Source organism: Cynocephalus volans, chromosome 12 (genome assembly GCF_027409185.1).
Source record: "Cynocephalus volans isolate mCynVol1 chromosome 12, mCynVol1.pri, whole genome shotgun sequence".
NCBI lineage: Eukaryota > Metazoa > Chordata > Mammalia > Dermoptera > Cynocephalidae > Cynocephalus > Cynocephalus volans.
In genome coordinates, this window is record NC_084471.1 from 63,115,592 (window position 1) to 63,259,770 (window position 144,179).

Consider the following 144,179-nt stretch of genomic DNA (forward strand, 5'->3'; position numbering starts at 1 on the left):
CTGTGAGGCTTGTAGAACAGGCTGATGTCACTGGAGTAGAGCGCATAAGAGTCAACTGACTCAGGTCAATTACTGAAAACCATGGCTGCAGTAGAGATTAGAGTTAAGCCTTTGTGTAGAGTCAGCCTGGAAAATACAGGCAGGGAGAGTGTAGGGGCAGGAGTGTGTCATTATACGACTATATAGAGACGTTGTCAGTACCCAATCCTACAGGATCAGCTGGACAAGTCCTGGACTGAGCACAGCCAGAGGAGATTTTGCTTGAGAGAGCAGAGGTTATGTAAACAGAAAAAGAACGATGTCACTTGCAGAAGAGTGCCAAGGCTAGTGCTAGTGCCAAGTATTAAGTCAAAAAAAGTGATGCAAGAGTGTAGCTGAGTAAACAAGGCAAAGGTTAGCCAAGGCAGGCAGGGTTCAAGGATGGCAGGAGTGTTGAATCAAGTGTGAGGAGTGGCTGAAGAGAATGGCACAGAATAAAGACCACAAATGATTTCCTTTGGTTCCTGGATACCCCGGAGTGGCTACTTCAAGGAACTGCATGGAATCAGGTAGTTAGCTAATGGAGATTTCAACTGGACAAGTTCCAGTGAAGAAGGGAATGTTTTCTTAGACAGGGCCTCTAAACTGAATAAACGGAAGTTTGTTAAACATGGCATTTCATAAGTGGAATAATCACTGAAGCTTAATGAAGCTATTCTTCAAAGATACAAACCTGTTCAAAATGGAATCCTTTTCTCTTTTTTGGAAATGGATAATGGGTAGTTTCCTTATTCTAATGAGGCATGAGATAGGGGTGCTTGTTTGTTTGTTTCACCTACTATATGTCTCCCTTCCAAAGAAAGATACTGTGATTGTGATTGTCACCCAGAGAGGGAGACAATGAATGTTAGGACTTCGTGTCTTCTCATTATGGGAAGAGAATGAGAATGTCTTCAGTTGTACAAAGGAAAGTTGCATCTTGTCATCAAAGGTACAAGGCTGTTTTGTTCCTGTATGGAAGGTCAATGTATGCAGGATTGAGTGGATGCAGAGTAGCCAAAGGGATGGACTGTGCTGGTTATAAAGGTATTTTCTCTAAACTTCAAATGCATGTTTCTTTGCTCTGTTTTATGCTGCTGTGCCTGGGACTCTACAAACCATATTTCTCTTTTGCCAGCCCTCTCTTAGGATCTCCCAATAGGGGCTTTACAGGGAGACTAGGAAGCTGGAGAGGTGAGGGATGTCCTCCCCCATGTTTGCTTCCTGCTCTAGTAAGTTTCTCACTAGCAACCGTCCTTCATTCTGGCATCAACACTTGCGTACAACAGCAGTACTTGACTACAGGTTGGGTTGCAGTTCTCTACACTTCCCAAACTGGCCTCATCATGCCCCTTCAGAGACACACCACCAGCCAGCTGGCACCTCCTTCCCACAGGTCTGAGGCCCAGCTCTGCAGAGATGTCCACTGAGCTCCTGAGCCACCAGCACCATCCAGCTGGTGCCCTATCCTCAGGGGTCTGAGTTCCAGCTCCTTAGGAGTCTCTCCTATGGTATTTGAAAGGTGGGGACTTCAAGAGGTGATTCAAGATCCTTCAAGAGGATTGTGAAAACTATGGCCCCGTGAATGGATTTATCCTCTCATGGACTAATGGTTAATGGGTTATCAGGGAGTAGACTGGGAGATTTATAAAAAGAGCAAGTGAGCATGTAGAAATGCTGCCACCCTAGCTCAGCTCTCAGCATGTGATACCCCGCGTCACCACGGGATTCTATAGAGTCCCCACCAAAAAATAGGCCCTCACCAGGTGCACCCCGTCGACTTTTAACCTCCCAGCTTCCAAACTGTAAGAAATAAATTTGTTTTTTAAGATAAATTACCCAGTTTCAGGCATTCAGTTATAAGCAACAGAAAACTGACTAACACAGCTGCCTCGGATATAAGGTGCCATTGTTACTGATGGGAATGTTTTACATTCTGGAGCAAGAAAAACACAACAAAATTGCAAAGGCAAGTGGCAGGATTTTTAGGTATGTACTATAACAATAAATTTCATGATCAAATAGAAAAGGTTAATTAGCTACCCTAATCAATAGTTGGCAGTCACATAGTTATAGAGTAAATTGGGTTACAAAACAGATTTAAAGTATCCATCTGTAATTTAATTATGATAGTTATTTCTCTCTCTCACAGCAGTTTGCGCATAAGCAATCTGGTGTGCTTTGGCAGCTCCAAGGCATCAGAAACTCAGGTTCCTTCTACTTTGTTACATTACCGTCTCTGCCCTTGTTCACATCTTCCAATATGGCTCATCACTGAGTCTTCATTCCAAACCAACAGAAAAGGAAAAACAGAGAAAAGAGGGACCCACTCCTTGCTTTTAGGGACATGAGTTGAAAGTTGCACAATTACTTTTGCTAGCAAACCATTAGCCAGAATTTAGTCAGAAAGCCACACCTAGATTGAAGAGCATCTGAAAAATTACTTCTTTAGCTGAGCAGCAATAAGCCCAACACTGAAAAATCTTTTCACTATGGAAAGAGGAGAAAACAAGTATTAATTTCTGTCCCCTGTACACAGTCATTGGTTCAGGGATGGGTTATGATCCAAGCCAGGCCAATGTGAGTCAATCCTGGTGTTTGTTCTGGAACTAGTAGGAAACTTGCAACATTAGTAGAATGTAGGCCTAGCTACTGGTCATCCTGACCATGTCCAGGAGAGAGCTTGACTGAGAATGATATCAACACAGAGAGGGGAACCACAAGATGGAAAGGGTCGGTGTCCTAAGTGACACAGGTTAAGGTCCTGAATTTATCTGGGCATATTCTTCATTAAATGTTTTCTCTTCGAACAGAATACTCTGTACCAAATGTTGAACCTTTAGAGTTTCATCCATGGTTTCCATCCTGGCTGCACTGGAATGCTCCTGGACAGAGCTGGGAATCCAAACCTTCGATTTGCCACCTAGAATTGCAAATGTGCAATTCAGCAAACCAAAAACTTGTTTTGTGGGATCCTAGCTAGAAATTGCAAAATCTCTCCTTGGCAGATGTTTATCACATTCTCCTGTGTGATTGTATAATGCCAGTAGGTTGATATCTTGCTATTACTGCTGTTTTCAGTCCCACTGCTCTGGGTGGAGTTGTGCTGACTGCTGACCTAGATTCACATGGTTGGGTTGTCTGTGTCCCTGCTATCTTCCCAGTGTTCCCGTACCTTGAACTTCCCAATTATATGAGCCAATACACTCCCTTTTTGCCTAAGCCACTTTCAGTTGGATTTCTGTCACTGGCAACCAAAAGAGTCCTCCCTAATGCTCCAGGTTAAGCCTTGTTCAAGGAAGAGGAGACGTTGCATCAGATCTAAGTGTTCTTGTCTCAATGGCTTTTCCTTAAATGGAGAGTAAAACTTAAACGATTAACATGTATTTTTTTTCTTTGAGAACATGTACGAATATAATTTTTTTTTTCAAGTTTAGAAGGATACGCATCAGACTAGTAACAGTGGGTTACTTCTGAAGAGAGTAAGCAGAGCAGAATTGGGTGGTAATGATGAAAAGAGCCTTCAGTTTTATCTACAATGTTCCAATTTTAAATGTAATTTTTAAATATCGTGATTTTTAAATTAATAGTACAATAGAACTTCTGAAAAGGATGGTTCACTTTTCCTCTTCTCTACCAGTACATTCCTGAGTTCTAAAACAAGGTAAGCATGCATGCTGGATGGAGGTCTGGCAGGAGCCACAATGACCAGCAGGAAATGTCAGAGCACAAGCAAGTTGAAGAGAGAGTCCATGAAGGAAAGCTGCCTGCCAAGTGGGGTGTGAAGGGAATATCCACACAAGAAAGGCAAAGGGAAATTGGTTGGTTATACCCAGGAGGTTTGCTCAAGTGAATCCACTAAGAGTAATGGAAACCAGAGTTCTCATTGAGAAGGGAATAAGAAATATGGAAAGAGAGCTGTAAAGATATAGAGAGGAAAAAAACAAAGTGTTTTTTCCTACTCTTTGTTACCACTCAATCAACACAGAATACTTCTGTGACCCCAGATGTGTGGGGATTTTTCCCCACCAACAACCAATTCTCTGGCAGATTCTCCAGAGGACACTGGCTGGGTGTCCTCTAATTCAATTCTGACACTATCTATCTGGAGACAGCATCAGATCCCATGGGTTGAGTGCTCAGTCAGACAAGACTGCCCCGCTTCAGATGTCAATCATATAGTTGTCACCTATACTGCCACAGATCAGCTGTTCCCACTACCTCAGCAAATTAATTGAATTCCTCGGGTTCTATTAACTTGCTAGGACAGCTCACAAAACTCAAAGAACACTTACTTACATTTACCAGTTTATTATAAAGGGTCTTACAAAAGATGCAGATGAATAGTCAGATGGAAGGGATGCATGGGGTGAGACACGTTGGAAGAGGCACAGATGCCCTCCCCAGGCTTGCCACTCTCCAGGCGACTCCACGTGTTCAGCTCTCTGGAAGCTCCCAGAACTCAGTCCTTCTGGGGTTTTATGGAGGCTTCATTATGTAGCCATGATTGATTAAATCATTGGCCATTGGTATATGAACTCAACCTTCAGTCCCTCTTTCCTCCCCTGGCAACCAGCCCCGATCCTGAGGCTGTATAGATGCCCCCAGCCACCAGTCATCTAAATAGCATACAAAAGACATTCTTATCACTCCAGAGATTCCAAGAATTTTAGGAACTGTATTTCAGAAAACTGGATGAGGACCAAATACATATTTCATAATATCACAAAAGAAAACTAGGATGAACCTGAGATGTTGAATTGGAATTGAAGGTATCTGTGAAGTCAAGGTTTTCAGCAGATAGATAAATAGATACTTAAACACAGATATGTTCATGCGTATATGTAAATATAGCATATGTTCTCTCTTTCACTGAGAGGGCCTGTGGGCAGCAACATCCTAATGACAATAAGACACTTAGCACCCAGATCTTGGCTTACAAATAACATTCTCCATTAAAAGGAAACAATATACTTAAAGAAATTGCTGACTTCAAGACTGATGCAGGAAAATACAAGATGAGCCTGGAAAATAAGAAAATGCTCAAAGAATGATGGGAACATGACAATTGGGTACAGAAGCTGGTTTGAAAGGGGTCCCACTGGCTAAATGGGTGACAACTTGAGCATCAAAATAAATATTGAATTAATAGATAATAATTCCAGTTGAATAAGACACCAAACCTTGAGTCCATACTAAATACTATGGACTATATTGTATTCCCCCAAAATTCTTATGTCAAAACCCTAACCCCCAATGTATCTGTGGATATGTATTTGGAGACAGGGACTTTATGAGGTCATTAAGGTTAAGTGAGAATAAGGGCTGGGCTCTAATCTAATAGGATTGGTGGTTTTAGAAGAGAAGGAAGAGATTCTCTCTCTCTCTCTCTCTCTCTCTCTCTCTCTCATGTGATGATGATCTGGGGAGAGATTTTATTTAAAAAAGAAAAAAAAAAGGAGGAGGAGAAAGAGAACCTACTTAAGATAGTACCTGGTAACACATCAAGAAGCAAGGAAGAGAGCCTTCACCAGAAACCAAACATGCCAGACTTTGATCTTGGACTTTCCAGCCTCCAGAACTGTGACAAATAAATTTCTCTTGTTTAAGCCACCCAATCTCTGGTATTTTGTTATGAAAGCCCTAGCAGAAAAACACACTGATATTTATTAGTTAGTTAACAGGCAATACACTATTTACATAGTTTCAAGTTATCTCCCCACAAAAGACTTACTGATTACCAAAGAAAATAAAGTAACTTTATGGTGTAGTATACTGGCAAACACCATCTGAATCAATTGATGAAAGTGAGCACTGTCAGTAATAGGACAAATTGAAATTGCGCACCACCTGGCAGGGTGCGAGAAGAGGAACACAGCCTCACTTGTGTGATATTCCCACCAAAGATGCACAGCTTGAATCCAACTATGAGCAAATATCAGACAAACCCAAACTAAGGGACATTCTGCAACCTAACCGGTCCATAATCTTGTTTAGGTGGGACTTCTGATCAAGATGGTGGAATAGACAGTACCCAGCATCACCTTCAATCAACCAATTTACAACAATTAAAAAGCAATGAACTGCCAAGTTGGGGCCGCTAGGGCTCAGGGGAAGAGGAAGAGAGACCTACGAAGTTCATGAAGGCAGGAGAAGCAACGATGAGAGAAAGAAAGGATCACTCCAACAGTTTCAAGCCCCTGCCATTTCAAGGCTGGCCTTGTGAGCACACAAGGCAAGAGCTGGCAAAAGCTGCAGCTGTGCCCTTTGTATAAAGTTGCTTGGAGGCTGCAAAGGAGTAAAGGGTCTTCGTGGCCCCCAGGCCAGCAAGACCACTAATAGGGTTCCCGTGAACCCACATCGGAAGGAGGGGCCATAGACAACAGAAAAAAGGAGCCAGTGAGTCATTGCAAGGGACTGGCTCATCACCCATCCTATGGGAAGTGTTTGGAGTGTGGGCGGTGGGGGAGACAAGCCACTGGGGGAACATTGGGGCACAGCATGGACGGCTGATCTGCCCTCCAGAGTTTCCACACAATCCAGGTATATCAGACCTCACAAGACCAAGAAGTGTTTATAATTAAAACCTGAGCTGCACAAAAAGCCTTCTCCAGAGAATCAGCAGCAAAGCAGCAATTTAGCTCAACCACAGGGCTCAAATGCTGGTTCTCATAGGAAGTTCCCCATTTTAGAAGTAACCAAAGGACAACAAATTAGTTACCGTGCAGAGGTTAAGTGGTGGGAATAGTGAATGATCCAACACAGAACTGAAAGAAAAAACAAAAAACCACAGATCAGAGACAAAGTTCTGATATTAACCAGTAAAAGTCTAACAACACCAAAGAACACCAATAAACCTAGAAGGACTGGACGCCTCTCATGCTCTGTTTTAGTCCATTTCTGTTGCTTATAACAAAATACATGGAACTGGGTGATTTATAACGAAAATGAAATTTATTTGCTTACAATTTCAGAGGCTAGGAAGTTCAAAGTCCAGGAAACACATCTGGTGAAAGCTTTCTTTGGTGGTGAACTCTGTGACAGCAGGGTATCACATTGCAATAACGGTGGAGCAGACAGAGCAAGAGAGAGAAAGAGAGAGACAGACTCTCTCTTCTTTTAAAGCCCTCAGAACCACACCCCTGACCACAATTTTTAATCCATTCGCTATGGCATGATTCTACAATCCAATCACCTCTTCAAGGCCCCACCTTTCAATTACCATGATAGGATTTTCCACTCTCTTAACAGTCACAGTGGGGCCAAGTTTCTAATCCATAAAACTTGGTGGACACAATTCAAGCTTCAGTGAGTTTTGGGGGGACATAATTCAATCCACTACAGGCTCCCAAGCCATGGTGGGCGGATGCTGAGGGCCTCAGCCGCACACCCCCAACATCTGCATCCAGCCCAGTGACAACTACCAGGCTGCCACCAGAAATACCCTGGGTTCCAGAGCCAGGGTGATGGAGAACTGAGGGCCTCAACCACACACCCCCAGTGTCTGCATCCAGCCCAGCAATGACCACCAAGCTGCCACCAAAAGCGCTCCAAGCTCCCGGATTGGGGGAGCCAAGGGCCTCAGCCATGCTCCACCAAAGTCCACATCCAGCCAAGCCACCGCCAAGCCACCACCAGAAGCCCCCTGGGCTCCCCACCCAGAATTAGGGGGATGTCATGGGCTTCAACCACACCCCCCTTCTTCCTCTTCCTCTCACTCTGTCCCTTCCCCTTTCTCCTCTCTCCCTCCCTCAACTGCTCCAAAACATCTCAGAATGTAAAATAATAATAATAATAATTAATTAATTAATTAATTAATAAAACACAAGTGTTTAGGTAATGAAAGTCGAGGAAAGACTGAAAAACTGTTCCAGACTGAAGGAGACTAAGAGACAGGGCAACTACACATAACATGTAGTTCTGAACTGGATCTTTGGCAATGAACAATATTGAGACAACTGGCAAGACTTAGGGTCTAAGATTAGATGGTAGTAAATGTAACAGTGTCAACTTCCTGATATTGATGACTGTACTGTGGTTCTGTAGAAGAATGCCCTGGTTGGTAGTAAATACAACTAAAATATTCAAGGGTGATAGGGCATCACTTGCTTTCCAGTCCCTGGGGGTGGAGGCACACTTTTGTCAGTTTTACTGCTTGGAGCTCTACAAGATTCTCATAGCAAATACTGGAGAAAAATCCCCTCATGATTCCAGCAGGTGAAGGGGAAAGGAACGATTTTGAAATACACCAGAGCACTCTGTTCTTCTTAACAAGGTCTGTTCTCAGGCGAAACTAACCAGAGCCTAACCTGCTGGGGTTTTATCAGAGCCTAACTAACCTGGGGTAAAGAAAATGCCAACTCCAGCCAGCTCTCGCCCTCCACTAGGAGAATAACAATACCCACCTCCAGCCATCCTCCCACCTAAGGGTGAGAGAGCACTGGAAAGCATAGTGAAGATTGCAGTCTGGACGTACAGACTCACGAAAAGACTGAGGTCTAATCGTAGGACTTTAGAATGCTTTCCTTCCACCCAAACCTTACCACCACATTACTAAAGGCGTCTTTATAGCAGGTCCTTTTACTCAATACACCATGTCCAGCTATCGAGAAAAAAATTACAAGATATATTAAAAGGCAATAAAACACAGTTTGAAAAGACAGACTAAGCATCAAAACCATATTCACGGCCAGCCCCGTGGCTCATTCGGGAGAGTGTGGCACTGGTAGCACCAAGGCCGTGGGTTCGGATCCTATATAGGGATGGCCGGTGTGCTCACTGGCTGAGCGTGGCACAGACCACACCGAGCCGAGGGTTGCGATCCCTTTACCAGTCAAAATAACAAACAAACAAACAAACACACTATATTCAAATATGACATGGATGTTGGAATTTTCAGACCAGGAATTTAAAACAACCGTGATTGATAAGTTCTGGTCAAGATGGCACAATAGACAGTCCCCAGCATCACTCACTCCCAGAAATCAACCAATTTACAACTACATAAAAAAGCAACAACAGCCAAGCTGGGGCTGCTGGAGCTCAGGAGAAGAAGAGGAGAGACCTATGGAGTGCATGAAGGTGGGAGAAGCCATGATGAGAGAGTGAAAAAACTTCTCTGACCATTTTGGGCTACAGCTGCTTTAAGACTGGAACTGCTGAGCACACAGAGCAGGAGCCAACAAAAGCCACAACTGTGCCCTTCAGATGGAGTTGCTTGGAGGTGGCAGGGGAGAAGAGAACTTTGGTGGCCCCCAGGACAGCAAGACCACTAATAGGGTTCTCGTGGACCCACATAGGAGCAAGGAGCCACAACAACTGAAAAAATGGAGCCACTCAGAGACTGGTGAGTCATTGCAAGGGACTGATGCATGGCCCATCCAACAGGAAGTGTTTGCAGCACAGGCAGTGTGAGAGACAGGCCCACCAGGGGAACACTGGGGCACTGCAAGGACAGCTGATCTGCACCCCAATCAGTGTAGGACCACTCAGAGGAGACTGGTCAGGAATATAGAACTGCAGGGGGTGCAGTTTGATGAAAAGACTCAGGCCCAGATCACAGCTACTACACAACCCAGGTGCACCAAGTCTCTGGAGAGCCAGAAGTACCTATAAAGCAAACCATTATAACCTGTGCTGCACAAAAATGCTTCCCTACGGAAACAGCAGCAAAGCAACAATTTAGCTAAACCCCACAGCTCAAGCACTGGTTCCCACAGGAAGTTCCCCAATGTTAGAAGTAAGGAAAGGGCAAAAAATTAGTTCCAGCCCAGGGACACCAGCAATGCCTTGGGCCCACTAGGGGACATGAGGCATGGAGCCAGGGGCAGGACCCCCACCAACAACCACTCACAGGACCAGCACTTCAAGGCCCACCCAAGAACCCAATGATTGGAGCCAGGACTGGGCCCCCACTCCCACATCCAGGCACACCACCAATGCCTCAGGGCCCACCTGGGAACCTGGGGCTAGCAGACGGGGACTAGACCCCTTGCCCACACCCAGGCACACCATGACAGTGCCTCAGGGCCCCACCCAGGTGCCCGAGGCATGAAGAAGGGGATTGGACCCCCCCTCCCGCAACCGGGCTCACCAAGCCAGCACCTTGGGACCCGCTGGGGTCTGGGGCATGGAGAAGGGGACCAGACACTTTCCCGCAACCAGACACACCAAGCCAGTGCCTCGGGGCCTGCCTGGGGGCCTGGGGCATGGATAAGGGGACTGGAACCCCCTCCTGCAACCAGATACACCTTGCCAGTGCCTTGGGGTCTGCCTGGTGTCCCCAGGGTAGGGAGCTGAGGACTGGACCCTCCCCTCCCATAGACAGGCATACCTTGCCAGCACCTTGGGGCCCACCTGGGGATGCAGGGCATGGAAAAGGGGACCAGATGCCCCTCCCACAACTAGCCATACCTCGCCAGTGCCTTGGGGCCCACCTGGGGCCCTAGGGCATGGAGAAGGGGACCAGACCCCTCTCCCACAACCAGGCACACCACGCCAGCGCCTCGAGGCCTGCCCAGAGACCTGGGGCATGGAGAAGGGGACCGGACCTCCTTCCCACAACCAGGCACACTGTGCCAGTCCCTTGAGGCCCACCCAGGGTCCCAGGGTATGGAGAAGGGGACCAGAGCCCTCTCCTGCAACCAGGCAAACCTTGCCAGTACCTCGGGGCCTGCCCAGGGTCCCGAGGTCTGGAGAAGGGGACCGGGCCCCCTCCCATAACCAGGCAAACCTTGCTAATGCCTTGGGGCCTGCCCGGGGTTCAGGGACATGGAGAAGGGAACCAGACCCCCTCCTGCAACCAGGCACACCATGCCAGTACCTCGGACCCACCCAGGCACCCAGGCCATGGAGAAGGGGACCAGACCCCCTCCCACAACAAGGCTCACCATGTCAGTACCTTGGGGCCTTCCCAGGGACCCGGGGCCTGGAGAAGGGGACCAGACCCCTCTCCCACAGCCAGGCACACTGCATCAGCGCCTTGAGGCCCACCCAGGGTTCCGGAGCATGGAGAAGGGGACCAGACCCCGCTTCCACAACTAGGCACACCTCACCAGCACCTTGGGTCCCACCTGGGGTCCCGGGCTATGTAGCCGGGGATTGGACACTCCCCACAACCAGGCACACGACCAGCACCAAGGAGCATGCCAAAATCATCTCTTCCATGTGGGTGGCCCACCACAGCCAGCACGATAACCATGGCTGCTGTGAAGACAGCTAGACGCCACAACCACCACGCAGATGGTCCGCCAGCCACTGGAGTGCATTGACACAGGAGAGTCACTAGCAGAGATAAAGAAAGGAGGAGGATGTCTCTCTCCACAAAGCCCGTTTCAGATTGACAGAAGAGGCATCTGCTCTATGATTGTACTGGGGGACCTGATCACACCTCTCAGCATTGGACACATCATTTGGGCAGCAAATCAACAGAGTAACCATTATTCTTTCAGAGGGAGAGAAGAAATCTAGTGTAATTAGAGGGGAAAGGGGGAGAGAAAAGGGGATGGGGAGGGATTGGACAAGGGACATAAAGAATAATTATGATTTATAACAATATATGTGCTAGTAATATTGATTTGATCAACAAATCTCAATGTTGAGCCCAAAAAATATGTACAATCAATTTTGATTCAATAAAAAATTTTAAAATAAATATAATTAATCAATTAATTAATTAACTTAAATATATATATATCATATTGTACTCCATAAATATATACAATTATCATGAGTCAATTTAGAAAAATAAATTTAAAAGAGAGAAAGAAAGAGAAATAGAGGGTAGAATAGTGGCTACTAGAGGCAGGGAATGGGGGAGTGCAGGGAAAGGTTGGTAGACTGGAACAAAGTTACAGAGTTAGTTACACAGAGAGAACAAATTCTTTTTTTTTTATTGGTTATGAATATTCATGAGATACAAAGCTAATTGTCACCCCTCGTGCCCAAGATGTGAAGGCCAGATCCATACTGGCAGCATGTCCATTACCACAAATTGCACTTGTACCCCGTGTCTCCCACCCAGTTACCACCAACCACCCACCCCCTCTCTCTTTCCCTCCACTCCACTTTGTATCCCACAGTATGTTCTCTCCCTCTGCAAGTCCAACGCACCACTGTGGTCTTTCTTTCCTTCCTTCTCTCTCTCTTAGCTCCCACTTATGAGTGAGCACATGTGGTATTTATCCCTCTGTGCTTTGCTTATTTCACTCAACATAAGTTTCTCCAGGCTCATCTGTGTTGTTGCAAATAGGAGAATTTCATTCACAGGAATAACAAATTCTGATGTCCTAGGGTGACAATAGCTAATAATATTGTAACATATATTTTGAGATAACTAGAAAAGAGGATCTTGAATGTTATAACCACAAAGAAATGATAAATGTTTAAGTGATAGATTGCTAACTATTCTGATTAGATCATTATACAATAAATTCATGTATTGAAACAACAAACTGTACCCCATAAACATGGAAAATGAAAAAAATTTTTTTTATTTTTAAATAAGAAAAAAATAAAATAAAATAATGAAAAGTAGTCACAAATTGTAGAACAAAAGGCTGATTGTCTCACAACCTTCACTGAGCAGGAGACAAGGGAGTCAGGAGTATTCTGAATAGCTGGACTTGAAATGATGTTGCATAATTGAGTACCTTCCTCAGAATGATGTTGTGTAATTGAGTACCTTCTTCCCCTGGCTGAGGCTAGCCCCAAATTTCAAATAATAGTCATAGCCAACATTTCTTGAGCATTTAACGTATGCTTTACATGTAGTAACTCACACATTCCTCACAATAACCTCCTGACGAAAGTTTTATTATATCATCATTTTATAGAAGAGCAAATGGTTAAGAGAGGTTAATGGTTAAAAGATCCAGAGAGGTTAAGTAACTTGCCTGAGACCCCATAGCTAATAAATGGCAGAGCTAGGATTTGAACCCAGCTAGTCTGATTCCAAAACCCATGGTTTCACTGCCTGTTTAAACCCACCACAATGGGTTTGTCTTTCTGATTTCTGCATATCGTGTCTGCATTGCCAGCACTAAGTGGTTCCAAGCAGAGACACATCCAGACAGGGGATGTAGAACAGCAGTGGTATTCTAGGGAGTCTTTTGGAGACCCTGTGCTCCCTGGTTCTTCTCAGGTATGTTCCACTGATCCCCAACCATTCTACACCTTTCCTGCTGTTTCTCTCTGATATCACCCAAGACTAAATCAGCTCATCCTGAAAAGCAGTGCTTATGGAGCCGAGTAGTGAAAGAGCTGGCTGCAGTGGCCTGTGTGGGAGGCAGGGCTATCACTCCTACTGCCAAAGGCCAAGGCTGCTGTTTCAGCACAGCCTCAGCTCCTTTGCAAAGTCTTGCTCTTGGTTTGGCATCATTGGGTATGAGAGAGGACTGCCACACCCGTCTTGCCCTCAGCCTGTTCATTGCCTGAGGTTTGCTATAACATTTTGTTGGAGCTCAAGACATACCACCCCAAAATATGACTGTAGGAGACCAGAATGTGCCACCCCAAAATATTTTTTTTTTTGGCATATTTTGAGCTGGTTATTCTGAGAAACTACAGACACAGGAATAGTTCTGAAATGTACATCTATAAGGCAAAATAATTGTCATAGGAATCTTATCAACCAGGGAAGATCTTATCATAGGAGAGGAGACTGAAGGTCAACACCTTGCCCAGATAGACTTTGTCACAGGCTATCACTGATTCTTCTAATGGGCTGCTCTGAGACAACTTTTATTACCTGAGAGAGTTTTTAATCTGCATACTTGTTTACCATACCTTTCCTCCCTCACCTTCCTGTGACCTGTCACCACCTTCCTCCCAGAACCCTCAAGCCCCTACTCCTCTCTGTAACTCAATGATACTATATAAATTTCAATCATCTGGCCCTTCTTCAAGTCTCATGTTTTGTGGGACTCCTGTGTGTATGCACATAATAAAATTGTGTGTCTTTTGTCTTATTAAAAAAAAATTCACACAAGAAGAAATAGACAATCTTATTAGATCTATACCTTAAAGAAATTGAATCAATAATTAATGATCTTCCAAAACAAAAAGCACCAGGCCCAGATGGGTTTCCTGGTGAATTCTATCACACATTTAAAGAAGAAATTATACCAATTCTGTATAATCTCTTCTAGAAGATAGAAGCAGAGAGAATATTTCCTGACTCTTTCTAGGAGGCCAGAATTACCCTAACACCAAAACAGAGAAAGACATTACAAGAAAAGGAAACCACAGATCAATATATCTCATGAACATACGTGGAAAAATCCTAAATATAACAAATTTAGGGCTGGCCCCGTGGCTCATTTGGGAGAGTGCAGTGCTGGTAGCGCGGAGGCCGTGGGTTCAGATCCTATATAGGGATGGCTGGTGCGCTCACTGGCTGGGCGTGGTGCAGACCACACCGTGCTGAGGGTTGCAATACCCTTACCGGTCAGAAAAATAAATAAATAAATAAATAAAATAAAATTTAACAAATTGAATTCAATAATTTGTAAAAAGAATTATTCAGCACAACCAAGTGTGATTTATCCTAGGTATGCAAAGCTGGTTCAACATTTAAAAATCAGTTAAAGTTATTTATCACATCAACAGGCTAAAGAAGAAAAATCATGATTATATCAAAAGACGCAGAACAAGGATTTGACAAAATCCAACACCAATTCCTGATAAAACTCTCAGTAAAATAGGGATAGAGAAGAATTTCCTCTACTTGACAAAAAACATCTACAAAAAAACCTTACAGCTAACTTCATACCTAATGGTGAGAAACTTGAAGCTTCCCCACTAAGATTAGGAAGAAGGCAAGGATGTCCCCTCTTAACACGGCTTTCCAACATTGTACTGGAAGTTCTAGCTATTGCAATAAGACAACAAAAGGAATTAAAAGGTATACAGATTGGGAAAGAAGAAAAAAAGCTGTCTTTGTCTACAGATGATATATGATCATCAATGTAGAAAATCTGAAAGAATAAAAATTAAAATAAACTCCTGGAACTAATAAGTGACTATAGCAAGTTTGCAGGATACAAGGTTAATATTTTAAAAGTTAATCACTTTCCTATATACTGGCTATGAACAAGTGGAATTTGAAATTAAAAAAAAACACAATACCATTTACATTAGCACCCCCAAAAATGAAATAGTTAGGTATAAATCTAACAAAGTAAGTACAAGGTATATATGAGGAAACTTACCAAACTCTGATGAAAGAAATCAAGGAACTAAATAAATGGAGAAATATTCCATGTTCACAGATAGGAAGACTCAACATCATTAAGATGTCAATTCTTCCCATCTTGATCTATAGATATAATAAAATATTAATCAAAATTACAGCAAGTTATTCTGCAGATATTGGCAAACTGATTCTAAAGTTTATACGGAGAGGCAAAAGACCAAGAATAGTCAACTCAATATGGAAGGAGAACAAAATCAGAGGATTGACACTACCTGACTTCAAGACCTACTATAAAGCAACAGTAATCAACAGTGTGGTATTGATGAAAGAACAGACAAATCAGTGAAACAGAATAGAGAGCCCGGAAATGGACCCACATAAATATAGTCAATATATTCTTTGACAATGGAGCAAATGCAACACAATGGAGAAAAGATAGTCCTTTCGACAAATGATGCTGGAACAAAGGGACATCCACATGCAAAAAGTGAATCTAGACACAGACCTTACACTCTTCACAAAAATTAATTCAAAACAAGTCACAGACCTACATGTAAAATGCAATTATAAAACTCTTGGAAGATAACATAAGAGAAAAATCTAGATGTCCTTGGATTTGTTGATAACTTTTTAGATAAGACACCAAAAGCCCAATCCAAAAAAGAAAGAATTGATACGCTATACTTCATTAAAATTAAATTTTTCTGGTTTGTGTAGGACACTGTCAGGAAAATGAAAAGACAACCGCAGTCTGGGAGAAAATATTGCAAAAGTCATATCTAATAAAGAACTGTTATCCAGAATGTACAAAGAACTCTTAAACGTCAACAATAAGAAAATAAACAATGCAATTAAAAAGTGAGCCAAAGACCTTAACAGAAGCCTCACCAAAGAAGATATACAAATGATATGATGAAGGGATATAGATGAAAAACAGGAAGACTCAGAGAAAAGTGGAGGGATTTGCTAGGCCGGATGGTGGGGGTATAGGCTGCAGGTTCACCTTCTTTTTTGTCCTCTCTTTTACCACCTCAGACCTGTGCCGCAAGCCTGGAACTTTAGTCTACAGAGCACATTCTTAGTTTCCTGAGACAGATAACCACTGTGACCTCCCACTTCTGAGCAGCCTTAGTGTGCCGTGGCTGAGCTCAAGCTCAGCTCTCTGGGTTATTGATTCCACCTTCTACTTCCTATGTAGGATGGAGCTCTTCCTTCTCTTACTCTACTACTTATAGAAGAATGAGTTTTTACCAAATCAGAGGAGAATAGAGATATTAATCAGGTAACGGATCCCTGGGCCCAGTCCTCAGCATACACTGACTCTTTTTTTCCTATTTCTCCCCCATTTTTCTAATCAATTATGTTGATGCAAAACAGGTTCTGGTCAAGATGGCAGAATAGATGGTCCCCAGTGTCACTCTCACTCACAAATCAACCAATTTACAACTATAAAAATGTAACATCAGCCAAGCTGGGGCCACTGGAGCTCAGATGAAGAGGAGGGGAGACCTACGGAGCTCATGAAGGTGGGAGAAAATACGATGAGAGAAAGAAAAAACTGCTCACAGCATTTCAGGCTGTGGCGCTTTAATGCTGGAGTGCATGGAGCAGGAGCCAGCAGAAGCTATGGCTGTACCCTTGAGATGGAGGTACTTGGAGGCAGAAGGGGAGAAGAGGACTTTGGTAGCTCCCAGGACAGCAAGATCACTGATGCGGTTCCCGAGGGATCTTGCAGGAGTGAGGAAACAGAACAGCTGAAAAAGGGGAGCCACCCAGAGGCTGGTGAGTCAACACAAGGGACCGGCGCAGGGCCCGTCCCATGGCAAGTGTTTGGAGCATGGGTGATCAGGGAGACAGGCCCTATAGGAGAAAACTGGGACACAGCAAGGACAGCTGATCCGCCCCCCAATCAGTGCAGGACCACTCAGAAGAGACTGGTCGGGAATGCAGAACTGTATGGGGTGCAATCTGATGAAAAAACTCAGGCCAAGATCAGAGTTTCTACACAACCCAGGTGCACCAAGTACCTGGAGAGCCGAAAGTAACTATAAGGTCAACCATTAAACCCTGAGCTGCACGAAAAGCCTTCCCTAGGTAAACAGTAGCAAAACAGCAATTTACTCAACCACACAGCTCAAGTACTGGTTCCCGCAGGAAGTTCCCCCATGTTAGAAGTAAGCAAAGGACAAAAAGTTGGTTCTGGCCCAGGCACACCAGCAATGCCTTGGGGCCCACTAGGGGACATGAAGCATGCAGCCAGGGGCAGGACCCCTGCCCACAACCACTCACATGACCAGCACCTCAGGGCCCCACCCAGAAACCCGAGGATTGGAGCCAGGACCAGACCACACTCCCACATCCAGGCACACCACCAATGCCTCGGGGCCTTCCCAGGGACCTAGAGCTAGCAGCTGGGGACCAGACCCCCTTCCCACACCCAGGCACAACCTGATAGCACCCCTGGGCCCCAACCAAGGGCCCGAGGCCTGAAGAAGGGGACCGGACCCCCTCCCACAACATGCACACCATGCCAGCATCTAAGGGCCTGCCTGGGGTCCCAGAGCATAGAGAAGGGGACTGGACCCCCTCCCACAACCAGGCTCACTGAGCCAGCACCTCAGGGCCCACCCAGGGACCCGGGGCATGGAGAAGGGGACTGGACCCCCCTCCCAAAACCAGGCACACTTTGCCAGTGCCTCGGGGCCCACCCAGGGTCCCAGGGCATGGTGAAGGGGACCGGATCCCCCTCCTACGACTCACTGTGCCAGCTCCTCAGGGTGCTCCCAGGGTCCCGGGCCATGGAGAAGGGGACTGGATCCCCCTCCCACAACCAGGCTCATGGCATTAGTGCCTTGGGGCCTGCCTGGGGACCCAGGGCATGGTGAAGGGGACTGGATCCCCCTCTTGCAGCTCACCACACCAGTGCCTTGGGGCCTGCCCAGGGTCCCAGGGTATGGAACCGAGGACCAGACCCCTCCTCCCACAAACAGGCACACCTCCCCAGCACCTTGGGTCCCACCTGGGGACTCAGGGCATGGAGAGGTGGACCAGACCCCCCTCCCGCAACCAGGTTCACTGCACCAGCGCCTCAGGGCCCGCCCAGGGACTCAAGGTATGGAGCCAGGGATTGGACACTCTCCACAGCCAGGCACATCGCCAGCACCAAGGAGCATGCCAAAATCATCTCCTCCATGTGAGTGGCCCATGACAGCCACCACAATGTCCATGGCTAGATGCCACAACCACCACGCAGATGGTCCATCAGCCTCTGGAGTGCATTGACAAAAGAAGAGTCACCAGCAGAGATAAAGAAAGGAGGAGGATGTCTCTCTCCACAAAGCCTATTTCAGAGTGATGTAAGAGGCATCTGCTCTATGATTGTACTGGGGGACCTGATCACACCTCTCAGAATTGGACAGATCATTTGGGCAGCAAATCAACAGAGTAACCATTATTCTTTAAGAGGGAGAGAAGAAATCAAGGGTGATTAGAAGGGGGAGGGGGAGGGAGGGGAGGTGGGGAGGGATTGGACAAGGGGCATAAAGAATAATTGTGATTTGTAACAATATATATGCTAGTAATATTGATTTGATCAACATCACAATGTTGAACCCCAAAAATATGTGTAATCAATTTTGATTCAATAATAATTTTTAAAAATAAATTTAAAAAAACAAAGATTAAAGAAACACAATAACCTCATCAAAGAAAAAAATTATGTTGATGCAGAGAGATACCTGCAATGGGAAATCTGAGGACACAATAAGACTGGGCAAAAGATTGGGCAGGGCAAAAGTTAAAGTGGAGACTAGGGTTTCTATATAAAGTCATAGAACATCTACTTGGGTGTGATAGAGGGCACCAGTATGAAATCCCAAACACAGGGATTCAGTGGTCATAGATTCTATTATTAAGAGAATTCAGGCTCCTCACAGAAGAATCCTTCTTCATCAATCACCTCACCATCTCAGGTGCTTCTGTGCTAAGGTTTTCCTTTGTGTTTGGTCTGCTCTAAAGAACCACTCTGAGCCTCTGGAAGCCTCTTATATTAGTGGCAGATTTTTTCCAAATGTTGTTTATCAGATTGAGGAAATTCACTTCTATTTCTAGTTTGCTGAGAAGTTTAATTATGAATCACTTGAATTTCTTAAATGCTTTTCCTTTATCTATATTGAGAAGATGATGTGGTTTTTATTCCTTAGTCCGTTGACATAGTAATCTACATTAATTGATTTTTGAATGTTGAGCCAATCTGACATTCCTGGGATAAATTCCGCTTAGTCATGATGATGTATTATCCTTTTATTATTACTGGATTCAATTTGTTAACATTTTTGTCTCTGTTCATGAGGCATATTGGCCAATACTCTTTTCTTATAGTGTCTTTGTCTGATATTGTTATCGGAGTAATGCTGACTTCATAAAACAAAGTGAGAAGTATTCCCTCTTCTTTTTCTTCTATTTTTTGAGGAGTTTATGAAGAACTGGTATCATTTCTTCCAGAAATGTTTGGTAAAAGTGGTCAGTGAAGCCATCTGTCCAGATTTTATTTTGACGGAAGGTGTATTTGTTTGCTGGGACTTCCATAACGAAGTACCGGAAGCTGGGTGGCTTAAACAGAAAATTACTGTCTCACAGTTCTGGAGGTTAGAAATCTGAGATCAAGGTATTGGTAGGATTGGTTCCTTCTGAAGGCTATGGGGGAGAATCTGTTCCCTGCTGCTCTCCTAGCTTCTGATGGTTTGCTGGCAATTTTTGAAGTGATCATAGATCTATCACCTTGGCCTCTGCTTTCATGTTCACATGGTAGCCTCCTGTGTGAGTGCCTCTGTCCCCAACTTTTCCCCTTTATAAAGAGATACCAGTCATATTGGATTAGGGCCCATCTTAATATCCTCTTTTTTTTTTTTTTTTTTTTGTCCCCTCCCCTAATATCCTCTTTTTAACTTGACTACCTTTGTAAAGACCCTATCTCCAAATAAGGTCACATTCTGAGGTACTGAAGGTTAGGGCTCCAACATGTCTTTTTGAGAGGACACAAGTCAACTCATAACAGTAGATTTTTAACTGTGAATTCAATTTCTTAATAGATATAGGACTTTAATAGATATTCTGGTTATCTATTTCTTCTTGAGTGAGCTTTGTTAGTTTGTGCCTTTCAAGAAGTTTGTTGGTTTTACCTAGCTGCCAAATTAATGGACATAAAGTTGTTTATAATATTTGTTATCCTCACAATGTCTGTGGGATATGTAGAGATATCCTCTTGTTCCTTCCTGATAATGGTAATTTTGTCTTTTCTCTTTTTTTCTCGGTCAGTCTGCCTTGAGGTTTTTCAATTTTAGTGCTCTTTTCTGAGAACTAGCTTTGGTTCATTGACTTTCTCTATAGTTTTCCTTTTTCTTATTTTTTATGCCAGATGGTGGGAGATAATCTATAGTTTTTGCCTCTGTGTGTTTCAACTCTACTGATTTCTGATCTTATCACTATTTTTTATTCCTTCTGCTTGTTTTGATTTTAATTTGCTCTTCTTTTTTAGTTTCTTAAGATGGAAGCTTAGGTCATTGACTTAAAACCTTTCTTCTTTTCTAATATAGGAATTTAGTGTTATAAATTGCTCTCTAAGCAGGGCTGAGCTCCATCCCACAAACTTTAATATGCCATATTTTCATTTTCACTTAGCTAAATATTTCTAATTTTCTTTTTTATTTCTTTTCTGGTCCATGTGTTATTTAGAAGTGTGTCATTTAGTCTCCAAATATTTGGGAATTTTCCCACTAGAAGATTTTTCAGATATCTTTGTGCTATTTCTAATTTAATTTCATTTTAGTCAGAGAACATACTTTGCATGGTTCAAATTCCTTAAATTTGCTTTCACTTGTTTTATGGCCCAGAATATGTTCTATCTTAGTAAATGTTTCATGTGCATTTGAATTTTTTTAAAAAGTATATTCTGCTGATGTTGAGAGTCAATTAAGTCAAGTTGGTTAATAGTATTGTTTAAATATTCTGATTTTCTGTCTATTATTATCAAAAGAAGGATGTCTAAATATCTAAATTATAATTGTGGATTTTTCTATTATTCCTCATTTTTATCACGTGTTTTGAAGCCCTATTATTAGGTACATAAACAATTAGGATCTTATTTCCTCTTGATAAATTGACCCCTTTATTTTTATGCAATGGCCTTCTTTAAAACAGTCAATATTCTTTGCTCCAAAATATGTTTTTTTTCTGCTATTAGGATAGCATTCCAGCTTTCTTTTAACTAGTATATATATGATATATCATTTTTTATCCTTATACTATTAATCTACTTATGCCTATTTTTAAAGTAGTCAGCATATAGTTGGATTGTGTCTGGGGCTTTTTTGTTATTTTTGTTTTGTTTTTGTTTTTATCCAATCTGACCAACTCTGACTTTTCCTTGAGGTATTCAGACCATTTACATTTAATGTGGTTATCAATATGGTTGAATAAATCTATGAGCTTCTATTTGTTTCTATTTGTTTCATCTTTTTCTTTTTTTCCTTTTCCCCGGTCTCATTTTATTGTCTTTGTTTTCTTATTAGCCATACCTCTATGTGTTGTTATTTTAGTGGATGCTTTAAGACTTATATTTGTATTATATTTCTTCAACTTAACATAGTCTACCTTCAAATAATATTATATCACTTCACTTATAGCTTAAAAACCTTAACATATTATAGTTCCATTTCTCCACTCCCAGCCTTTGTACTACTATTGTCAAACATTTACTTCTATGATGTTATAAACCCTGCAAATTATTATTTTGCTTTAAACAATCAGATATCTTTTTTTAGCCATTGAATTGTACACTTTATTTTCTATCTAATTTTATTTATTTATTTATTTGTTTATTTATTTATTTATTTTTGACAGCTGGCTGGTATGGGGATCTGAATCCTTGACCTTAGCATTATAACACTGTGCTCTAAACAACTGAGCTAAACAGCCAGCCCATCAATCAGATATCTTTAAAAGAATTTTTAAATAAAAAATAAGTTTTTTTAATTTACACACATGAATATCATTTCCAGTAGTCTTCATTCCTTTACGTAGGCCCAGATATCCATCTGATATCATTTTTCTTCTGTCTGTAGGACTTCCTTTAATGTTTCTTGTAATGCAGTTCTCTGGTGATTAATTCCTTCAGTTTTTGTATATCAGAAAGTATTTTGGCATTTTGGGAAGATATTTTTGCTTTGTATAGACTTCTAGTTTGACGGTTTTTTTATTTCAGTACTTTAAAGATATTGCTCCACTATCTTTGGCTTACATTATTTCAGTGAAAACTCTGCTGTCAACCTTATCTTTGTTCCTCTCTATCTAATAAGACTTTTTTATTTCCTTCAGCTGCTTTTAATACTTTTTTCTTTATTGCAGTTTAAACAATTTAATTATGATGCTCCATGGGGTGATGTTCTTCATTTCTCTTCTGCTTGGGGGTTTGTTGAGCTTCTTGGATCTATGATTTACAATTTTTATTAAATTTATTTATTAAATTTTTATTAAATAATTCAGTCACGACTTGTTCATGGTTTGTTTGTTTTTTTACTCCCTTGTCTTAGTCTGTTTGTGCTGCTATAATGAAATGCCTGAGACTCGATAATTTATAAACAAAAGATATTTATTTCTCACAGTTCTGGAGGCTGGGGAGGTCCCAGATCAAGGCAAAGGCTTATTCCTAATACATGATAATGTCTAGATGTCTTCACATGATGGAAGAGACAGAAGTGGGGAGGCAGCTCTCTGAAGCCTCTTTTATAAGGGCATTAATCCCATACGTGAGGGCAGAGCACTATTATAATGGCTATGTGGTAGCTCATCTATTAGTAGCACAATTTGTTTAAATATCCCTATTGCGAAACATTTAGTTAATTTCTTTTTTTTTTTTTTAAAGATGACTGGTAAGGGGATCTTAACTCTTGACTTGGTGTTGTCAGCACCACGCTCTCCCAAGTGACCCACGGGCCAGCCCCTACTTTCTGACATTTCATTATTATAAATAATGCTGCCACAAGTGTTTTTGCACAAAAGAGTTTTTCTAGATTTGTTTTTTTCTTCATATAGATGCCAAGAAGTGGGATCAATAATTCAAACACTATAATTTTTTGAAGTCCCTTGATAAATTTGAAAATTATTTACTACAGGTATTGTGGCTATCTTTACTTTCAGAAATGTTTGAACATACTCATTTTCCCTGTGCTTACCAGCATTTAGTATTTGCATTTCTAGAAATTTTGTGTTTGGTACTACAAAAGATGAAAAACAATATTTCAGTATTTAAATTCACATTTCTTTGCTTACTGGTGAGCCAGAAGATTCCCTCATTTGTTTGTTAAGCCACATGTATTTCTTGTTCATGATTTTTGAGGGTTCAATTTTTTTCTTATTGATATGCATGTGCTTTTATATTTTTTCTTTCTTCCTTCCCCAACATTAGCCCAAAACCAGCAATATGATGTAATACCCTCCTCTCCCATCCCCAGGTCCCTTGACTGTACCAACCAACCAAACCTTCAAACATTGGTAACCAATGGCTGCTTCTCTGCTCTGATATCCCTGCTGCTGAATACTACAGTAAACTAATTCCACAGTTTTTGTGTGGGTTGGTGACACTACATGGTCATGAATTAACTTCCTCTCATATTCCCCAACCACTATTCTCTCTTCAGCCTCCTCAATTTACCATTCATATCTCCTTCACTCTCAGGAGATAAGCTTGCCTTTTACTTAATTGAGAAATTAGAGATCTTAGGTCAATTACCCACAATACACTGCCCCATGTACTGCCCCCAACTTATCAGCATCACCATTGATCCTTATCATCTTGACCACAGTGCAGAGAAAAAGATCTTTTTTCCATTTCAGGTGTGGATTCTCTAACCTTCAGTCTTCTCAATCACCCTGCCCCATCAACCATGTCATCTCTCATTGGAATTTTTGTTAATTCTTTAGCCCCACCCTTGATCCACTACCCCCTTTTCTTTTACCCTCAGCCCTCTAGTCTTTCACATCTACCTTTCTCCTCCCTCCTTCCACACTTCATATCTTTATTATATAAATTGATTTCATATTTTTTCCACTTAATCCTTCTCTTCCTCATCCCATGGTTCAGGAAGGATCCTCATCTTCCCATTTTCCAGAAATATGTATACGTTGTTGATGTAATAAATGGGTATGATATTTCTAGAAAATCATCTGGGAAATATGCATTGAAGCTAAAACAAAACAAAACAAAAAACTATCCATACTCTTTGAATCAGTAATTTCAGTAAATGGAAAAATTATCTAAGGAAATCATCAGATATTACAATACAAATATCTGGCCATAAGGAATTAACAAAACCCCATGCAAACAACACCTTCATTCATTGGCTCATCCAACAAATACTTATCGTACCTCTATATAAAAGACCCTGTACAGATATAAAGAATACAGTGACAAAAAAAAAAAATAGATATTGTTCCTGCCCTCAAGGAGCTCATTGTCTTGTATAGAGGAAAACATGGAAGAAATAATCAGCCCTTCCCCTTCCCTTTTCCCTTCTCCTTCCCCTCGAGGGGCTGCATGATCAGAGCTGAGGAGATGGCAGCAGCTGGCACATCAGTGTCAAGAAGGGACTGCCAATGGAATTGGCACCTTGTGACCAAGGAGGCAACCAGCATAGTCAGAACCAGCAGGATGAGAACCAAAACATTGAGGAAATGTCTGGCAGGTCAAGAGATGGGCTATGTGCAGGAGATAGTTACGTACTCCTGTGATACATAGATGAATCCAGGTAGATTCTTAAATTCTATTATTCAAAAAGTACCCCAAGGTGAATCTTAGTATAAGGCAATCAAGCTACATCTATATTCTGACCACGAAGGCATGATCTGTGCTTTTCTGGTTGTTATTTCCTACCTATTCATTGTCAGTGAGAGTTTTGGAGGCAGCTCAGGGAACTGACAGAAATTTTGTGAGCCTAAACAAAAACTGACTCTAAGAAGGGAGCCGAGTTTTACTGATTGCTGGAAGGAACTCCAAAGCAGACCATTTGGGGCCCTCTGGGGAATGGAGGCTACAGCCAGCAGGACCAGCTACAGTTGAGCTCCAGCATGCAATTTTTACATATTCCCTTGACTTGCCATCATCAATGGAATGTAGAGATGTTTACTCTCATCCTTGCACCAACATGGCATAAGCCCCAGGGCCAGCCAGCATCCTGGCCAAGTGCTCTGAGAGGTGAGGGACAGAAAAACCCACAGAGAGAGACTGAAGCTAAAAGGTGTCCTGCCCAATCAGCCTGAGGCCACCAGGAACCTGAGGTCCAACAAAGTCAGGTCTTTTACCCTATTGCCACGATGGAGACTGCACACCAGGGGACCCATGGGTCATCTGACCAAACAAAAGAAAAGAAAGAATTACTATAAGATTTGGGGATGAAGCAATGTTTTAATAGGCTCCAAGCAAAGCAGGGCTGTGTGAAAAGAGCACACAGACCTCCAGTCTGGACAGCAAATGGACCCAGGGTCCTCTTTCCTTAGAGAGTACAGTTAAGACAGATGTGAAATGTTTCCAGCAGCCCCTTACCTGGGTTACCAGCTGAAGCTCTGCATCTGGGTTGTATATTGAGGCTGCTTCTATGGCAAAGTGATTCAGAGACAAGAGTGGGATACAATTTTAAACACTGAAGTTTTTGATAGTCTATGCTCTTCAGTAAGTGAAAACTCAGTAGTCACTCAAAGAAAAGGGGAAGAAAAGGGGTTGTTAGGATACTTTATGGTTGCAGCAAGTCCTTCAGAAAAACCTTTAGCTTGGCAGAAATTTCCTTTCTCCACTCAAGGTAATATTTTCTTTCTCAAGAACCAGAGCAAGACATGGGGCGGGAACAGCATGGTCGGCAAGAGGTACAAGGACTTGTTAAACTGCTGCTTTCTTTGTCATTCAATCTGCAGTTATCTCGCATTTTCTTTCTTTGCACATCCCTCCCATTCCCAATTTTGAAAAGGAAAAAGAGAATTAATATTCTCTGCAATCCTCCCATCCCCAAGAGCCCTGGGCCCCAGGCACGACTAAAGAAAGTGAAGATTTTACCCCTGTGACTATTTCTGTTTGAGGAAAGTAAAATATCTTCCTTTTGAGATATGAGCAAGCAAAGTCTTTTCACAGCTAGCTTATTAGTCACTGAAATTATCTCTCTGAGGGTGGGTTGGGGACTTTTCCTAGAAGCTAGCCCAAGACCTGGCATAGGGGTGTACAATAAATGCTTGTTGAAGAAATGCAAATATATGCGTATATTGTAGGTCCTTAGAGGAATTAAGTAAGGAATTACTTAATTTCCCTTGAGGCAGTGAGTCAAGGAAGAACTCACAGGGCAGCTGAGCTGTCAATTAAGAAGTAGATTGAAGAGGTAGGGTGTGCTGAGCGGAAGGAATAGCCTATACAAAGACACAGAAAGAGGGTTTAAAAGAGCTCGAGTGTCCAGGTAAACAAGTGGCCCTCAGAATGGCTGTAGCAGAGGATGGGTCTGAGAGAGGTGTGTGACTGGGCTGGGAAGAGACAGCACTGACATCTCCCTCTCCCTGAAGCATCTTCAGATCTGGGAAGGAAACTCATTTCTATCTTGTGCCTTTGAGTTGTACCTTGGACATCTTCCACCGCTGCCTGGAGTTTACTCATTCATATTCTTCCCAAAGCACTTTGCCTTGAGCATCTTCAGGAAGACAGAGAAGGATTGTTCACAGACACGCATGCTTCCTTGTCTTGTGGTTCAAAAGAGGTCTTTGGGGCCAAGCCCGTGGCGCACTCGGGTTCGGATCCTATATAGGAATGGCCAGTGCACTCACTGGCTGAGTACCGGTCACGAAAAAGACAAAAAAAAAAAAAAAAAAAAAAAGAAGAGGTCTTTGTCCTTTTGGTGTTTGCATGGCTATCACAGAACAAGGACACTTCAAAATAGGTCTCCTGCACCCTGGCAATGCACAGGATATGCTCAAGGGCTTTGGACCCAAGCATCCCCAAGAGGTGGAGAGCCAGGAGAGACGGACTGCGAAGGCTGTAAGTTCCCTCCTCAATTCCCAAAGATCAGGATGGTGAGGATATTTGTTCACCCAATATTAATTGTGCACTGATTCCAGGCTCACTTGCTGCTCCTCCCACATGTCTTGGCAGCCTTCTTTTCTGAGTCGCAACACTCAAAACACATAAGCTAAATGTCAGGCACTTTTCTAACTACTTTATAAGAATAACCCAGTAAATTTTCACAACAACCCAATTATGTAGGTGTTATAATTATTCCCCTTTTGTAGCTGAGAAAACTAAATTAAGAAATGTTCAGTGACTTGCCCAAGATCACCCAGCAAGTCAGTGACAAAGTCAGGAATGGAATCCAGGCAGTCACTGCAGAACTTGTGCTTATAACCCTTCTTGTTGCTTCCTCTCATACCTCCAGCAGCTGCCACTCAGCCATCAGACCCAGAACACAGATAAACCTGCTCCAAAGGATACATTTGTTGTTTTGTGTCTTAGTGCTTTTTCTTACTTGCTTTAGGCAATAGAAAGAAACTACCTCGGTATAACAAAGGCCATATATGAAAAACCCACAGCTAAACATCATACTCTATGGTGAAAATCTGAAAGCTTTTCTTCTAAGAATGAGAACAAGACAAGGATTCCCATTTTTGCCACTTCTACTCAACACCGTATTGGAAGTTCTAGGCAGAGCAGTCAGTTAAGAAAAAGAAATAAAAGGCATCCAAATTGGAAAGAAAGAATAATCTCTGTTTCCAGATGAGATGATCTTATATGTAGAAAACCTTAAATATACCACACCAAAGGAAAAAAAAACTTTTAGATTAATAAACAAATTCTGCAAAGTTGCAGGTTGCAAAATCAATACACAAAAAACAATTGCATTTCTATACATCAGTAATGAACAATCCAAAAAGGAAACGAAGAAAACAATTCCATATACAACACGATGAAAAGGAATAAAATACTTAGTAATAAACTTAATCAAGACAGCAAAACCCTTGTTCACCAAAAACCGTAAAATGTTGCTGAAAGAAATTGAAGAAAACACAAGTAAATGGAAAGACATCACACGTTCATGGATTGAAAGATTTAAGATTATTAACATGGTAATACTATCCAAAGAGATCTACAGTCAATGCAGTTCCTATCAAAATCCCAGACATTTTTTACATAAATAAAAAAACTCGTTTTAAGATTCATTTGGAATGTCAGAGGACCCCAAATAGGCAAAAAAAAATCTTGAAAAAGATCAACAAATTTGGTGATCTCACACTTCCCGATTTCAAAACTTACTACAAAGCTATGGTAATCAAAACAATGTCTTACTGGCTTAAAGACAGACACATAGAATGGAATAGAATAGAGAGCCCAGAAATAAACCCTCACACATATGGTCAAATGATTTTCAATCATGGTGCCAAGACCATTCAATGAAGAAATGAGTCTTTTCAACAAATAGTGTTGGGAAAACTGAATATCCACACAAAAGAATGAAGTTAGACCTTTACCTTACACCATATACAAAAATTAACTCAAGGGGCCGGCCCATGGCTCACTCGGGAGAGTGTGGTGCTGATAACACCAAGGCCACAGATTCGGATCCCATATAAGGATGGCCGGTTCGCTCACTGGGTGAGCATGGTGCTGACAACACCAAGTCAAGGGTTAAGATCCCCTTACCGGTCATCTTTAAAAAAAAAAAAAAAAATTTAACTCAAAATCGATCAAAGACCTAAACATAGAAGCTGAAACTATACAACTCTTAGAAGAAAATACAGGGAAAAATCTTCATGTCATTGAATTTGGAAATGATTTCTTGGATATGACACCAAAAGCACAGGCAACAAAAGAAAAAAAATAACAGATACATTGGAGTATATCAAAAATAAAAACTTTTGTGCACTCCTGACTTTTTAAGGATATATTTTACTGCCAAAACAAAGGGTCTGGGAGTTTAGCAAATCCTCTGAAAATGGGTGCATATTGACAGCTCCTATGTCCATCACAAACACATGCCTTCCTCTGGAAAATAAGAGTAATTGTGCAGACAATTTTCCACAGATGGCATGAACTGCTTCCTCAACATTTATCCCTCAGGTTTTCAGGGAAGACTTTGATCCGTTTATTTAATAACAAAACAACCTTATAACTGACACTATAACAAAAGGTGAATACCTTAAACCGCTACCGCAACGTTGTTTTGTCCCAGATGAACCTGAACCCAAGGCCGGATCACCCCAAAAGCCACAGCAGGGAAATTTCTACAAGGAAGGGCTCCAAACCATCCCAAGATGGGGTTGGTTGGGATTCCAAAGAAAGAAGTACCAAACCCCAGGGTGATAAGTCCAAAGCATTTATTAGGAAAAGTTACTTACAGAGGAGCCTCATGAAGGACAGCAAGAGAAAGAGATGTTATACCCAGATGTGTCCACAACGAGGGGATCAGGTTATGGAGTTTATATGAGGATTTAAGGAATTTGGCTCAGGACCTGGGCTAGTTTTTTTCAATGTTTTGGGCAACAACCTAAACATCTTTTGCAGTACCTGGGAATGTTCAAGGTCCTGGCTTGAGTTCCAGCATGAAGGGGAAGACATGCAGGGGCCTAGTCACAGAGCAGTCAAGGCATTCTGTGTTTCTTGGTCAAGAGAGAAAAAAAGGTGGGATAAACTGCGGGCCCCTGCAAATGTATTAGCCAAATTCCATTTGGCCAAAGCATAAATGGAAGCTTGTGATCCAGAGTTTTCATGTGGGAAACCATTTATTTTTTTCTAGAGCTTATCCAGTAGTCTAGACAAAACTCTATTTCCCTAAAAAGCAGTCAACTTACAAGATGTAGTTAAAATAGTGACAATTAATATTATTGTTTCTAATTGCTTAGTACGTTTTCTCATGTTCCAAACACAGATCTCTGTGTCCTCCCAATTTACTCTCATCCAGCCCAGCCTCCCCCATCTCATTTAAATAAGAAAAAAATTATGACTTTGCTTTTATTATCTAGGTTAGGAAAAATGTTCCCTGAGTTCCCATCAACATTCAATTTTGTCAAAGAAACAAAATCACCATTCTCTTAAAAGCCTGTTCCAAGCAGTCATTCTACTATCTCTGAATTTATTGAATACCCAATCATCTTAAGGTTTAACCAGCATAAGTTTCTTTAACTCGTCATTATTTGTATTTGATGAAAGCCCATGTTATTCAGTTTCTGGAAATTGATATGAGCTGGGACCAAGCTCCATCTGAAGATCAGGGATGGCAGAATTAGCTGGCCCTGAAAGACCTCTGAGCTCCAGTAGGAAAGCAGATGGACCTTGAGAAATGGGCCCCAAGCTAGCTCAGAAAAACAGCCTTTGCCTTGGAGCAGGAAAGTCAAGAGATGACATGAAAATGGTTCTGTACCAAAGTACAATCAATTCCCTAAGGGAAATTTCCTTTTTCTGACTCTTTCAGTTTAGGTCCCAGAGCCTTGAATGAAATGTGAGGTTTAACCAAGCAAAACAGGTCAACCACCACATGGATTCAGACCACATAGATTAAAGATAGAAAGGACTTGAACTTGAGAAACCCTAGGCAGAAACAGCTGAACGTCCAAGAAAAGAGTCTCCTCTCACCAAGAGGGGAGAGGTAGACAGAAAGAGTCCAAGCATGAGAGACTCCTGAAGAAAACATCACCTTAGCCAAAGTCAGGTTAGAAAAATTAGTGGATGGCTGACAGGTTAGCTCAGTTGGTTAGAGCATGGCCTTACAACACTAAGGTCAAGGGTTCAGATCCCCATACTGGCCAGCCACCAAAAAAAAAGTAAAGAAAGAAAAAGAAAAATTAATGGATGAATTTAATATATGGCCTGTGGTATATTATTCCCAATCATATTGATGCTTTGGAATATTTGTTCCTGAAATCCATTCCTTTTTTGTTCCTTAAATACATTAATCTCACATTTTATGAAAACATAAATTCTGAACACTAATCTCCCCACTGAACATAAGTATTTTGATGTTGAAGAAGTCTCTTTAATTCAAATGATGCCTTGTGTTATCTCTACTCTAAGCAAATGTGGACCATGACTAACAACAAGCCCAACACTGTCAAAACCATCTAATTCAATACATTTGTCAATATTTCATGTTTGTAAAAAGGTGTTACTGTGTTATAAGTTATATAAGTGTTATGTAAGTTCAGCTAGATGTTTTCCTGGCTGGACTTATTGAATCTTTTCAGATAGTTTATATTTTGGCCTAACACCAGATTGTTTTATCTTTTAAGAAGGAGAAGCAAAGAAATTGGTTTTTCATGTATATGTGCTGCACAATTTACAAAAGTGCAGAATTCATATCTATAAGGTGAGAATCATGACATTGATAAAAAGAATATAATAAACACCTGATTGCTCAAGATAATTGCCTTTGGTCCATCTTAGATCACTGGAATCCTCCTCGCCACCATTTTATATAACCAGTCACCAAGTCCCACTCATTCTTTCTTTGCAGTGCCTCTAGGATCCATCCTTTCTCTCCATTTCAGAATGAGATAATAGATTTTTTAATGTTTTCTGTAAACTGGAAAATATATACAAATGTGAGATATTATTATTATTTCCACTATGGTCTCCTTACTCAAGGCCATCATCATCATCACCTCCTCTTAGGTCCCTGTACCCTTCTGATTCCCCTTTCTCCAGTCTTACTCCTTTTTATTCCCACTAATTTGACATTAAAGATCATAACTCTCTTGGGCACAATTGTGTCTTCTCTCTGGGACATAGAAGGTGTAGGAAATATGACAAGTGAATACTTAATAGCTGTGTCATATAAAATGTCCACACATTTGGGTAGACAAAAACATCAAGACCCCATTAGATAAAAGAGCACAGAATTATGTGCTATGGAACAGAAAAGAAATGGCTCTACTGAGACTTCAGGCATATTTGCTATAATTTAAAGGAATCTTTCTATTTCATTTTTTCTTAAATTTTTCTATTTCAAACTGGTTGTTGTGGAGCCATGAAAATGTTTATGCTTCCTGACCTCCTTCCAAGAAAATAATACAAAAGACCATAGTCCCAGTGATACTATTGCACCATTATTTAAAATTGCAAATATTTCTAAACAACTTAAATATCCAATTACTAGAAGAAGTTACATAAACTTTAAATTATAATACAAGTCATTAAAATCTCTAAAGAGTACACAGAGTGATAGAATATTAAGTGAAAAAAGAAAAATGTTTCTACACTATAATTAAACATTAAAATTCTGTCTGCACAGTGACAAGAACTAAAAGGAAATGTGGAAAAATCAGTTTGATTCATTTGGGTGACTGAATTCTTGTCATTTGGCACCTTGGGTTGAATGTCCCACTAAAACTTAATCCCCACTGTAACTGCTGAGGATGAGAGATCTTATGGTAATTGAAAGATGAGGACTTGAAGAGGTGATTAGATTGTAGGACCATGCCATACTGAATAGATTAGTAACAGTGATCAGGGGCATGGATCTGAGGGCTTTAAAAAGAGGGTGAATAAGGAAGTTAGTCTCTCTCTGCTCTGTCATTTCTGCCATATGAGACCTCTGGGTCACTGTCACTACCACCAAGACCCTCACTAAATGTGTTCCCTGGACTTTGGACTTCCCAGCCTCAGAAACTGTAAGCAATAAAGTTTGTTTTCTTATAAATCACCCATTTCCAGGTATTGTGTCATAAGCAACAGAAATGGACTAATACGTTTGGCTTCTTTTCTTTCTTTTATTTTCATTTCCATGAATGTTGTACATGCAAATTTTTAAATCATTTTTTAAAGAATCTAGCCCTTGATGATTTGAAAAACAAGTTATTTTACCTTAGACTCTATTATCCCCTTTGTAAAATAGGGGTGATAATAATATACACCTCAGAGAGGTGTTGAGAATTTTTTTAAAAAAACAAAAAACAGACAACATTTTTACCAGCACTCTGGAAAGTGCCCCAGGTTATGTAAAATCACATTAAAAAGACAGTGAGAAAAGGGCCGGCTGTGGCTCACTTGGGAGAGTGTGATGCTGATAACATCAAGGCCACAGGTTTGGATTCCTACACAGGGATGGCCGTTTAGCCCACTTGGGAGAGCGTGGTGCTGACAACACCAAGTTAAGGGTTGAGATCCCCTTACTGGTCGTCTTTTAAAAATAAAAAATAAAAATAAAAAGCTAGTGAGATATAAATATAAGAGGATGGGATCAACTAAGGTGGTGGAATAGATGGTCCCTAGCGTCACTCTCTCTCACAAATCAACCGATTTATTTATTTATTTTTTTAAAAAATTTTATTTTGTCAATATACAAATCAACCGATTTAAACTATAAAAACATAACATCCAGTGCATACGGAACGGGGAGACGTCCAGCGGGGGAGGCAGAAGCTCCATGGAGACCACATGCCCTGCGGGGCCGTCATCGCACAATCCGGCAGATAGGCTTCACCACTGCCACCCGGCTCCATTCCCAGCCCGGCCCAGTGCGCACAGAGTGGGGAGACGTCCGGCAGGGGAGGCCGAGGCTCTGCAGAAACCACACACCCTGTGGGGCCGCCACTGCGTGATCCAGCAGGTAGGCTTCAAAGCAGGCACCCGGCTCCATTCCCAGCCTGGCCTAGTGCGCTCGGAGCACGGAGACATCAGGCAAGGGAGGCAGGAACTCCACGGGGACCACACCGCTGCCGCATGATCCAGCAGCCTGGCCCAATGCTACGGAGCACAGAGACATCCAACAGGGGAGATAGAAGCTCTGTAGAGTCCACACACCCTGTGGGGGGCCCGCCGCCACACGATCCAGCAGCAGGTAGGTTTCACCGCCACCACCCGGCTCCATCCCAAGCCCAGCCTAGTGCGCATGGAGCAGGGAGAAGTCCAGCACAGGAGGTGGAAGCTCAGCAGAGACAACACACCCTGTGGTACCGCCCAGTGATCCAGAAGCCCGGCTGAGTCCAAGCTGACCAGAGAGGTGGCTCCCAGGAGAGGCCCAAGACCCAAGGCAACCACACACGCAAGGCACTAGTGGCCAACTGAGCAGTCACTGAGGTAGCCATACCAAATTGGCAACCACAGCAACATCTTAGTCAGTCAATAGTGTCAAACCTTGGACTGTGAAACCCCCTGCCACAATGAATAAACATCAAAAAAAAGATACCAGAAATACGAAAAATCAAGAAAGTACACCACCAAAGGATAATAACTCTCAAGCTCTAGATCTTATAGAACAAGAAGCCCTTGAAATGACTGACAAGGAATTTCGAGTGATAATTCTAAGGAAACTGAATGAGATTCAAGAAAACTCAGCTAGACATCATGATGAAATGAGGAAAAGTATACAGGACCTGAAAGAAGAAAGGTACTAGGAAATCAATGCCCTGAAAAAAAAATGTAGCAGAACTTGCTGAACTGAAGAAGTTATTCAGCGAAATAAAAAACACAACGGAGAGTTTAACCAGCAGGCTTGTGGAAGTTGAAGAGAGAACCTCTGAACTTGAAGATGGGCTGTTTGAAATAACACAAGCAGACAAAAAAAAGAAAAAAGAATCAAAGGCATTGAAGAAAATCTGAGAGAGATATCAGACAACCTTAAGCGCTCAAATATCTGAGTCATGGGTATTCCAGAAGGGGAGGAAAAAGGAGATTGCATTGAAAACATATTCAACAAAATAGTGGCAGACAACTTCCCAGGTATAGGAAAAATCAGAGCTCTTCAGATCCAGGAAGCTCAACGATCTCCAAACGTATTCAACCCAAAAAGGTCTTCTCCAAGACATGTTATAGTTAAAATGACAAAACTCAAAGACAAAGAGAGAATCTTAAAAGCTGCAAGAGAGAAACATCAAATCACCTATAAGGGAGCCCCAATCAGGCTAACATCAGACTTTTCATCACAAACCCTAAAAGCCAGAAAGGAATGGGATGATATATTCAAAATACTAAAAGACAGAGATTGCCAGCCAAGAATAATCTATCCTGCAAGGCTATCCTTCCGAAATGAAGTGCAAATATTATATTTCTCAGACAAACAAAAACTGCGGGAGTTCACCACCACACGACCACCCTTACAAGAAATTCTCAAGGGGGTACTGAGTTTGGTTCCTGAAAAATAACTACCACTGCCATAAAAAAACAAGAAAAATCTAAACCCACTAGTATAATAAAAATGGCATTCATGAAGAGAAAACAAACAAACAAAAAGTCTATCTACAACCCAAGGAACCAACAAACACAGAAAACAAACAGTAAATCAGAAAGCAAGGAACAAAAGACACCTAAGACAACCAAACAATAATCAATAAAATGCTAGGAATAAATCAACACTTTTCAATAACAACTCTTAATGTAAAAGGCTTAAATTCCCCAATCAAAGGACACAGACTGGCTGACTGGATTAAAAAGGAGGACCCAACTATATGGTGCCTTCAAGAGACCCACCTCACCCATAAAGACTCACATAGACTAAGAGTGAAAGGATGGAAAAAGATTTACCATGCAAATGGAAAAGAAAAACGAGCTGGAGTAGCTATTCTTATATCTGATAAAACAGACTTTAAACTAAAAACCATAAAAAGAGACAATGAGGAACACTACGTAATGTTAAAAGGATTGATCCATCAAGAACACATAACAATCATAAATATATACGCACCCAATGTTGGAGCAGCCAGATTTATAAAACAAACTCTATTAGACCTAAAGAAGGAAATAGATACTAATATCATAATAGCAGGGGACCTGAACACCCCACCGTCAATATTAGAAAGATCATCTAGGCAAAGAATCAGCAGAGAAACACAAGATCTAAACAATACTCTAGACCAATTGGACTTGGGAGATATCTACAGAACATTCCATCCAACAACCTCAGAATATTTATTCTTCTCATCAGCACATGGATCATTCTCCAGGATAGATCACATATTAGGTCACAGATCAAGTCTCAACAAATTCAAAAAAATTGGAATTATCCCATGTATTTTCTCAGACCATAATCGATTAAAACTAGAAATCGATAACAAACGAAATTCTGGAAACTATACAAACACATGGAAATTAAACAGCATTCTACTTAATGACATATGGGTCCAAGAAGAAATCAAGCAGGAAATCAAAAAATTTATTGAAACTAATGAAAATAATGATACATCATACCAAAACCTGTGGGATACTGCAAAAGCAGTATTAAGGGGGAAATTTATTGCATTAAATGCTCACCTCAGAAGAATGGAAAGATGGCAAGTGAACAACCTCACACTTCACCTTAAAGAACTAGAAAAACAAGAACAATCCAAACCTAAAGTTAGCAGATGGAAAGAAATCATTAAGATCAGAGCAGAACTCAATGAAATTGAAACCCAAAAAACAATACAAAAGATCAATGAATCAAAAAGTTGTTTTTTTGAAAAGATAAAGAAAATTGACAAACCATTAGCATGGCTAACAAAAAAAAGAAGAGAAAAGATTCAAATAACAAAAATTAGAAATGAAAAAGGTGATATTACAACTGATTCATCTGAAATACAAGGAATCATATGAGACTACTATAAACAACTATAAGCCAACAAATTTGAAAATCTGGAGGAAATGGATAAATTTCTGGACACACACAAGCTCCCAAAACTGAGCCATGAAGATGTAGAAAATTTGATCAGACCAATAACAGTAAAGGAGATTGAAGCTGTTATCAGAAGGCTCCCAACAAAGAAAAGCCCAGGACCAGATGGATTCACAGCAGAATTTTACCAAACATTCAAAGAGGAATTGACAGGGGTAAAGATAAACTGGAATTTACAGGGGAAGAGAGGAGATCAGTCCCTTTGGAAAGAAGGTTGTACTGGGAAGTGGGGAGCCATGTGAGAGAAGCTGGATAAAGATGCAAGGATCTTGTGGAGAAGCCTGCCATGCAGACCCAGCCAGCAGGGTTAGAGAAGGGAGAAACACCTGTCCTCCTGCTCCCAAAAAGCCACAGGACCTCCCTTTGTAGCCAGGACTCAGCTCCTCCACTCCCAGGTTTGGGAGCCCTGGGGATTCCTCTGAGGTCCTCAGCCCTTGTTCCCAGACTTGATTTGGCAGCTTGACTCTGTTCTCACCTCACCTAGTATTTTCTGTGCTCTGTAGCTTGGCTTCGGCACTCTTAACTCTCAACTTCACTTGACCCCTGTTGGTGCGGCTATGGCAAGTCTCAGACAGGTGGAAGAAGCAAGTCAAAATCCCACAAGCAATTTATTCCCCACTTTTTCATTATAATTATTTGCACATACAAAGGAATATGTATAGTATGTATAGGTAAGTTATGAAGCAAACTAAACAGCTGTGAGTGCTCTACCAACCTGAGAATTAAAATATTACCAATATTATTGATGTTCCCTATGAATCCTTCCCTATCACAACTTCTTGCCTCCCTCATAAGTAACCACCATCCTGATCTCTACTCTACCTTAATTTTCTTTGTAGATTTATCACATATATATATATATATATATATATACACCTAAACAACATTTGGTTAATTTTCCTTGTTTTTGAACTTTATAAAAATCTTTTCATACTACAGTCTTCTAAACCTCCTTTGGTCACTCAGGCTTAGATTGCTGAAATTAAACCATGTTGACATTACATAGTGTAGTTCATTCATTCTCACTGCTGAATTCTTTTCTACTATATGACTGTACTACAATTTATTTCTCTATTATTCTATTGTTGGACATTTTTTCTTTTTAAAATTTACTGTGAGATTTGTTTCAATCAAAAGGAAGATAAATTTATTGCAGATAATGAGAAAATATGGAAAGATAAATATATATAACTTGAAAATACCACTGTTAGCATACTCGTTTGTTTTCAGTCATTTTGACCTACATTTTGAATAGAATTTGGATCATACTCAACATAATCTACATTTTACTTAACCATATATTCTGGGCTGACTCCGTGGCTCACTCGGGAGAGTGCGGCGCTGGGAGCGCCGAGGCCACAGGTTCGGATCCCTTATAGGGGTGGCCCGTGCGCTCACTGGCTGAGCGCAGTGTGGGCGACACCAAGCCAAGGGTTATGATCTCCTTACCGGCCACAAAAAAATAAATAAATAACCATATATTGTGAACATTCCCTCATTCATTAAGCAACATGCTTCTACAATTTGATCTTTAATCACTATTTTCTACTCTACCATAGATGATGGATGCTTTAAGTTTTTTGAGCAAGAGAATTGGGGTTGTCATGAAAAAGTATTCTAAAAAGAAGGGTCAGGCAGAAGAAGCAAACGGGTGCAGGCCCTCAAGGGGCAGCACAGTGAATACATGCAATAGGATGTATGGGGATACAGGGCACAGGTGAAAAGCCAGGAATCAGTACTGCAAGAACTTAGAAGAGAATAGCAGCAGTAGGGCAAACGGTCTGGCAGAGGCTTCAGAGAGGGGGTAGGAAGGAGGGGCACTAGGGGGCTCAGCAAGTCCTGGCTAATCTGAAATAGGATAGTGTGGACCTTGACCTCATCCAGTTCTCTTGGTCATCTGTTATTCATCATTTTCTATTCTTTCAAATGAGAGTAAAAATTTATCTTCCCTATTCCCCTTCCCATGTGGGGACTCAGTTCCCACTTGTTTTCTCCAACCCTCTCAGAAAAAGACCAGCCTGAAGAACCTCCAGCCCCAATGTGGGTGACTCAGCATTACTTTGACCTGATTTCAAATCCTTGAAAATAATCTTCAGCAACTTCATATTTGTTTCACCAATCACTTCATGCCTTGTCAGCTGCTGCTTATATGGCCTTTCTCTTTAAAACACTCAATTCTTTCCTTTCCTGAGCAATGGCTCTTTTCTCTGAGCTCCAGGGTCCCAGCACCAGCCACATAGTGTGGCAATTGTTTGCTGTGCTCTCCAAAGGCAGGAATCCTTGTCTCCCACCTCCAAGGCCCTACTGCCTGGCTTGGAGAAGTTGTGCTGGGTTAAATGAACACCAATTTGAAAAGTACAGTAAATGCAAAAGGAATATAAGTAAGGTGTAAGGGACATCAGATTTCCTTGGGTCTAGACTTAAAGAGACTCCTGCTCTGAGTAACCTTGTCACATAATCACACCAGAAGTTTTCTACAGCACTATTTTCCATCCAGTTGCCTCTGTTCCACGTGAAACCACCATTTTATTACCACTTCCACCCACACCAAAAACCTGCAGCACATCTCAATGAGCAACGCTTCATATCTGCAAAGATCTGAAGTGCCCGTCTCTGCTTTCTCATTAAATGAATATTTATCAAGCTCCTATTATGTTCAAGGAACATTCATCTCTCTTGGCAGCCCCCTTGAGACCCACTGCAAGAGATAAATAAAGGTGTTATTTTAAATGTACACCCAGACACTGAATAATGACAGACGAGGGTGCATCCAGCTTTACTTCTGCAACGCACACTTTCAAAATCATTACATCCTGTCCCAGCTTTCCCTGTGCCTTTTAAGCTTTTGTAACTTAGTCTGTCAGCATGATACAAGTCATCTAGAAACAGCTTTTAAAATAAGGCTATTAAAGTTTAGGAAAACTCTGATGTTCGTGATAGTTTCTATGCCTAATGAGAAGCGACTACAATACGTGAGAAGTAAAGTGTGTCCTCAGACAGCAGAACTGAAGGCCTTGTTGTCTGTAACAAAAGACAGACAACATCATTCTTCCTCATAAAACTAAATTGCACTGAAATAGAAGTTCAGTTTCTAACTCGACAGAAGTTTGCAAAGTTGGTTCTATGTACAGAACAGGGCTGAGTGAGGTGGAAGGAGCCCGGGGACACTCAGGGGAAGGACCCTTCTGAAAGGAGATTTAGGAAGATGTAGTGTTGTGGGGGAGAAGTGTAAAAAAGAGGAGTGGTCAAGAGGCAGATACTATAGCAACCTCAGCTGAAGTTCAGGCTGACTAGTATCCTTTAACTTTGCAGTGCACAGGTTACAAAAGCAGTTTCAGCGCTGGCAAAGAAAAGAGCTGAATCGTGCTGGATTGAGGGCATGAAGGTGACGAAGTGGAGGGGAGAGCATAAACTACTCTCTTGAGGAATCTGATTCCAAAGGGAAGAGCAAGACAGGGTAGTATCCAGGAAGAGGTGCTAGGGTATAAAGGGAGTCTTTTCAAGATGGTGGAGATGCAAGTGTGTTTCTAGGTTTGGGGGGAAAGCCGATAGACAGGAAAGACTGAGGACACAGGCTAGAGAAGGAAACAATACACTGTACCCCTCAAATACGTACAAGTAAATGTTAAAATAAATTTAAATTTAAATTTAAAAAATTTAAAAAGACAAGGGAAGGAATTGGATTCAGAACCCAGGCAAAGGAATTAGCCTTCCACAGGCTTTTAGAAAACTGCAATTATTGAAAACAAATCTTGTAAACAGCAAAACATTTCAATTTACCCCTATAAAAGCAAGAGAGGAACAGAACAAATTAACAATGAGAACTCAAATAGTATACAAGGTTTAATTTTGAAATTCTATAGTTGCATTTTGGACGATGTGGATTTATGTCTGTCTGGCTACGACAAGGGCTACTGCGAGCCTAAGGCTGATGTCGTGTATCTTGCTCACAGAGCCAATTGTCTAGCTCTTAATCCTGTTCGTGATGCCAATTGTAAAGCTAGGCGACCAAGCTAGTTGTCGCGGCTTTTTTACCTGCCGGTAATCCTGCACCGACTGGGCCAATGGTTGAGCTAGGGCTGGGTCTGGAGCTCCCAGACCCCTCAAGCCCATTCACAGACTGGGTCACAAACCCTTCACATGCCACGCTAGGTCACAGACCCCTTCACGCAGGTCTACATGCTAGGCAACCGGCCACACAGTCCTTGGAAGCTGCAGGTCTGGAAAAACATGGCTGCGTAGGACAGGTGCCTGAGGCAGTAAAAACCAGCCAAAGTGTAGCTACTCCACTCCACCCACACACACAATGTTTACTGAACCACCCTGAACTGGCTCCAAGGTGAGGAGAGCCTGATCAAATTGTTCTATTTTCCCAACAATGTCCATTTATTTATATGGATTTATGGTAAAAACCTTCTGATGAGACTTCTGTTTTTAATGGATAAACTTATATTCTGTGCTGTAGTGGAATGAACTTGAGAAGATCTGTGATTTTGCAGTATCTAGATTTGGTAAAACCATAGAGACAAGTGTTTTGTTTCAGTTTTTTGTCAAAAATGTTTGTTGAAGAACAGTGCTTTGAATGTAGCCAAAAGAAAGTGCTTGTGAAAATATTGAGGCTGACATACATATACCTCTTAATTAAAAAGGAATTGAAAATATCCTCCATTAAATAGAATTTCCTCTGAAGTTAGCAGGTAGTCAGCACCTGTAAAGAAAAATATTATAGACTAGAGAAGAAAGTCAATTAATGTTTGCCAACAATTTCGAATTTCTTAATCAATTACATGTAATTTTATGAAAAAATGAAAACAAGACCATATTTTTTATTTTTTATTTTTTTATTTTATTTATTTATTTTTTTAAAGATGACCAGTAAGGGGATCTTAACCCTTGACTTGGTGTTGTCAGCACCACGCTCTCCCAAGTGAGCCACGGGCCGGCCCAAGACCATATTTTTTAAAAATACATTCTTCAGATAAAAATCTCCAGTGACTCAGTAGAGACAGATACAGTTAATATTCTGATTAAAGGACATAAATTAGTTTCAAAAATAAAAATTCTAGTTAGGCTATTTTAGTATTTAGATAATCAATATAGAAAGGAAAATTTTTATGCTTTAATATTCACAGATATATGCTATTTTTAAAAACATTTATTTTTCAAAATAGATTTGAGTATAACTATTACATATATTCTAACAAATTAAAAACGAATTTGTCTGTTAATAAATATTTCAAAAATTATATTACTTTAATTATCTCAACACCACCTTTCATTCTCAAAAATGTCTTCATTTCAACCATAAATTATTTCGTTGCCCTATATTTGGATTATATACCACTTTATATCTGGCTTTTCTTCCAATTAACACTATATCTTCAACATTTTCCCATATTCAAAAAATCTTCGAAACATCCCACTGAGTTTTCTATTTAAAATGTGCACATCAACCTCTCTGCACTTGTCCTTGACAAGAATTTAAAATAAACAACTTGTCCTGAAAGTTGAAGATAGAGATTTAATATATTTTGTCATGTTAGGATTTGCTTTTTTCAACCTGACGTACTAGTGCTGGAAAATTGTTTATATCCATTCATTCCACAAATATTTACTGTGTTTATATCTGGCGAGGCCCAGGGCCAGTTACCCTGAGGGACATACTGCTCTCTAGAATGTTATTATCTGCAGTGGATGGAAGTCTGTAGACAGAAAACAGAAAGCAGCTCAGGGATAGTGTTGACAAAGTGCCACAGGAATTCCTAGAAGGGAGAGGTCACCTGGGCAGGTCATCCCAGAGATTAGTACTAAGTACAAGATTTGGATTATTATTTAATGCCATACTCGAACTTCGAACCCTGATTTAACATGGATGTAAGGAAATAACTGAACCAATGGAGTTCTTTTTATACTCTATGTGCTAAGTACTGGCAGGCTCCAGAGGAAACTGAAGTCTTCAAAATGTTACTGGCTGGTGGAAGAGATAGCTAAGTCACTCAACACATTCATTACAGTGTGATAAGTGTTAGGGCAGCCATGCATCCTGATACTGTGCTGTGACCACAAGGAGAAGCAATTCATCAGACTTAAAAGAAGGGAGGGGTTCTCAGAAGGGATACCTGAACTGAGACCTTTTTTAATTGTGGTAAAATATACATAACATAAAATGTATCATTTTAATCATTTTTAAGTGTACAGTTTAACGGTATTAAGTACATTCACTTTGTTGTGAAACCTAAACTGAGACTTCTTAAACCTATTTGTTTTAGTCCGTTTGTGTTGCTATAACATAAACACCTGAGACTGGGTAATTTATAAAGGAAAGAGGTTTATTTGGCTTACGATTCTGGGACAGCTGCATCTGGCACGGGCCTCAGGCTGCTTCTACACATGGCAGAAAGTGGCAGGCAGCCGGCAGGTACAAGCAGATCGCATGGCGAGAGGAAGCAAGAGAGAGAGGAGGTGCCAGGGTCCTTTAAACAATCAGCTCTCGGGAACTAATAGAGCAAGAACTCACTCATTACTCCCGCCTCCCCCAGGGAGAGCATTAATCCATTCGTGAGGGATCCACCCCCATGACTCAGTCAGTTTCCAACACTGCCACATTGGGGATCAAATTTCTGCATGAGTTTTGGAGGGGACAACACATCCAAACTCCATCACTATTATTATTGGTTCTTTTTTGCTTATTACAATTCTTACTGTAGAAAATTTAGAAAATATGATATACAGGAAGAAAATTAGAGAGAAAAAAAGAAGGAAGGAAGACAAGTAGGCAAAGGACGGAGGAAGAACTACCCATAATCCCACTGGAGATGATGCTTGTTACAATTTAATGTGTATCCTTCCAGGCTTTTCTTTGTGTGTGTGTATTATGTGTCCTTTTTAAAAATCAAAATGGAATCATACTATTCAGTCTGTTTTGTAGTCTTTTTTCACTTTTGAACATATCGTGAATATATGTATTAAAATCATGTTAAACTAAATATAAAGTTTTATTGATTTTTATTTAATAGGTATATTTCCTTTACACTATATAAATATGAATTTATTAAATATTCTTACATCGTTGTGTAATACTTAAATATTATTAAATATATTGTGAATATATGTATTAAATATTTTTCCATGACGTTTAGTTTTTCATAGACCATTTCCCCTGTTTTTAGAAATTCAAGTTATTTTTCAATTGTTTTTTATTATCTTTTAAAATGCAGCTGTGAACATTCCTTGTAGTTAAGTCTGCTTGGCCCACACTTCATTTCCTTAGAATAAAGTCTTAAAAATTAAATTGCTGGATGTAAGAGTATCCTAATGTTACAACTTCTACTGATGTGTAATGAAACTGACTCCCACGAGGGTTGAATCAATTTATACTCCCACGGGCAGTGGTGAGAGTGCTCTGAGCCAGGACTTCAGTCCTCCTTATGGACTTGCTGACCCTATTTAGAGGGTGATAGTTGCTGCTGGCCCTGAGGTAAAAGGTCTGGTTAAGAAAAACCTTAAACACCATTCCAGGGATTGGCATCCTTCAACTGGAAGTAAAAATATGACAATATCAAGAGCTGCTTAGTTGCTGCTCTTGCAATAAGAAGTTCTACAGGTGGTAAGAGCATCAACCTGGCTCTTAAACTATTACAGAGACTTCGGGCTGTGCTCTCCCCAACTCCCACCCCATTATCCACCCCAAGTGTCTTTCCCCTACTCCGCAAGAATAGGAACTGAACACATCGAATGCAGATGGGTTTTCTGCCCCACCAGAAATGTGTTAAATATAAATATCCTCCTATCATAAATATAATACAAGTTATAGAAAACACTAACATTAACAGATATGTACAATGCAGAAAGTATAGGCCCAATCCCCAGAGATAAATACCAATAATTGGGACTATTTCTCAAACACACACGTGCATGTGTGCATGCATGCGTGTATGAGTACTTCAAAAAGTTTGTGAAAAAATTTAATTTAAATTAATTAAAATTTAACATAATCTGAATCATTCCATGAACTTTTGAAGACTCCTCATACATATATAAATTTATTTTTACAGAGGCTTCATTCTATATATTCTACTCTATACTTTTTACTTAGTAATGTATCTTAGACACAACTTTCCATGTAGATGAGAGGTTGATGACTTAGAGATTTGGCTGAAGTAATTCATTAACAGGAAGATCAATGCTTTGTTTATACTGTCCAGCAGTTCTAAATGAATGCTTAGAGGCTACCAACATTACAAAATAGTGTAGTTCCGAGGGGAAAACTCATAAACATATATAGAGAGCTATCTCACTTTTTTGAGTTCCTTTCAGCAAGTTAAATTTTGATTCTTTATCCTATGGTTTTAACTTATCAAGAACACCTCTCTCCCACAGCATCAGAAAAACAAGATTTATAATTTTATATTTCCTGCAGTTGCCTCATTCAGCAAATATTTATTGAGTGACTTACTAGGTGCAAGATCCTGGAGATTAAAAATTTATCGACACATTTACCTACTGATTTCCTTCCCAAGGGATAAGCTATTTTATAATGCTGGTGCCCTCTAAAAATTCTATGCTTTACTCAGGTAAGTTGACAGGATGAACAGGTCTTCCTGCTAATGATCTACTGAAACAAATTCTTTTTTTTTTTTTTTTTTGGTGGCTGGCTGGTACAGGCATACAAAACCTTGATCTTGGCGTTGTAACACTGCACTGTAGACAACTGAGCTAACCGGCCAGCCCTACTCAAACAAATTCTTTAAAACAGTGTTTGGGCACAAGAAAATTTTCAACAATATCCATTAAAATGAGAACATAGAAAAGCAGATTCAAATTATTACTCCCTATTAAATATATATGATTTATATTTTACATTCAACAAATGCTTTTTGATTGTCTACATGAGGTATAGCAATAGGTGCATAAAGAGGTAAAGTCCTATAGTTTGAAATTACATAGACCACGACATTTTCTTAAATTTTATTTCTATTATTAAATATTGAGGTATACAAAATATTATGGAGAATAATAATACCTACACTTACATATCTAACACCCAGCTTAAGAAATACAGCATTACTTCAGTTGACATCTCCAATATACCCTTCCTCACTCCCCAAAGGTAACTACTGTCAGAAATTTGGTATTTATCATTCTCTTAAACATTTTAGTACTTCTGCTATATACATATATATCCATAAACAATATATAGCACTTTCTGCAAGTTTTTAACATTTTAAACAAAATATCATGCCACTATTCATAACTTCTGCAACTTACTTTTTTCACTTATGTTCTTAAAAGTTACCCACATTAATACATTTCACTCAACCTCATTCATTTTAACCATCATATAAATAGACAGATGGATGGATAGATGGATAGACAGAGAGATATAGACAGACCAACTGATCAACCATTATATGAACATACTACAAGTTACCCACTCTCCTGTGAATGGGTATATAAGTTTTTTTCAGTTTATCATAATTCAAGCAATGAAGCAATGAAGACTCTTATACAAGTCTTCTTGTTTACTTCTTCTGGTGAACGGGGGCCAGGTGGACTGGAGGAGGAATCTGGGTTTTGGTGAGGTCACTGGCATCCACCGGGCCAGCGTCTCAGCCTCGCCTAAGGCAATGGCAAGGGGAGGCTTCTGGCCTGGAGGTGGGTGAGCCAGAGGCAATGGCGGGTGAGTGGTCTCAATTTGGGGGATTTTAGGTGGTGGTGGTTCTGCTGCTTTGTTCTCTTCTTTGGGAGAAACAACCATGGCTCATTTAACCTACGGGGGACTCGGCTGCGGAGATCGTTTCTTAGGTTGCTGTGCTTGTTGCTGATGCTGCTGGGCTGACTGCTGAAAGTCCTTCTGCTGGGGCTGGGATGGTTCAGAGCCTTGAGATGGTTGTGACTGTTTTACTTGTGGCATTGTGGTGTAGGCTGAAGAGATGGGGGCTGCTGCAGCTGATGAGGGGTGTAATGAGGCATCTGTTGTTTTCCTTTTGAGTAAAGATCCAGGATTTGGTGGCAGATGTCTTTGAAAATGTCAACTGGGACATCTTGAACAAACTGTTCCCACTATCACCTATACATGGCTTGGAGGACCACTCTTGTATTTTAAATTTGCACACAAGTCCTGTGAGATACACTTATTTCACTGCTACTGCTATGATCTCTGGTTCCCACTGCAGTGACAAGGTGGTACAGAGACTGTTATTTACAAATGTCTATGCCATTTGAAGCAACTTTTGAATTTTGTTTTTACTGCCTTTGAGTTCTTTTGCATATTTGAGTAGAAATTGGTATAGATATTGCACCTGTAAATCAAATTTTATGGTTCATAGTAATTCTCTCCAGAACCATTACTTCTTCCTTTGGGTCATCTCCAAACTGGCCAAATTGTACATTATTTAATAAACTACAAGCTGTTTTGATGATATCTTTACATTTTGGGGGGGGTTCTCCTACTTTCCCAGCCAGAAATAGGCAAGAAGCTCCTGTCACATATCTTGGGAATTGCTTAAATGAATGAAACATATAGAAGCGATGAACATAAATGATTCTGGTTTCCAGGGTATTATAGTGTAGCCCCAAATGTGTGCCCACATCAAAGATGAACCTCGGCCCTGCTTCCTGGTGGCACCGGGCCTCAAGTCCTTTGAGTTGTGAGGGTGTATAAGCCAAATCTTTCTTATCCAAGTACCAACGTGGTTTTGTGTGGTCCAGGTTGGCAGAAGTTATTGAACTGCTTGAATTTTCTTTATTCTCCTTCTTTTATTGAAGTAGACTTGTTCTTTCCAAACAGTTCTCTGAAAATGTTTGAATCCTTGCTGTCGTTAGCCAAACTCCAAGCTAATGATCTAGTATAGGTCCTTTTCAACTCTGGGGCAGAATGAACACGTTTGCTTCAGACAAGCCCCTTAGCTACGTCTCTCCTTGTTGACTGCAGCCATCTTGGATACACAGTTCTACTCTCCACTTCTAAAAGTTCAACTTTTTTTTTTTAGCTCTCACATGAGTGAGAACATGCAGTATTCATCTTTCTGTGCCTGACTTACTTCACTTAACATATTGTCTTCCAGGTTCATCCATGTTGCCATAAATGACAGGATTTCATTCATCTTCGTGGCTGAGTTGTATCCTATTGTGTATACGTACCACATTTTCTTTATCCATTCATCTGTCAATGGACACCTAGGTTGATTCCATATCTTGGCTATTGTGAATAGTGCTGTAATACACATGGAGGTGCAGATATCTCTTTGGTATGCTAATTTCCTTTATTTGGATAAATACCCAGCAGTAAGATTACTGGATTATAGGATAGTCCTATTTTTAGTTTTTTGAGGAATCTCCATTACAATTTCCATAATGGCTATACTAATTTACAGTATTACCAACACCGTGTCCCCTCTCTCCACATCCTCACCAGCATTGTTATTTTTTGCCTTTTTGATAATAGCCATTCTAACTGGGGTGAGATGATATCTCATTGTGGTTTTGATTTGCATTTCCCTGAAAATTATTTATATTGAACATTTTTCCATGTACTTGTTGGCCATTTGTACGTCTTTTGAGAAATGTCTATTCAGTTTATTTAAATCAGATTATTTGGGTTTTTTGTTGTTAAGTTCCTTGTATATTCTGGATATTAATCCCTTGTTGGATGAATAGTTTGCAAATATTTTCTCCCATTCTGATGTTGCCTCTTTGCTCTGTTGATTGTTTCTTTTGCTGTGCAAAAGCTTTTTAGTTTGATGAAATCACATTTGTCTATTATTGCTTTTGTTGCCTGTGCTTCGGAAGTCTTCTCCATAAAATTTTTGCCCAGACCAATGTCTTGGAGGGTTTCCCTGTGTTTTTTTCTAGTAGTTTTATAGTTTCAAGTCTTAAATTTAAGTTTTTAATCCATTTTGAGTTGACTTTTGTAAATGGTGAGAGACAGGGATCTAATTTCATTCTTCTACACATGGATATCCAGTTTTCCAGCACCAATTATTGAAGAGACTGTCCTTTCCCCAATGTATGCTCTCAGCATCTTTGTCAAAGACCAGTTGGCTGTAATGTGGATTTATTTCTGGATTCTTTATTCTGTTTGTATATTGACTTTGTATCCTGAAATTGTTTCTCAGTTCTAAAAGTTCTCTAGGTTTTTCTATATATTGGATCATGCCATCTGCAAACATGGACTATTTGACTTCCTCCTTTCCAATTCGGATACTCTTTGTTTCTTTCTCTTGCCTAATTGTTCTGGCTAGAACTTCCAGTACTATGTTAAATAGGAGTAGTAAGCCTCCACCCAGAAGCAGGCAAGACAGCAACACCCTAGGTCCTAGGCAGGAGCCAAGAGCAGCCTTCCCCTCCACCCAGAAGCAGGTGAGACAGTAACATCCAGGGTCCTAGGCAGGAGCCAAGGGCATCACTCCCCTCCACCCACAAGCAAGAGAGCATGCCAAAAACACCACTTTCACATGGGTGGCCCACCAGAGTCACTGTGATAGCCACAACTACCACAAAAGAGGCTCAATGCCACAGCAGTAACCACAGACATCATGCAGGCAGTCCACCGGACACTCAACTTCATTGACACAAGGAGAGTCACCAGCAGAGACTGGAAAAAGAAGAGGACATCTCTCTCCTCAAAGCCCACTCCAGACTGGTAGAAGAAGCAGCTGCTCTACAAGATGACCAGACATCAACACAAAGATACTAAAAGTATAAAAACCCAAGAAAATATGACACCACCAAAAGAATACAGTAATTCTCAAATAACAGATCCTATGGAGCAGGAAACCCTTGAAATAGCAGAAAAGGAATTCCAAGCAATGATCTTAAGGAAACTCACTGAGATACAAGAAAACTCAGACAACATAATGAAATGAGAAAAAATCCAGTATATGAAGGAGGAAATTTACAAAGAGATTAATACCTTTAAAAAAATGTAGCCAATCTCATGGAAATGAAAAACTCACTCAACAAAATACAAAATACAACTGATAGAATAAGCAGCAGGCTGGAATAAGCAGAAGAAAGAATTTCTGATCTTGAAGATAGTATTTTCAAAATAACCCAGGAAGACAAAAAAAAAAAGGAAAAAGAAATTTTAAAAATGAAGAAAATCTAAGAGAGCCAGCAGACAACCTTTAGCACACAAACATTTGAATCAGGGGTGTTCCAGAAGGGGAGGTGAAAGGAAAAAGCATGGACAACCCATTCAATGAAATAACAACAGAAAACTGCCCAGGTATAGGGAAAGACATGGACCTTCAGAATCAGGAGGCTCAAAGATCCCCAGACAGATTCAACCCAAAAATATCCTCTCCAAGACACATTATAGTCAAACTACCAAATCTCAAAAACAAAGAGAGAATCTTAAAAGAAGCAAAAGAAAAGCATCAAGGTAGCCCCTATCAGAATAACAGCAGACTTCTCAACAGAAACTCTACAGGCCAGAAGAAAATGGGATGGTATATTCAAAATACTAAAAGGAAAAAACCTCCAGCCAAGAATACTATACCCAGCAAGGCTATCCTTCAGAAATTGGGGAAAAAATAGTGTGTATTTTCCAGACAAACAAAAACTGCAAGAGTTTACCACCACATGACCAGCCCTGCAAGAAATCCTCAAGGAAGTCCTACATCTGGAGTCTGAAAAAAAAAATTGTTTTTAATTTTAAAACTCAATTCTGTTACTGGAAAACTTTAATTAAAATTAAATTAGTTAATTAGCTAACATTATCCTGAATGGGGAAAAGTTGAAAGCTTTTCTTCTAAGAACAGGAAAGAGACAAGGATGCTTACTCTCACTACTACTTTTTTTTTTGGCCACAAAACAAGTCTTAATACATTTAAAAAGACTAAGGTCATAGAAAATAATAGAAAATATCTTCTCTGACCACACTAACAGAAGAAAATTTAGAAAATTCACAAATGTGTGGAAATTAAAGAACACTCTCCTAAAATAAACAATGAGTAAAAAGAAAAATCACAGGGTAAGTAGAGAGTACTTTGAGATAAAAATCAAAGTGCAGCATATCAAAATTTATAGGATGCAGGGCTCATGCAGTGCTTAGAGGAAAATTTACACTTGTAAAGACCTATATTAGAAATAAGAAAAATCTCAAATCAGTAATGCAAACTTCTACCTTAAGAAAATAGAAAAAGAAGAGCAAACTAAATCAAAAATGAATATAAACATGAAATAACAAAGATTACAACAGAAATATATGAAATGGGGAATTAAAAAGCAATAGGTATGTATATTAGTCAGGGTTCTCCAGAGAGACAGAATCAATAGGATATGTTATAATTATACGAGAGGGATTTATTAGGGGAATTAGTTCACGTGACTATGAAGAAAAGTCCCACGATAGGCTATCTATAAACTGGATGCCAGTAGAGTGGCTCAGTCCAAGTCCAAAGGCCTCAAAACCAGGGAAGCTGATGGTGTTCTTGGTGTAAGTCCTGGAACCCAAAAGCTGAAGAGTCTCGAGCTCTGATGTCCACGGACAGGAGAGAAGAGCGTATCCCAGCTCCAGCAGATCAAGAGAGAGAGCTTCACCTCTTTCCTCTGTCTTTTGTTCTCTCTGGACTCCCAGAGGATTGGAAGTTCCCACCCACATTGATGGTGGGTCTTTCCCACCCCCTCCACTCAGACTCTCATTCTAATCTCTGCTGGAAACATTCATGGACACACCTAAAAAGATAGCTTTACTAGGTTTCTCAGCATTCTTTCATCTAACCAAGTTGACATCTAGAATTAACCTTCACAGTATGTGAATCTACTTTTTAAATTGTTGATGCTCTCAGGGAAGAAAACAAAACAAAAAAGAATAAAAAACATCTTTATTGAATGTTTTAAAGGATAAAGATACTGAAGGCATGATGAATACAAACAATAATAAAGAAAATTAGCATTATTAAGACAGGCACTGTGCTAAGTGCTCAGTATCAGAAGATTAAAACCACTCCTCACTTCAAAAACCTTACCATGGGTAAGTCCAACAAGTAAGCAAATAATTGCAATACAACTCAAAAGAATTATAAAGGAGAGGTATTCAAGGGACTACAGAAGTACAGAGGAGGCTGCAGATAGATTTTTTGAGGGAGTCATTGAAGGCTTCAGTGAGGAGAAAACATTTCAGTTGAGCCTGGAAGGATAAAGAGGAAACTTCCAAGTGAAGACAAGGGAAGAGTGGCATACCAGGTAGTGGGAACTGCACGAGCAAAAGCCTGGGCCTCTGGAAAATTACAGCGTGTTCAAAGACTACAAGAGAACATTAATGGAATATGATGTGGGCATTAAAATTACTAGTCATTGGTCATTCTAGAATATTCAGGTTAGTCCAAAAATACGTATCAGGGGCTATGTGCTAGGCACTGTACTCAGTTCTGCCTATACCAGGTAAAGTAAGATGGCATTGTGCACCATGGTAGAGGTATATTCTAGGTGCTCTGGGGACAGTGATGAGGGGTGCTCCCTAAACTTGAGGTTCAGGCAGCCTTCTTGGAGAAGATGAAACCCAAGCTGATGTCAAGGAGAAACATTTGAAATAATGGTCCAGAAGAAGGAAGAACACAAAGCATCATGACCCTGTAAGCAGTGGTTCTCAAAGTGTGGACCCTGGATCAACAGCATCATCAGCAACTGGGAGCTGCTTAGAAATGCAACTTATTGGGCTCTAGTCTAGACTTACTAAATCAGAAACTCTGGGGGTGAGACCAAATAATCTGTTTTAACAAGGCTTCCAGGTGACTCTGAAACATGGTAATTTCAGAACCACTGTTCTAAAGGAAAAGCCTCCCTTATTAACCAAAACATAAATCTTCCATGTTAAAGCTTCAGAGAAACTCTCCAGGTGTGCACTAGAGAAGAGAGGAGTGCTGTGCAAGCTAGAGGTTCTCCTCTAAATTTCACTTCCCTTGGAGTTTTCTCACTCTGTCTCCCACCACATCACATCTCCCTTCCCCTTTAAAGCCTCAATACAAAGATACGACAAAACTTCTTTTCCCTATTTATACTTAGCACAACTAAGGAGAACTTGAATTTTCTAAAGGAATTAAATTGTGATTTGAATGTCGGAAGGATATTACCTTTGTTCTTGGTCTGGAAATGAGTCAAGGAGGGCTAGGTGGTGGTAAATCAGGGGGCAGCAGCCCTGTATAGGGAGACATGATGTTGGATAGGCAGGAAGCCAGGCCAAGTACCTGACACATGGTAACAACTCATGTAATTTCCTTGAGTATTTCTATTTTACCTTCCTCAGCAGATAATATAATATGCACATGGTAAAAGATATATACCAGTCATGATATGTGGTAGGCTAAATAATGACCTCCAAAGATATCAGGTCCTAATCCCTAGAACCTGTAAATGTTACCTTGTGTATCAAAGACTTGGCAGATGTGATAAAATTAAGGATCTTGAGATAGGGAAATTACCCTAGATTATCTGGGTGGGCCCTAAATGCAATCACAAGTATCCTTATAAGAGAGGCACAGGTAGATTTGAGGACTGACAGAAGAGGAGAAGGCAATATGACCATGGAGGCAGAGATGAGAGTGATGTAGCCACAAGCCAAAGAATGCTGACAGCCACCAGAAGCTGGAAAATGCAAGTAATGGATTCTCCCCTAGAGCCTTCAGAAGAAATGTGGCCCTGTCAACACCATGATTTTAGCCCAGTGATATTGATTTCAGACTCCTGGCCTCCAGGAGAGAACAAATATGTATTGTTTTAAGACATAATATACCATAAATTAGTTGTAATAATTTATTATAGCAGCCATAGGAAGCTAATACATTGTGCCTATAATATTCATATCTCATTTCCAAATGAAACTGCCCCAAGGTCAGCCCCTGCTAAAGGGAAGTTTCACAGTACTGTTTGAACCATGTGACTACACCCTTATGTCCACAGCTGATGGGACAGGGAGGGTACTTGCAGGGAGAACTCCTCTCAGGGCTGGACAGTGGCTCTGCCTGTTGTTACCTATATGCCCACAGTCAAATTACTAAATCTCTGTACTTCAGTCTCCTCAGATACACAGTAAGAGTAAAAATAATACCTTCCTCACTGGGTTGTTTTGAAAATTAAATGACTTAATAAATGTAAAATACTTACAATGACTGACACATAATAAGTACACAAAAAAGTCCCATGATGTGATGTCATCTGGCACACACAAAAAACGAACTAAGCCAACAGAATTCTCTCTTAGGAATTAAAATACAGTATAAGGGACAGTAGGAAGCAGCTCATAGAGGGACATGAAGCTGAAATAATACATGAAAAAAAAGAAAAAAGAGTTATTCTCTCTTCAGAAATGAAATTTTACCGGGGCACAGTGGCATGCACCTGTGGTCCCAGCTACTCGGGAGGCTGAGACGGGAGGATCACTGGAGCCCAGGAGTTCTTGGCTATAATGCACTACGCCAATTGGGTGTTCATCCTAAGTTCACCATCAACATGGTCACCTCCCAGGAGAAATGAAATTTTATCAAGGATAAATATTGAGAATTAAAGTGTAATATGGCAGAAGACAAAGATCTGGGGCTAAAACACTATCCTACCAAATCCTGGCTATCGCAAGTGAACTTTGAAAAAGATACATAAATTTGAGCCTCAGTTTCCTGTATCAAATATGTAATAATAATATCCACATGTCAAGAGTTGGAGAGTGACAAAATAATATAAGGTAGATGAATGTCACTGTCACAATGCCTAAGACATATTTAATTGCTTAATAGTTGCTTTTGTTCTAACTTAAGAAAGTTACCTCAGAATATCCTAAAAGCCTTCTATTCCATATCTGGAGCTACAGCAGATTCCTCCAAAGACAGCAATTCTTCCTAGAATGCTGAAGACATTGACAATCCTCCCCCATGCTCTCCTCACCAAGTGAAGAATGCTCAAGGTCACTTGGATCAAACCAATCAGGTTCTCATTGAGGGTATTCACAGAGTCCTCAATCCTCTGCCACTCACTGTAGACAACTGTGTAAAAAAGGCCTGCATTATTGACCAGGCACCAGAGTCCTAAAACAATAGAAGCCAAATTGGCAGTTCAATTTCAGACAAAAATAACAGACTGTTTACCTTGACCAATTTTCCTGCTGAAAACAACTAAAAATGTTAGGGAGAATATATTTTTAATATTCTTAAATGCATCTATCAGTTAACAAGAAAGTTTTTAAAAAGTCAGGCCAAAAACTAAGGGAAGGCAGAAACCTAGAGAGGGTAAATAGAGCATTGATTGCTGGCTTTTGATTTGAAGGAATTTGCCAACCAGTGTGAACCTGAGCTTCAGTATTTGTAGCCTCAAAAAATATAGAAGTCAAGAGAGGAAGTCTAGGGCCCACCTAAGGTAGGGAGTCTAATAAAAGACACTCCCTTCATTAAACGGAGATCCTAAATGGCTATACTCTCACTTTAAGGGTGAGCTAGAAAGTCCTTCCAAAGGATTGAAAGTAAAATGATCTGCCTTGAACTTTTGTGTTGGGGAGAAGAAGAAGAATCTCCCCTGAGGAATCAACTGTGAGCCACTCCTCATGGAAGTTTACAGCCCAAATTCACACTAACTGGGTTGTCCAAAATACCTCAAGCTAAGGGCTCTGAGTGCTCCTAGGCACCTGAGAGAAGTAAATATAGATTCTCTCTCCAGTAATCTATCTCAGGCCTCAAGGTATCACCAGAGAGAGTTACTATAAAAAGTAGCAGATCATTGTCACAAATCACTAAATGCACAAGGAAACAAAGCATCATATGCAAGAGGCACAGAAGCAATAGACAGCAGAAGACTCACAAAGACTTCAGATAGTAAAAGCCAAAAAAAAAAAAAAAATCCCCAGCAGTATAAAAAGGGAAATCCACAACTAGACACACCAAAATAAAGCTCAAAAATCAAAGAAAAAAATAAGAACAAAGAAAGAGAATATCCTTAAAGAGCCTAAAAGAAAAGACAGATTATTTTAAAAAGAAAAACAATAAATACAATTAGGCTGACAACGAGCTTAACAACAACAACAGGAGCCAGAGGACAGTGGACTGGTACCTTCAATGTGCTGAGAGAAAATAATTATAAACTTAGAATTGCATATCTAACAAAAATATCTTTCAAGAATGAAGGCAAAATACAAGACATTTTTTTAAAAAGAGAGATTCCCCCCATCCAACATCTTCTAAAATTTAAATTCTAAGAAATGTATTCAGTCAGGAAGAAAGTAATTTCATTTATTTATTTACTTACTTACTTATGGCAGCTGATCTGTATGGCGATTCACACCCATGACCTTGGTGTTGTAAAGAAAATAATTTTAGATGGAAGATTCAAGAAAAGAAAGAATGATGAGCAAAGAAAATGGCAAATAGGGGATAAATTCTAAATAAACACTACATTTTGTAGGGCAAAAAAATAAAACTAAAATATACAATAGCAATAGCATATATGTTGGGAGGGGTGATTAGAATTCAAGTGTTCTGAGGACCTTGGATTACTCAGGAAAGGGATAAAGATACTAATTTTACACTTGATAAATTAAATATCTAGTTAAAAATTCTAGAGGTACCACTAAAGAAACAGAAACAGAGTATATTGCTTTCAATTTAGTAGTGGGAAAAGTGGAATAAAAAATCCAATCAATTCAAAAGAGGAAAAAGGCAACAGGAAAAGAAATGGGACAAATACAAAGCACGAATAAGAAGAAAAAAATCCAAACATCAATAATTAAATAAGTACAGATGAATGAAATGTTCTAGTTAAAAAACAAAAGTTGTTACTCTTGTTGTGTGCAAAAACAAACAAAATACAAAAATTGTCAGGCTGGACTATTTCTTATATCAGCTATATGCTACTTACAAGAGATTCATATAAAATATGGAGATACAGAAAGGTTGGAAGCATAAGGATTGAAAAAGACTCTGAGGTGACAAGTCTTTGCAACTGAAGGGACAGTAACATAATACACTGAGAAAAGGACCAGAAAGAAAAGCAGAACTGGTAAAGAGGAGACAATAAACTTAAGTGTGAGGAGTAATAGATAATTTAGAAACCAAGGGCATAAAGGTAATAGATAAAACTATGAGTAGATGGGATCCATTCTACATTTGTTGTGCCCTTAACATGTACCAGGCAATGTGCCAGAAGCTGGAAATACAATAATGGGTAAGAGAGGCCCATATGCTCAAGGAGCTCAGGGTCTAACAAATGGGAAAACAATAACAATACAACAGAAATAAACAGTTACAAACAGCACAGAAACTATAACTACCTATAACTCTTGACTCTGCTTGGGGGAGTTAACATCCCAGACTGGAAGTAATATTTATCAATTTTAGACATTGTCAAATGACTTCCTGTTATGGTATAAATGAAAATTTAGGGCTTGTCAGTTAGCTCAGTTGGTTAAAACATGGTGTCATAACACCCAGGTCAAGGGTTCAGATTCCCATACCAGCCAGCTGCTGGCAAAAAAAGAGAATTTAGCCCTCTTGCACCCACCACATTGTCACTTTCTTCCCTTCTAATCCACACAGTGCTGTCTGGTAACTTTTCTTTAACAAGTTTTGAAGTTAAACCTAGAAAACACCTTCATAATCACAACGCGTAAGTGAAGACCTTTGGCTCTTTGCTTCAGGCCTGACGGCCATCCTGGTCTTCATCATTGCTTGTAGCTGTTCCCCCATAAAGATCTTGAAAAGCTAAAACTGCTCTAACTGACCACGGCCCATCCTGTCTTTGGGGTCTTTCCCCTCCATCCCTCCCTCCCTTCTACCTGCCTCCTTCCTCCCGTGTGCCTTCCTTTTCCTCAGCCTCTATTATTACAATTCTCTCATGGCTTCACTTACCTCCTATTCAGTGTGGGTCTCATGGTTGCCCACTTTAGGGGTTCTCCACTAGCACCCCAAAACCTTCACCACCCACATTCTCTAGGTGCCAACGGCTAGTTGGTGCTAGAAAAAGGCCAGAAAACAACCTAGTTATTTCTACAACAAATCGATGCTACCCTGTCTCAGCTAGACCCTCACGATGCAAGGCAAACCCTCTGTGTGCCTGTTTTTGACTCCTCCCTTATGTTTTCCCAACAATACCTGTTTCACATCTTTACCAACCTTTTCAATTTCCCAACTTCACGTTCATCTGGCTCTCCTTCCACAGATGAGTGTGCCTTTTGCTTCCTGGCCGAAATCCAGGTCAGTTCAACCTCCGTCCTCCCCACTTCCAAACCAATGGCCTGCTCACTCTAATTCATACCCACCACATTTTGCCTGTCGCTTCAGGGGTTTCCAGGGTCCACTGAGGGTATCTCTGCTCTAAATGTCTTTATATTGCCCTCTATCCTCCTCCTTTTGTCTATCCTCCTCCCTAAGACTATCCTACCCTGCCACCCCTTAAATGACCATCCTACCCCATATGGCCAAAATATTCAAAGAGCATACACAAAGAGCCTCTGTTTTCTGGCCACCCACGAGCTCCCCAACCTCTTGCACTTCATCTTCTATTCCCATTATTCTCTGGAGACTATCTCAGAGTTATTATAGAGTATGTACAATTATTATGCTCATTTTTCACATGAGGAACTGAGGCACAGATTAAGGCAAAAATTTAAGTACCTTTTCCAAGGTCAAGCAGGTAGAGAGAAGCAGAGACAGGATCAAATCCAGGGTGCCTACCTGAGGACTTGTGTCTAACGGGTATACAGCTCTACCTTTCCCCTGGAAGACCTTTCATAGTCTGGCCCTGGCTTATTTTTCCCCCTCAGCTCCTGCCTCTCACAGCAGCAAGCCATGGTTTGATCCTTCTGACTACCCATTTTGGGGAATGTTTTCCTCTCTTGACTTCACAGATGCTCTGTTCTCCTGATCTCCCACTTCTGTCTGGCCAGCCCCTTCCTTGTACACCCTAAATACAATTTCCCCAACATTCTGTCCCATACTTCTTCCCTGACTGCTCCTCACCCTGCTTGGCAATCTCATCCCCTCTTAAGGCTTCAGCTGTCACCTCCACATAGCTGCCCAAAACTATATGCCCACCTGACCATTTTCTGAGGCTCTGTCCTGTATTTCTAATTTCCTTCAGTGTGCTCCAGCCAGATGTTCAGCCAGTTACTAAATATGTCCAGGATAGAACTTATCATCCTCTCTCTTGAAACCGCTTCTCTTCCAATATTCCCTATTATTTATTTGTATTACTTTCCAGTCTTAAGGCTTTCACACTTCCACTTTCTTGCATTTCCTCATTGACCCATACATTCCCTCAGGAGTTTAGCTCCATAGTAGCTGGAGCACCTGTCCCCTCCTATTTATTCCTATGGTGACTTCCCATGTTCAAGCCTTCAACACTCAGTACCTCTTGCGCAGCCTATCACAGAAGCTTTCTCACTATCCCCACAGTGTCATTCTCACTTCCTCTCTCATCCACACAGTGCCACCTGTTAATTTTCCTAAAGCACAGCTCTGCTGATGTCACTGCCTGAAAAGCATCCAACCTACTAAATAAAACCTAAGTCTAAATCCCTTAGTTAGTTGCACAAGGCCCTCCATGGTTGGGACTTGACATTACCTCTCTCTCCTCCCTCTCATACAGCCTATGTTCCATCCAAACCAAAGAGCTTTAAATGTGCGATTTGCTGAGCCTTGAGAACAGGTGATATTTGCCATGGAAAGATGAGGAACAAGGGCATTTCAGGCAAAGGGAATGGTGAGAGTAAAGACTTGGAATATGGAAAGTACAGAGCACAAATAAATGTAGATACCAATGAGACCACTTGGCTGATTCCCTGCCTACTTTTCCTTTTCTTCCTTTCAAAAATCCCTTTGCATGAGCTCCCTTGCCCCAACCCTATTTTGTGGGTCATCAGGATAGACTCTAAGGCCAGATTGCCTAGGTTCATTTTTTCTTTTCTTTCTTTCTTTTCTTTTTTTTTTTTTTTTTTTTTTTGGCAGCTAGACAGTACAGGGATCCAAACCCTTGACCTTAGTGTCACAAGGCTGTGCTCTAACCATTTGAGCTAACCAGCCAGCCACCTGCCTGGATTCAAAATCAGGCTTTACCATTTACTTGTTGTACAGCCTGGGGTAAGTGAATTAGACTCTGTACCTGTGTCTTATCTTTAGAATGAGAAAAGGACACCTCGGTGATTTGTTGAAAGAGTTAAATGAGTTAACACATGTAAAGCACTACATAATTATTAGATATTAGCATTATTTTGGTTGTTGTTGTCTTATTATTGCTATCTTAGGCCTTTCTCCCTGAGCTCTGCCTCTCCTGTTGGGCTTTCAAGGAGGGAAACTTCTCCATGGGAACTTGTACTATCTGGTGTATAAAGCCACCACTTTCCCACAACATGTGAAACTCCACGTATTGCAATATCCTTAAACATTTCTATCAGCTCTTTATCACTATGCTGGACAATAATAGTTCACCTTCACTTTCTTAAGTCTCAAGAAGAGGACCTCTCTCTCTGCAATATGGTGTATGGCAAAGTAAGGAGTAGCCTTTAGTCCCTTCTTTGATTAAAGCCTTCACACCTGGGTTTGTCTACTCACTCCAATCAGTCTAGTCATTGATCCTAAGAGAGAGTCTATAAACAGCACATGGCGCCCTGAACTGATTTATCATAAAGTCATCCTTTTGTTCCCATATTGGGCATACAGACTAAATATTATTCAAGACAATAATCGTTTTTTCACAATTAGATGCTACTATGTACCCACCATGTTTCAACTGAAAAAGGATGACAGTGTCAAATGTTGGCAAGGATGTGGAACAATTGAGCACTACTGTTGAAAGAGTAAGTTGATTCAATCAGTTTGTAAAAGGTTTGTCCTTATCTATCAGAGCTAAAGATCCACCTTCCCTAAACTCATGGATTCCACTATTATGTATATAACAACAATGAAATATGTGCACACAGGCACCATAATATGTGTTCGCAACAGCATTATTTATAATGGCCAAAAGCTGGAAACACCAAGGTCCAGGGTTCAATCCCTGTAACAACCAGCTGTAAAATAAAATAAAATAAAATTAAATTAAATTAAATTAAATTAATAAATAAATAAATAAATAAATAAAATAAAATAAAATAAATAAAATAATAAAATAAAATAAAATAAAATAAAATAAATAAAATAAAATAATGGAAAAAACCCAACATCCACCAACAGAAGAATAAATACAGATATTCTATTACAATGACAAAAATGAGCAAAACATACAGCTACACATACATGAATGAATCTCACAAACATAATATTGTAACACAGAAGAACACATATTGTATGACTCCATCTGCGAGGTCCCTGGAACTGAGAACCTGACTTTTAGAAAGCCCCCACCCTTCAGTTTGTTTCTCTAAGTTTCCTTCTTCAAGGTCTCTGCTCCCCTAAGTCTCTGCTCCCCAGGAGCAGGCTGAGCAGGCTGTAGCCAGAGTGCAACATTGTAACTGCTTCCCCAGCTAGCCCAAGGTTTCTGTCTCCCCAAGTCTCTGTTCCCATGAGCAAGTTGTACCCAGAATGGAACATTGTGACCATCTTCCTTGGCTAGGCCAGATGATAATCTTAACCCTATAAAAGAAGACACCCAAGTGCTTCTCAGTGCTGACGCCGTTTTTCGGCTCGGCCTGATAGGTCCACTTGCTGCTTGCTAATAAAATCTTTTCTTCCTTTACCTGGCTAGCATCTCCTTCTGTGGTGACCTTACACCATCTACATAAGGTTTTTAAAAGGCAAAACTAATCTACATTGTTAGAAATCGTATTAGCAGTTACCTTTGGGGACAGGGAAGGGGTCAACAACGGTGGGAGGAGGTGTTAAGGGCTGACTGTGGTGCTGGTAATGCTCTATTTCTTGACCTATATGGTTGCAACAGGAGTGTTAATTTTGACAAAATTGATTGATCTGTGTGTTTTAGACTCGAATTAGAAAAATAAAAATAACTCTTTGAACAAAAAAAAAAGAAAAGAAAAGGTCCGAGGAAAATCACTTCTGTATTTGTCATAAAATTCTTATTCTTACACTGTGTATCTGTACGCTGTGTAACACCCCACACGATAAATCTTGTCATGCATTTAGTACCAGGAAAGATTTTGTCTTTTCTAAGTAAATAGTTTACTACGACTATTTTAATATTACCTAGTTCTTCATATTATCTTAGAAATTCAAGGCCAAATTTAATGTTCAATCATAGTAACTCCATTAGCCCTTGTAGACAGCATTTTTTCTTCTCTTCTTTTCATCATTTTGATTTTCTATTTCTTTTTGTATTTCTATTTGCATTTTAATAACCTTATTGTATATGTGTCTCTTAGGTTACCACCTGTTGTCCTTCCTCAGCTGGAGAATGAGATCTGGTATTGCCAAAATGAAAAGCAGAAAGAAAAGAGCTGCTCTGGCCAGCCAGAGAGCTTCCTGTATTCTTCAACCCCATCCTCTAATTTAAATTGGAATACTAGGATGCAAATCCCCCGCTGGAGTCAGCGAGGAGGGAGGCAGGGCAGGCTAATTTTAGCAGAGCCCAATGCCAACTTAAGATCAACTGCTCCAAACTGGGGCTCTCAGACACTTTGCTGAAATATTGCATCTGCTTTGTGTCTTCGGCCCTGCAGTCAGAGTTATACATATAGATAGATAGATAGATAGATAGATAGATAGATAGATAGATAGATAGATAGATAGATAGATAGAGATAGAGATAGAGATAGAGATAGAGATATTTTTTTAAGATGACTGGTAAGGGGATCTTAACCCTTGACTTGGTGTTGTCAGCACCACGCTCTCCCAAGTGAGCCACGGGCCAGCCCTGAGTTATACATATATTTTAAATAACAGCTTTATTGAGATATCATTCACATACCATGCAATTCACCCTTTTAAAATGTACAATTCAGTGGGTTTTAGTATACTCACAGAGTTGTGCAATGATCCTCACCATCTAGTTTCAGAATATTTTCATTACCCCCAAAAGAAACTTTGTACCCCTTAGTAGTCACTTCCCATTCCTTCCTCCACCCAGCCCCTGGCAACCACTAATCCACTTTCCATGTTGTTTTAGTCCATTTCGTGTTGCTATAACAGAAATACCTGAGACTGGGTAATTTATAAAGGAAAGAGTTTTATTTGGCTTACGATTCTGGGACAGCTGCATCGGGCCTCAGGCTGCTTCTACTCATAGTGGAAAGTGGCAGGCAGCTGGTGGATACAAGCAGATCACATGGTGAGAGGAAGCAAGAGAAGAGGAAGCAAGGAGCGGGGTACCAGGGTCTTTTTAAGCAACAAGCTCTCCTTGGAACTAATAGAGCAAGAACTCGCTCATTAATCCTTCCTCCCCCAGGGAGAGCATTAATCCATTCATGAGGGATCCGCCCCCATGACTCAATAGTTTCCAACACTGCCACATGGGGATCAGATTTCCGCATGAGTTTTGGAGGGGATAACACATCCAAACTCTATCACATGTCTATGAATTTGCCTATTTTGGATATTTCATATAGATGGAATCAAACAGTTGTGGCCTTTTGTAACTTATTTTGTTTAGCGTAATATTTTCAAGGTTCATCCCTGTAGCATGTATCAGTACTTCATTCCTTTTATGTCTGAATTACATTCCATTGTATGGCTATACCATATTTTGTTTATCCATTGATCAATCAGATATTTAGGTTGTTTCTACTTTTTCATGCTATTATGAATAATGCTGCTATGAGTATTCATGTGCAAGTTTTTGTATGGTCATATGTTTTCAATTCCCTTGGGTATATGTCCTAGGAGTGGAATTGCTGGGCCAATTGGCAACTCTATTTTTAACATTTTGAGGACATGCCAGACTGTTTTCCAAAGCAGCTGCACCATTTTACAATCACACAAACAGTGTATGAGAGTTCCAATTTCTCCACGTGCTCACCAACACTTGTTACGAGTATTATCTGCCTTTTTTATTTTAGCCATCTTAGTTGGTGTGAAGTGGTATCTCATTGTGGTTTTGATATGCATTTCCCTAATAACTAATGATGCTGAGCATCCATATTTTCACATGCTTATTAGTCATTTTGTTACTGAATTAGGGTCTTGGGTCCCAAAGTCATAGAAACAAACAATGCATCCAGCAGTAAAGAAAGCAACACTTTATTAAGAGAGGAGATAAACTTATGCATAAGAGAGGTAGCTACAGAGAAGCTAGCCCCCAAAGGGGAGCTGTTCAGGGTCCTTTAAAGGGAAAGTGCTTAGGGGTGCAGACGAGTGTCATCATTCTGCACCTCTGGAGGTGGTCCATTCTGTTCTTCCTGGTTGCATCATAGGCATATGCTCAGTTAGGGTTTTAGTCCTTGTACCTGCTCAGTAGGTCCAAGATGGTGGTGGTGCTCATTATTGCCATCCCAGGAGGATCATTGTAATGGTCACCTTGATACTTTGTATGCATGCAAGAATTCCTAAATGGGTCTTAAGGTTAATCTGTAACTTAATTTTTACAATTACAGGGAAAAGAAAGAATGGGTAAATAATGATAAGCTTTAAACAAAGCTAACAGTTATATTTTAACAAGCCTTGGGGAAGGGGTTTTGCAACTCAGTGAATTTCTGTTCCCCTCTTCTCTCAGTTTATTTTATCAAGGCAGCTACTTTTATCAGGGCCATGAAGTAATCATGCACACTGGGAGGGTCTCATGACTGAGGAGTGGAAAAGTAATAAAATGTCCTCTGCAGGGAAAATGGAGTCAGTTTGGTTCACAGGCCTAGCCCTATCCTGTCTCAATTTGTTTGTCTTCTTTGGTGAAATGCCTGTTCAAATCCTTTGCCCATTTTTCATTTCATATTGGATGTGAGAAGTTACAGTAAGACCCTATAGTAAAACCTGGCAACTGAAAGAAAATGAGCCGAGATGCCAGGTACCATTCAAGCTTTATTTAAAAAGGAAATCTGTCAGGCTGTGCTCAAAATGGAGGACAGCAGCTAACCTAGGGCGGTGGGAGCTTATATTGGTATGTTGGCGCCAAGAGCTGGGTGATGTAATTCCAGGGTGGGGATTGAGTTAGGTCATGGGAATGGAGAGTTCTGCGCGTGCAGGAACGCCAAAAGTTTCGTTTTCTCCAAAACCATGAGGCTTCTTATAAAAGAGAATGGGGAATGGGAGGGGAGGAGGTGGACGGTGCCATTTTGTACTTGGGCTTGTCTAAAATGCTGCTGGTTATGTTGCAGATCTATTATTCCTGCCTTTTAAGTATAGGGAAAAAGGGCAGAGGCATTCTTCTGAAGCTATTCCCTGCTGGAGGTGGCCAGAGAGGAAAGATCAGGTAGAAAAATCAGACCAAACAAATGCATCCTGTTGAGTTTCCTGGGGGGAGGCCGTATTCTTCCCAGTTTCTGACCTGGAGAGGCCAGTATCCTCCTCCTCCCATGAAGAGTTCAGTGACCTTTTGGCATGTGTTCCTGTAAGAAATTAGAGAAACACCAAAAGAGGCAGGGACTGAGAAGAAGAAGCCTATCGTGGTTAAGGGTCCTGGTAAAGTTACCAGCCAGGGGGTCCATTTCCACAGCCCACTCTAATTGTCCCAGGAGTCTGCAGCAGCCTGTCTCTTTTTGGCCATCTGGTTGCCGGATTTGTTTGTGTAAAAGCAGCATTCCTCCCCTGGGAATAGACAAAGCTCTCCCTTCTCTGCTGTTAGCAGGTCTAGGCCCCATCTATTTTGTAGAACTAGTTCTGCCAGTATGTTTGTTTGTCGTGTGTACAGCTAATGGCATCTGACTGGTCGTAACACACAGCAGGAGCGTGTGGCAGGGGTGAGAATATCTTTTGGGAGAATTCCCCTCTAAGTCTAGCTAATGCCTGTGGCCCCATAATCCACCCAGATCCTGCAACCATTACATGGCTTCACATTGTGTGCAGGAGGTAGCATGTGTAGACGGTATAGAAGCGAGTAGGAGAAAGAAGAAGGCTAATTGGGTTAGGAGAGAAAAACGGTGCATAATAAAAAGAAAGAGTAGAGAAGAACCTCGTCTGGAGTGTAGTCGCAGAGGACCCCTTGCCAGGCTAATTCGGTTACCCACTCAAGGATGTCTTTAGTACTGGAAGTGGTGGGTCGGGACCAATCTTGGAGCAGCTCCTGTGTGAAGGACGTGAAACGGGCCTGCAAGATTGGGAAGATAATCGCCAGGGGGAAGATCATCCTTCTTCTGGGATTGGAGGAAGAGCGGAGGTCCTGGAGATTTTCAGTTTTGTGGGTCCTAAAATGGACAAAGTGTAAGGAGATGTCAGGTTGGGGGTTGAGCAGAGGGACCCCTCCAGCCTGGTGTTAAATTCTTTGGGTAAAGTCTCAGGTGCTAGTTTTACCAAGGATAAGTGATATCAAGGGGCCTTTCCTAGTACTTTCACTCGTGGGGGTGGTGAGAAGTACTGTATAAAGCCCTTCCCAGCATGGCGAGAGGGGCTTTGGGATTCAGGTTTTAATATACACTTGCTATCCCAGGCTCAGTTTTAAATCTGAGGGGGTGGTGGGGAAAGGATGAGGTAATAGAAGGTTGGCCTGTTCCCTAAGAAAATCCCTAATGAGCGAAAGAGTAGGGAGATACTGGCCTAAAGATGATGAGCTGGAAGGGAGAGGTGTGAGAGCGAAGGGTCTACCATACATAAGCTCAAAGGGGCTGAGGCCTGTGGGTTTGCAGGGGGCAGCCCATAGGCGAGTGAGTGCTAGCGGGAGAAGTTGTGTCCAGGGGAGGTGAAGCTCCGTGGACAGCTTGGTAAGGTGTGTTTTAATGAGGTGATTAGCTTTCTCTATTTTACCCGATGACTGGGGTCGATATGGTATGTGTCGGTTCCATTTGATATGCAAGGCCTGTGCGTTGAGTCGTGTAATCTGGGAAACAAATGCCGGGCCATTATCAGACTGGAGGCTGGTGGGCAGGCCAAAACGAGGGATGATTTCTGATGTGAGAGTGCATGTTACCAATGCTGCATCTAAAAGAGAGCTCCCTACACCTGCAGACTACCCCCCCCCCCGCATGAGAAACTGTTGACTTTTTCATAGAAACAGAAAACAATTACACAAAAACACAAGCCATACACAGTGAATTATTACATGGGAACAGGAACCATACACAATGAAAACTTCTACGCTTGATTGCTCGAATGTCTCCTCGGCCTCTGTGACCTAGCTTGCTCTGTGCAACTGGACCAACACATGTGCCAATGGGATGTAGTTTTTGTCTTTAAAAATCCCACAAGACCAAAGACCGAGGCCATTCTTCCTTGGTTGCTCCTTGGGAGATGGACACTGGCCAACTGAGTGAATAAACTGCCCTTTTCTGCACGAGTGGTGTAAAAATGCATTTCTTGTGGGAGGGTGCCTCACAACACATCCTCTGAGGTGGAGGGGAAAGCCTCAATCCAACCAGAGAAAGAATCTACTAAAGTAAGAAAATAACATGTTTTCTTGTGGGGAGGCATGTGAGTAAAGTCAATTTGCCAATCCTGGCCAGGAGTGTATCCTCTGGCCTGATGGGTGGGAAAGGACCAGACTTGGAGGCCACCTTGATTGGAGCAACGGGTAATCAAAGGACAGTTTTGAGTGATTTGTTTTAGTAACTTGGCCATGTGAGGAGAGTAATATAAGGGCTGAAGAAGGCATAGTAAAGGTTAATAGCCTATATGAACTGAATTGTGGAAACCTAAGAAGATTTGTTCAGCTTGTGTGGTAGGGAGGACATAGCTACCAGAGAGAGTATACCAGTTGTCCTTCCTCTGTGCTCCCAACTGTTGGAGGTGTTGTATTTCTTGGGGTGTGTATTGGGGTAAGAGTGTAGGGGCCATGAGAAGGACCTGAGCAGGAGAGGAAAAGTGGGGCCTGGTGATTGACCAGCCTGTTTTGCTGTTAGATCCACCAATTTGTTTCCCTGGGCTATGGGATCGTTGGAGGTTTGGTGTCCTCTGCAGTGTATAACCCCAACCTCCTTTGGGAGTTGTGCAGCCTCAAAAGTGTCTTGATAAGATGCCCGTTTTTTATGGGCCCCCCCCTGAGTGGTCATGAATCCTCTCTCCTTCCATATGGCCGCACAGGAGTGTAGGATGTGGTAAGCATACTTAGGGTCAGTGTATTTATTGACTCATTTGTTACTTGTTAGAGTGAGAGTGCAGGTGAGGGCAATGAGTTCTGCCTGTTGGGAAGTGGTGTTAGGGGGAGGGGGGCAGCCTCAATAGTTTGTTAGATTTACTATGGCATAACCCACCTGGGGGGTGGGCGTGGAGGTGGCACTCCCATCTATGAACCATGTATGTTGGGGCCGCATAATGGGATGGGGGGAAATGTGTGGAAAGGGATTGAGAAAAAGGTCTAAAGCCTCCATGCAATTGTGTTCTAAAGGTCGTGAGTGTTTCGGAAGTAGGGTAGCTGGATTTAAAGGAGGGCAAGGTTTGAAAGAAAACTGAAGAGTTTTCAATGAAAGTAAGGTAAATTAATTGTAAGGGGGAGGGGGAAAGAAATGACATGGCCTTGTGACTGATAAGGTCTTGGAGATGATGAGGGGAACAAATGACCATTTGTTGTCCAAAAGTTAGTTTAGAGCTTTTCTGTGTTAAAAGGGTGGCTGCCACCAAGGCCCATAAACAGGGGCCCCATCCCCAGGCTGTGGTGTTCAATTGTTTGGAAAGGTATGCAACAGGGGAGAAGATATCTCCCACTTCTTGTCCCAAGACCCCAACCACCAGTCCTTGGGTTTCAGTGACATATAGGATAAAAGAATGAGATAGGTTTGGGAGGGATAGAGCTGGGGCTGCAAGGAGAGCAGCTTTTAATCACTGGAAAGGAGAATGAATGGGCTTTGTGGGGTCTAAAGGAATGGCAGGATCCCATTTGGCTGCCTCATAAAGCGGTTTTGTTAGCACACCAAAGTTAGGAATCCACACACAGAGATATCCTGCAAGCCCCAGGAAAGACAGAATTTCACTCTTTGTAGTAGGAGTAGGGAGTCCAGAAATTAAACTCTTGCGATCCACCATTATTTCTCTTGTGTTGGGGGTGAGGTGGACTCCCAAATAGGTGGCTAAAGGGGAAGATATTTGGGTCTTACTGGGGGACACTCGATTTCTCCTGGAGGCCAAGAAATTAAGGAGAGCAACAGTGTGGGCCTGTGAATCCTCACAGGAGGGGCTACAAAGAAGGAGGTCATCCACATACTGACTGTATTAACATGCTAGAGGTTGGAGGAAGTTCAGATAAGTCTTGAGCTAAGGCCTGGCCAAAGAAGTGGGGGCTATCCCGAAACCCCTGAGGTAGTACTGTCCAGGTGAGTTGTTGGGAATGACAAGTATCAGGGTCAGTCCAGGTGAAGGCAAACAGGTCTTGACAGGAAGGGTGTAAGGGGATAGAAAAAAAGGCATCTTTGAGGTCAAGTACAGAGAAGAAACGGGTTGTTGTTGTGGATAGAAGAGTATAGGGGTTAAAATGATTGGGGTTATGGGTAAAATGGCCACATTAATGGCCCTGAGGTCTTGAACTAAATGGTATGAGCCATTAGGCTTTATAACTGGAAGTATGGGTGTATAACAAGGTGAATGGGTGGGTCGTAGAAGATGAGAAGAAAGGAGTTTGTTTATAAGGGGCCTTAACCCTATTAAGTGTTTAATAATGATGGGGTATGGTGGGACATTAGGGAAAGAAGAAGAATCTTGCAGCCTCATGAAGATGGGAGGGTGATGAGTAGTGATGGAGGGTGAGGAGGTATCCCATACTATAGGATTAACTTTGTCAGGGGGAAAAGGGAGGGTAGAGGTTTCAGAGCTCAGGTCTGGGGCAGCCTGCAACAGGAGTATTGTAGCTGGAGTTAAAGTGTTCAAGGTAAGGGTAGCTTTGAATTTGGAAAGGATGTCCCACCCCAATAAGAGGGTTGGGCATTGAGGCATTATTAAAAATTTGTGTGTGAATTGGGTGTGATGTAGGGTGCAGGAAAGGGGTTGAGTGACCCGTGGGCAGTATTCTGATCCCGTGACCCCTACTATTGTGATAGAGGATGGGGTTGTTGGTCCCACGTATTCAGGAAGGGTAGAGTAAGTGGCCCCTGTATTGATGACAAAAGAGATCAGCTTACCTGCTATGAGGCAAGTTACCCTGGGCTCACATGTGGTGATCTCCATGAGGACCTTGGGCCCTGGGCATCATCGGTCCTCCTCCTGAGCAAAGCCTAGAAGGTCTGGTAGACATGGCTGTGGAGCTGAATGTTGTGGGTTAGAAACCAGGCCACTCCCTCTCTGGTGAATGGCAAGTCAACTCCCCAGTGACCTGGCTGTCTGCAGTGAGGACAAGTTCCCAGAGGAAGCCTTGGATTGGGACATGCTCATGCCCAGTGGCCCAGGCGACTGCATTTGAAGCAGTTTCCAGGTGACTTGCCTCTTGAAGCAGCAGGCTTTGGAGTACATGAGCCTCAGATGGCATTAGCCAGGAGCTGGTATTTGGCCTGATCTCTTTGTAACGATCTTTTTTCTACTCCTTCTCTCTATTGTTAAAAACCTTGAAAACAGCATTGAGGAGGTCTCATTGGGTAGTATTTGGATCATCCTCAAGTTTTTAAATTTTTTTCAAATGTCAGGAGCTGATTGAGTAATGAAATGAGAGTGTAATAGAGCCATGCCTGATGGGGTGTTTGGATCTATATGTGTGTATTTATGTAAAGCCTCAGACAGGTGGGTTAGGAATTTGCTGGGATTTTCAGTGGATCTCCGTGTGATCACTCTAAGCTTGTCATAATTGACGGGCTTGTGAGTAGCCTTTTGGAGGCCATGAAGTAGGTGTGTGATCAGGTTATCCTGGAGTTCCCAATCCCCGTGGCCGGCCTGGTAGTCCCATTTTGGGTCCGTGCGAGCGATGGCTGCGGCCCCCACAGACCTCCTGTTATTCTGGGCATGTGCCTCATCTGCCTGTTGCTGGGCCGCCATCCAGACTTATTCCCTATCTTCGGGAGAGAGAGTGGTAGTGAGAATCATAAAAATATCATGCCAGGTGAGATCATAAGATTGGGTGAGATGTTTGAATTCTTTGGTATCTGGGTCAATTTGAAAAGATCCTAAACGTTTTTTGATCTGGGAGAGACTGGAAAGAGAAAAGGAAATGTGTATCTGGATAATTCCCTCCACCCCAGCCACTTCACAGAGGGGATATAAAGGAACCAGAGCTGAGGTGGGGTTGTTACCTGAGGAAGGGAAGAAGGGGAGGAGTTGGGCTGAGGACTAGCATCTGGAGGCCAGGTGTGGGGAAGAGAGGGAAAAGGTGGAGGTGCTGGTGAAGGATCTGGAGCGTAAGGAGGTGGTCAGGATGCAGAATGATCTGATGGGTCAAAAGATTGATCTGAGTCCAGAGGGGGAGGTTGGGCACAAGCTAGGAGAATTTGAGACATAGGACAGTTTTGGCAGAGAGAAGGATGTGATTGGAGATGAAGGAAAGCTTGCACATAGGGAATTTCTCCAACTTTGCCAATTTGGTGACAAAAGTGGCCTAAATCTGTAAGAATATCTAAATCGAGAATGCCATCTTCTGGCCACTGGGATCCACTGTCTAGTTTGTATTTAGGCCAAACCTGATTGCGGTAGAGAATGAGACGTTTGCACTTAATGTCTCCCTGGAGGCCAAGAGGTTGTAAATTGGCCAGGAGACAGCTTAAGGGCATACAGTGTGACAGTTTGGATCATAAGGATCCCATGTAGAGGATGAGGAAGTAATCCTAGTAGGAGGAGGGTGACAACAAAGTCTCCCTGGAAGCTGAGAGATCGTAAACTGCCTAGGAAATAGCCCAAAGGTGTACAACATGGAGGTTTAGATTGTGAGGATCCCATTTAGAGGGTGAGAAAGGGCAGTCAGTCCTGGTAGAAGAAGCGTGCCAACAAAGAGCGTCCTCTCTGTTGTCCACTTTCTTTTCAAGAGAAAAAAAAGCCACCAAGCAGCTAATGATGAAAGGAAGAGTCCACACCAGTTGACAATCCACCGGGAGAGCCCGTTTATTAGGCAGCACACACACACATATATAGGGCTTTAAGGGGAAAGCTGATTGGCTTAAAATACAATCCCTACTTAGCATACCTCATGGGGTTTGGGGGGGAGCTGATTGGTGTGTAATTCGTGCCGGCGGGAAGGAGAATACGAAGAGAAGGGCAACCAGCACCATGATGGGGTGTGGCCGAGAAGGGCTTATGTGATCGGGGTGTGATCCCTTGGGGCATTTGTGTCCCTACATTCCTCCCTTTCTCTTGTTTTAGGAAAGGGGACGTTGAAGTCATCGAGCTACTTCCTGCTGAACTGGGGCATTGTGGGGGGGGCAAAGGGAGGAAGGTACATAAATACCCATTATGAAACCCCAGAGGAGGGTGGAGAAACAAGTAATTTCAAAAGGGGAAAAGTCCATAAACGTTCCTTGAAGCCACAAGTCGAATATGCACCGGTTCCATTGTTCGTAGTTGGAGACTGGAGGGAGCAGCCAGGCGTCGGTGGCGAGGGCGTGTAGGAATGCATTCCCTCTGTAAGGTGGTGTCTCTTCAGCATCGGCTGAGGCGCTTACGAGATGAGGCAGGGGGTTCATCGGTACCTAGAAGCTGGTAGTTTCTAAGCAAAAGCTGGTTAAAGGCCTGATTAGAGATTTTTCCCACTTGGGCTTGAAGAAACCTAATGACACAGGGCAAGAAAAGGCAGGTTATGAGGATAATGATTAGAGGTCCCAAAATGGGCCAAATCCAAGTTAGGACAGGGCTTAAGATAAAGGAGGAAAAGGGGTTAGAACTGGATGTGGTTCGTAGGCTGGAAGCCAAGTCGGTGAGTTTGATGATGTTTGTTTCTACTAGACCAGATTCATTGATATAATAACAGCATTCTTCCCTAAGGAAGATGCAAGTACCTCCTTTTTCTGCAGTGAGGAGGTCTAGTGCTCTGCGGTTTTGGAGGGTGACCTGAGCTAAAGAGGTGATTTGTCTCTGTAGAGAGGAAAGAGATTCGGCAGTAGACATGACTTCAAAAGGGGAAAGATTGGAGGGCTTTTTGGGAGAGCTCGGGTCTTGAGTAGAGCGAGAGGTAGAAGACAGACCCAATCAAGGTGTAATTCCAGAGATAATTTAGTTAGTATGTCTTTTAAGGTTCTGTTGGTTCTTTCTACCTTTCCAGATGCCTGAGGTCGGTAAGGGCAATGTAGGTGCCAGGGGAGAGAGAGTGACTGGGAGAGTTTTTGTACTATCTGGGTGATAAATTCAGGTCCATTGTCAGATTGAATGGAAGTAGGCATCCCAAATCGTGGGATGATTTGGGAAAGGAGAGTCTGGGCTACGGTGGAGGCCTTTTTATTGGATGTTGGGAATGCCTCCACCCATCCTGAAAAGGTATCAACAAACACCAAGAGGTATTTGAGGCACCGGACAGAAGGCATGTGTGTAAAATCGACTTGCCAGTTGGCTGTGGGTGTGATACCTCTGGCCTGGTGGGAGGGGTATGGCCCAGGTTTGAGAGGGGTGTTAGGATTGGTACGCTGGCAGATTGTGCATGAGGAGAAAATTTTTTGCCAGATGGCTTTGTCAGATGGTGTGATTGAGAAGAAGGCCTGTAAAAACTGGGATAAAGCTTGGGGGCTAGAGTGAAACAGGTCATGGAGCAAGCGAAAGAGAGAGGACTTATCATCATTAGGCGGTTGGGGCTGAGAGGGTGTCTGTGAACCCTGGGGGCTGTAAGGAAGAATGGGAAGTTGGTTTTGTGTCTGTGGGTGCCGTGCCGCAGTGTGTGTGGCGAGGTCAGCCTTACAATTCCCGCGAGTGATTGGGGAATCGTCCCTCTGGTGGGATCTGCAATGAATGACTCCTAATTTACAAGGTAAATGGGATGCCTCGATTAATGTGGAGATTAAAGCTGAGTTGGTGATTGTGTTACCCTTGGTGTTAAGCAGACCGCGTTCTTTCCATATGGCGGCATGAGAGAGAAGTATATGAAAGACATATTTGGAGTCCGTGTATAAGTTAAGAGTTTTCCCTTCAGCTAAAACGCAGGCTCGCGTGGCAGCGATAAGTTCAGCCTGCTGGTTGGTAGTACCCTTGGGTAAAGGCTGGCCCTCTATAACTGAATCAAGGGAGACTATGGCATACCCTGCTTACATAATGAGTGTTTCCTTCCTTGAATGAGGATCCATCCATGAACCATGCGAGATCAGCATGAGACAGGGGCCCCTCAGTGATGGAAGAGCGGTAAGGTATGAAATTCTGAAGGCTTTCTACGCAGCTGTGCAAAGGCATGTTGGGGGAATCTGGTATAGGCAGTAGAGTAGCCGGGTTTAGGGGTGGGCAGGTATTGAAGGATAGGGCAGGATTTTCCAGAAACGAGGATAGGAGGGTTAGAATTCTGGAAGGTGGGAGGGAGTGGAGAGCCTTATAGGTAAGGAGGTCTTTAAGGTGATGTGGTGAGAGAATGGTAAGAGGTGCCCCAAATGTTAATTTGGATGCCTCCTTATGCAGTAACTGCCCCGCTGCTAGGGCTCTTAGACAGGGTGCCCAGCCTTGTACAGTGGGGTCTAACTGTTTTGATAGGTATGCTACAGGGGCAAAGGAGGGGCCATAATTCTGTCCTAGGATGCCTAGAGCTTGTCCCACATTTTCATGAACATAGAGGAAAAAGGGTTTAGTTAGATCAGGGAGATGAAGTGCAGGGGCCGTTAGAAGGGCCTGCCGAAGCTGCCCCGAGAAAAGGGCGCTGAGGTGAGGAGAGTAAAGGTTCTTCAGGAGGACCCTTACTCATTATAGAGAGGTCGGGCTAGCAAAGAGAAATTGGGGATCCATGCTCTGAAATATCCGGCTAGACCCAGGAAAGATAGGATTTCTGTTTTGGTTTTCGGGATGGGCAGGTCAGTAAGAAGCTGTTTCCTATCCAGGGTGATTTCCTTCCTTCCCGGGGAGAGGAGAAAACCAAGGTAGGTTACAGACGACAAGGAGATTTGGGCCTTGGCAGGGGACACTTGATATCCCTTACCCGCTAGGAAGTTAAGCAAATGGGCAGTGTCAGCTTGGGATTGTTCCCTTGAAGGACTGCATAGAAGGAGATCGTCCACATATTGTAATAAGGTGGACTCTGGATGGTTTAAGTGAAAAGATTTGAGGTCCTGTGCTAGGGTCTGCCCGAAAATATGAGGGCTATCCCGAAATCCCTGTGGCAGGACCGTCCAAGTGAGTTGTTCGGAGTGGCGGGAATGGGGGTCGGTCTATGTGAAGGCAAAAATGTCCTGAGTGCCGGTTTCCAGGGGTATGGAAAAGAAGGCATCCTTTAAGTCCAAAACCGAGAAATGAGTAGAGGTCGCTGGGACCTTGGAAAGAAGAGTGTATGGATTTGATACAAGGGGATGAATGGGAATGACAGCAGCATTAACAAGACGGAGATCTTGGACGAGACGAAAGGCGCCATTAGGTTTTTTTACAGTGAGTATGGGAGTATTGAAAGGGGAGCGAGTGGGACGGAGATACCCCTTTTTTAATAGGTCCTGAATGATGGGGCTTAACCCGAGGAGGGCTGCTGTGGTTAATGGATACTGAGCCTGGCAAATATATTTGGAGGGGTCTTTTAGTTTTATGTGTATGGGGGAACACTGGGTCAGAGCAGGGCTGGCAGTGTCCCAAACTGTGGGGTTAACAGGGTGCGTCAGGATGGGTAAGGACCTTTTTGGAGGGGTGGAATTAGTAGGATCTTGGGCCTGAACTAGCGCTAGGAGGAAGGAAATGGGGGAAGAGGAAGAGGACAGGGGCAAGGTAACGGAGACTTGAAGCCGTGATAGAATGTCCCGTCCCAACAAGGGGACGGGGCATTGTGGCATGACTGGAAAGGAATGGGAGAAAACGGATTGAGTGCCTTGAAGGCAGCAGGTTAAAAGAGGGGTTTTTTGGGGAAATATTTGTTTACCTCCTACCCCGACTATAGGAGAGCTGCTGGAAGTGGTGGGGCCTTTATATTCCCTTAAGACCAAAAAGGTGGCTCCAGTGTCCAGGAGGAAAGATATTGGGTGGCCGTCCACAACCATGGATACCCTGGGCTCCTGCTTTGTTATAGAGATGGTCGGGAAGGGCCCAAGGCTCCGTCAGTCCTCCTAAGCGAGGCCCACCATAGGTGGTGTCCACGGTTCGGGGAACTGTGGGGCAGTTGGTCCCTCACCCCTTCGGGCGAGGGGGCAATCAGATCCCCAATGTCCCTTCTTTTTGCATTTTGGACAAGGAGTGGTGGGTGGCCTGGGGATGGGGCAAGCCTTGGCCCAATGTCCTTCCCTCCCACATTTAAAGCAGGCTCCAGGTGGAGGCTTAGAGGTGGAGGCTGTGGGAGGGCGCCCAGGGGGTTTGATAAGCTGGGCCAACATCTGGAAGTTGGAGTGGTCGGCCTTTTGTTTTCGACGTTCCTTTTCCTCCTCTCGATTATGAAAGACTTTGAAGGCCACTGACAGGATTTCGGTCTGAGGGGTTGCAGGACCCTGCTCTAATTTTTTAAGTTTAGTTTTAATGTCGGGGTAGGATTGGGCCAGAGAATAAGTCATAAGGACATGCCGGCCATGTTCTGAGTTGGGGTCTAAGTTAGTGTATTGTTGAAAGGCCTGAGTTAATCTATTGAGGAACTCGGAGGGAGTTTCCTCCTTTTTTTGGACAATTTCTTGAATTTTTTGGAAATTGACGACCTTGCGAGCCGATTTTTTGAGGCCAATTATTAAGCAAGAGGCAAAACGGTCTCAAGCCTGGATTCCCTGGGCTTTGTTATAATCCCAATTAGGTTCCTGTTCTGGGACTGCTTGGGGGCCTGGCGGGTGATCTGGATTGGTACGATGGGTGTCAGTGGCATGGGTTTGGGCTGTATCCAAGACCCTGCAGCATTCCTCAGGGAGTAGGGTATTGGCTAGGAGCATGAAGATGTCATGATGTGTGAGGCTGTAGGCCTGCAGGATCCATTGGAATTCTTTAATGTAGGTGGTAGGGTTGGTAGAGAAAGAGCCTAGTCTTTTTTCTAATTCTGTAAGGTCAGCTAAGGAAAAGGGAACATGGACCCTAACTACTCCTTCAGCCCCAGCTACCTCACGTAGTGGGGCGATTGTTGAAGGGGCGGGGGGAGGACCTCAGGAACGGGTGAAAGGGGGGCTTAGTGGGTCAGGGGTAGGTGAGGGTAAAGACGGGGGAGTGGATGGTGCTGGAGGTGCAGAAGGTGATGCGGATGACGGGGGAAGAGGAGCGGACGCTGGAGGCACTGGGGGAGGAGGAGGTCGGTAGGGTGGGGGTTCATCAGCAGGGTCGAAGGTGGAAGGATCGAGGGGTGACTGTGAAGAGAGTTTACAGGCTAAAAGGACTTGAGAGGGAGCACAGGAGGAGCAGAGGGCGGGGTTCTGAGCCAAGAGGCAAAAAGCCTTGATGTAGGGGATCTCCTTCCATTTTTTTAGGCGCTGGCAGTAGTTAAAGAGGTCTCGTAGAATGTTAGGATCTAGCCAATCCTGTGTGCAGAATTTGGTGAGGAGTTTGGGCTTAATATCTGGCCTGAGGGAAAGATTGGTGAGGTTTTTCAGAAGGCATTGAAGTGGAGAGTCCTCTAGGGAGGAGGAGGAAGCGCCCATTCTGGTCTCTTAATGGGAATTTTAGACAGAAATTGGACAGAGATTAGTGATAAGACAGATCCTTCAGCCGGTTGGGAAAAGCGGGATCCTAGAGGGCGTCCCCAGTAGGTCACGTCAGTCCCGGCAGGTTCAGGTACGAACCAGGAGGAGAGAAGGGAGGTGTGGGTCGTCACCCAGACCTTCACTTCTCTAGGGCAAAAGCCTGGTGCCTGAAGGAAACCTAGCGCTAGGAATTTCTGGTCGGGTCCTGGACCCGGGAAGTGGAGAGAGGCGGAAATCGGACAGAGATTAGAAGAGAGTCGTGGACAAGAGGGTGAAAGAGAGAAGGAGAGAACAGAATGGGGCTTTTAACCTCCAAAAATGAAAGTAAAAGTTTACCAGGGCTTTGGAACCTGTTATAGTTTGGGAATTTATGGTGGTCGTGAAGACCGTGGTGGGGTAGGTATGGGTGTTAGGGGCTACCGGACGATCTAGACTCCCTGTGGTAGCCTGAAAAGGGCCGGTGCCCTTTAGAAAAGGGGGCTTACCTAATGATGAGCCGGTGGTGAGTGGAAGAAGCGAGCGCCGAAAACAGTGGACGAGGGTGGACCGTCAATGGTGAGCGGTGGAAGGGAGGCCGGTCCTGGCGGGACGGAGTTCCCGAGGGGCGACTTGGAAAGTGCTGCCGCTGCGATTTGAAAAGTGTTACAGCTCAAGGGAGCCCTGAGGGGCGACTTGGAAGATGTTGCTGCTGCGATCCGAAAAGTGTCGCCGCTCGAGAGAAGCTCCATCCCGGGTTTCCGCACCAAATGAAAGAACAAGTTGACACCAGTTGACGATCCACCGGGAGAGCCCGTTTATTAGGCAGCACACACACACATATATAGGGCTTTAAGGGGAAAGCTGATTGGCTTAAAATACAATCCCTACTTAGCATACCGCATGGGGTTTGGGGGGGAGCTGATTGGTGTGTAATTCGTGCCGGCGGGAAGGAGAATACGGAAGAGAAGGGCAACCAGCGCCATGATGGGGTGTGGCCGAGAAGGGCTTATGTGATCGGGGTGTGATCCCTTGGGGCATTTGGGTCCCTACAAATGAAGTGTCCTTCAATAGCTGGGGGACACAAGAAGAGTTCCCTCAGCCAGGTACCTGGGCTTTATAGAGAGCAAAGTCGTAGAGAGTAGTCGGGGGAACTGCTGAAATAGGCAGGACAGACCCACTGACTCACCCCGAATTGAGGCCGGTGTTGGATGCATCGGTCTGAAACGGCAAAAGGAGAAAGTCCCAAAGGTACCCAGTTCGGCAAGTCCGGGAAGGGTGGCCAGGAGCCAATCAACTCAAGAGGGGATCGGCCGACAGTCTGGCCAAGATCCTTCCTGGGTTTTGGCACCAAAATGAAAGAAAATGAGCCGAGATGCTGGGTACCGTTCAAGCTTTATTAAAGAAAGAAATCTGCCGGGCTGTGCTCAAAATGGAGGCCAGCAGCTAACCTAGGGCAGTGGGAGCTTATATTGGTATGTCAGCGCCAAGAGCTGGGTGATGTAATTCCGGGGAGGGGATTGAGTTAGGTCATGGGAATGGAGAGTTCTGCGTGTGCAGGAACGCCAAAAGTTTCGTTTTCTCCGAAACCACGAGGCTTCTTATAAAAGAGAATGGGGAGAGGAGGGGAGGAGGTGGACAGTGACATTTTGTACTTAGGCTTGTCTAAGATGGCGCTGGTTATGGTGCAGATCCATTAGCAACCACATCACAAACAAAGCATGAAGAAGACATTCATGCCATTAGAGGTTACCAGACTACAGAAAACCATATACATAGAGGGGAAGCCCTGCTAGAGATCAGACATTCTTTCAAATAACAACTGGGCTCCTGGCTCTGCAGCTTGGAAAATGCTTACAGAGAAAATTACTGGATTTTTTTCTCATTTCAAATATAACAACTGTAGGAATTTTGAAAATATAGAAAAGTTCAGAGAAAATAAGAAATTGCCCACAATCTCATCTCTGTATCAACATTTTGAACATGTACCAAGTACAAGGAATCATGCTAAAGCTAATAAAGACAAATAAGAAAAAGAAAAGAAAACCTGCCATAGGAAACTAACACTATGTAATATAATAAATTCTATAAAAGAGATTTTAAAATGTGCTGTAATATAGAGCAAAAATTACAAGTAGTAGGATAATACCCATAGTATGATTACATTTACATATGTAATTTATATGCATGTTTAAAACATGCAAAATTGTAACGTGTCACAGAATAAAATCACATCCAATTTACCTGAAGATCTCAATTGGCTTTATTGTGATTCTAGAATCAGGCAACACGTTTTTCTGCAAAGTAGAATAAGTGTTCCAATGAGCCAAGCAGAGAAGTTTGGTTTTAAAGACAGAAAAAGGGCTGAAAGGGGAGGGAGGAGGGAGGGAGGTTTTGGTGATGGGGAGCAATAATCAGCCACAATGTATATCGACAAAATAAAAATTTTTAAAAAATTAAAAATTAAAAAAAAAACAAAATTTAATTAAATTTAATTAAATTTAAGAAAAAAGAAAGAAAGAAAAAGGGCTGAAGAAAGCAGAGATAACAAAAGAATGGGTTGGTCATTTCAAAGTTACTCTTTTTGTAAGGTGGGGACAGGAAGACCCAAACAACAGGAAAATAACTGACTAGTTAACATCAGATTACTTCAGGCTATCTCTTTTGTATAAGGTTTAAAACAAAGGGGCCCTCATTATCATACCTATTGAAGATTTAAACTTGGCTATTATCTCTCCCTCCTGATTTCTGGGAAGGTCAGATAACTACTCAGTTTTGCTTTGGTGACTAGAAATTTAGCAGGGGTGACTCCATTTTGCTCTTCAGTCTGATCTGTTGGGGCCTATAGGAGCTTAGTCCAAAACAATGGCTTCTTATAATTTTATTTAACACACGTATTGCTTACGAAAATATACGTATGTATAAAAGTAAACAGATATGACTGGGAATCACAAATGCCAAATTCAGGAAAGTGATTACCTTCAAGAAGATAGAAAGGACAACAGGGGTCCGTCCCTTGGAAAGCACAAAACTGCCAAAACCAGGGTAGGAGGAAAAGGCTTTATTACTTGCAAGTAAGGAGAACACTGGGGATAGCTCCCAAAGCAGTATCTCCCCGAACATGGAAAAGGGGTCATCTTATACAGCCAAAGTTCCTGCCTAACTTCCTGCTTACATTGAGGTCCTCTCATCTAAATGAAGGATACGAGCTTGTTCAATTTGGATTGGTTGACTATAGGACATAGTTCACTGGTCAGTTCTGAAGCCAAATTTGCATATGAACCCGGGAAAGAATGTGACCTTTGGGCAACCAAACAGGATCCCAGGAAGTTGTCACACGGATTAAACCTTGAGCCCTCATCTAGTACAGGTTATAGTCCATAGGTAGCAAATTGAGACTTCCCTGTCGTGGTTGACACATGACATAAAACAGGGATAGGTAGATATGGAAGTCCCAGCTCCTCCTTGGGCAGAGATTTTAGCATTAAAATGAGGCAAGTTCATCTCTAGGGCCCGTATTTCAGTTTCCGCTGGTATATTTGAGGACAGTTGAGTATTTTGTGGTTCATGACTTCCTGCGACCTTCTACAATAACAAAACCTCAGAACGAAGGGTTATGACTGGTTCAATTCCTGCTTCAAACTTTTTAGAGGCAGTGAGTGAAAGAAAGCGAGCCGAGATGCCGGGTAACAATCAAGCTTTATTAAAGGAAAAGAATCTACCAGGCTGTGCTCAAAGAGGAGGGCAGTCTGGGGTTGCCCTCGAGATGGAGGACAGCACCAGGTGTGGGGGTAACAGAGCTTATATAGGGTGCCAAGGGCTGGCTGATATAATCAAGGAGGGGCATTATGCTAATGCGGAAGCTATGCGACCAGGGTGGAGAATTGCACCTTTGCAGCAGCAAAAGGGTTTCTGTTTTGCAGAAATCATGAGGCTTCTGTAAAGGGAAGGGGGAAGGAGTTGGTACTGGAGTGGAAGACAAGGCTGACGGCTATTTTGTGCTTATCATGTGCACAATGGTGCCAGGCACATCCAAGATCCATCAGTGAGCACCTGGGCATTTAGGAGACCCTGGAACCTGGGTTACAAAGGGGTTTACAAGGACCTTTATCTGTACCTGAAAAAATATGGAAAATGTAAAGATTTGTCAAATCCGGGCAATGGGTACAAGGATGCTTGTTATTTTATTCTCTGATTTTTTTTTTTTAACAAGAGATACAGGAAGACCTAACTCTGTCTGGAAGAAGAGTGAAGCCTTCACAAAACAAAATGAATTGGAAGACACTGGAAAATGGCATTTCAGGTATTGTGAACAGAATGTACAAAGTCACAGAAGCATGGGAGAACACCAGGCACCTAAAGACTGTTTTATATAACTAAAGTGCAAGCTTCAGGTAAACAGACAGAAGATAAAAGAGTCTGGCAAGGACCCTGTCAGGAACCAACTCTAGGAGCCTTTGAGGAATCTTGAACAGTATCTTACAGATACTCATATAACAATGAAAAAGATAGAGCAAGACTGGAATGGGGGGGACCTGTTAGTAGTCTATTGCAACAATCTAAGTTAGACAAGGTAAGAGTCTGAATTCAGGCAGTGGTAATAGGACTGTAGAGGAGAAAGCATATTCTAGAGACATTAGAACCAGAATGGACAGGGCTTATTGACAACTTTGATGTGGGAGTTTGGCAAAGGAAGAAGTCTCAGACTGACTACCAGGTTCCTATCTTGGGCAACTGATTGATAGTGGTTATGCAAGTAAACAAGATCAGAAAAACAGGAGGGACCTCCTGTTGACTCACAGCCCACTGAAATCTGCCTTCTGCCCCAACCATTCCATAAAACAGATCTGGCTAAGATCATCAGTGACTTCCTGATTGCCAAATCTAACAAGCTCTTTTCAGTCTTCATCTTAATTGACCATATTCACCCATTCACAACTCTCTCTCCTCCCTCGGCTCCTGCGAAATCACTCTATCCTAGCTCTTCTTCTGCTTCTATTACTATTCATTCTCAGTGTCCTTTGCTGGCTTCTTTTCCTCCACCCAACTCTTAAAGCCAATATCCTTAAGAGTTCTATCTTGGCCATCTCTTCTCACTGTACACACCCTCCTTGTTTGGTGACCTCAGTTGTCCACCCTGGCATTAGTGCTAATGACTTGCAAATCTCTGATTTCAGCCCAGGTCTCTCTCTTGAGATCTAGCCCCTTAATGTCCAACTGCCTGCTGGACATCTGCCACCTGGGTTCATCCATTCTTTCCATAAACATAGAGTCCCCACTACATGCTTTGGCCCTGTATTAGTTACTGGAAATAATAGAGGTAAGTAAAGTAGACATGATATTTGAACTCTTAGAACTTACAGTCTTAGGGAAAATAGACATTAAACGTACATTCCCACAAATAAATATACACACTCTAAATATATTGTTGCACGGGTGCACACTGTGTTGAGGGCTATAAAAGAAAAGCATAGGGGAGAGGGAGGAAGAAGAAAGAACTGAAAAAAAAGAAAGAAAAGCACAAGGTGCTGGAGTGCTTCTGGTCAAGATGGTGGAAGAGACGGTCCCCAGCATCACTCTCTCCCACAAATCAACCAATGTATAACTATTAAAAAGCAACAACAGCCAAGCCGGGGCCACTAGAGCTCAGGGGAAGAGGAAGAGAGACCTACAGAGTTCAGGAAGGCAGGAGAAGCCATGATGAGAGAAAGAAAGGATCACTTACACCATTTTAAGCCCCGGACACTTTAAGGCTGGAGCTGGTGAGCACAAAGAGCAAGAGTTGGCAAAAGCCACTGCTGTGCCCTTCCTATGAAGTTGCTTGGAGGCAGCAGGGGAGAAGAGGGCCTTGGTGGCCCCCAGCACAGCTAGACCGCTAACAGGGTTCCTGTGGACCCACACAGGAGCAAGGAGTCACAACAACTGAAAAAATAAGCCACTCAGTGGCCAGTGGGTCATCACAAGGGACCAGTGCATGGCCGAGCCTGCCCTGCCCCATGGCTAGTGTTTGGAGTGCAGGTGGTAGGGGAGACAGGCCCACCAGGGGAACATTGGGGCACAGCAAGGACGGCCAATCTGCCCTACAATCAGTGCAGGCCCATTCTGTGTAGACTGATCAGGAATATAGAACTGCAGGGTGAGCAGTTTGCTGAAAAAACTCAGGCCCAGACCCGAGTTTCCACACATCCCAGGTGTACCGGATCTCAAGAGACCCAGAAGTATCTATAAAGTCAAACATTAAAACCTGAGCTGCACAAAAAGCCTTTCCCAGGAGATCAGCAGTAAAGCACCAGTTTAGCTCAACCACAGGACTCAAGCGCTGGTCCTTATAGGAAATTCCCCATTTTAGAAGTAAGCAAAAGACAACAAATTATTTCCAGTGCAGAGTTTAAGTGGTGGGAACAGCGAATAATCCAACACAGTACTGAAAGAAAAAACAAAATACCCACAGAGCAGAGACAAAGTTTGATATTAACTAGTAAAGGTCTCACTTCACCGAAGAACACATATAAAACCTAGAAGGACTAAAGCCAGGGATGGGGGAGGGCTGGGGGCTTCAGCCATGTCCCCTGACACCCGCAACCAGCCCAGCGATGACCAACAAACCACCACAGGAAACACCCCAGGTTCCCAAGCCAGGGCAGTGTGGGGCTGAGGGCTTCAGCCACACCCCCCTGACATCTGCATTAAGCCCAGCAACAAAGCCACCACTGGAACCCCCCTGGTATACCCTGCAGGAATGAGGGGGATGCCACAGGCTTCAACCACGCCCCCCTTCCTCCTTCTTCCACCCTATTTCCTTCCCCCTTTCCCTCTCCCCCTCCCACCCAAATGCTCCACAACAACATCTTAGAATGTAAAAACAGATGGAGCCAGGGACCAACCCCTCCTCCTGCAACCACACACACCACTGCTGCCATGAGGCCCACCCAGGGTCCTGAGGCCTGAATCCAGGGACCAATCCTTCCTCCTGCAACCAGGCAAGGAGCACACCAAAAACACTGCTTCCATGTGGGTGGTCCACCACATCCACCACAATAGCCACGGCTGCCACAAAAGCGGCTAGATGCTACAATCACCATGCAGATGGCCCACCAGCCCTCAAGTGTATTGATACAAGGAGAGTCACCAGCAGAGACCAAAGAAAAGAAGAGGACATCTCTCTCCCCAAAGCCCGTTCCAGAGTGATAGAAGAAGCATCTACGCTATGATAATAGTGGGGGACTTGAACACACTTCTCTCAGCACTGGACATCTAGGCAACAAATCAACAGAGTAACTGTCACTCTTTCAGAGGGAGAGAAGTCTGGGGTTATCAGAGGTGGGAGGGGGGAAGGAGTGAAGAATGCGGAGAGATCCAATAAGGGACATATAGAATAAGTACGATTTGTAATAATGTATATGCTAATAATATTGATTTGATCAACATACATAAAAGTTGAGCCCCAAAAATATGTATAATAAATTATGATTCAATAAAAAATAAAAATTACAAAAATAAAAAGCATAGGGTGCTCATGGGCTATCACAGCACTACGTCAGACCCAACACGTTCAAAACTGAAATAATGATGATTCACTGCAATCTGATCCTCCTCCTTATTTTCATGTTATTTCCTATCTGTACATGTATTCAACAAATACTCAACAAATTTAATAAGTATGTACTAGGTGCCAGACAACCCTCTTCCATCCAGTTGCCCAAGTCTGAAACCTTCCTCATCCCTATGTCCAATCAATATTAATTTCACCTCCTTAAGTCATTATTATATCCATCCCATCCCTTCCATATCCATTTTACTGCTTTAGTTCAGGCCATGAGTATTTCTCACCTAGATTCCAGAAACAGTCTCCTAGGATTGCTGCACCTCTGGTTGCCCTCTTCCCTGTTATATGTCCTCCACAGGGCTCCAGAGTTTATTTCTAAATCACAGCTCTGATTATGCTTCTCCCCTACTTAAAAACCTTTCATGGTTCCCCATTGTATTCAGACAAATCCAAATTCCTGTAAAGGAACAAGGCTCGATGTAGTATTCTGATATGAATCTGCCAATCCTTTATTTCAAGCAGTCTGCGAGAAGAAAACTGGACCCAAAGAGTATGTAGCTTCATGACTAACAAGGGAACCTATACAATAGGTATATTACTAGGTTGCTTATCAAAAGTCTGGTAGGTTAATTTATAGCTTAGGTTAAAAAAAAATTAAATTTCCTATACCATACTCATTACAGAGATTAAAGAACAACTGCAAAGTTCTATGACACATGCTTTATCAGCTTTGTGGTCATCACCTGCTTTGTTGTTAAAGGATATATTCCTGTGAGATTAAATTAAAACTTTGGCATTAAACAAATATGATGGCACTTTCTGCTACTTTTCAGTAGTTTAAAATAAAAAGAGCCAGAACCTATCATATTTAAATTGAAATATGACCATGGCCCCACCTAGTCTCCCTTTGTTTATTATTGTGTCAACAAAACATATTCTTGTGTCAACAAAACATATTCTCTAATCTTCTCTTCCTTATTTTACTGAAAAGGAAAATACCTAGCATAGAAGTACTTCAAGTTTTCAAACAACTGCTTTGTTTCAACAAGACTTTTACTCTCAAGGCTTCTCATCAAATATTGATGTATGATCAGTATTTCATTTTCATTTTAACCAAAGCTGAATAAAAGTGGAAGATGAAAATTTTTACTCCCACACTCCTTGTCTTGGCATGCAATGCTCTGGCCATGGCTTGCCTCTTAGACCCATCTCTCACTATGCCTTGCCTTGAAGTCTCAGCTCTGTCCATATGAAACTATTGGCAGTTTCCTGAAATGCCATGCCATTTACACTTTCGTGACTGTGTTTTTTGTACCAATTTTATCTAAATCTTAAGGAACATCCTGATGCCAATAGACAGCTGGGTTAAAAATGTATCTATAGCCCTTTATTACACTTTTTTGTCTATTGCCCCTACTAGACTATCTCTTTCTCAGAAGTAGATACAGAAAGCATGTCATTAAATTTTTTCTCCCTAGAGCCCACCTATGTGCCTAACACATATGTTCATTAACTATTTGTGGAATAAATGCATGAATTAAAGAATGACTGAATGAACCATACCTTTACAGAATGGATGCAGATATAGACACAGAATAGATCCTTTTAAATTCTAAAAACATCCAGAATAACCATAGGAGTTGAACTAGAAGGGAAGCCCATGAGGTAGGTGATAGATCTTGGACGTGACCAGCGCCATTTTTGCACACAATAAGCACAAAATAATCACCATCCCCTCCCTTTGTAAGAAACCTCATGATTTCTGAGTAACAGAAACCCTTTTTGCTTCCACAAGGGCACTATTCTCCACCCTGGTCACATAGCTTCCACATTAGCATAATGCCCCTGCTTGATTGTATCAGCCAGCCCTTAGCACCCTATATAAGCTCTCCCACCCCTACACCTGATGCTTTCCTCTATTTTGAAGGCAGCCCTGGCTGCCCTCCTTTTGAGTGCAGCCCAGCAGATTCTTTTCCTTTAATAAAGCCTGATCAGTACCCGGCGTCTCGGCTCACTTTCTTTCAGTAGGTGTCTAAGTCTGCAAAGAACTTGGGGTGAGAGACTTGGGGCTGATAGATACACCCAAAAAGACTAAAGAAGATGGCAGAGCCAGGCAGTATAAGGCCTAAAGGAGAAAAGGGTTTTGCGCCTAAGTGGATGAAATTACGAGAGGAAACAAACTGAATGGCAATACTGCCTCCCAGTGGCATCTGGCCTCTATGCCAGAGCATTTTTAAGGAATAACAGCTTTCTCACATTGGGTAGTTCTAAACTATGGACTATGAATTTCAGACACTCCTTAGTTTATCTCATTTAACCCTCACAATAACCCCCTGTAGCATGTAATTTAGGGGTTAAATGCACACACTCTGAAGCCATGCTGTCTGATTCTCCACTTAATGTTTCGCCCACTTACTAGCTGTCTGACCTTCAACTTAAGTTCTCTGCATATTTCCCGACCTGTAAAATAGATATTAGTACCTACCACATAGAGTTCTTACAAAGATTAAATTATTAAATTCTTAAAACAGTACTTGATGTCATGGCAAAAGCTACATAAATGTTGGCTATTATTATTCCCTTTTTCCTGATAAGAAAACTAATATTAAGTAAAATGAGCACTGTCTTAGTCCATTCAGGACTGCTATAACAAAATACCATAAACTAGATGGCTTTAAATAACAGAAATTTATTTCTCACAGTTCTGGAGGCTGGGAGTCCCGGATCAAAATGCCAGCAGATTCAGTATCTAGTTAGGGCCTGTTTTCTGGTTCGTAGATGGCACCTTCTAGCTGCCTTCACGTGGTAAAAGGTGAAGGCAGCTCTCTGGGGCCTCTTTTATAAGAGTGCTAATCCCACTCATGAGGGCAGAGACCTTCTAATACCATCACATTGGCGATTAGGTTACAACGTAGGAATTTTGGAGGATGCAGACATTCAGACCATAGCAAGTATATAGTAGGAACTCAATAAATGTAACTTCCTTTGCTTTCTCCCCCTAAGTCTTAGCTCCTTAAAGTGTTGCCCTCCTTAGGGGTTCTGGAATTTAAATAGCGGACTTCTGAAGAATCCAAAGAAGTCAGTTCCTAGGAAGAAAGAAGTTAACAAGCCGCCATTAAAAAGTCCAGGGGAGGATGCGGCTTGCGCAGCCCCGACCAACCCAAAATGCGAACTACAATTCCCGGTGGCCTCGGCAGACGTCGGGCCGCGCCACAACACGCCTGCGCAGTGGTGGAAGCTCCGGCGGGGCAGTTCCCGCCAATTCTTGCGGTCACTCATCCTTCTTGGGTCGAGTTCCGCCTCCATGGAGATGTTTGACCCCGCCGAGCTGCCCGAGCTGCTTAAACTTTATTACCGGAGGCTCTTTCCCTACGCCCAGTACTATCGCTGGCTCAACTATGGCGGAGGTGAGCGGGGTGGGTAGTGGTGCGGCCGTGGTACGGCACGGAGTGAGAGAGGTTCCGGGCGGGGTGGCCTTAGAATGACAACATGAAGTCCTTCGTGCGCCGGCCACAGTGCCGGGCGCCTTCTCGCACTGTCTAGAGCTCGCCCCACCACCTCTGAGGTGTAAATGGGATAAGAGAGGATCCACGAGTAATGACCAGCCTGCGGCTACACGGTAAAAACAGAGCCGCTACTTTTAACTTCTACGCGTTCGGGTTTACTTCAGGTGTCCCAGTTACCTGCCGCGGTGCCAAGGGGGTTACTAGGTGGTTGCTTGAAGCTACAGAGGCGTGATCTGCATCAGGGACGTAGGATCCTCTCCCAGAAGTGAAGAGATACTTTATTCCTCGCAGCTGAATTTATTAGTGCCCACCTCCACCGAGAGAGATGGCATTACATATTTAAATATTTCTGCATCTTTTCCCCTCATTTTTACTTTTCCCCAGCGATTGTAAGCCCCGTCAAATTAGGAAATTGGGGCCGAGCCCGTGGCGCACTCGGGAGAGTGCGGCGCTGGGAGCGCGGCGACGCTCCCGCATGGGGTTCGGATCCTATATGGGAATGGCCGGTGCACTCACTGGCTGAGTGCCGGTCACGAAAAAGACAAAAAAAAAAAAAAAAAAAAAAATAGGAAATTAGGGTCTAGATCCTTTTTTTTTTTTTTGTAACATCTAGCACGGTGTTGGGCACAAGAAGCTCATTAAAAATATTTTCTCATTGGTTAATGTTATAATGCTCTGAGCTGAATAAAGTGCCGTATTAACTTTTAAATGTACACTTGTTTTGCAGTGGTAAAGAATTACTTTCAACACCGCGAGTTTTCATTCACTTTGAAAGATGATATATACATTCGCTACCAATCCTTCGATAACCAGAGTGATCTAGAAAAGGAGATGCAGAAAATGAATCCATACAAGATTGATATAGGCGCGGTATATTCCCACAGAGTAAGAAATCTTTTTTTTTTTTTAATGTATTTTGTTTCGTTTTGTAAACCAAGAATGGATTGATGCACTCAACGTTTTCAGATTAAATTTTTAGAGTTTATTCTAGTTGAAGAGCCACACGTTTTAACTGTTTTTACAAGTAGATTGTAATTTTTGTTCTTTGACACTCTTTGTTACCGACAAAATCATTTGGAAGTGAGTTGGTTGCATTCTCACTAGGAGAAAAAATTGAGTATCTGTCCAAAAGATTAAATGAGGAAGTTAGCATGGTTTAAGGGAGGGAAATAAAAGAGAATTACATTCTCTCCCAACGTTACGGTCATTCTTGTTTCCTCTCTTTTTCTCATGCTCCCATACCTGTTCCATTAGAAAATCCCTTTGGCTCTAATATAATATATATCTAAAATCCAACCATTACTATCAGTGCTACCACCATCATCATCTCTCATCTGAATTACTGTAAAAACCTCCCAACAGTTTGTTCCTGTAGACTCTAGACTCCATTCTCAGCACAGCATCCAGTGATCCTTTTAAAACAACTCAAATTCTGTGATTCCTCTGCTCAAAACCATTCTCTGGTCACTCCCCATTTCATTCAGACTAAAATCCCTTCTTTTCCCCTCACTCCACTCCTGCCACTCTGGCCCTTGCTCAAGCTGTTTCCACTGCCTAGAACCCATTTCCCCAGATATCTACATGATTCATTCCCTGACCTCCTTCAAGTCTTTACTCAACTAGCACCTTCTCAATGAGGCCTAATACAACCTGCCACTCCTCCCACCCCCTGCCACTGGTAAATCATAAGCGCCTACAATAGCACCTGGCAGAGAGAGTACACCGCAAATACTTGTTGAATGAATGAACAAACCAAAATTGCTCTTCTTCCCCTCAAAAATACACACAGTGGGGGATTGGGAGAATACACACATGGGATAATAGCTTTTGTATGAAGATTTTCATGTGTTATAAACTTGTTTCTCATGCTAATCGTCATTGTTTTTATAAAGGAAAAAACAGGCCCAGAGAACTTAAATAGTTTGCTTAAGATCACACAATTTCTAAATGATAGAGCTGGGACTTGAATCCAGATTTTCTGATTCTAAATCCCAGACTTGTCTTCCATCATAAGGGTAAGGGGAGAAGAATAGTTAAGAAAAGGCAGGCAAGAAAAATGCTTTGGAGCAATTTACTCCTCTTTAGTGGTTAAGAATAAAACTGAGGATGAAACTCTAAAAAAGGGTCAGATTGTCACTCTACTTCCTTCACCCTAATAGTAAAGGGAGAAAAAAGTCTTTTAAATTGGGTCAAGTCAGAAGCATCTATAGACCGTTTTTTCTTTTTGTGTTTTGTTTTGTGACTTTTATGAGTTAAATGTACACATAGTTTACAAAATCAAGTACTTCTATTAAGCTTGACTTTCCACTCTGGCAGATGAGGATGTAGCTCTCACCACACATACAACCTTCCCATTCCCACATGCTCCTAATATAATTTTTATTAAAATAAAATTAGTGTTAGATCACTAATTCAACCTCAAACTCTTTGCCACTTGTCTGAGTCTTCCAACATATTCAGACCCATTAGGAAGTCTGTTGATTTCATCTTGAAGAAATTTCTCCTTTCTCTGATCGTCAGTCTGAACTGATTGCTCGCTAAGCCTGAAGGATAACTAATCACTCTGATTTCCTTTCACCTCTCTGCTAATGCCAGATCCCCTGTTGTCTACATCCCATGTCTTCCTCTTTGTTGGTTTACTCCCTTGTTTTGGTGGAGCACATCCTCCAGAAGCTTCTTGAGAAAAAGTACATGGAAAAACAAAATTGTTGATACCTTATGTTTCTGGAAAATGTCTCTATTTTATCTTTATACTTGACCGATGGTTGAGTTGGGAATCATTTTTCCTTAGAATTTTGAAGAGAAGACAGTGCTACATTATCTTCTAGTTTCCAGTGTTGCTGTTAAGACTAATGCCATTCTTTTTTTCTTTTTTCTTTTTCTTTTTCTTTTTTTTTTTTTTTTTTGTCAGCTGGGGGGTACAGGGATTCAAACCCTTGACCTTGGTGTTATAACATTGCATTCTAACCAACTGAACTAACTGGCCAGCCACTACTGCCATTCTGATTCTTGTTGCACCTGGAAGCTCTTAGGATTTTCTTTCTATCCCCTCTGTCCCTAAGGTTCTAAAATATCACCATGTTGTGTCTTAGTATGGATCTTTTTTCATCTGTTGAACTAGATACTTGATGGGCCCTTATGATAATGAACTCATGTCCTTCAGTTCTGGGAAATTTTCCCTTCCCCCCCCCCCGAAACAATTTATTTTACATATCTGTGGGGTACAGTGTTGAATATCAATACCTGTGTGCAATATGTGATGCTCAAATCAGGATAATTACTGTATTTGTCATTATACAATGTAATCAGTTTTTACTGATTTTTACAATCTTTTTTTTTTTTAACATAATTTTTCTGACATATTTTCTTTGGTCTCTCTAGAAATCCTAAAATCAGATGTTGGGTCTTTTTGAACTGATCTAAATCTATTTTCTTTTCCTACTATTTTTCATCTGTCTTTTTGCTGTACTTTTTGGGGAATTTCCTCAGAGGTTCTCATATCTGCTATTATATTTTACTTTCCAAGAGCTTTTTTTTTAGAACATTCTGCAATTTTTCATTCATATGTCTTATCTCTCTGAGGATATCAATGATAGTTTTTCTGTTGCACAGTCTGTTTTCTCTAACTTGCTTTTTTCCCCTTCTCTTTCATATTAGAGGCTTTCCTCACACGTCTGGTGTATTTTTGCTTGTTGCTTATGTTTAAGAATGGAGTACCAAAAAGCTGATTGAAATCTCCGTACACATGGCTGAGATTTCTTTACTGCTGGGTGATCTGGCTGGGCCTTATTAGGGAATCTCTGGTGTCAGTTTCTCTAGATCTTTGCTAGAATGAAAACTTCACTAGCGCAGAGATCTTTGTTTTGATCACTGATCTATCTATAGAGCCTGGAATGGTGCCTGGCACATCTGGTCAGGTTCTTCAGAGGGGACTCTTCCAGTCTCCTTCCTGGGTTGGCAGTGGAAGGGTATAAAAATGGAGAGAAAGGGCTGGGACTCAACATTCTACATACAATTGTCTACCCTAATAACTGTACAATATACCCTTTTTCAACTATGCCTGCTGTGCCCCCAATCCAGAAACCCTCTGTTTTATGCTCTCTAGATAATAATTCACTTGTCTTCTGCCAGGGAAATGGAAGAGCAGTCACTTACCTCTGCAGCTTAAGTGTAGGAATCTGAAAAGCTAACTGCTTCTTAAATAAATTTTGAACCAATCCTGTTTTTAATCTCAGCTTCACCACCACATATACGCACTTACTTATTCCAGAGATACCTGCTGTCACCTCTTCCTAAGCCTTTTGGGGGTTCTGAGGTATAAATTGAGTTGCTTTTTATCTTTCCTTACTGACAGCTTAAGATTCAGCTTTTATGAGTCTCTCCTCAGTTACCATTCCCTTCTGATATACAGTTATAATAATTGTGGTGGTATTGTATCCTCTCTGGTTCTTTTTTAAGAGGCTTATGCCTTTTAAAAAACAAACCCTTTACTATCATTTCTTTGGGGTTTGGAGGGAGCAAAATAAATACCTGTACTCAGTTCACCTTCTTTACCTGGTAGACCATAGCCTCTTTATAATTACGTCTCAGTTCAAACTAATTTGGGAGATCTTTTTGAATTATTAAAAAATTTTAAGTAAATATATATTCTTTACTTGTATATACTATAGCAAGTTAAAGGTCCTTAAAACATCTTGCAATAGGGCATCATTTGTATGTACTTTTCCTTATCAGAAACCTAAAAATAGCTATATTATGATTTCTGCAGAACAACAAATATTTATGGTGGATACATATTAACCAAACCTTGTTTTAAGTAGGTAAAGGTTAAAAAACTGTCATCAATTCTGGATGTGTGGGACCCAAGTAATGAACTTTACCTGACATAGACTTGGTGTTATTTAATTTCATTGTTTCTCTTTGGCCACTTTTTCCATCTGGGTAGAAAATAAGCAGATTACCAACAATACAGCTTTTATAAAACTGACCAATATTTTGTATTTGTAGCCCAATCAACACAATACAGTGAAGCTGGGAGCTTTCCAGGCTCAGGAAAAAGAACTAGTGTTTGACATTGACATGACAGACTATGACGATGTGAGGAAATGTTGTAGGTAAGCACCATGTGCCTTGTTGTTAGGGTGGGTGATATCACTGACATTGAGTAATGATGTCTTTGCTCCAGTTCTGCAGATATATGTTCTAAGTGTTGGACCCTCATGATAATGGCCATACACATCATCGACCGAGCATTGAAGGGCAAGTATCATCAGTGGGATCAAATGCAAGAATCTGTTTTCCTCTGAATATCACCCTCTGAATTTTATAGTCAAATCTCATAAATTTCTAATATTTTTCCTTGAAACATATGAGAGGAAAGTAAAAGACAGAATAAAGTTATAGTGGAAACTTTAATACAGCTATTGAACAAGCCAGTGTATTTTTGTTTTTTAATTCAGTCATCTATTGAGCAACTCTGTGTGTTAGGTACTGTTCTAGATGAGGGAAATAAAAAAGATAATTCTTATCTCAAATATGTTACACAGTCTAAGAAGGAGACCAATAAGGAAATTGAGAATTACATTTGTGTTAAGTAATATGCAAAGGATGCTATGGGGATATAGAACAACAGGAGAACAGATTGGGTCAGTAAAGGCTTCCCAGAAGAGGTAACGATAATAATGATGATAGTAGCTTACTCTTATACAGGAGGCTTATTATGTGCCAGACATTATTCTAAACACTTTAAATATATTAACTCTTTTATTATTCCTAAACTAAGTCTTTAAGGATAAATGGTGATTGGTCAGGGACAGATGGAAGTTTTGGGGCATACAGAAATTCTTGGCAGAGACCAGAATGGGTAGAGACATGAAAGCAAGAACATGGGAGGCACAGGAAACTGCAAGTAATTTAGTATGGTTAAGGTGAGCATATATGTGGAAAACAGGTAAAATATGAAGCTAAGGAAGTAAACAAGAATCAGAAGTTTATATATTTGTTTTAAAACTTTTTATTTCTCCCCTCCTCAGAGGACTTTGGATTTAAGCATCGTCTCTGGGTATATTCTGGAAGGAGAGGTGTTCATTGTTGGGTCTGTGATGAATCAGTTAGAAAACTGTCCTCTGCAGTACGTTCTGGGATAGTTGAGTATTTAAGTCTTGTAAAGGTAAGTTCCTCTTAATTATAATTTACATTTCTTTGTTTATTAGATGTTACCCAAGCCTGGTATGTTTTGTAACAAAGAAAAGTAAACTATCTTTCACAGCATTCACATTCCAGAGTAGATGATCTTACCAATAGATCATTTAAAGTCATGGTAGCTACATTTTTAAAGATACTTCATATTTTGCTGTAAGTATCCTCCTTTGGGGCAAAGGGAAGATTAATTAACTTTTCTAGTTTGATTATGTCAAGTAAAGTTAACCCAGAAAGTTACAGGTATTTAGACTATATAAAATAGCATCCGAGCTTCTATACTTTGACAGAATTTAATCAGTATCTTTGAATATACATAATTTTAAATATAATAGAAAACATTAAAGAAATTTTTCAATTATTTCATTTATAATAAATAATATAAAGTTCTTTTTCGATGATTTGTTTTTCAGGGTGGTCAAGATGTTAAGAAAAAAGTTCACCTAAGTGAAAAAATTCACCCTTTTGTCAGGTCTGTTGGAAAAGACTTTCCATGCAGTTTTAGTTGTGTCCGATTTACCTGCATGTGCTTTTAGAATTACCTTGCTATCAATTTTCACTTCTGGGTAACATTTTGTAATAATAATAGCTACAGTTAATTGAGTGCCTATTTTATGCTACAGTATTTATGATAGGTGTCTTACAGTTCTCATTGGTCTTCACAGAAACCTCATGAGAGACATGATGGTATCTCCATTTATAGATGTGGAAAGTGAGTTTAAGAGAGATTATGTAATTTGCTTGGTATCACACAAGAAGTAATTGTTAAATTTAGGAATCGTCCTGGCGTGCCTGACTCAAAAACTCGTATTCTTTCCATTGAATTCACTGTTTATCTAGGATAGTGGAAAGAGCATTATTACATGAGGAGTCAGAATCCCTATTCTGCCGCTTACTATGAACTTGATAAAATGTTGAGTTTCCATTTTCTTATCTGTACGATGTAGAGAATAACATCTGCTCTACCTGTAAGAGTTGTGGCAAAGATTAAATGAAACAGTAGATGTGAAGTATATTTGCAAACTGCAAGCATTATATAATTGTTGAGATGTTAAAACAAGCAATTCAGGGTAGAAACTGTAGACTGTATCCCACGTAGTACTACTGATATGTTGTCCTGGGTTGGTTGCTTTCTGTCCCTTAAAAGTGTCTCATTTAATTCTCAAACCCTGGAAAGAGATTCCCATTTTACCTAGTTAAGTTCTAGAAATTCAGTGAATAAGCAGTAGCCTCCCATCCAATGACAGTAACTATGTGGCATATGTGTTGCTAATGGTGTTGGGACTTTCTTGTTATTGCTGTTCCTACAGAAGATCTATAAACATAATAAAAAAATACTTTGAAAAGTATGCCTTGGTTGACCAAGATATTCTTGAAAATAAAGAAAGCTGGGATAAAATTTTAGCCCTTGTTCCTGAAAATATCCTTTCCTAAGACCATTTCTATGAGTTAGTTGTATCAACCTGTGACATGATAAATGTGTTCTGCTTGTATATTCTTATATACTTATAAGTTTAATCTTTTTTACACAAAATATATCCTGTATTTCTTCCTATTTGTGTCTGTATTCTGAAATACAATAAGAAATGGGGCCATTTCATAAATCAGTTTCTTCATTTTGGAAGTTAGTCCTAGAATTAATGGCTAAAGAATAGTGAATCGTTTAATCAAAATATGTGCAGACTGAGAAAAGCCTTTACATTACACCTTATAGTTATTTTGGCATTCTTTCTGTATATCACCACTGTATTTTTACAGGGAAATTTATTAAAGGATATGTGTTTAATTGAACATTTGTGGTTTAGAGGACATTAATAAATATTTTCTAAGTATTTATAAGCTTCAGATATCCTTGTAGTAATACATACTGAAAACTAAGTTATTCATTGATATGCCCTAAATGAGTATGTTCCTTAATGATCCATCACCAGTTCATGACGTACTTCAACAAGATTTCCAAAAGTCACACAGTTCACTTCAACGTTGGGAACATTTGAAGAATGTAGTTGGCACATGTCAGGTATATATCACTGAAATCTGTATTACAAATATAATACAATTCTTAATTAAATTCTTTTTTTTTTTTTTTTTTTTTTGTCTCTTTTGTAACCGGTACTCAGCCAGTGAGTGCACCGGCCATTCCTATATAGGATCCGAAACCGCGGCGGGAGCGTTGCCGGGCTCCCAGCACCGCACTCTACCGAGTGCGCCACAGGCTCGGCCCTTAATTAAATTCTGATTGTTTTATTTAGTCAGTTAAAGATGGTTGGAGATCATTTTTTAACCTTCTTTAAAGAAATCCTCAAAAGTCTCTACTGATCCTCATGCTGGCCTTGCATTTGCTTTTAGAATAACATCAAAAATGACAAATGTGGACCTTGGATAGAGTGGGAGATTATGCTCCAATACTGTTTTCCACGGCTGGATATCAATGTTAGCAAAGGAATCAATCATTTACTGAAGAGCCCATTTAGTGTTCATCCTAAAACAGGTACTATGTAAAGAAAGTAAGGAAAACTAAAAGAAAAATGAGTATTTTTTGTTTTAGCAAGCAGGTCATTAGATATGAATTCATATAATGTCTTTGATTTTAAAGGTTGAAGATTTGCTCTGCCAGCTAATACCAAATTTATTTTTTTACATCTTTAAGTAGCTCCCAGATGAGTTTCCACTACGTAACTGTTTTTCAGTTGGTTTTCTGAAGTTCGGAGTTAGAATTAGAATTAGAGTTGGAGAGGACCTTCAAAATCACGGGACAACAGCTCTCATTGTACAGATGAGGAAACGATGGCCCAAGAGGTTAAAGTGACTTGTCCAAAGTCTTGTCAGCACTAGCAGAGTTCAGTTCTTAACACTCAAAGTTCTTTGCTTTTCCAATATGCTTCCTCCCTCAGTGTTTTTTCATTAGTTTTAGCTTTACTCTTTCACATTTCTCTTAGATAAAATTTGATGGACTGAAACTGACTTTAAAGTAGATATAAAATTGGCTATATTAGCATAAAGCTTTGCTCCATCCAACCAAGGGACATAATAGAGAAGTATATAGCTGTCCTCTTTAGTGTCAACAGTCCAACTCTGCCACTTACTGTGGGACCTTAGGCAAATTAACCTTTGAGTGCCTCAGTTTTCTCATCTGTAAAATGGTGATAATAATAGTATCTACCTCAATGGGTTATCCTGAAGGTATACACTTAGAAAAGTGTCCGGCACACATTTAATTCTTCCAAACTGCCTAGTTTCATTCAATAATCTACAATGATTCTGCAGCTCATACATTTTTATATGTATTATATGTGTATTATACATATATGTATATATGTATTATACATATATGTAACACATATATAAAGGTATGTCAAACCTGTCAGCTACATGTTTTTAGCTTCTTTTGGTAATGAGTTTAATATTTCTTATTTCTTTTAAGCTTAATTCTAAAGCCTGAGTAGGTATCCCCTCATTCTAATATTCAAGGTTTGGGTAAATAATTATGTTCATTCATAAATGCATACATTTTGATTATATCCTTTTCCCTCTCATATTAATTACCTGCAGTTGTTTTACTCTGTCTTCAAATAGCAATTGCCAATTCCCTTAATTATTTTACTTGTTACTCACCTGGGATTCTTTACTTTGTGTTACTTTTGAAATGTGATGAATTTTATGTGGTGTACCAGGTATGGATATTATAAAAAGGCAGGATAACATTGTCTATTTTATTTCCAAAATACTTTCTAAAGATGTCTAATATATAGGTGTCTGTTTTGATCTTTGCAAATAAACCAAACCAGTGTAATGAACTATTTCCATCTATTTTGTTCCATTTTCAGGACTCACTAAATTTGAGTCTGTTGTGAACTTAAATATGGAATAGAAACATTTTATTTCTAAATATAGAAATAGAAGTTGAGATAAGAGCAACTGGGAAATAGCTTAAAGTCTTCTCACCTGTTTTTTTGTTGTTTCTTTAGGAGAAATAAAAGGCAAAGCTAATGTGAAAGTACTTTAACTTATATTTCTAAGTGTTGTTCTTAACAGATAAGTCTAAGCCTTTGTCTAAGCGTTAGATAAAAAACTTAACCAAAAATACCTTGTAGGAAACAATCTATAATGATTTGTATTACACAATCATCAGTTTATAACTTTTGGCTCTTACAGGTCGCATTTCTGTGCCTATTGATTTACAGAAAGTGGATCAGTTTGACCCATTTACTGTTCCAACCATAAGGTACATTCCAGATCAATGATCACTCTGTATTTGTTTGTGATTGTTTTTCTGAATTGGAGGTAGATTGGATTAGATCCCTTCTTAGGTAGCTGCATGTCAATGGTATACCTATTTGTTGTGGAGATACTTGGTTTTAAAGTTAAATGATGATGCTCTAATAGAATAATACAAGTTTTTCAGCTACTGTTATGCAAGAAAAAGATTTTACAGTCAAGTAAGATTGGTAAATTCTGACTTAAAAAGGTTAAAAGCTTTTTTACTACAAGATTTCCCAGCCTTTAATATGATAATATGCATGAAAACTCGAAGAGATCATGGTTTTTAGAATATCCCTAATTTTGTTGGCCACATAAGTTTTTCACAGAAAACCTCATGGGATTTATGTGCTATCATACACTGGGTTAATGTTTACCTGGAAGCAACTTTAAAATTCTCTTATTCTGTTACTTATAGCTCCGTCTGCCATGAATTGGATGCCATTTCTACTAATGAAGAGGGAAAAGAGGACAATGAAGCTGAATCTGATATCAAACACAAAACCAGAGGTAGGTCAATACAGATTAAGTATCCCTTATCTGAAATGCTTGGAACCAGAAGTACTTCAGATTTTGGATGTTTTCGAATTTTGTAATATTTGCATAATACATACCAGTTGAACGTCCCTAATCCAAAAATTTGAAATCCAAGATGGTCCAATGAGCTTTTCCTTTGAGCATCATTTTGGTGCTCAGAAAGCTTTGGATTTTGGAGCATTTCAGATTTTGGTTTTCGGATTAGGGATGCTCAACTAGTATGTTGAAGCTTCACTTAAATATGAACTTTTTATATAGGTATCTATCTGTCACTCCAGTAATTAATTCTCCTTGGATTCAGCTCAGAATGGGTCAGTGTTTATCCTGAAACCAGCTTGGTAACAAATAATGTTATAGCAATGTTTCTGTCCTTTATCAGTTTTCATGTGTTGTTATTGAATCCAATTTGATTCAGCAGACATTTACTAAACAACTTCTAAATGCTGGGATCAGTTTGGCCAGTTACTCAGTTGGTACTCAGTTGGTTAGAGGCGTGCTGTTGATAACACCAAGGTCAGGGGATTGGATCCCCATACCAACCAGCTACCAAAAAATAAAATAAAATAAATGCTAGGATCTGTAAGATAAAATTGTCAATTGGTGTTGATAATTGGTGTTGACTGAATCTCAGTCTCTTAGATTCAACAGCTATTTATTAATACATACTATATATGCAGTACTTTTGTTCTTTGTTTTTGATGGATCCTGTTAAGTTTTATGGTAAGAACATATTTAAACTGTTGATTTAATTGTATATTAAAGAATGTGAAGGAGCTAAGGAATTTCTAAATCTTCCTACTAATGGAAGAAGGAAGATTTAAAGTTTTTTTAAACTATAAAATTTTTATACTTTTTAAAAATTTAGCATAGCACTTAATATATAATAGGCAGTCAGTAAATATTTGTTTAAATAAGTATTGAGCACCTATTATGTATTCCAAATGATGAAACAAATATATAGACCATCATCCAAGGAGCTTACACTCTTGAATTAAAAGTTCAAAGTAACCAAAGTAAGCTATTTCTTTGGTATAAGTTTATTCATTATATGAAAATTCATGACATATAAGTTTAGAACAAAATTATAAAGTATTATCATAATTGCCATAGTTCAGATATCCATCCTTAATGCTCTCAAGTTTTCTTTGCTAGTCCCAAGTAAGTCAAAATATTTACTAAATATTTTTTAAGAGTATAGTTTTTCTTACTCTTCTTATGAGAACACTTAATTCCATGCAGACATTGCTTAATACTAAAACTCAAATCTCGTGTTAAACCCTTTTCTTGTTCTCAATCAGATTTTTCCCCTGTTGGGTATTAATTATAGATTGTGTAATTGAGTGGATGAATAAAATTGTATATTCAAATTTTTGTCGTGTACTTTTCTTTTTGAGCGGCTGGCCAGTATGGGGATCCAACCCCATGACGTTGGTACCTTGGTGTTATAACATGGCATTCTAACCAACTGAGCTAATTGGCCAGGCTTGTTGTATATATTTTTAACACTACTTCATAAGTCAAAGAATACTTGTACTTAATGTGGTTTGACTATAAACTTATGATTGTCTCCAGAAGGCATGGTCTGGCTTCACATTTTTAAAGTTTTGCCTTTAGTAAAACTATTTATTATTGAAGCCAGAATTTCCTAAGACAGGAATGTTAAATGGGACTTAACACATAGTAATAGATTATGTTGGTCTAATACTAGAAAGCTTAACTACCATAGTAGAGATATGTGTACATGTGGATGTTTTAGAGCAGCACTATCCAATACAGTAGCTAGATGTGGCTATTAAGCACTTGAAATGTGGCTAGTATAACTAAAGAAATGAAAATTTTTTAATTTAATTTTAATTAACTTAAATTTTAAAACTGATAATAAATTACTGGAAAATTTTTAAGTATGTTTGAAGAACTTGGGTATGTGAATCTACTTTTTCAACTGGATATTTTATCATTTAAATCTAAATATAGATCAAGTATTTCTGATTATAATATAGCACCTGAACTGAGATGTACTTTAAGTATAAAGTACAGACTAGATTTCAAAGACTTGTATGTAAGAGCATGTACAGTACTCAATTTTTCATGTTGAAATAATATTTTAGATATTAGTTAAATAAAATATTAAAATTAATTTCACCTAGACTACTGTCCAACTGCTAGAGTATTTAAAAGTACATATGCTTCTCATATTTCTATTGGACAGCACTATGCTAGAAGATTCTTGAAAGAAATTTAAAATTATATTTTCATGTTGTTCTTGCTGCCAACATGCTAATTATAATGTACAATCTTCATAATTTAGATTATAAGAAGACTGGTCTAGCACCTTATGTGAAAGTTTTTGAACAGTTTCTTGAAAACCTGGATAGATCCCAAAAAGGAAAACTTCTCAAGAAGAGTGGTAAGACTGTGCCTTTCCCTTTTATCTAGTTAGATGTTAGTATGAGCAGTTTAAAGCATGGAGCAAATGAGCAATTTCTGAGCTCTAATCTTTCCCTCCTACAAAATTGACTGATTTATCTTACTATCTTTAATGTTTTTGAAAATTGGGGTTCCTTAATTCAATTCAGCATATATATTTAACATGTTCTAAGTGTCAGGTACTATGAGATAAATAGAGGTGAATTGTACAAAGATGAATTCCATACCATACCTCCTTGCTTTTAAGAAATACTAACTTAGTACAAAACAAAGAAGTACAGGGCCGAGCCCGTGGCGCACTTGGTAGAGTGCTGCGCTGGCAGCGCGGCGACGCTCCCGCCGCGGGTTCGGATCCTATATAGGACTGACCGGTGCACTCACTGGCTGAGTGCCGGTCACGAAAAAACGACAAAAAAAAAAAAAAAAAAACAAAGAAGTACAAAATGTTAAGAAAGAGATCTCAGGGCCAGCCTGTGGCTCACTTGGGAGAGTGTGGTGCTGATAACACCAAGGCCATGGGTTCAGATCCCTATATAGGGATGGCCAGTTGGCTCACTTTGGAGAGTGTGGTGCTGACAACAACAAGTCAAGGGTTAAGATCCCCTTACTGGTCATCTTTTTAAAAAAAGAGAGAGAGAGAGATCTCATCTGATTGAATCTGAGATTTCATATGAAAAGGGTGGTATCTGAATTCCTTTCACTGAGCTGCTAAAGATTTCTAATCCCCAATGCCAACATACCATGCCTTGAAGTATGAGTAGGATTTCCACAAGTAGAGATTTCATGAAATAAGGGACAAGGATGAAAAAGAGAGAAGGGTTGTTCATTCTTAAAGGAACAATAAGAGCAAAGGCATAAAGTCAGGAATATATCAGGTCACTCTGGAGGCCATCAAGCAGTACAGCTAATCTGAAAAAAAAAAGTGTCTGGAAGTGATGAGATATAAATCTGATGAAGTAGGCTGAAGCCAAAGTATATATGGCCTTGAATTCCAGACTTAGAAGTTTGGGCTTAATTCAATAGAAAAAGGGAGGCTATTAAAGGTTTCTGAGGAAGGGAGTGCCATGATTTGTAGCTGTATCTAGAAAGATAAATCTGGGGAGAGGCAGAGGGGTTAGAATAGAGCCCAAGAGGCCAGCTGGGCTATTGCCATTAGGACAATAGCGTTGGAGATCTCTGAAAGGTACAAATACTGAAACCATCCCTGAGACTTGGTAATGATTTAGAAGTAGAGAGAAGATGAAAGGGAAATGGTTATAGAAGCCAATGGAAAGGACAGTTTCAAGGAAATTATCAAGAGTCAAAAGCAGTAGGGAACATAAAATCCTGTTGGATATAGTAACTAAAAGGAGGTGCAAGAGGATAGCAGTGTCAAATGTTCTTTCAATAGGAGAGACCTGAGCAATAGGAAAAAAATCATCAGAGTGAATATTATTCAAGAGATTAATGGATACCCTAGAAAACTGTGGCAATGTTATAGAAATACAGACTTCCTCTCCACTTCATTTTTTTTTTTTTTTTTTTTGTCTTTTTCGTGACCGGTACTCAGCCAGTGAGTGCACCGGCCATTCCTATATAGGATCCGAACCCGCGGCGGGAGCGTCGCTGCGCTCCCAGCGCCGCACTATCCCGAGTGCGCCACGGGCTCGGCCCTCCACTTCATTTTTTAATTAAATATGTGATGGTTGGGCTGGCCAGTTACCTCAGTTGGTTAGAGTGTGATGCTGATAACACCAGGAACAGGGCTCAATCCCTGTGCTGGCCAGCCACCAAAAAGAAAAAAAGAAAACAGCATGTGATGGTTTAAGGAATTGTGGCTAAGGTAATGCTCTACTCATTGTAGACACTCAAATATGTTCTTTTTGAATGAACAATGATGACTCTGAACTTGGAAAGCTTCGTTGAAGCTGCCATCCAACTGGCCGTATTAAGTCCTTTGTATTGTTCCTACTAGCTCAGCCTATAATGTGGGCTTCAGCAAATGTGAAAGCAAATCTTTATGCATGATGTGAATTTAGTGGAAGCATTAAGCAAATCAGAACGTGAAAATAAGTGGACTTTTTGTTTTCATTTGCTATTCTTTGATAAAAATCTACTCTATTTTCTTTGTTATTCTTTTCTTGTTTTGCTTTGTTTCTATTGTATTTTAGATTTACAAAAAGATTTCTGAACATAACAACTCCCCTCAAACTAATGTGGATATCTTGTGTCTTCAATCAAGTATCAAATACCTCAAGAGCCATCAAAGTAAAATTTCCATTTCTCAAGAAATAATTTATGTTAAAAAGACTTCATGAGACTACCAAAGGAGAATGTCAAGGTTCCTGGAAGAAGCAATAAAGGGAAGAATAAGTGAACTGTAGATAATTTTTTGAAATTTAATATTATACAAAGATAATTCTAAGAATTCTGATACTCAGTTCTACCAGCTGCCATTTATAGAGGTAAGTGAGCACAGTATGCCCAAGATTTTCATCTCAGCTCACTGGATACAACTTCCATATTTCTGGATGAATGAGGGCTTTGTCCTTTTAAGTCTTAGACATTTAAGTTAATTGTAGCTGGAGTATATATTTAGTTACTTCCTAATTTTGCTTCCTAATATTTTTATTGGTTAGGCCACACCCCACTGCCCATATTTTTAAAATCATTTTAAACTGGGCATCTAAGCCTACCAAAACTTCAATTCAGAAGGTATGAGTTACTAGATTGACAATATTAGGGCCTAGTACAGAGTTTTTTTTACAACTATTGCAATCATAACTCCTAAATTTTTCCCTTAGAGAGCAACTGGAATAGTCTACTGCAAAGAAGCAGCTTAGAAAAAATAACGTACTTCGACAACATAAAACCTGCTGTGCTTGTCAAAACATTTGGACTTTTTGGGCCAGCCTGTGGCTCACTTGGGAGAGTGTGGTGCTGATAACACCAAGGCCACAGGTTCGGATCCATATATAGGGATGGCCAGTTAGCTCACTTGGGAGAGCGTAGTGCTGACGGCACCAAGTCAAGGGTTAAGATCCCCTTACTGGTCTTTTTTTTTTTTTTTTTTTAAAGAGGACTTTTTACATATCTAAGTACTTAAATTGTAAAAGTTTTGTTTTTTTCATGTTTGATCTTGTATGATGGATTCTAAAATGTCAGATTTCTCTGGCCTGGTTTTATAACCAAACTAAACAAAACAGTTCTAGTGTACATTCTATCTTCTGAGAAACAATAAGTAAGCTGTCAGGCTAGTACTTTCTGTGACTTAATGAAAATTTTCCTCCCTTTGTATTTCTTTTTTTTTTTTTTTTTTTTTTTTTTGTCTTTTTTTGTGACCGGCACTCAGCCAGTGAGTGCACCGGTCATTCTTATGTAGGATCCGAACCCGTGGCGGGAGCGTCGCCGCGCTCCCAGCGCAGCACTCTACCGAGTGCGCCACGGGCTCGGCCCCCTCCCTTTGTATTTCGTTTAACATTGTTTTCCTCTATAGTCACAGTCTTTTTTTCTTTTAACAGACTATAATGTAGTCATTACATTGAAATGCTTTGCATTTTTCTTCTATTTTAAGAAAAAAAATATTAAAGGCTATTGTGTAAAATTCCTCATTATTTGAGCTTTTGTGTACTATATAGATTATTCAATATTCAAGTTCTAAAAAGTGGGTCAGTTAAAACTGAATACAAAATTACTAAAGACTCATTAGTCTAGCTGTAGAACTCAGAACAAGAGTAGAAAGACTGGTATTACACTTTCAACGAGATGTTAAGCTTTCATTATGGTTTTGTAAATATGTCTAACATTAAAGTATTTTAATGTTTTAATATTAAAGCCCTTGGATAAAAGCTTGTATACTGGTCCATAAAATTATTAATTACAGAACACATTGTGTGCATTGAAAAGAAATGTTTGATTCCTAAAGAGAGCAGAAGCATGCACAAAGGCTATTTATCAACTTCCCTTTTCCCTCACTGATTTGTGAATTCACCGATATGTCAGAATTGTAGAAACAAAGGGCACAAAAATGGCTTCCATCTCCAAACTTGCCAATTTATAAAGAAACCCAAAGAAAAAGAAAATACATCCTTCCTTGGCTAGTCAACACAACAGAGAGCCAGAAAAAGTCTGTGAGCTTGCTGGGGCGGGGCGGGGGGTGGGGTGGGGGGGGAGTTGGAATGGTCAATATGTCGTTTTGTCTAAGAGATGATTGGCTATTTCTGGCCCTTTCTTCTGAAGGTCATGGACTGCATTGAAAATCTTCCAGATCACATATTTAGCTAGGTAGAAATTAATTCTATCTACAATTTAATAGTAAAAGTAAACACTTTAAGTAATGTACACATATTACCTAATTTGATCTTTCTAACATATGAAGTAGCTGCTGTCTCCATTTTACAGATGAGAAAACTGAGGTGAAAATAGATTATTTAAAGTGTGCAAGATGACCGAACTGAGAGATTCAGAGGAGTCTAACTTCAGAGTCTGTTCTTAATCATTCCACAATATTGCCTTTCCTATCTGAAGAGAAATTCAGAATTTCACATTCCTGGTAAACTCCACTATCTCACTTAATCCTAATTAACCAATCCTCACTTCACAATGGTAAACACCTCAGAAATTTAAAAGTAGCTTTCAGAGCATTTAAAATTTTCACACTTCAAGGCAACTACAGTCGTCTTAAAACCATTAGATCATATAATGTCACGTGGTTTAGATAATCCAGGGACATATTTGTTGAGTCTTTTTGTAGGGCTGAGAAATGAGGTATGGGAGTCATTAGCCTTATTGTTAGCAAAACACTGATTTTTCATTCTACTTTTCAAGGACCCTACTGTACAAAGCATGGGTTCTTAAGGTTGGGTCCTGGACCCCTAGAATGAATGTTTCAGTATATCTAAGAAGTGCCCAAAATAGCAGGCAAAACGAATTGTATATATGCCTGTATTCTTCCTTCTGGGGATGGGAATCTGTAACTTCGTAATTTCAACATCGGCCTAAACCATGTATTCCAAAAATGACTGAAAGGTCACTTCTACCTTCCAATGTTATGAATGTAATCTGTGGCATTCGCCACTATTTAATGTCTCATATTTTCCTGCATTTAACTTCACATATTTCCATGAAATCGGGAAGTTGCCTTAATAGCGCTGTCTACGTTGCGGACCAGAGGGCGGAGCATACTTCTCTCTCACGGTTTCCCTTCGGGTATCAAACACGCTCGCAGAGAGTCAAGGGTCAGCTATCTCAGGACTGCGTGGCTCCGCAAGGAGGGTTCCCGCCGGGCCAGGCGTCCAGTTCTGAATCCTTACCCTTATTTAGACCTCGTCAGTTCCCCCGCCCTGAGGAACAGCCGGACGGGTCACAAGTTAACGGAAGTGGCTGCCAGCAGCTCCTGACCCGGAATCGGATCCTGGCCACGCCCCCCTCCCCCCCGCGCCAGGCTTCCTTCTGCAACAGGCGCGGGTCACGCTCTGCTTCGCTCTTTTTCTACCGCCATCTTGGTTCCGTGTTCCCCGCACAGTAAGTTCTTTCTACGCCGTTATTCAGGATCCGCAGCCATCCGCCTTTCTCGCGGGCTAAGCCGCCCCAGGGGCTGGAAGTTAAGGAGAGTTGGAGACTTTACGGGGCTACAGCGTTCCTACTCCTTCCTTAGCCTCCGGACAAAATAGGGTCTGCGGTGGTTGTCCTGGCGAAAGCAGGGCAGAAGGGCCGCGGGCCGGGCCCGGAGTCCGGCCCTGGGTAGATGGGAGCCGTTGCAGTGTTGGGGGCGGAAGCGGAATGTGTCTGCTGTTGGGAGCGGCTTCAAGAGAATCCAGAGGAGGTTAAGGGGTCACAGCCTTAGAACCCCCCAACACCGTTCTTACTGTGACAAGCGAGAGTTGGTACTTAAGGCACTCTGTCTCCTCCTGACGCTCGATAGTCATCAAACAGGAGTTCTGGAGGCACCTGCCCAGGCAGCGTTCATGTTAGGAGAGGAGGGGAGGGGATTCAAGGTATCGTCTGAAGTCTCCCATGGTTGGAAGCCAGACCGGGATCCTCGTCCTTGGGTTGAGAACGCAGTGGCGATTGCTGGCCTTGTGGGGTTTGGAGTGCGGGATAAAACGAACCCCGGGTATTGGGAAGTACGCTCTCTGCAGAGTGAAGAGGCTCGGTGAGAGAAGGTGATTCGCTTGATAGAGGTCTGAGGGTCACGTCATATTTCCCACATATTCCGGCTGCTTTGGGGAGTGTTGTCCGCAAACACCCTTATATTTTATTTCTTAAGTCCTTCACAGTTTTTAAGAATGCTTGGCTCTGGTAAGGTAGGTAAATGCATCCCAATCAATTCAGGCCTCCTTTTTCTTCCCTTCAGATATGCCCGGAGAAGCCACAGAAACCGTCCCTGCTACAGAGCAGGAGTTGCCACAGCCCCAGGCTGAAACAGGTAGGTTCCCTAGCCCCCTTGCCGTTAATTATATTGACCTTAAGACCATTTGGTGAGTAAAGCGATAAAGAAGAAATACACGCTTGTCTTTTAGAGTTAACTTTCATTAAAGAAGATGGGGTTGCTGCTTTACCAGGAAGGAGATATCTTAAGATTAACTGCTATCCTGGAAGGTCTTTAAGGAGATGGAATAAAAATAGTATCTTTAAGATTTGTGGACAGTAAGAGTTCCCTAGCCTGCTTTGTAGGTTATGCCAAGTGCCTCAAAAGAAGCTCTGCTATGGAACCCCCACCTCAAGTAGGAAAACTGAGCAGGGAAAGGGCTTGGTGATTCTTACTTACTGGAACTGGATGACGCACAGGCAGGGCAAGGAGACCTGAGCTTTTGTGAAGTTTCAGCTAGCAAGTTGCATCAAGGTTTTAGATAGCCGGGCTTGGCATTGTGCCTTCATCACATGTCTGGATGAGATGTGTACTGGTGGTAAACGTGTCCTACTGGGCCCCAGAGCCCTCCTTGGTCAGTTAACTTGTTTTAGGGGTTGGTGCTGAGCTATTTCTAGTGTGTTGGAATAGTGCCTGCCACATTGTCTGGAATCCAGGATTGAAATAAACCTTTTGACTGATCTTCAGCGTTGAAGTTAATGGATGTAGAATATAGTGTGAAGGCAAAAGTGATAGTCTTGCTAAGTCGGCTGTGCAGAAGTAAGCCAAGGGAATCTTCATGCTGTAATCATCATCACTTTTTTAAATAGTAAATTTTTTTTTTAATTCCACCTGTCACAGGCAATTCCTGTCTCCTTTTGGAGTTAAAATAGAGTCGTTTATAGTCGAGAGCATTGTGGTTCTCCCTCCCCACCTGTCTGATTTTAGCAGCTGAAGGGATTAATACAGCTGCTAGAAAAGAGAAAGGAGGGGCCCCTGAGTTGGGGAATGAACAATATGAAATCCTTGAACTACAGTAGACTTAAGGAAGGAGAAAAAATAAAGGAGTGTTCTCTAAAGATCCTGTAATTTCAGTGCTAAACAAGATTTTAGAGATAGTGTCATTAAATAATTTTACAAACACGGAGACTAAAATTCAGGTGAATTTAGAGTAGTCTGGTTTCAGGCTTTAAAACTAATGCCAGTTACTTCTGAAGCAGTCCTTAGGCAGTGCTGTTAAATGTATTCCTGAATAGTCTGAGCTTCTACAGTAGGTTTATCATATTAAGGGAGAACCAGTGATAAAGACTCAGGATTTTGTCACTAACTATAACTAAATTATTTATTAGAAATGAATGAAGAAACTAGTTCAGGGAATTAGTTATGGTATCAAAGCAAGTAGTTTCAGCCTGATCCCGTCTTGATATGCAGTCAGAAGAAAACATTCCATGTTTTAAATCTGATTAATATGTGCTCGCTTCGGCAGCACATATATTAAATCTGATTAATATGTTTGAAAGTATTTGTACTGTAATCATAAGACTTCGACTAGGAAAAACTGGTTGAGCCACCTATCATTCTTTTATAGTAAGATACTATAAGAACTTTAGGATTACTGGTTAAGTGAATTTGGATGTTATGGGCTCTTTTTATGGCTGGCTGGTACAGGGATCAAACCCAACCTTAATGTTGTCCGCGCTACACTCTAATCAACTGAGCTAATAAGCAGCTGGCTGTTTTTTGTTTTTTTCTGTTTTCATTCCCATCTAGGCGTTGAGCATTTGTTGATCTAATCCTGTGTTACCTCCTAAATGACAAACGTGTTTTTTCCATTATTCAGTAAACCTTTTACTTCATTTTACTGTAGTGCCAAATATCGGTCTGTTGTGATAGAGTGAAATATTTATCCAGATTAAGGGGTGGGGAACCAATGTATTCTTTCCGCAACAATTCTCTGCTTCCAAAATAGAACCATAATCTGGCTTAATAAATTGGGTTAGAGTTTCATAATACAATTTCTACCTTTGTGGTTTAGTTCTTTCCCTGGAGATCTAATTCATCTTGGATTGATGTCCAAGAGCTAACATTACCTAGGAAGGTCTGTAGAGACTGGAGAATACATAAACTGGTTTTGGTGAATACATAAACTGAGGCATAAGGAGGCTAAATGACTTAGTAATTAATATTTAGTACTAAATTCTGAAGAGTTGCAATTTTAGGAAGAACTGACTTGTGCCTGGCACCCCCTTCCTAAAACTTTTTTTTTTTTTTTTTAAGATGACCGGTAAGGGTATCTTAACCCTTGACTTGGTGTAGTCAGCACCACGCTCAGCCAGTGAGCTAACCAGCCATCCCTATATAGAATCCGAACCCGCAGCCTTGGTGTTAACAGCACCGCACTCTCCCGAGTGAGCCACAGGCTGACCTTCCCTTCCTAAAACTTTTAACACTCAGATTTATCCTGGTCTAGTGAAAGCCTGATTCCCCCATCTTTACCACTGATCACTACCTAACTTGTTCCTGTTTTTGATGTCTGTTTTAGTTAGTTCATGATCCTTGGGTGAACAGGATAGCACAGCTGTCTAGTTCTAGTGGTAATTCTGTTGGTTGCAAGAAGGACTTGAGAATGGGATCCCTTTCTAGAGGGAAGGGGAGGTCACAGCAGGGAAAGGGAAGGAAGCATGTTGTTCACCCAGTTAAATGTAGGCTGCTCATTAGACTGTTCTCTCCACCCTAAAATAGTTGGTTTATTTTGATAGAACTTGGGAAGTGTGCTAGTATTCTCACTTGACCACTGAAATGTATTTGGGAAAGGCTGGTGTTGTCACCTTTGTCTAATCCTGTGTGGTGACTTTCATTCTCAGATTGAAAACTCCAGGATTTCCTGTGAGGCATGTTGAACCAAGTTGGGCTGCATAACTCACCTTTTTGTTTTGTTTTTTCTCTTCCCTTTATCTCCTTTTTTGCTTTTTTCCTCCAGCTTTGCTTCCTAGGTCTTCAACCTTGAGTGTCACTACTGCCTTAGAGCAGCCTAGACCTACCCTTAATCCTCCTTGCTCCTTGGCCCCTCAACAATGCCCTTTGGCAAATGCTCCCCAGCCTCCCCCATTCCCTTCTCCGTCTAGTATTTCCTCAACCCTTTTTGAAGTTCCTTTTCCCCAGTCATCCTCTGGGACAGCCCAGCCTTTGGGAACTGCCCTTGACACCCCTACTTTCCTACCAAACCTAATAGGGCCTCCCATCTCCCCAGCTGCCTTAGCCCTGGCTGCTCCCATGATAACTCCAACTCTAAAAGGTGCCCATTCCTCTTCAGCTCCCTTAGCTCTGGTTGCCTTGGCTCCTCACTCAGTTCAGAAAAGTTCTGTTTTTCCACCTAACCCTCTTACCTCACCTCCTTCAGTTGCTGTAGCTGAGTCAGCGTCACTGACATCTCTGTCAGCCCCCATTGCTCCCTCAGAACCAAAAACCTCTCCTATTCAAGCTCCCTCTCAGGTTGTCCCTAATCCGGAAAGTGCCCCCAGTCCTCCAGGTATAGTCAGTGCTATTCCTTCCCGCCTTGTAACTACTTTGGCCTCTGTTCAATCTGGAATAGCCTCCTGTCCTCAGATACCACCCACCACTCCCCTAGCCATCACTTCCCCTCAAGTCAAAAGTATACCCACTTCCTCAGCTCTGGCTTCTCCACAAAACCTAGTAAGCTTCAGCCTAAAGGGTCCTGTTAGTCCACCTGCTGCCTTATCCTCTTCAACCCAGTCTGTTCCTACAGTGACCTCTTCTCAGAAAACTATGGCTCCCAGCATCCCTCCAGTTTTCTCCACTCCTTTGGGCTCTCATCTTTCACCTTTACATCAGAGTTCTTTCAGTTCTTCTGTCCAGCATGTAGATCAAACAGGTCCTACTGCTCTGTCAGATCCTACAATGAATACCATTTCTGTAGATCATTCCTCCGTAAGGGCCTCTTATCATTCTCAGGGATCTGTAATTCCTCCCCTTTCTTCCAGAAATGAGGTGGTTCCTGCTGCTGTTGCTGCTTTTTCAGTGGGGGCTCCGGCTTCTCCCCTGGCTCCATCTGTTGACAAAAGCCCTTCTAGCATCGCTAGCATAACCTCCTACAGCCCTTCTGGCTCCCTAAATGTAGCTACCTCTTCTTCATTATCTCCTGCTGCCCCTCTCATTCTCAAAGGCTCTCCTGTTGCCACTCATCATCAGTCTTTAATGACCCAGATTCCTGTTTCTCCAGGAAGTCCAGGCTTGAAAGAAGCTCCTGTTTCTTCTGTTGGAGCCACCCAACTTGTGATGACTAATCCCTCTACAATTTCTGCAGTATCTACTATCTTTGATGTAGCTACTTGTCTCTCTCCAGTCTCATCAGTTCCCACAGGTAGTCAAGAACCAACATCCTCTACTGCCTTGGTTATGGCACCTGTGGCTTCCGAAGAGCTTCCTACTCAAGTAGCAACTACTCTGGAGATACCAGTCTCTCTTCCTCTGCCAGCCCCTGAAGACCTCAAAAATCTCCCTACTTCATTATCAGTAAAGTTCCCAACACAAAAAGATCTCCAAACTGTACCTGCCTCTCTTGTTTTTTCAGCCGGGGCAGGACTCCCTACCAAGAAAGACCCTACTCTACCACCATTGGCCCTGGCAACCCCTAAAAATTCCCCCTCTACCCAAAGTACTTCATCTTCTCTGGAGATCTCTCTCTCTCCTGAAGCCACCCCAACGAGGAAGAGCCCTGTTGAACCCCACCCAGTAGGTGAGCCAGCCAGTGCTACTCCTCTGGGTGATAACTCCCTGACCTCTGTAATCAAGACAGATCCTCATGCAAGCCCAGACCCTGCTGGTCTGCTTCTCAAAAGTTCTCTCACTACCCCAGCAGTGACTACATTTCCTTTGGAAAGTGCTGACCCTGCTAGGGTGGCTCCTACAACTGCTAAAGTTACCTCCAATCCTGTAGTTACAGCCAGCCCTTTTCTAGAAGGAGCTGTCTTTTTAGCTCCTAAACACCACCCAGCTAAGAAGGGTACTTCCTCTCTTACTACTTTACCTTTGGTTCTTCCAGCATCTGGAAGTTGCCCTGTAACTTCATCTGTGACTTTATCCCCCCAGAATGTTTCTGCTTCTCTAGCTGCTTTGGTACCGGCCCCTGAAATTCCAAAGCCTGTGCTCTTTCCCTCTCTTCCCCTAACTGGGACTTCTACGAGTGCAAAGAAATTTGATGGTATTTCTCATACCTTAGCATTGGGACCTGTGGCTTCCCTTCCTGAAGGGTGCCTTGCTAAGGACTCTGGTGGTTCTGTTATTGAATCTTCCAAAGGAACTCTGACTTACCTAGCTGACTCCCCATCTCCTTTAGGGACTAGTGTGTCTCCTCAAACTAAAAGACTTCCAACCAAAAAGGAATCTGCTATCCCTGATGCTCCTGTTGGAAATCTCTCATCCCCTGTTTCTCCCATTGAAACTTCCTTTCTTCCAGAGGCCAGTCTTTCTTTTCAAGGACCTAAAGTCTCACTCACCAAGAAGCATTCTTCTACTCCTCCAACTATGACTCTTCCCTCCCCCAAAAAGGCCCCAGGAACTCCAGCCTCCAAAGGAGGCCCAGCTATCCCATCTCCCAAAGGGGTCCCCACTCGCCCACCTGTGACTCCTCCCTCCCCCAAAAAGAATCCAGCCTCCAAAGGAGGTCCAGCTAACCCAGTTCCCAAAGGGCCCCCCACTTCCCCAGCCGTGACTTCTCCCTCATCCAAAGAGTCCCTAGCTACCCCATCTCCAAATGAAGCTGCCACTCCCCCAGCTGTGACTCCTCCCTCCCTCAAAGAGACCCCAGCAACTTCAGTCCCCAAAGGAGCTCCAGCCAAACCCAAAGGGGCCCTCACTCCTCCAGCTATGACTCCTCCCTCTCCCAAAAAGGCCCCAGCAATTCCATCCCCCACAGGAAGCCCAGCTAGCCCATCTCCCAAAGGTACTCGCAGTACCCCAGCTGTTACTCCTCCCCCAAAAGCCCCAACTACCCCAGCTGAGACTCCTTCCCCCAAAGAGGCCCCAGCAACTCCAGCACCCAAAGGAGCTCCAGCTACCCCCTCCTCCAAAGGGGCTCCCACTCCCCCAGCTGTGACTTCTTCCTCTCCCAAAGAGGCTCCAGCAACTCCAGCTACCCCATCCTCCAAAGGGGCTCCCACTCCCCCAGCTGTGACTTCTCCCTCTCCAAAAGAGGCTCCAGCAACTCCAGCACCCAAAGGAGCTCCAGCTACCCCCTCCTCCAAAGGGGCTCCCACTCCCCCAGCTGTGACTTCTCCCTCTCCCAAAGAGGCTCCAGCAACTCCAGCTACCCCATCCTCCAAAGGGGCTCCCACTCCTCCAGCTGTGACTTCTCCCTCTCCCAAAGAGGCTCCAGCAACTCCAGCACCCAAAGGAGCTCCAGCTATCCCATCCTCCAAAGGGGCTCCCACTCCCCCAGCTGTGACTTCTCCCTCTCCAAAAGAGGCTTCAGCAACTCCAGCTACCCCATCCTCCAAAGGGGCTCCCACTCCCCTAGCTGTGACTTCTCCCTCTCCCAAAGAGGCTCCAGCACCCAAAGGAGCTCCAGCTACCCCATCCTCCAGAGGGGCTCCTACTCCCCCAGCTGTGACTCCTCCCTCCCCCAAAAAGGTCCCAGCTACTTCAGCCCCCAAAGGGGTCCCTCCTCCCCCAACTGTGACTTCTCTCTCTCTCAAAGATGCCCCAGCAACTTCAGCCCCCAGAAGAGCTCCAGCTACCCCATCCCCCAACGGTGCTCCAGCTACCCCATCCCCCAAAGGAGCCCCCACTCATCCAGCTGTGACTCCTCCCTCCCCCAGAGAGGCTCCCATGCCCACTGCTGTGTCTTCTTCTCCCAAAGGATCCCCTACTTCCCCAGTTTCAGTCACATGTCACATGGGGGCCATTGCCCCTCGGGCATCTAAAGGACTCTCAGCAAAGAAAGGCCTAACTGCTCCTAAAGGACTTATTGCTGCAGCTTCAGAAAGTGCACCAGTCATTACAGCTCCCACTCAGAAAGGTCTACCAGCCAAGAAGAGTTCTGCTAATTCACCTATTTGCCCAGATCCCTCAGCTAAGAATGGTACTAAAGGACCCCTTTCAAAGACTGCAAAAGCCCTCCCTATTTCTCCTGCAAAGGACAAAGATTCTTTTCATTCCCCGAAGGGCCCCTTGACTCCTTTTGAGTCTAAGACATCTACCCCTCTAGTAGCAGCTACCTCTGAAAAGGTCCTTTCTAAAGCTGGATCAGCAGCATCTGTGTCTCCAGCACCCACTCCACCAGTCTCTCTGCCTCTTGCTCCCTCCCCAGTTCCCCCTCTGCTTCCTAAACAGCAGTTTCTGCCATCCTCACCTGGCCTGTTGCTGGAATCACCCTCTAAGCCCCCAGCCCCTGCTGAGGAGGATGAGCTGCCGCCTCTGATTCCCCCGGAACCAGTTTCTGGGGGAGTACCTTTCCAGTTGATCCTCGACAACATGCCCACCCCCAAACCTGCTGGGATCACTGCCCCACCCCCCTCTGCCAAGCAGCCTGTTTTGAAGAACAACAAGGGTATATGCCTTGGTTTGCCGTGTGCATGGCGTGTTGCCCACACCCCTCCTGGTGGCTACCCACCAATACTAACCCTAGGATGCGTTGCTTTCTCCAGTGTATCCGCTTGTGTGTTTCGATGTAGAATATAGAATGATAATTTTAATGTAAAGTTCTAGAAATATGAGCTCAAATCTTGGTTTTCATCACTTCAGATAATACCTTGTGTTTATTTTGTGTGATGTGGTCCAGACTGAATCCTGGGTCTGCCATCTTTTTTACCTTAACTGATTTGACATTGAAAACCAAGACCTATCAGACCTATAATCTGCTCTAATCTCTTCCACACTAACCTTGTCCCTGGGCCTGGGATTTGCTAAAATAGTGGGGAATCTGGAGCTATTTGTTTTTCTTTTTACTTCGTAGACTTAGTAATGACCCGTTGCTCACGGATTCTCTTTTCTTAAATATGTAGAGACCTGTTCTTCCTAGCCTGAGAATGGTGCTGGTATATGCTTTTTTTCCTCAGTAGTTTTTATTGATGCTTGGCCTTTGGATAGAGGGAAATTTAAATACATGAATTATGTTTGGAAGAAAAGGGAAATCATAGGACAGTACCTAGTAGAGAATTTGACTATTAGAGCTCTAGATGGACATCACTGAGAATTTTCCAGCTATGTTGATAGAATTGCTAGACTAAGTGGCTTGAAAATAAGGCCAAATGTGTGTACACAACTGCTTCTGGCCTCCTCCAACCCAGTTTGAGAGGTATGCACTCTGCCTGTTCTGCTTCCACAATTTGATTTTGTATTTTTTTTCACTTAAGTATGTCTGGAGACACCTCCTGCCAGAACCTTTTGAGAATGGTTGGGCTATTGGGTAAAATTTGGAGTTACATGGGTCAGTGATATTTGCCTGTGATAAGAAATGAAGCCCTTGGGCCGGCCCATGGCTAACTCAGGAGGGTGCAGTGCTGATAACACCAAGGCCACAGGTTTGGATCCTATATAGGGATGGCCAGTTGGCTCACTGGCTGAGCGTCATGCTGACAACACCAAGCCAAGGGTTGAGATCCCCTTATCGGTCATCTTTTTTTAAAAAAAAGAAAAGAAATGAAGCCCTTGAGGGGAAGAAAGCAGTTATAGTACATAAACTGCTCAGCTGTATCTAATGACTACTCTCAGTTCTGGGACTGTGTCTTTAACAGATGTGTACACACTCGTTTGTGACTTAAGTTGGGAGCTATTGAACTGGCTTCACACAGACCAGTTGTTTTTTTAGGTCTAGCATAAGGCAGTGACTTCTAGTCCAGGCAAGTCATGATGAGGTACCTCCTCATACTCTCTACTATAAAATAGCAAAAGTTATTTGTCATCTTAGGGTCTGGAACAGAATCTGACAGTGATGAATCAGTACCAGAGCTTGAGGAACAAGATTCCACACAGGCAACCACACAACAAGCCCAGGTGGGTATTCACTTACTAACTGGTGTAAGTACTCAGGTCAAAGACACATTGGAGAACTAGAGTTGATCAGAGCTGACTTTTGTACTTGGAACTGTGAGCCTTCCATAAAAGGAAAACCACATGGAGATTGCAGTATCCAGATCTTAGCTTCCAGTTAACTTATAGCTGTTTTATCTTAGCTGGCAGCAGCAGCTGAAATAGATGAAGAACCAGTCAGTAAAGCAAAACAGAGTCGGAGTGAAAAGAAGGCACGGAAGGTAAGATTTTAAGTTATTAATGGAGATTAAAGGTTCTGGTGAAGCAACTTTAAAAGGTGGAACACCTATAATGGAACTCTTGGTGTAGTGGTAGAATTCTGTTTAGTTCATAATAACAGAAGTGACTATGGAAGAAGACCCAGAAGTTCTGAAAACCAGTTCTCTTGTATAAACTTTTCTTGACCCAGAAAGAAACTTTGCTTCAGATACAGTACTATTAGTGTTCCTTGCTTCCTGGAGTTGCTTCTAAAGTTTAAAACATGATTTTCTTTTCTATTCTTTAGGCTATGTCCAAACTGGGTCTTCGACAGGTTACAGGGGTTACTAGAGTCACTATCCGGAAATCTAAGAATATCCTCTTTGTCATCACAAAACCAGATGTCTATAAGAGCCCAGCTTCAGATACCTACATAGTTTTTGGGGAAGCGAAGGTAAGTAAAGGTTTCTTAAGAGTTGCTCTAAGGTCAGGGTTTTTCAACCTCAGCACTATTGACATTTGGGGTCAGATAATTCTTTGTCGTGGAAAGGTGTCCTGTGCATTTCAGATGTTTAGCAGCATTGCATCCAGTTGTGATAGCCAAAAAATCTCCAGACATTGCCAGATGTCACCTGGGAGACATAGTCTGAGTGAGAGCAAATTTAAAGCTGTATAGTAAGTTACTTGAAAGTGGGTTTAGAGTGAGAGTTTTTAAAGGATGTATATGATTTCTTTTTCATTTACTGTAGACTAATCTATTCACATGACTTGTATTCTCTGCCCATAGATTGAGGATTTATCTCAGCAAGCACAGCTAGCAGCTGCTGAGAAATTCAAAGTTCAAGGTGAAGCTGTTTCAAACATTCAGGAAAACACACAGACTCCGACCGTACAAGAGGAGAGTGAAGAAGAAGAGGTATACCAAGAAATCTTTCATACTTTTAATTCTCTCTGTATGGCAATGTTTGTGTTGGTAGGTAGAAACTATACTGTTTTAGACTCTCAAACCCCATTGAGTTAAGTGGTTTTTTAATTATATTAAGAACTAGGGCCGAGCCCATGGTGCACTCGGGAGAGTGCGGCGCTGGGAGCGGGCGACACTCCCGCCGCGGGTTCGGATCCTATATAGGAATGGCCGGTGCACTCACTGGCTGAGTGCCGGTCACGAAAAAGACAAAAAAAAAAAAAAAAAAAAGAACTAGATCCAGGAGACTCTTGACTCCAGAGAACTACTGAAGTCGTTCTTGCCTTTAATTTATTGTTTTTTCCCTCTCCTCTCTTAGGTTGATGAAACAGGTGTGGAAGTTAAGGACATAGAATTGGTCATGTCACAAGCAAATGTGTCAAGAGCAAAGGCAGTCCGAGCCCTGAAGAACAACAGTAATGATATTGTAAATGCTATTATGGTAAGTATCCAAGCCTTTATTCCTTGACCATCTCTGCCCTGACCAGATATGGGTGACTTTATTTTCTTTGCTTAATATCGGCCAATTAGGAAGCCTCATTCCAAAGCCTGTTCTGAGTTTCCTTAGGTTTTAGTGCCTTGTATTCTCCCAGTTTCCCTGTAACTACATCTAATTATCTTTTTTCTGTTACAGGAATTAACAATGTAACCATTGGAAAATGAGGACTTTTTTTGGTGTTTCAAAAAGTTAACTACAGCTTGGTTTGAAATTTGTACTGTTTCTATCATTAATAAAGTTTGGCTTCTTGTTGGATGAACTCAGTGAGTGCTTGGTCTCTTACCCCCCCCAAAAAACAGTGATGGCTCTAGTAATTTATTGCTCTTAAAACCTTCAGTTGAAAGGATTTAGTGCCACAGATTCCCCACTTAAAATCTCAGACTTCCTGCCTTTTTTTTTTTTTTTTTTTTTTTTTTGACTGGTAAGGGGATTGCAACCCTCGGCACGGTGTAGTCTGCACCATGCTCAGCCAATGAGCGTACAGTCATCCCTATATAGAATCCGAACCCACGGTCTCAGCGCTACCAGCACCACACTCTCCCGAGTGAGCCACTGGGCCAGCCCAGACTTCCCACCTCTTAAAAGATGTTATACTAGGCTGTCAGGACTTTGTCTTCAGAGAATATGATTTAGCTATAAAGTTTCTCATTTCTAATTTCTTTTCCAGATGTTAACCATTAGCAGATTTGATTCTTCTTTATCTAATAATCAGCCCCTCCTCTGAGCTCTGCAATCTTTCCCAGTACATTTTTAGAGCTTGTCTGGCCTCTGAGAAATTAACATTGGTTTCATCTTGACATGTAGGGGCTTGGTACAGCTTTGGAGAGGGTGGATATGGATGGAAAAGCTGTAGTTTGTAAAAACTACCTTATGAAGGGAAGATTTTTACTATAGAGCAAATTTCCTGCTCTTAGGCATACACTATACAGATATATTTTAATCTTCAAAGTAATTGATTATTAAGGTAGCCATAATTATGCTAGGACAATGAGAAAACAAGGACTGTCCCAGGCAAACTGGAACATAAAGAACAGTTAGGTAATTTGTGATAAATATAAATAGCTGTATGGAAATTCCAAGAAGAATAAAGTTATTTTGGATGATCAGAGAATGGTTCGGGGAAAAGCAGAGGGCTAAAATTGAGAAATGGGAAGGCTACAACTAAATGTAGAAGTCAATAATCCTAAAGTGAATAGATGATAATACCGGGGTACTTCAAGATGTTCATGGAAAAATAGAATCGAAAGATACAAATCTTTCCTGTGAACTTTTCGAAGTACCCTGGTACACCTAGAAGGAATATGTTAGAATGGGAATAAGTTAGTTTAACATCATGGAAGGTTTTTAGAACTAAACTAAGAAGTTTACACTTATTTTTACTATTGAATTCAGTCTTTTGATTCCTACAAGAGTAGGCATTATTTCAGCAGATGTGAAGTGAAAGCTGAGGATAAAGAAATTATGGCTTCCTTGAAGACAGTCACTGAAGAGCAGGGCCATTTCATTGTTCGTGCAACTAGGAAGTGGTAAGCTTTACCGGGAAAGCAGAAATTGAATTCTGAAGGTTGGCAAAGAATGGGAATCTGCTTCCAACTCAATTGGGTAGAGCAGTTGAGATTATTTGATGAACAAAAATCTCATTAGGCTCAAGATAGGCCCCTTCCTGCCAAATGTGTATCAACCCAGTAATTCTCATTTCAGGAAGAAATTTAGGGATATTAACTCCCAATTTCTCACTCTTCTGTTTCTGCAAAGAGTTAAACTGCCAGTTCTTGGTTACTTTTTTAGAGAGTTATCTTGTTGAAGGCCATTCCTGCCACCAGCGCTGTTATTTCTTCCCACCTCAAGGACCTTGCTGTATCAGTTCCTTCTTTGCTTCTACCATTCATTAATTTCTTCCCCTCAATTTTTTTTTCCATTACACTTGAAATGCACTTTCTCTATTACCAGAATAATTTTCATTCTCAAATTAGGGGATGTGTAGTTTGAACAAAACTTTAAAGAGGAATTACTCTTTCCTGGTTCTAAAACTGAAAGGATTGTGTTCAAATACTTGATGATATCTTCAGTAACTGCTCTGACCTCATCTGTAAACTTAGACCTAATACTCTCAAAACACATAGGATTGTTGCATTTGCTGAAAATCCATGTGAAATTATTGGCACAGAGGTTTATTTACTAAATGACCCTTCTGATTTCTAAAGAAAAAAAATCTTACCCTAGTAAGGCCAGTTTAGTTAACTAGAGTGTCTTATCACTCACCATGGTTTTACCATTCACTTAGAAAACCTATTTTTATTTGGAAATACTTCAAGCATACAGATAAAAAGAGGCTGTGTGTACTTAGCACTCAGCTTTTTTTGTTTTTGTTTTTGTTTTATGAAATTAAACAATGCAATTGGGGGTCCCTGTGTACCCTTTCTCGGTCCTGTTTCCCTCCCTTAAGCGTATAACCACTATCATGAACTGATGTTTTATAATTCCCATACGTGAGGTGATCCTCAATACATATTTATATACCCAAAGAAGTTAGTGTTCTACAAGTTTTAAAACTTTAGCTAAAATTGAATCATACATATCTTTCTGCAAATTGCTTTCAGTTCAATTTTGTTTACAAGGTTCATCTATAGTGATATATGTAGCTCTGTTCATTCCCTTCCCAGTCCACTGTAGTCTGGCTTTTATCTCCACCTCTCCACCAAAGTAGCTCTTATCAAGGTCACCTATTTGCTAATTCCAATAGACACATGACTGCATTTGTCTTTTCTTCAGATTAGTTTCCTTGACACCATTCTCTTGGTTTCTCTTAATTTTGGTTAATCTTCAGTTTCAAACAGTCCAAAATTATTTCCAGTATCTTCCCTACCAAAACTTTTCCCATCTGTACTTCCTGCTAACACAGCTAATGAATGACACAGCTATCCATTCAGTCAGAAAAAAAGAAACCTGGTCTTTTCAACAAATTGTGTGGGGAAAACTGGATATCCACATGCACAACAATGAAGTTGGGGCCTGGCTGGTTAGCTCACTTGGTTAGCAGTACTGATAACACCAAGGTCAAAGGTTTGGACTCCTGTACTGGCCAGCCTCCAAAAAAAAAGAAGTTGGGCCCCTATCTTATACTATATATATATATAAACTCAAAATGTGCCCAAAACCTAAATGTAAGACCTGAAATCATAAAATTCAGAAGAAAACAGGACAAGCTTCATGTCATGGGATTTTTTGTTTGTTTTTAGCAGCTGGCTGGTAAAGGGATCTGAACGCTTGACCTTGGTGTTATTAGCACCATGCCCTAACAAAGCGAGCTAACCAGCCAGCCCCATGTCATTGGATTTAGCAATATTTCTTTTACATGACACCAAAAGCACTGGCAACAAAAGAAAAAAATAGATAAATCGGACTTTATCAAAATTTAAAACTTGTGTATCAAAGGATACAGCAGAGTGAAAGACAACCCATGGAATGGGAGAAAATATTTGCAAATGATGTATCTGATGTATCAGCTTCTTATAGCATATTAAGATTCGTTATGCCCTTTCTCCTAAAAAGAGAGCAAAGATCTTATGAATAGATATTTCTCCAAAGAAAATAGACGAACGGCCAATAGGGACATGAAAAGATGCTCAGCATCACTAATCATTAAGGAAATGCAAATCAAAACTACAATTAGGGGCCAAGCCCGTGGCACACTCGGGAGAGCATGGCGCTGGGAGCCCAGCGACGCTCCCGTCGCGGGTTCGAATCCTATGTAAATGGCCGGTGCACTCACTGGCTGAGTGCCGGTCACGAAAAAAAAAAAAAGGCAAAATAAATAAATAAAATAAAATTCCCTTTAAAAAAAAAAAAAAAACTACAATTAGATACCACCTCACACCCACTAGGAGGCTGCTTACCAAAAAACTAACAAGTGTTGGCAAGGATGTGAAGAAATTGGAACACTTGTGCACTGCTGGTGGGAATGTAGAATGGAAAACAGCATGGCAGTTCCTCAAAAAACTAAAAGTAGATTATCATATGATTCAGCAATTCCACTTTTGGGTATATACCCAAAGGAATTGAAAGCAGGAACTCAAAGAGATATTTGTACACCCACATTTACAGCAGCATTATTCACAATAGCCAAAAGGTAAAAGCAACCCAACCAAGTGTCTGTCCATCAACAGAGGAATGGAGAAATAAAATATAGTATATACGTAGACTAGTTCTCAGCCTTAAAAAGGAAGAAAATACTGGCACATGCATGCAACATGGATGAACCTTGACATTATACTAGGTGAAATCAACCAGTCACAAAAGGACAAATATTGTATGATTCATTCCACTTTTATGATGTACCTAGATTAGTCAAATTCACAGAGACAGAAAGTAGAATGGTGGTTGCCATGGGCTGGGGGGAGAAGGAGGATAAGAAGTTATTGTTTAATGGGTACAACATTTCAGTTTGCAAGAAGGAGAAGTTTTGTGGATGGATGGTGGTGATGGCTGCATAGCAGATGAACGTAGCTAATGCACTCAACTGTAGACTTAAAATGGTAGATTTTATGTATTTTACCACAATTTAAAAAAAAACTTTTAAGAAAAAAACTTCAGCATCATTCTAAACTCTCACTTCCTTTTAGCTATTTGCTACCAGTTTTACCCAATAAATATTTTTGTTTACTCCTCTCCATTCCTAATGCCATTGCTTAATTGAGAACCATCTGGCTGGGCTATTGCTACAGTCCCCTAACTATTCTCCTACCTTCCATTCAGAATCCCTCTATGTTTGCCTCCATAGGTGTGTTGATTCTAAAACTCTCTCCCACTTGAAGCCCTATTGAATGAAGCAGCAACTTTAAAACTTTAGTAATGAAACCCTTTGTTCAAAGTAAGCGTAACTGAAATCCTAACACAAAACTCTGATTGAAGATAGTAGGTCTGGAGTCTTGCCTTCTCAGCCTTACGTATCCCTCTCATTGGAATAGAGCATAAAAACAATTAAGAATCAGTGTTAATTCATCCAAAAATTCCTCAGTTCCTACAATTTGCTAAGAACTGATAATCCAGTAGAGAATAAGACATGGTACCTGCCTTCGTGGAAGTTACAGTCTAATGTAAGGAATTTTTTTTTGTTTTTTTACTCTTTTATTTATTTATTTATTTATTTATTTATTTAAATTTTATTTTGTCGATATACATTGTGGTTGATTATTGTTACCCCTTACCAAAACCTCCCTCCCTCCTCCCTCTCCTCCCTCCCCCCCAACAATGTCCTTTCTGTTTGCTTGTCGTATCAACTTCAAGTAATTGTGGTTGTTATATCTTCTTCCCACCCCCGGTTTTGTGTGTGTGTGTGTGTGTGTGAATTATATATTAATTTTTAGCTCCCACCAATAAGTGAGAACATGTGGTATTTCTCTTTCTGTTCCTGACTTGTTTCACTTAATATAATTCTCTCAAGGTCCATCCATGTTGTTGCAAATGGCAGTATTTCATTCGTTTTTATAACTGAGTAGTATTCCATTGTGTAGATGTACCACATTTTCCATATCCACTCATCCAATGGTGGACATTTGGGCTGGTTCCAACTCTTGGCTATTGTAAAGAGTGCTGCAATGAACACTGGGGAACAGGTATACCTTCGACTTAATGATTTCCATTCCTCTGGGTATATTCCCAGCAGTGGGATAGCTGGGTCATATGGTACATCTACCTGCAATTGTTTGAGGAACCTCCATACCATTTTCCATAGAGGCTGCACCATTTTGCAGTCCCACCAACAATGTATGAGAGCTCCTTTTTCTCCGCAACCTCGCCAGCATTTATCGTTCAGAGTCTTTTGGATTTTAGCCATCCTAACTGGAGTTAGATGGTTAATGTAAGGAATTTAGATGGTCACATCTGCCTACCTCAGACTAACTTTCAGAGCATACCTTGTACCTGCCATACTTGTTACCCTTATCTATCTACAGCAGGAGTAACAATATGGTGGGCCAAATTCAGCCCATAGAAATGTTTGACCAGTATGGAGATGTTTAAATATACTATTTGTATTCTATTACTTTCATACTTGACCTTTCTAGTTTACTGTAGTCTGTATTTTCTTGTCTGGTGGCTATACATGCACATGTACATGCCTGGCTCCTGAAGACTGGGTTTGGTACTCCCGGATCAGAACTGCTTGTAGAAATGGAGTTTATTGATCTTTTGCATTCCCAAAATCTGTCCCTATATTATAGGACCCAAATGTTTTTATTTTGTTTTTTGGTTTCTGGGTTTTTTTCAAATGTTTTTAAAAATGGGTAAAATCTTGGCCATTATATCAACTGAAGTTTCAGTCAGGCAATGTCAGGCAAGTTTTACACATAGCTAACACTAAGTGGAAACTTCTCCTCACATGTACAGCTTAGTATTCAAAGATTCAAGATCTTTATGCAGATTTCTGTACTCTAATTTTTAAATAGTTTATTGAGGTATATATAGTTGACATCCAACAAACAGCCCATATTTAAAGTGTACCATTTAATAACTTTTGTTATATTTGTACACCCAGAAACCATCACCAAAACTAAAATAATTAAATACATCAGTAACCCCAAAAAGTTTCCTAAGTGCCTATGTAATCTGTTCTTCCTTCCCATCACCACCTTTTCACCAGGCAACCACTGATGTATTGTACATCACTAGAGATAAGTTTTGCATTTTCTAGAATTTTTTCTTTTCTTTTCTTTTCTTTTTTTGGCAGCTGGCTGGTACGAGGATCTGACCCCTTGACCTGGATATTGTAACACAGCATTCTTACCAACTGAGCTAACTGGCCAGCCCATTTTCTAGAGTTTTTTCAAAATTGAAACTGGAATTATACTAGATATGCTTTTTTATCTGGCTTCTTTCATTCAGAATAATTATTTTGAGATTCATTCATGTTGCCAGGGAATCAATAGTTCATTCCTTTTTGTTGCTAAATAGTTAATAGGTCTAGTACTAATTTCTCTCCCAGGCAAGTAAAGTACTGCTTTACTAAATTCCATGCATTTTAATATGTTATGTTTACATTTTCATTCAGTTCAAATATTTTTTCATTTCCCTTCTGATTTTTTTCTTTGACTCATGAGTTATTTGGAATTGTTTTATTTAGTTTCAAATATTTGAGGATTTTCCAGATATCCGTTATTGGTTTCTTATTTAATTCGACTGTGGCCGTAGAACATAGTTTACATGACCAGAATTTGTAAATTTTTTTTTTAAAGATGAGCAGTAAGGGGATCTTAACCCTTGACTTGGTGTTGTCAGCACCATGCTCTCCCAAGTGAGCCATGGGCTGGCCCCACAAGTTTTCTTAAAATGTTATTTTATTTTATTGTAAATTGAAAAATTATAATTGTATGTGTGTGTGTGTGTGTGTGTGTGTGTGTGTGTGTGTGTGTGTGTGTGTGTGTGTGTGTGTGTTCATATATATATGTATATGGGATACAAAGTCACATTATGATTTATTAATATAATGTGGAATAATTATATCAAGCTAATTAATATATCCATCACCTCAAATGCTAATCACTTTTTATAGTAAGAACATTGGAAATTTACTCTTGGAATTTTTTTTTTTTTTTTTTTTTTTTTGGGCAGTTGGCTGCTATGTGTGGGAAAATAGCCTAAGTGATTCCTTTTCATGAATAACTTTTTCTTTTTTTTTTTTTTGTCTTTTTTTCGTGACTGGCACTCAGCCAGTGAGTGCACCAGCCATTCCTATATAGGATCCGAACCGGCAGCGGGAGCGTCGCCGCGCTCCCAGCACCGCACTCTCCCGAGTGCACCACGGCTCGGCCCTTCAAGAATAGCTTAACAAGGGTTGCTTGTCTAACTTGTGGTGTGATGACCCCTGAAAGTACACTTTCCCGAGGGTGACTTCTCAAGATGGTGGCTGGTCACCTTGTTCTTTTTACTTCCTGGTTCTTCTTCCTCCTCATGACTTCCAGCAGGCCTTTTTCACAGGCTTGTCCTGAGCCCACCCCTTTCCGCCAGAGGGAAAGGGACAATAAATGCCTTATAAGGAAGTAATGAAAATTAGGCAATGTTCAGGAAGATTATATTCCCCATAGTACTTAGCCAATGAGGAACTAGGGGAAGGACATGCACACAAGGGAATAAATTGCTCAATGTAACTGTTTCAGGTATGCCTATTCATCAGATACCTGATCTTGCAAGACCACCATTAAAGTCTTGCTTCACTGTGCCTTGTGTCTCCATGTCCATCCTTTGGCCTTGGACAGGCATCTCACATATAGGGATCTGAACCCTTGACCCTGGTGTCACCAGCACCACACTCTCTCAAGTGAGCTAACTGGCCAGCCCTGTCTGTCTTAGCAATTTCAAAATGTACAATACTAACTATATTCAGCACACTGTGCAAAAGATCTCGGAAAAAAAAAAATCTTATTCCTCCTGAGATTTTGTATCCTTTCATCATCATCTCCCCAATTCCCTCCAATCCCCAGCCTCTATCATCATCCTACCTTTTGCTTCTATGAGTTCAATTGTCTGTTTCTTGGCAGCTGGCTGGTATAGGGATCTGAATCCTTGACCTTGGTGCTATAACACTATGCTCTATCCAACTGAGCTAACTGGACATCCATGAGTTCCATTGTTTTAGATTCTTTCTGTACTAAAAGAAAGTGAGCTGAGATGGTGGGTACAATTCAAGCTTTATTAAAGGAAAAGAATCTGCTGGGCTGTGCCCAAAGTGGACAGTGACCTGTGGTTGCCCTCAAAATGGATGACAGCACCAGGTGTGGGGGTGGTAGAGCTTATATCGGGCCCAAGGGTTGGCTGATACCATCAAGGAGGGGCATTATGCTAATATGGAAACTATGCAACCAGGTGGAGAACTGCACTCTTGCAGAAGCAAAAGCGTTTCTGTTTAAGTCAGGAGGCTTCTCCTAAAGTGAAGGCAGGAGGGGTTTGGTGCTGGAGTGGAAGACAAGGCCGGCGGCTATTTTGTGCTTATTGTGTGCACAATGGTGCAGGGTCACGTCCAAAATCCATCATGTACCTGGCTTATTTTACTTAGCATAATGTTCTCCAATTCCATCCATGTTGTAAAAATGACAGAATTTCCTTCTTTTTTAAGACTGAGTAGTATTCCATTGTACACATATACCATATTTTCTTTATCCATTCATCTGCTGACAGACACTTAGGTTGATTCCATAATTTAGCTATAGTGAATAGAGCTGCAGTGAACATGGGGGTGCAGACATCTCTTTGACAAACTGATTTTATTTATATATTTATTTATTTTTATTTTAACTTCTTAATATACATTGTAGTTGATTTTCATGACCCTTTGCCCGTTCCTTTTTCCCCTTCCCCCATCATATCTGTTCACTTGTCTTAACAAGTTCAAGGAATTGACAAACTGATTTTAAATATTTTGGGTAAATACTCAGAAGTGTAATTGCTGGATCAATCCACAAGTTTTTGATTTCTGAATTAGCATACAGATTTCTAACCAAGAGTTGCCTTTGCAGTCCCATTGACTTATTGATCCCGTTCTTAGAAATAATCATTAAATCAGATCTTTCTCTGCCTTTCCATCTTGGTATACTTCTGGGTTAAAGAGGCAGCCACTGCCTAGATCCAGTTAATGACCTTGACTGGGAAAGCAACAACTCCCAGAGGACACAAACTAAGGATGAAAGTTGCTAACTTCTCTTAGCCAACTATGATGGAGAGCTGTGTTAGGGAGTGAAGTGTGAGACTGGGAACATAACTGACTCCATCTTAGGCCCTTACCACTTGATATGCCCTTTGTGTGAACCTTGTCCACAAAGTTATATAGTAACTTATAAGGGGTAAGATAGTTAAAACAATAGGTAAAAACAGCTTGCTGACTACAAAGAAGGAACTTAATGATTAAGTACTGGTGTGGCAACAGCAGGTCTGGCTACCTGCATCACAAGACCACCAAAGATAGTAATCATTGTCATAAGACATTTGGAGTTAGTGACATTAGCTTCTTTCAAATAGTAATTGCCTCTTGGCTTTTTCCACTGCTTTGTGTGAACTGCCTACATAAACTTGGACTCAACCAAGAGGAAATGCAGAGAAACTTTGCATATGCCTCTGGGTCATCACCCACACAATCCATCCTCCTGTATGTAAATGCCTCTGGGTTGTCACCTACACAATCCACCTTCCTGTATGTAAATTACCCTTTAACAAAATTCTTTGCTTTACTGCATGGAAGTGCCTGCTTCAATAGTCTCAAGATGAGGGCTGGCCCGTGGCTCACTCAGGAGAGTGTGGTGCTGATAACACCAAGGCTGCGGGTTCGGATCCTATATAGGGATGGCCGGTTCACTCACTGGCTGAGTGTGGTGCTGACAACACCAGGTCAAGGGTTAAGATCCCCTTACCAGTCATCTTAAAAAAAAAAAAAAAAAGTCTCAAGATGCCTTCAAAGGGACATTATCCCTTTGGTCCACCTTCAGTCACTGAAGAAATTATATTGTTTATTACTTAAAATAAAGACTAAGAGAGTGTGGTTGGCAAATCACAATAGCCTGTATTTCCAGCCCTTTAGAGTCACTTGGGACCTAATAATATAGACTCTTGACTCCTCCAGTAAGCATTTCTGGTCATTCCCATATTGCTCAAATAGTTCAGGAAAGCCTTCACTGTAATCATAAGGAGAAACCACAATACTGGGAAATGAACAGATCTTTTTTTTTTTTTTTTTTTTGTCAGCTGGCTAGTTCTGAGATCCAAACTCATGACCGTGGTGTTATAAGGCTGTGCTCTAACCAACCAGTCCCCAGTCCAGTCCCCAGTCCAACAGATCCATTAAAATGAAGATTAATTAGGCACAATTCCTGTTTCTCTACCCATGAGATACACTAGCCAGATGCTAAGAACAGGCAATGATTTTTACCCACCCTATTCTATTTAAAAATCTTCCTTGTTCCTGCTCACCCCAGGAACTGCAAAAAATACCAAATACTGAAAACCTTGCTGTCACACATATTTGTAGGATAATGGGGGATCTGGAGAAAGCCCTAAAAGAGGACCTAAAGACAAAGTGTAATTCACACAAACTTCTGCCCCCAGTCATCCCAAAGTTCCTCCTCCTTCTGTTACTTTTCTCCCTGCTTAAAAGCAAGAAATATAATCAAGTATTGATGTTGTAAAGTATTAAGCTACCACAGAAATGCAGAAAACTGATAGAACGTAACTTACAATGAAAAATAAAACAACATTGGTTCTCCCCCTTAACATTCTCTTACCTAGGCAAACAGAGGAAAATAATTTCACCTTTAAAAAAACTCTGAGGTCCCTATAATGGCCAGCTGCCAAGGAAAACAAAAAGAAAGAAAAAACGAGGGTATTCAAGGCTGCTAGAGTAGAGAGAATACTGGAGGTTTGGATTCCCAAGTTTCTTGAAGGCTTCTCGGCCACTATGGAGAACCTGGGGTAGGGTAGTAGAAGTTTTCTACATAGTCAACACAGATCAGTAGGGTAGGAAAAGTAATCACTATTCATTCTTTCAGAAATGTTGTGCATTTGACTGATAGTGGTAGATCCCTGCACCTTTCAGAACCTTTAGCTTATACAACAGGCATACCTGAAAGAACCCCAAATCTCAATAATGTGCTGCTGGGATGGATATATAAATATGTTTGTATCTTTGTCTCAAGGAATTCAAGGCTTTTTTGGAGGGGGGGGGAAGGTACACAGGACAAATACTTTTTTTCTAAAAACTTTTTGATTATACATATTTATGGGGTACAGAGTTGACTATCAGTATTTGTGTACAGTATGTGATGATCAAATCACTATTATTAGCATGTTCACCATTACAAATCATAATTACTCTTTCTGTCCCTTACCCAATTCTCCCTAACCCCCCCTCCTCCTTCCCCTCTCCCACTTCTTTTTTTTTTTTTAAAGATGACCAGTAAGGGGATCCTAACCCTTGACTTGGTGTTGTCAGCACCATGCTCACCAGTGAGCTAACCAGCCATCCCTATATGGGATCTGAACCCACGGCCTTGGTGTTATCAGCACCACACTCTCCCAAGTGAGCCACGGGCCGGCCCTCCCCTCTCCCACTTCTAGTAACTATAGGTCTGTTCTCTCCTTCTGAAAGTTCAATGAGAAAGTTCAACATTTTATTGTGGTCTTTCTTTCTTCCTTTATTTCTCTCTCTCTGTTTCACAAGACAAATACATTAATAATGGGTAGTACGACGTTTTTTTTTTAAATTTTTTATTGTACATATTTATGGGGTACAATTTGTTTCAATACATACATATATTGTATAATGATTTCATCAGAATAGTTAGCACATCTATCACCTAAACACTTATCATTTCTTTGTGGTTATAACATTCAAGATCCTCTTTTCTGGCTATCTTGAAATATATAATATTATTAGCTATTGTCACCCTAGGGCACCAGAACTTACTCTTCCTACCTAACTTTGTAACTTTGTGCCAGTCTACCAACTTTTCCCTAGCTCCTCCCCCCAACCCCACCTTCCCCTGCCTCTGGTAATCACTATTCTACTCCTTTCTCTCTCTCTCTCTCTCTTTTTTTTTTTTGGCAGCTGGCTGGTTTGGGTATCTGAACCCATGACCTTAGTGTTATAAGGCTGTGCTCTAACCAAATGAGCCAACCGGCCAACTGTAATTTATTTTTAATTGACCCATGATAATTGTATATATTTATGGAGTACAATATATAATAATTGGGTATACATACTGTGTGCAATGATATCAGGGTGCTTAGTATATCCATCACCTCAAACATTTGTCACTTCTTCGTGTTAGGAACATTCAACATCACCTTGACTGGCTACTCAAAAATACACAGTACTTAAAAAAAAAAGAAACACACACACACACAAAGGCAAAGATACACAGTACTTTGTGGTTAACAATGGTCTCTCTATATTACTACAGAACTCTAGATTCCATTCTTCTTATCTAATATTTTGTATCCACTGACCCCCCTTTCCCCAACTCTCCCTACCTTCCCTTTCCCCACATGGTTGTACAAGTTTTTAATTTATAACTACATATGTATATACAAATAATCCTCATTATCAGATCCCACATTTGTGAATTTGTGGTCATCTACAGACACATACAGTGCAGTGAAAAATTGAGTTGCTCAAGGTGCACATTCTCAGGTGAGGCCGAGATAGGGTGACCCCCACTTTCATAACATACACAATTCACTTCTGTGAAACTGCTTGCTGTGTGACAAGGTAGATTAAATTGCTTTAAAAATGTTGTTTAAAAATCCCCCTTGGCTCTTTAGCCCCCCTTGATAGAAGTTAAAAGCTAAATATTAGGGCCGACCCCGTGGTTCTCTCGGGAGAGTGCGACGCTGGGAGCACAGCGGTGCTGGGAGAGCCGAGGCCGCATGTTCGGATCCTACATAGGGATGGCCAGTGCGCTCACTGGCTGAGCACGGTGCAGACGACACCAAGCCAAGGGTTACGATCCCCTTACCAGTCACAAAAAAAAAAAAAAAAAAAAAAAGCTAAATATTAGCCTGCACTTAGAGAAGTTTGAATTTGATTTGATGTTCCCCACCCAAGCTGCCCCTGAGCGATTAACGGGCTTGTTTCAGCTTCTGTTATCAGCTTGCGCTAGGCCTCTCCAAACCCCCTCCTCATGCCAGGAGGGTATGAGTGACTATATGATGACTATAAGTGTGTGACTATTTGATAATTTTAACTGTGTGACTAATGTAAAAATGTGCCTTTTAAAAGACCCCTTAAACTTAAACTCAGGGCTGCTTCCTTCCAAGACTTTCTTTCTTTCTTTCTTTTTTCTTTTTTTTTTTTAAATATGACCGGTAAGGGGATCTCAACCCTTGACTTGGTGTTGTGAGCACCACGCTCAGCCAGTGAGCGAACCGGCCATCTGTATATGGGATCCAAACCCAGGGCCTTGGTGTTCTCAGCACCACACTCTCCCGAGTGAGCCACAGGCCGGCCCAGGTCTAGGAGATAATCTCAATCCAGCATTTCCTTACCCTTTGTTGTTTCCCATTTGTCTTTACAGGACATGACAAGTGTCTGCCGCCCTGTGTCTCTAAACTTTATAGTGTTGCTTGTCTTAACACTAACTATAGGATTAGCATCTGTAGCCCCAAAGGATTGCACCCTTCTCTAGGAGTAAAGATATTTTGTGTGCTGATCAATAAAATGGGCAAGAGCAACTCCAAGCCCATTAGTTGGGCAACCCCTTTACAAGAGAAACCAAATAGGCAGAAAGAAAAAATTCTGGTTGCTAAACCCATCCCTCCAACAGGTTCTGCTATGCTGCCTGCACCTGCTGTCCTGCAGGCAACTTCCAAAGATCTCATTGACCTCTCCCCACTACCTCCTGTCTCTCCCAGCATGTCTCCACCCTATCCCCTCTCCCCACTGAACTTCTTAGCCCTCCTCATACTTGGAATGGCACCACTTACCAGTCTGACTCTGCCCCCCTCTCTTCTAGTCTTTCACCTGTACCCCTGCTCCCCCTGCACCAAGCCCCCCTCCCACTGGGACCCCCCCAGAACCAAGCACCATTCATGGTGTATGTCCTGTTCTCTTCTAGTGACCTATATGACTGGAAAAATCAAAATCCCTCTTTATCTGAGAAATCCCAAAGTCTCATCTCCCTCTTGGAGACTGTGTTCTTTACCCATCAGCCCACCTGGGATGATTGTCAACAACTCCTCCAGACCCTCTTCACTTCAGAGGAACATGAGTGCATCCGCTGGGAGGCTTGAAAGACCATCACTGGTGTAGATGGCTGGCCCTCTGATGACCCAGTTCGCCTTGACTGTGTGTTTCCCCTTAGTTGACCCAGTTGGGACCCCAACACAGACCAAGGTAAAGAGGCTCTTAATCAGTATTGTCAGACTCTCCTTAGAGGGCTCCATGCTGCTGCCCGGAGGCCCACAAGTCTTCCATAGATCAGCGAAACTATCCAGAGGGCAGATGAATCTCCAGCCGCTTTTCTGGAATGCCTCATGGAAGCTTATAGGGTCTATACTCCTCTGGACCCAGAGGCCCCAGAGAACTGATGGGTGATTAACATTGCCTTTGTTACCCAGTCACCCCAGACATTAGGAGGAAACTTCAGAAACAGGAAGAGTTTGAGGGCAAGGTGTTATCTAAGCTAGTTGAAATAGCTCAAAGGGTCTATAATGCCAGAGATAGCCCAGAAGAGAGACAAGCAAAGAAGGAAGTTCACAAGTCTTTGGGAGCTATAGGTTATTCCCGCCTCTGGATACCTGGGTTTGCTGAAATAGCCAAGCCCCTATACTCTAGTACAGGGGGAAAACATACTTCCCTACTGAGGACTGAGGTTGAGCAAAAGGCTTTTGATAATCTAAAACAAGCGCTCACCATAGCACCTGCCCTAGCCCTGCCAGATGTGAATAAGCCTTTCACCCTGTTTGTTGCTAAAAAACAAGGCATAGCCAAAGGAGTGCTCACCCAGGCCCTAGCACCATGGAAGAGGCCTGTGGTCTATCTCTCCAAAAGGCTAGACTATGTGGCAGCCAGATGGCCCACTTGTCTCCGTGCCACAGCGGCAGCCACCCTGCTAGTGAAGGAGGCTGACAAGCTGACACTAGGGCAGGATATAAGCTTGGTGGTGTTATAGGCATCAGAAGAAATCATGCTCAGAGACCAAAATGGAAAAAGAGAAAAAGATTTTTATTTCCAGCGGCCGGGACTGCACCAGCCAATTCAAGGTGCAGCCCTGAACCGTCTTTGTTCTCAGTTTTTAAAGCTGCAAACATAGCAACTCGGTCGCCCGATCACTGTGCCAAGAGGTATTAGCCAATGCAAGCAAGCCAACAGTACATAAGCTAATTTTGCAGTTAGCAGAGCTCCTCCTGTCCCACCCCCAATTCCCCACCTAACTTTCACACAATGGAGGGGCTATCTTAAGTGGTGTTGGGCCTGCTCTTAGAAAGAGGGCATTACTTCATTCCCCACTGGTTTTAAGGGGGTTCCTTAAAAGTGAACCTTTGCTTAAGGGCCAAGATCTGGTCCCCAACTTAAGTGTTACAAATCTTCTAGTGGAATTTGGTCATATTGGGAACAGAGAACCAGTAACTTGACCTCTTGTATGCGGGACCAGATCAAGTTAAGGAGTTTGTTGAAAAGGCACGGTCCTAAGGTTACTAGCAAGAGGAGGATTATTAATGGTCCCATAAGGCTGGAAATTAAAGTTGTTAGCCATGGAGAAAAGTTAAACCAGGATTCAAACCAGTTAGAGGATTGTTCCCAGTCTTGTTCCCGTTGTTTAATGCGTTCCCTTAATTTTTTCATGGAGTCTTTAATAACTCCGGTATGATCTGTATATACACAGCATTCTTCCTTTAATGTTAAACAGAGTCCCCCTTGTTGTAGAAAGAGGAGGTCAAGCCCCCTACGGTTTTGGAGGACTACCTCGGAAAGGGAAGACAAGGACGTTTGGAGGAGGGTTATAGAATTTTTGAGCTCATAATCATTAGTTTTTATATAAAGTCCTTGGTTTTGCACACCACCAAGCGTAAATTTGGGCTTTCATTCCCAGAGGCAGAGTCTGTCTTTGGTGATTTCAGTCAGATTCAGAGACCTAACAGTTTGGTTCACAGGCCTAGCCTTATTGTTTCATTCCCCCTTGAGAGATTTTATCCTCCTTATTCTTAAGGTAAAAGGGGCTGGAGGTCTCTTTCTTCTGAAACTACTTCTTGCGGACCATGGGCATAGTCCCTGCCTGCATTTTGGAGGTATAAAATCTCTCACTGGCTGATCTAGTGATTTATAGGGACTTAGTTCCTCCCAGGAAAGGTTGGGTTGGGATCCTTGGGTTCTCACTGTCTTGATGTGAACTGTAGCCTGGAAGGTACAAGTTTTCACAAACAGATTAAAAACACACGGCTAGAATCGGATAACAGGTGTGTTAGCGTTCCCTTTTGAAAAATATTTTTTCGGGCCGGCCCGTGGCTCACTCGGGAGAGTGCGGTGCTGAGAACACCAAGGCCCCGGGTTCGGATCCCATATACGGATGGCCGGTTCGCTCACTGGCTGAGCGTGGTGCTCACAACACCAAGTCAAGGGTTAAGATCCCCTTACCGGTCATCTTTTTATAAAAAAATAAAAAAATAAAAATAAAAATAAAATAAAAAAAAAAAAATATTTTTTTTCTCCAAGTTTTTCAAATTTATCAAAGGTATCTACGACAAGACTAATTTATTTGCAAAATAAGTTTAGTTTTTGGCCAGATTATTTGCATAAAGTGCAGCAAGAGTAATGGCTTATATAAGCTTTTTTTTTTTTTTTTTTTTTTTGAGTTGGCTTCGCTGGGACATTTATAAGGAATCTCAGATTAGACCTTTAAATGCCATTCGGGTCTTAGGAAGCCAAGCCAAGGATTTGACTTACTCTCTGATTACCTGTGTGAGTTGGGTGAATTCCTCTCTTCTGGAAGTCCCCAAAATATCAAGGTTCTGGCCTGTCAGAAAGTTACATTCTTTACTTACTGGAAGACCAGGAACTTTGTAATTATGTGGACAAGGTATCAGGCCAGTCTCTCCAAGGGGCTTTTTATTGGCTCCATAAAAGGGTCATCCTTAATTCCTTAAGGCAGTCTGGTCATGTCTGAAGGTATGATATTCCAGTCAAAGCCTTGGTAAAATAACCAGTGTTTTCAATTGCATCCTGTTACAAAAAGAACAGATTCTTATTGAACTTATGCAAATAACTGTATTGCCATAAAACAACTTGTGAATAGTTTTTTTTTTTTTTTCTTGGAGGAGTCAAGTAGAGAGAAAGGTAAGTGTTTTAATTTTTGTTCATAGACATATACTTTAGCAAGCTGTTATACCTTAAAAGATTTTCTTAGATCTGGAAAACAAAACATTAAGAGAATCATCAGTGTTTCAAAATAAGGAAATTGTAAAAAAACTATAATTCCTTTTAATTAGTCTACCAATTAACTTTTGTTGTTTTGACCTTTGTGAACAATTTCACAAACCCATCAGTTTCTTCATTAGAATTTTGGAACTCGGGCCGAGCCCGTGGCTCACTCGGGAGAGTGTGGCGCTGGGAGCGCCGAGGCTGCGGGTTCGGATCCCATATAGGGATGGCCGGTTTGCTCACTGGGTGAGCGTGGTGCTGACAACACCAGGTCAAGGGTTAAGATCCCCTTACCGGTCATCTTTTTAAAAAAAAAAAAAAAAAAAAAAAAAGAATTTTGGAACTTCAGTTTAAAGCTATGAACTTAAAGTTTGCCAGAAACTGTACCTATCGGAGTTTTTTTCATGAAATATTTGAAGACATAACATTTTAAAATTATAATTAAACCAAGATTATGACCGGTAGCATTTATATCAAGACACAGATATTTAAGAACCTTACAAGATTTTGGAACATATATCCATAACACCTTTAGTACTGACAATGCTTTCCCATATAGTCTAATTTATTAAATAAGCCAATTAGCTCTGACACATCTTTTATATATCCTTTGAGAAGCTCCAGGGCCCTTGGAATTCCTTAAAGTTATTTTAAACTTTCAGAATTTAGTGTTGGAAAGCTGTGTTAAATAACAAAAAAGCTTAAAACACTTAGTTGAATAAAATCACAAATTATTACAAAAAGTAAAACCAAAGTGACAAAGGGTTTTAAAGGTAGAGAGTACAAGAACTTATCATGGTAAAACATGAAATAAGCTCTGTACGCCAGTTATCTAAAAGACAAAAGCTTTTTACAATTTTGTATTAGAGCAATCAAGTGTTTTTTTAAGAAAATCTGGTTTTTCCTTCACAGGAGAGCAAGTTCTAACCCTGTATTAGAATACTTTTGACATTAATTTTTAGAAAAACTCACACATAATTTGTTTTTAAAACCAGTTAATTTTTTACTGTAAAACCCTTTTAACAAACTTATTTACTTAAACCATTATCAAGACTTACTCAGACATTCTGTTTTTGTCCTATACTTCCTACTTTCTAAATAGCCAGTCATTTTAGTCTAGGACAAAAATACACTGTACCAGATGCTTTTTTTTTTTTAAAAGATGACCGGTAAGGGGATCTTAACCCTTGACTTGGTGTTTTCAGCACCACGCTCTCCCAAGTGAGCTAACCAGCCATCCCTATATAGGGATCCGAACCCATGGCCTTGGTGTTAACAGCACCGCACTCTCCCAAGTGAGCCACGGGCCGGCCCTTACCAGATGCTTTCTTACATAAAAATTATTTTTTTCTCTAGCCCCTCCACCTATAACCATATCCCCACGTCTATAGCCTTTTTAAAATTACCTCCTGTAAGACTGGCGTGAAAGCGTGGATCTCACTTGTTGGGAAGGCTCATCTCGCAAAGACCAGGAGGCAGAGATCACTGCAATCAAGCAAGAGGTTTTTTTATTCCAGCATGCTGGGGTCACTCCGTCTTCAGGACAGAAGTGCCCCGAGCCCTTAACACAGGCACTTTTTATACAGTTTTTAGACAGACTTTGGCAACAGGATAAGTTGTACATAGCTCATTGGTCATCTGAGGTGACCTTTAAATTCACTGGTAGCTTTTTGGTGGGTTGGCACGCTAACAAGGAACAGTGTATTGCTTAATCGTCTTCCCCTCTGGGTCAGACCCGTTGGCCCCTAGATAAGGAACTGGTCAGTCCTTCCTGGAACTGGGTGTACTTTCGGTGGTTACTCCCTTCCTGGAATCTACCGTGCCTGGGCCTGCCTTGACTATGCTTATCCTCTACATGACCCCTTAGAAGCTGCCTTACTTAAAATGGCTAATGTACTTAAAATGGCGCTAATTATGTTCCCCATCACAAGCAAGCAGTAGTACAGAAGCAAATAGTGTATGTTAGAGTAATAAAATTTCCTTTACACTCCTTTTTACATATTTGTTTCTTTATTATCAATGTTAAATTGGCCTAATTTGCCTAAAAATTATACATAGAGAAAGGTTTTTCTGTTTTTCACTGGGTTTTTAATTAAAAGCCTGTAGCAAAAACAAATATAATCTTGTTTGATTAGTAAACCCAGGCAAAGATGTACACTGATAAAAACATTTTTATATATTCAGGCTAGTAAATGCGGGTCCATTTGTCAGAGCAGATCATACAAAGCCCAGTTTGAGTCTCATCTATTTCTACCAAATAAGTATTTATGGTTTTTCCAGCCCAAAAACTTGGTTTATTAAGTAGTTCCAAAGGTCTCTAACAAAGGTTAAAGTTATGAGGCAGCAATCTTGAGTTTCCATGAGTTATAGAAAATACCTTCTATTATCTGTTATTAATATTATATGAAAATTTTAAGAAGGAAACCAAACTTTACTTTTTGTACCAGTGCACTGTTAATATTACAACTAATTTTAATAAAAACTTATAACCAATCTAATCTCAGTGAATTTTGATCACATAAGATTATCATAAACTTTTTATTAGTTTCTATAAACCCTTTATTTTTAATTTAGACAAAACAAATTTTTTTTTTTTTTTTTAAAGATGACCGGTAAGGGGATCTTAACTCTTGACTTGGTGTTGTCAGCACCATGCTCAGCCTGTGAGCGAACCGGCCATCCCTATATGGGATCCGAACCCGGGGCCTTGGTGTTATCAGCACCGCACTCTCCCGAGTGAGCCACGGGCCGGCCCCAAAACAAATTTTTTTAACAAAAACCATATTACCTTTGTTTTTAATAACCTTTACCAAAATGTATCTTTATAAAAAATATTCTGTTATAAAGTCTTTATACCTAGCAGTTTGAATTATGCATATTGACTATAATTGACTTATTAGCTCCAATTTTCCAGTAACAAACCTGTGAAGCAAGCAATTTTGAATTGTTTTATATTAATATTTGTAGATAAAAAACTATTTCTAACTTCTGAAGAGACATGTTTTTAATTTTAACAGATTCAAATATTTGGGGTTTTTTTGGTATCATATAAAAACAAAACATTAAAATATAAACATAAACTTATATAATAATTAATGTTTTAGTATTTTATTAATATAACAATTTAAGATTTCCAATTCCTGAGAAGCAATTTGAAATTATGATTTTATTTATAAACATTTAACCCATTTATATTTGTCTAATTTTTACATCAAGCTACACCTTTATTAATTAATATAGGTTTTGTTTACAATGTTAATGAGACAGATAAAATAGAAAACTTACTAATGCAAAAAGGACAGTTGATTTTAAATTGCATTTCTGAAAAATACCAAAGCTTATCTTTTTTAGAGAAAGCAAGGTAACAAATTTACATTGCAAAGCAAAATACGTAAGACTTTTCAAGGAGACAAATTTACATTGCAAGGCAAGTATGCAAGCCTTTTCAAAGAAATGCAGAGAACGTTTTCTTCTCTAGCCAGATCAAATGGAGCAAATCTTCCCAAATATTTTGTTGTAATTTAGCTGGGCACTTGATTTGTTACACCTTGGCATTGCCATTTCCCACTGATATTAAGGCCAAAGGCACAATTTGGATCTTGTGACCCCTTAGTAGTAGCTTGAAAGGCAGGCAGAAATAGTTGCCATATATACAGACAAAACACTCATGCATATGCACACACATACATCCCAAAGAGACGTCTCAACCAAATTAGTTGGTCTAAGTTGTAACTTGTCATACTACGCACCTATGGTACCAATCAACAGCATGGAATAGGGGGCATCTGTGTTGTGCATGCCAACAGGATTGGAGGGCTTATTCAGATTGCTGGTACTCAACTAAATGTCTACCCAAGCAAACAAAGAGAAAAGAGGAGCAGTGGGGTCATCCAGTTCAGCTTAGTCCCAATCAGTGGGGCCAATTTATTCCATTAACAGTAATTGAGGGCCGAGCACGTGGCGCACTCGGTAGAGTGCTGCACTGGGAGCGCGGCAACGCTCCCGCCGCGGGTTCGGATCCTATATAGGAATGACCAGTGCACTCACTGGCTGAGTGCCGGTCACGAAAAAACGACAAAAAAAACCCCCAAAAAAAACAGTAATTGATAAAAGCAGTTCTCCCCACTGTTTTCAGCATAAAGAAGAAAAGTACCAACCAGATTTAAATAAGAAAAACAAAGCCTAGCCAGGAGCCCTCCAGGGTGCACTTAAACAGAAGTGGATACAATCCAACCAAACAGAAGAGGGCTCAGAAAATCAGAGAAAGATAAAGACAATAAAGCATTTCCTTATCAGAATTTAGGCCAGGGACTCCAGGAGAGATCTACCAGCAGCAGAGACATGGGAGCAAAATAGTCCCAGTGGCCACTTGCCTCTTGAAGGAGGGGTCCTCTCTGGTGCCCGAAGCTTTCCAATTTTTGCCAGTAATTAAATCAGGCTCTCAGATTCCAGTGTCATAGAAATGTATAACTAGCACAATAAAGGTCAGAGACACAGGATGGCAGATACTTATCATGCCTCACTATTACATTACATATGACCACAGTTAAAGACATACAAAGCTACAAAACATAAATGCACACCCAGCAACACACAAAAGACAAAGACAAGTGGCCACAACAAATTTCCAAACAATTCCAAACCAAAGGACCCGATAATGTCTCGTGGGAGTCCTGGACTTGGGAAGTAGTGCTGCATCCAGCCTTCCACAAAGTCCATAAATCAGAGCTCTGATACCCAAATGCAAAACAAGACTCACAACAACATAAACTCATGAGGTTAATATAAAGACAAACACAAAGACAATACACAAGTTTGGCTACCAAGGGAGGCCACCAAGTGGACCGCAGCAACGTCTTGCTGGGTCCAGGGAAGAGGCATTGCAACTGCGTCCAGTCTTGCCTGATTTCCACACCAAAAGAGTCGATTCACCCAAATCTAGGGGCGCTGGAAAATCCTAAGCTGGCCAGCAGAAGATCTTGTGCCTCCAGGGCTGAGGAATGTCTTCTCAGGAGCTCCCCCCTAGAGACTTCATAGTATGGGGAAAAATCCCAGCACTGTGGGGTTGGTCCCCAAGGGGTAATGGTGATCCCAGACGAGCCCCCAAATGTTATAGGCATTGGGAGAAATCATCCTCAGAGACTGAGATGGAAAAAGAAAAAAAGATTTTTATTTCCAGCGGCCGGGACCGCACCAGCCAATTCAAGGTGCGGCCCCAAACCGTCTTTGTTCTCGGTTTTTAAAGCTGCAAACATAGCAACTCGGTCACTCGATCACTGCGCCAAGAGGTATTAGCCAATGCAAGCAAGCCAACAGTACATGAGCTAATTTTGCAGTTAGCAGAGCTCCTCCCATCCCACCCCCACTTTCCCACCTAACTTTCACACAATGGAGGGGTTATTTTAGAAAGAGGGCATTACTTCAGTGGCACCTCACTCAGTGCTAAGCTAACCCTTTTAAAGAGTGCTCCTGAGCATTGGCTCACCAATGCCCGCTTCACCCAATATCAAGCCTTGCTCTTAGATCAACCTCGAATAGAGTTTCTTAAGACTACAGCTTTGAATCCAGCAACTCTCCCAGATGACTACCCAAAGGAGCCTCTCCATGACTGTCTTAAAACCATAGAAGCCCTCCAAGGACTCTGACCTGACCTGACAGATATGACCTGGATGGAACCTGATAAGGTGATGTTCACAGATGGAAGCAGCTTCATTGCCAATGGGATCAGGTATGCCGGGGCAGCTGTAGTGATGCTGGAATGGTCATTTGGGCACAAGCTCTAGACTGAGGCACCTCTGCTCAAAAAGCTGAGCTTATAGCCTTAACACAGGCTTTAATATATGGAAAAGACAAAACTGTTAATATATATACTGACGGTAGATATGCCTTTGCTACAGCCCACATACATGGGGCTTTTTATAAGCAAAGAGAATTAATGACATCAGGAGGAAATTTTGGCTCTCCTGGAAGCTATCTGGTATCCTAAAAAGGTGGCCATCATACATTGCCGAGGACACCAAAAAGGTGACTCAATTGAAGCCCAGGGAAATTCCCTTGCTGATCAAGCAGCAAAGGAAGCCACATTAAAACTAGTGGGGCCAACAAAGTCCATGGTGGTCATACTGGTTCCACAATTGCCACCAGCCCCACACTAAGCAAAAGAAGATATCATTCATGCAAATGCATTAGAAACCTCAGATAATGATGCAGGATGGAAAGTTTTGCCAGATCAAAGGATCTAACTACCCAAAACTCTAGGTAGACTATTAATAGAACAGCTTCACCAGGGGACACACCTCGGAGCTACTAAGCTAACAGAATTATTGCAGAAAAATTATTTTGTTCATAATTTGGATAAACTAACAAAAGACTTTGTGAGACACTGTGAGGCCTGCTCCCAAATAAACCCAGGACGAAAGTCTGAAGTACCGGCAGGAACCAGAGCATGAGGATCCAGTCCTGGAGAACATTGGGAAATTGACTTCACTGAGGTAAAACCTGGACAATATGGGTACTGCTATCTCTTGGTATTTGTAGACACCTTTTTGGGTTGGGAAGAGGCTTTTTCTACAAAGTCTGAAACTGCTCAGATAACACTTAAAAAGTTATTACAGGAGATTGTTTCCAGATTCGGCCTGACTCTATCCTCGGGGTCTGACAGTGGTCCGCTTTTACAGCCCAAATTTCTCAATTAGCAAAAGCATTAAAGATAGATTGCAAGTTATACTGTATTTATAGGCCACAGAGTTCAGGACAGGTAAAACAGATAAATAGAACCTTTTTTTTTTTTTTTTTTTTTTTTTTTTTTTTAAGGCGAGTCAAGTGAAGCAGTGGGAGTGGAGAAGGAACAAAGAAATCTGTAACTGGTTGTGATCAATTAGTTGTAAGCACCACTGCACTCGGACCCACCTAAATAGAACCTTAAAAGAAACTCTTACTAAACTAAAACTAGAGACTGCCAAAAACTGGGTGAGTCTCCTTCCTTTTGGCCTACTGAAGGCCAGATATACCCCCTATGTAAAAGGAATCACTCCTTATAAAATGTTTGGAAGGCCACCCCTTTTGTTACCACGTCTTAGGGATAAAAAACTTGCTGAAATCACTAATCACAATTTACTTCAGTCTCTTCAAGCCCTTCAACAGGTGCTGGGCCAAATTCATCATCTGGTTTGAGAAGCCCACCCACTGATGAAAAACCTGGTGCCACATTCGCACCAGCCAGGGGACCTCATCTGGGTTATAGGAAAGAGCCATTGGATACATCACACCCAACTCAAACGGGCCTCCAAACCAGACTTATCAGACCCAGAACGACTCCAGGAAAGATGGACA

At 41.3% G+C, this 144,179-nt stretch overlaps 2 protein-coding genes and 1 pseudogene across 6 annotated transcripts; 2 read left to right on the forward strand and 1 right to left on the reverse strand.

Moving 5' to 3' along the window:
• Positions 1-46,391: 46,391 nt before the first annotated feature.
• LOC134391669 (cyclin-K-like) lies at positions 46,392-88,292 on the reverse strand (annotated as a pseudogene).
• Positions 88,238-105,406, forward strand: PRIM1 (DNA primase subunit 1). Of its 2 annotated transcripts, XR_010021353.1 has the most exons (14): positions 88,238-88,393; positions 89,220-89,377; positions 93,500-93,606; positions 93,678-93,751; positions 94,525-94,661; positions 95,104-95,162; positions 96,001-96,110; positions 96,619-96,710; positions 97,040-97,181; positions 98,846-98,915; positions 99,369-99,460; positions 101,796-101,894; positions 104,065-104,358; positions 104,698-105,406. XR_010021353.1 is itself a non-coding variant. In XM_063075558.1 (13 exons), exons 1-13 carry the CDS (start codon positions 88,291-88,293, stop codon positions 104,082-104,084), a joined length of 1,263 nt encoding a protein of 420 aa, XP_062931628.1. In that variant the 5' UTR covers positions 88,238-88,290; the 3' UTR covers positions 104,085-105,406. The 2 variants fall into 2 exon arrangements, 1 of the variants encoding a protein (XP_062931628.1); XM_063075558.1 differs by having other exon boundaries at positions 104,065-105,406.
• Positions 105,407-107,308: 1,902 nt separating this feature from the next.
• On the forward strand, positions 107,309-119,210 carry NACA (nascent polypeptide associated complex subunit alpha). 4 transcript variants are annotated; one of them, XM_063076353.1, is made up of 9 exons: positions 107,309-107,416; positions 108,249-108,320; positions 111,223-115,809; positions 117,169-117,254; positions 117,434-117,511; positions 117,796-117,942; positions 118,276-118,404; positions 118,772-118,894; positions 119,087-119,210. In XM_063076353.1, exons 2-9 carry the CDS (start codon positions 108,251-108,253, stop codon positions 119,099-119,101), a joined length of 5,235 nt encoding a protein of 1,744 aa, XP_062932423.1. In that variant the 5' UTR covers positions 107,309-107,416; positions 108,249-108,250; the 3' UTR covers positions 119,102-119,210. The 4 variants fall into 4 exon arrangements, with proteins under 4 accessions (XP_062932423.1, XP_062932425.1, XP_062932424.1 ...); XM_063076354.1 differs by lacking the exon at positions 107,309-107,416 and adding an exon at positions 107,906-108,057; XM_063076355.1 differs by lacking the exons at positions 111,223-115,809; positions 119,087-119,210 and having other exon boundaries at positions 107,310-107,416; positions 118,772-118,936.
• The last annotated feature ends 24,969 nt before the right edge of the window (positions 119,211-144,179 follow it).

Bases quoted from the DNA above. Each gene is read 5' to 3' on its own strand.
- PRIM1 (XM_063075558.1), top strand. From the start codon at position 88,291: ATGGAGATGTTTGACCCCGCCGAGCTGCCCGAGCTGCTTAAACTTTAT. The intron at 96,711-97,039 runs GTATATATCACT...ATTTGCTTTTAG, and splicing joins ATGTAGTTGGCACATGTCAG to AATAACATCAAAAATGACAA. The intron at 98,916-99,368 runs GTACATTCCAGA...TGTTACTTATAG, and splicing joins TTTACTGTTCCAACCATAAG to CTCCGTCTGCCATGAATTGG.
- NACA (XM_063076353.1), top strand. From the start codon at position 108,251: ATGCCCGGAGAAGCCACAGAAACCGTCCCTGCTACAGAGCAGGAGTTG. The intron at 108,321-111,222 runs GTAGGTTCCCTA...TTTTTCCTCCAG, and splicing joins ACAGCCCCAGGCTGAAACAG to CTTTGCTTCCTAGGTCTTCA. The intron at 117,255-117,433 runs GTGGGTATTCAC...GTTTTATCTTAG, and splicing joins CAACCACACAACAAGCCCAG to CTGGCAGCAGCAGCTGAAAT.